This window comes from Pinus tabuliformis, chromosome 3_2, assembly GCF_031772625.1.
Source record: "Pinus tabuliformis cultivar Carrire ecotype Pingquan chromosome 3_2, CPIR1, whole genome shotgun sequence".
NCBI lineage: Eukaryota > Viridiplantae > Streptophyta > Pinopsida > Pinales > Pinaceae > Pinus > Pinus tabuliformis.
The window spans coordinates 149,914,270-150,058,448 of record NC_142302.1 but is presented as its reverse complement, the minus strand read 5'-3'; positions in this window follow the sequence as shown (position 1 = coordinate 150,058,448).

Here is a 144,179-nt window from a genome sequence, read left to right as displayed (position 1 = left end):
TTTATGGTTCCTCCACTTGCAACCATCACTTGACACTCTGGTGTTGGATATAGGAAGAAATTCAATTCCTTGGCTATCCTACAATCAATAAAATTATGGGTACTGCCCGAATCAATCAACACTCTTACCTTTTTCTTCTTGATATGTCCTTCTATATTGATAGTTTGAGAAGTGGTAATTTCTTCCAATGCATTACAAGATATGGTCAGATTGATTTCTTGAGACTCGATGTGATCTTTCAATTCTTGAACATTTTTCTTCTTGATATGTCCTTCTATATTGATAGTTTGAGAAGTGGTAATTATGTCCAATGCATTACAAGATATGGTTGGATTCATTTCTTCTTTCTCGATGTGATCTTTCACTTCTTGAACCATTTTCTTCTTGATATGTCCTTCTATCTTGAGAGTTTTAGGAGTGGTAATTCTTTCCAATGCTTTAGAAGATATGGTTGGATTCATTTCTTCTTTCTCTGGGGTTGGTTCCTGGTGTATATACTCTTCTTTTGATGTTTCTTGATCCTTTTCTTCCTCCTCTTCATAATCAATGTAAAATAATTTATTCTCAACACACTTATGACCTTTAATATATTTGTTATCAAAATTGTAACAAAGCCCTTTTTCTCTTTTTTCTTCCAATTGTTGTGGTGTAACCCTTGTAGGTTGTGGAAGGCTAGGAGAAACAACACTTCCATATTTATAGTTGTGAGGGGTAGACTTCCTTGTTGCCATAATTTTTGTTTCCACTTTGTAACAAAGCCCTTTTTCTCTTTTTTCTTCCAATTGTTGTGGTGTTGCTCTAAAGAAGGTGTTGCTCTTTGTATCCTCATAATGTGCTATCATTTACTCCGTGAAAATTGACCACATAACAAGTTGTTTATGAGAACAAACCCTTTTATACGATAAAAATTGATCCGATTCTAAATATGAAGATGCAATACATACCTTTTGTAATAGTGGTACACCATGTAGATCAAAATATTGCTCCATCTGAAGTATCCAATTTACCAGATCCTTGCCATCAAACTTCCTCATATCGCCTTTTCTTGATTTTAGGATCTCGATCTTGAAATGACTATAACTCTGTAATTTCAGCTCTTCCAGTTATGAAATTACAACCTGTAGCAGTCCTCTGTGTCCTCTTTCCAATGCCACCAGTCTAATCAAAATTGGATTCTCCAAGAAAGAGTTATGCATAATCTCCCAAGATAACCTGATTATATACCTTTTCAAAAGAGAGAACTTGTATGCAGAACCACGTATCACTGTTTTGACCTTAGGATCTGAAAAATATATACAGGAAACTACAGTCCGTCCTCTTTCTGTAACTTCGTATGAAATTTCAATATGATGCTCAAAACGAAAGTTATGATGATTTTCCCTAGGTCACCTATTTGGAATGTAATTTGGGAGTCTGCAAAAAGGTCAAATTTCTCAGATCATATCTCCGCAAATAGAGCGCAAAAAGCTTTGAAATTTGGTCCCGAGGTTCATAACGATTTCGTCCCAAATGGGTTTGTTTTTTAGCATCTGAAACGTCGCAGAAAAGAAGTTATAGTGCAAATTCCACGATGACCTGTTTGGAGCAGTGAAACCCTAGAACCTGGCTCTGATACCAAATGTTATGAAACCGGCTCACAAAAAGATAGAAAAGATAGAAGAACGCCTTAGTGTTATAGACATTTTTGTGCCTAATAGCATGGAGCATGAAATGTCGATAATCTGAGGGATCCAAAGTCCCTAAACATGTTGTTCTTACCCTTAGAGGAACAAGGTCTGCAAACCACAGCACTGAAAATCAGTTCTCCACCTAAAAACACTCAAAAACAGGCTATTTCTGGATCATGTCAGCTGCTCCACTGAGCATCTGCGCTGAATGTCAACTGCTCCTCCTTGTACCTGCGCTGAAGGTCAAAACTAATGAAGGCTACCTGCGCTGGGCGAGATTGGCCAAGTGGCACAGTCATTCTGCAAGGTGTCAACTGCCCAGGAAGCTTCCAAACTGACACTTGGTTCAAGGAATTCGCCCTATGATGAGTAAGAAGGTCTTGATCTCCAAGTGGAAGCAAGATTCTCCAAGTGGACTCAAGAACTGAAGATTAACTAAAGTGGGAGAGGACACAAGTCACCTTCAGGCCAGTCTCAAGATGACTCATCCTTTCTCCAAATCTCCTATATATAGAGCTCTCTCATGAGGTCTAGGGAGGCTGGAATTTTGTGCAAGTAAGGAAGTGCTGTTGGTTTGTGTATAGAGCTATTGGGTGTTTTGCTTGAAGGAGGTGAAGAGGAGATTTCTTTCAGCTGGGAGGTGTTGCTGGATTGGGCCCATTGTGGTTGTAACTCTCTCAGAACTTTACTTCTATTATCAATAAAGTATTTGAGGTTCTTTTATATGCATGTGTCTTTATGATGAATAGATGCTTGTATATTTGATTTATGCTAATCCTATAATCGATTATGGATGTATGCTTCTTGTAGTTTCCTCTTCTTGTGCTTTTACAGGATCTGTGTGTAACTGGGCCGGTGAAAGGGCAAGGAGCTAGGAGCAAGCAGCAAGGAGTGAAGACTGGAACGACTATTAGCGCAAGATAACGGTTAGTAGATCATCCTTTTCTTCCCTCTCTCATCTCATAAAGAAGAAACTTTGAATAGCTTTGCATTCAGTTGTTGCTGAAGTACTATCACCTTCAGAGTGGGATAGAGGCATTCTGCATTAGATACTTTTCCCCCCAACAAATTGGCGACTCCGCTGGGGACCGTATCTTGTTGGTTTGTTGTGTTTCTTGCTATTCATTTCATAAACAAAGGGAGTACCGAATCGAACTGTGTTTGAATCCATCAAACACAAAGTAGAGGGCAGCTACTCTAGCTCAGTTTCTGGGCAAGTTTATGATTTGAAGAGCTGATCCACAAGGACTCTAATAAGCTCTTAGTGATAGCTTTTCATCCTCCTTTACATCCCTTAGTGTGTCCTTGACTGATAGCTTCTGATTTGAGCAAAAACTGTGAATTTTTGAGCAATCTGTGACCCGGAAACCAAGACGGACGAAAGTCTCGTTCTTCATTGCAGGCTGTACAAAGGCAGTCTGCATTTCAGCGCAGTTCCCGAAGGGGCTACCTGCGCTGAAGGTCAAACAGGCAGTGTTACACCTGCGCTGGACCAGTCTTGGCTTGAGTTACTGAGGTTTCCTGCTGTGTCTTGCCTTGTTTTCACTATTGTTTTTGTTGTTTGTTGCCAGTCAGTAGGCCTATCTGAAACCATCTTCCTTTGTCATTATTCCGCCTCAGTTGTATAAAGAAACTGTATTTGTTCTTTTGTATTTCTTGTGTCATTTACAGTTTCCCATAACGAAAGTGAACCAGTCTTGCATTGACCTCTTAGATCTAGACCTGTGATTAAGTGTCGTTCTGATCTTAAGAGTTAGTTTATTTGCTGTTCATAGCTGATTGAGTTTGTCGCTTTCGTTATATGGTTTGAATTTATATATTTCTAAGTGTCGAAACAAGTGAATCGTAAGGTGTCTTTCGATTTTGGACGAACTTGTTTGCTTTCGCTTGAAATTGAATTCAAAGTTATACAACAGCTTTCTTTTTGCATTTCATCAACATTAAGAAAGAGAAAAGAAATATTTGCATTGTGCATGTACATTATGACAGTTTGCATGTTGATTTAGGAAAGTGCATTAGTGTGTGCTCTATGATCTGTGTGAAAAGGTGTTATCTTCCTTCTCCCTCAGTAGTTAAGGTTTTCAAAGTTGAAAGATTGAAAAGCTTGCTTATCATCTTAGATTGCATTCAGGAGTGTTTCTATACATCTCGTGGTGATCCATAAAGGCGAACTGCTAAACAAGATCAACCTTAAAATAAATTGAATTTACATAACAACGCATTGAAACATAACGCAAACATCTAGAGGTCTAAGCTAGAGACGTGTTCCGACGTCGTTAAACGTGATATCTTAGCGTTGAGTGGTTGGGTGATTCCTCCACGGTGAAGCGATAAGTATCAATACGGACTTGTGCTCCCACGTACCGTCGCGTATATATTGGGAGACCCCTATAGGATCAAAGCCTTTATCCATAGGAAACCGTGTCGGCCGCCCTACTGATCGCAATGCAGTGAACACAGCATTCACGAAGATCGACCACTCGTACCGTAAAACGTATTCTGTGGTTTTGCGAAAAGTTTGGCACACCCTCTGCCTAGAACTCCAGAGCAGTTTCTTTTGGCCTTTTTCAAACTCTATAACTGAAAAAGTCCATCCGAGCATTTGTCACTTCGGGCTCGTTAAAACATCGAAGGAGACTAGAGTCATCTTTAGCTTTTTCTCGACTCTTAAAAAGTGAAAAAGCAAGTTGTGTCTAAGCGTCGTTATAAAATTTATTTTAAACGGAACATAATCACCTCCTATTCCCGCGTTGATCTTAAGTTGAGAACATGGAACGCCCCAACCAAGGAACTCCACATGATGGAAATCCTAGTCCTTTCTCCTCTTGGGGAGAAGTTGGTGCGCCCCACATGGCCACATTGTCGCTTCCAGGACTGACAATTGGCCTGCCTCTTTGGCTATTCTCAACTAGTGTAGTTCAGAACACCATGGTTCCTGAGCAGTCGAGTCAACAGTTAGATGAGTCTAGAGCCTCCCACCAGCCTTCTACTTCCTCTAACCCTTCCTCCAATCCTTCATCTTCAAAAGGTAAAGCTGGCAAAAGCCAAGCTCCTACGGAGAAGAAGGAAAAGAAGAAGAAAGAGAAGAAGAAGAAGGAGCCTAAGGCGACTGGGGGCAAGCAAAAGACATCTGACAAAAACCCACACACAGCACAGACCGGGCCTAAATCGCCATGTGTCATATGTAGAGGAGACCACTTCCATAGAGATTGTCCCTGTATTCCCCGGATACTAAGGGACTGGTCCCCTCGTCTGCACAATTCGGGAGCATCAACCTCTGATAACCATGTTGATTGTTTACCGTCAACCAGCGAAAGTGAAGGTTCAAGACAAATAGGGGGAGCAAAATCCCCCTGCAGACTGTGTGAAGGCGGTCACGCCATCCACCGTTGTCCCTTCTTAGACGAAGCAAAGAGAGTTTTGGAAGATTGTCCGGTTTCACCGGTAATACTTCCTCCTGGATACAAAAAACTCGTGCCAAGTCCTTCGTTGGTTGAAAATACAGCCGGCCCGCTCAAGTGGTCAGCTGAAGCGTCAGTCATTGAAAATGAACCTACTGAATCCAGACCAGACGAAAGTCTAAAGGTTGATACGGCAGTTGACCCGGTTCTTCCTTCAGAGGTTTCATCCTCAAATGACGCCGTCACTGAAGATTCATCTTCAAATGACACCCTCACTGAAGAGAATAAGGATGACACCATCCAGATTCTTTTCATCAACACAGATTCTAATGAGCATCAGGGCAATGCGCCCATTCCTTTATCGCAGGAAGGAACATCGTCAGGATCGTATCCGGCCGTGTATTCGGTCCCACCACCAAGCAACCTGGTTGTGTCCTTTGATTGGAACCAACTGGGCAGACCCCGGTTACCAGCCAGTATACCATTCAGAATCATAGTCCAAATTTATAGAATGGTGATGGCTGGAACTATCATTGATGAAGGGGCATCTGTGAGTATCCTTTCCTCTGTTGCTTGGAAAGCACTGGGTTCCCCGGCGCTTTTGCCTGAGATAAGAAATATCTCGGGCTTTGATAAAGGAACCAGTCGACCAGTAGGGATCCTCCCCAATGTGCCTGTTACATTGAAAGGGAAGACCGTTAATTTGAACGTGATGGTCGTTCAAGGACCCTTGGATTATAACCTACTCCTTGGACGAGACTATATATATTGCATGGGAGCTATAGTCTCCTCACTCTTTAGAGTAATGTGTTTTCCACACGAAGGAAGAATGGTCAAGCTCGTAGACCAACTTTCATTTCCGGGATCACGCATCGCAAATAGTCAAATACCAACCCTGAATGGTCTATTCACCCAAGAAATGTCTCCACCCCCAGTCCTCCTTCCCGATGAGTGCGAGTGATTCGGAAAGGTAGGGCTGGAACCCAGGGGGCATGCATCCTGGTCTGCTTCGGGTAGAGGAAACCTTGGGTATAAGGTAGAATTTCCGCGAAAAAGTATGACTAGTCCGTACCCCGTCCGTGGACGGAAGAGGGGTTGTTCTAGAACAGGACTCTTTTGTCAAAGTTATGTGTTTGATGATTTTAGTCATTCACCTTTGTCTAAACAGGTAGGCTACCAAGGAAAGAGATTCTATTGCGGCAACAAATGGTAACCATCTTTGGGTAAAAGGCAAGCCTCACCCATTAAAACTAATGTTTTAGAGGATAAGTAGGGGCAGCCTCCAAAGAAAGGGATTCCTTTGCTGCAACAAGTAGTAACCATCTTTGGATAACCTAATGATAGACATCGCCAAAGAAAGAGTTTCATTTGCGGCAGCAAATAAAACCATTTTTTGGATAACCTGAAAGAGGCAAGCCTCACCCATCAAAACAAATGTTTTGGAGGATAAGTAGGGGCAGCCTTGAAATTGTACCTTATACCTGGGGGCATGCAAACCTTTTGGAGTGTAAGCAAAGAGCGGTCATTGATCGTTTCCTAACTTACATAAAGAAAGGATGGGGGGCAAAGGTCAAAAATTGCCAAATTTAGAGCATAGCTTATGTGAGGTGCAAGCTCTATAAAAATTGGAATCTTGCAGGAAGACATTTCTTATCCTATGACTGGTATTTCGAGCAGTTTTACCGCGGAATTTATGCTCGTTAAAAAATAGAAAAGCGAGATCCGAGCAGTTTTAGCGTCATAGTTCATGCTCATTAAAAAATAAACATAAGCTTTGAGCAAGAGTTTCCCCCAGAGTTCAAGCTCATTAAAAAATGAACCTATTCCGGTAAATAACCATTGTGATCATAAATTTATTAGCCACAAAAGCCTTGGTCGTGTTTTGCACCTGCCACCTCCATTTCATTTGGCCAATCGTTCACCTCCATATGATTGTTTACCCGTTTTGAGGAACAGCTGCGAAGAGTGATTTCACTTAGCCATCCTTGTGACACTGCCGTGATTGGAAAATTCCAACCTGTACCTGGAATCTGCTGCTATCCCTGTTTATCACTCGTTCCTCAAAAGACGAGTCTTCTTTGAGCTCTTTTCTCCTGACTCGTAAAATATGAAAAGTTTGTCGAGCTTTGGCCTTCCAGCTCGTTAAAGTGACCGAAAGAGCTATCCCTCCTCTAGATTTTAATCTTTTTGGACCTGAGGGATTATTACACAAAAAGGTCGAGCGCTTGTTTTATTCGGCTCGTTAAAGTTATCGAAAATTCATCCCTTTTGTATTGTTTTATACTTTTTCGGACTTAAGGGATTAGATGACGAAAAAGGAATTTTGGAGTTAACTTTCTGTACCTTTTCAGACTCTCTAAAAATGAAAAGGACCGAGTTGTCTTTGTCGCTAGACTCGTTAAAATGATTAAATAGCGACAAACTTGTCTTTAGACGAGAACGAGTTTCCCTATCGCTAGACTCGTTAAAACATAGCGATGGGCTTGCCCGAAGGGCAGGTTATAGAACAAGCATATGTTATCCTCCTCAAGCTTGACAAAAATAAAGAGGTACTGGTCAGAAATGACTGGGGAAAAATTGGGAGAACCTCAAAGCTTTGATGGTAGCAAGTCACTCTTGAACATGACACTTTGTCCTCCGTATCACATCGGGTTGGGTTGTTTCATTCACCGGTCTCATCACCATGGTCTTCGCCAAACCATCCGTATTTGGGGTAATGCTACCGATCCATCACATCAGTGTCGTTATATGTTCAAGAGATGTGTTCAGAAAGAGTCAACCGTGTCCCATCCACTGCCATACATTATCCTTCATCCACCCATGATCGCCACCCTGAATTATATCTCACAGTTTGTTTTCACCTCCACTAAAGTCATTAGCTCCGTTCTGTGTCACTGATGTGGGATTCATTAAGGCCCTCCTTTGACGGTTCGCTTCTTGTCGACTTCAGCTCATTATCCAAGAAGTTGATCTAGGAACAACCCCCCCAGTACTTTGAAGCTTGCATGCCTCAATGGCAAGTTTCTCACTTCCGGCGACAGGTATACATCAATGACCTTCGACCAGAAGATTTTGCGTGGTGTTTGACGCCAAGTCCTTTATTCACACCACGTGAATTGTACTGTAGTACCTTGAGGGTCATTGTCATTATTGGTGATTCCTCTCGCGCTTGTTAACGGTTTACATTATTGACCGGTAATCAAGCGATGTCTTTCCATGATCGACTTCAGCGAAATTCTCACATGGATCGACTTGTACTTAGAGTGAAGATCGAACGAGATTGAAGACCCCGGATCTAGTTTCATCCATCCGGGCTGCGATATATATTCAGGATATAAAGACATTTGTTATGTACATCATTGCAACAGATGATCATCCTACTCAAAGGATGATAATTTCAGCAGAGAATTATCAGTCTACCATCAGACGATCGTCTGTTCTATGTACCAAAATGAATTTATAGAGCTGAGCATGGGAATGCCCGCCTCAGCTAGATTATGAAAGCAGAATGAAAAATAATGTATTGTATTGTATTTTATTACAGGGCACCTCTCAGCGATTGAATGAACTTCGGATCCTCCTGATAAAGCATTTCACCCGATAAACGACCTCATACTTTAGGGGGCAACTGTTATAGACATTTTTGTGCCTAACAGCATGGAGCATGAAATGTCGATAATCTGAGGGATCTAAAGTCCCTAAACATGTTGTTCTTACCCTTAGAGGAACAAGGTCTGCAAACCACAACATTGAAAATCAGTTCTCCACCTGAAAACACTCAAAAACAGGCTATTTCTGGATCATGTCAGCTGCTCCACTGAGCATCTGCGCTGAATGTCAACTGCTCCTCCTTGTACCTGCACTGAAGGTCAAAACTAATGAAGGCTACCTGCGCTGGGCGAGATTGGCCAAGTGGCACAGTCATTCTGCAAGGTGTCAACTGCCCAGGAAGCTTCCAAACTGACACTTGGTTCAAGGAATTCACCCTATGATGAGTAAGAAGGTCTTGATCTCCAAGTGGAAGCAAGATTCTCCAAGTGGACTCAAGAACTGAAGATTAACTAAAGTGGGAGAGGACACAAGTCACCTTCAGGCCAGTCTCAAGATGACTCATCCTTTCTCCAAATCTCCTATATATAGAGCTCTCTCATGAGGTCTAGGGAGGCTGGAATTTTGTGCAAGTAAGGAAGTGCTGTTGGTTTGTGTATAGAGCTATTGGGTGTTTTGCTTGAAGGAGGTGAAGAGGAGATTTCTTTCAGCTGGGAGGTGTTGCTGGATTGGGCCCATTGTGGTTGTAACTCTCTCAGAACTTTACTTCTATTATCAATAAAGTATTTGAGGTTCTTCTATATGCATGTGTCTTTATGATGAATAGATGCTTGTATATTTGATTTATGCTAATCCTATAATCGATTATGGATGTATGCTTCTTGTAGTTTCCTCTTCTTGTGCTTTTACAGGATCTGTGTGTAACTGGGCCGGTGAAAGGGCAAGGAGCTAGGAGCAAGCAGCAAGGAGTGAAGACTGGATCGACTATTAGCGCAAGATAACGGTTAGTAGATCATCCTTTTCTTCCCTCTCTCATCTCATAAAGAAGAAACTTTGAATAGCTTTGCATTCAGTTGTTGCTGAAGTACTATCACCTTCAGAGTGGGATAGAGGCATTCTGCATTAGATACTTTTCCCCCCAACACTTAGAAATAAGCCTCTTCGAGGGGGAAACCTCCTTTACATTAGAAAAATGAACAATTCTTGGATGACACAAATGACAAGACCTCCTTTCTATATATAGGAGTCTAAGGGGTCATAATATAATCAGAGCCGACATAACAATAATAATGTAAGGGCACAATAATAACAATATGGGAACTACATGGGCACAACAATATAATAAGGGGGTTGTACTAATAATTATAAGGGGTTACACTAGCAGTATAGGGACCTAACAAAGTACCTGAGAACTCTAACAAGGGACTCCATCACAACAATAATCTCTTCGGCATCTTTCCAGAAACCGTCATTAAACACAAGTGCAACAACTTCAATGCCTTCAAGGGTCTTGGAATGTTTAGATGCCATCCACTCAGGTCCCAAGGAAATCCTCTTTAGATTTATCTTTTACTCAACCACAAATTGCAAAGATATGAAATTTGTTACAAATCTAGTCACTGCAAGTCGAACAATTTCTTTACCTTTAGTGTATTTTCTCATGGTGTTTAGGATAATAATGTGGTTGTATAGGTATTTGGTTATGGATTTTCCTTCTCCACAACCTCATGTATCCAATGAAGCTTACCAATGTCCTAAAGAATTAAATATATACAATGGGCAACACAATAGGTCCAAAAAATAGTGGGGTGCCTAATCTCAAAAAGTCTACCAGCAGCCATATAATTAGCTGCATTGTTGGTGACAATTTGTACAACATGTTCTTCTCCCACTTCTTGAATGACTTCCTCCATCATTTCACAAATAAGTTGTGCAGTCTTAACCTTGTCTGAGGCATCCACTGATTTGAGAAACATTGTACCTACTGGACAAGATACAAGGAGATTTATTAAAGTTCTATTCCTCTGATCTGTCCATCCATCACTCATGATCGTGCACCATGTTTCTACCCATGATGAACGAAACTTAGATAGCACAAGCATGGCACCTTCAACACTTTCTAATAGAAAAATTATCCTAATGTTGTCTAATGAAGGAGCTTTAAACCCTGGGCCTGCAATAGCAACTGCATCAATCATAGCTTGCCAATAAGGACTTATGGCATAGTGGAAAGGTATGTCAGAATAGTACCAAAAGTTAGCAATGGCCTTCCTTGCGTGAATATGGATATTTTTTTTCCAACCAGTGGTATCCAAGGTAGGTTGGGAACCGGGTTTTGTGTAGGGAGAAAAAAAGGTTTTTATGTTTCCACCTCCAATATTGAATGTAGGAGGATTCATTTGACCTTGAGTTTGACTTGGAATTGGAGGCATGTGTGGGAAACTCGGGAACTGCATTGAGGATTCAACAGAGGGAGATGACAATGGGGTAGCGGAAGAAAAATTGTCAACTCCAGGAGTTCCTATTTTTGTTTTTTTCTTTTCTTTCTTTGCATTATGCTAACTCAACATATCAATAGCCAAGGTTGCTTGGTGTTTGACATTTTTGTCAACGTTTTTGCAGAGACCTATATCATGGTTGGGTATTTGTGCAAGGTGGTACCTGAATCTATAAATGCCTCCACTACATTTTGCTTTGCAAAATTTACAAAGGAGTTTAGGGTCTCCAAGAATCTTGTCACAATAAGCCCAAGAAAAGTCCTTCTCCCTCGGCATTATTGTTGTTTTGGACTTGTGTTTAAATTACGGCTTCTGTTTAGATTTGGAGTTGTGCCTTCTATTTAATTTGGCTCCTATAAAATACAATAAAAAATTAAAATAAAAAATGCCATATATAACTTCGCAAAAAAGAGGGTTGGTTTTAAAGGATATGAGGTTTTGTTAAGGATCAAAGAGGAGTCTGTCCAGCAACACAAGCACATTTCAACCTAATATATCATTATGACCTTGAAACACAATTAGGTATATATGAGGAAATGCTACCTAAAGGAAATATTATCAACATATATTGCATTGTAATCTTGAATTTGCAAGTTCATTTAGCATAAGAAAACTGAACCAATACATCAATAACAAATTTTGAAAGAACAAAAATACACAAAGTTGTGAATGCATGGTTAAAGCCTATGAAGTCGGCAAGACATTGACCAAGGAAGGAATGCTTGATGACTTGGTCCATGGTTGGTATGAAACCATTTATTAGTGCATTTTTAAAATCTATTTAAGCCCCATTTATAGGGTTGAAAAGTCATAACCAAAGGAATACGCCAAACATTCGATTGCTGAATAGTGAAACTTGAAACTTGCCATTGAAAACAACATTGAAACTTCAATATAGTAATATACCTATTATTTAAGCCAAGTGCCAATGTACCTTGATTGTTGAATAGTGAAGTGGCTAAGCCTAAAGGTAACACACGCTGAAGGTGATGCGCGACTGCCTGAGGGTCGATATGGAGTATGGATAGAGCACACATTGGCGACTGCCCGATATGGAGTCTAGACTTAGGCTCACCTTGGCGGTTCCCTGATATTGAGTCTGGACTGTGTAATAGTGAGTAGTGATTGATTACTAAAGGTCTCGACGTATGATTTTTGGGCCTGAGAAATGAGAAATAAATTTTGGAATGGTTGACGTTTAATTTTTAGCAATACTACATACCTAAACTTGAAAAACTCGTGCTCGTCGAGTCAAGGCTGAAAATCGAATAAATTGGAATCAATCGCAGGAATCTGCTTTAATTGGCAAGTCTCAAGTCAAACTTGCATTGACCATGAGTTAAACTTGGTCAACGTGAGTTAGACTCGCAAATATTTAGATCGGATCGTTTGGAGAGCAAGCAGATTCCAACTCATGATTAATCGCAATTAATTGGTGATTCCTGTTTCACTGCTTGTAACTAAAATTTGAACTAAAAATAGGAGATCTTACAGTTGAAACTAATTTTGAATTTTCTAAATTGAAATTGGCCCATCGGCATCATTTCTATTTGCGGTTGGGTGCATCAATGGAAGAGATTCATTTAAAATTAGGTTCATGGAGAAAATATTTTATGGAAGATGTTTCTTTCATGTCGAGGAAGACATAGTAATATTTTTTTATTAAATTTTAATAACAATAGTATCTACTCCGTATCTCTCGTATCTCATTATTTTTATCTCCTTTAAATCATATAGAAAGTGGGGTAATAGTGGACATGTAGCATCAAGCTCCACTCCTTTTAATCCAAAGTTCTGCATGCAAACCTTTGTGTCACTTGCGCCGCAAAGCCTTCACTGTAGAGTGTGGAGTTAACACCTACCTCTGCATGACAAAAGCTACACATAACTTTTGACTTGGTTTTTTCACCTTTTGTCCATTATTTGTTTGGAGTCTGGGACAACAAGCTCCACATACTTCTTTTCCATACCCTATGCCAGTGTAACTTTGCACATTTTCTTTGCTTCAACCAATATCAAAATAATTTGTGAGCTTCTTTCAAGGCATGAATACATGCTTCAATCATGGAATTAGCAAAGTTTCTAAAGCAAACAATAAAAATGGAGTTATCCTTTTCCATTTCAAATATGTTAGGATTATATTGAGAGTTTTTTAGAGATAATTATTAACTGGCCCTCTACTTTTCCCTTTTCCTTAATATAAACTGCATCTCTTATTACATTTCTAATCAAGAGATTTACATCAAATACTGGATCAAAGGGCCAAGGACTTTTCATAAATGCTTCCTTGTTCGGTACAAGAATAAATGGTCAACATGTCAGCTTCGCTCCAATTTCTTGGGAATTAATAATTTTCTTGAAAAACGACTACTCTTGTTTGAATCTAGAACTATGTTTAAGCTTTGAAAATGGATTTTCCTCCAAATTGATCTTGGAAAGGTCCTTATTAAAGCCTTCTCTATATCTCCTCCACTAGAATGAATTGCTTGTATGTTGAAAAGTATAGCAAAGCTCCCTTCTGAAAAGCTTGATCATCCCATTGTGACCAAGAGCTCCTCCTTTCCCCAAATTGGACCCAAAACAACATGAAGTACTTAATTATGATCCAACCTAAGAAATTTTTATTAACACTGCAACTCAAGAGCTATTAAATTTAAAGTGCGCTAATTTGTTTCATCATTCTTTCATTAAATAAGTATATTGTTTTTGAATTTGTCATTTGTGCTTGTAGTATGTGGTACTGACCTTGTTTCACTAGAAAGGGTTTTTATTCTTGGACTATGATAATGCTAGTAAGATTTAGGCCTTTTGTAGTATTTGTACCCCATGATCATTTTTTCAAGATGTATGTCCTATGTGGAAAGAAATAAGCATTTAGTTATTACCTCCTAAACTAAAGCATTGTTTCTTTTATTAGGTTCCATGTAACATCCTCTACAAATTGAGGACGAATGGGACGTAATATCCTATCCATCCCCGTAGACTATAGTCATCCATAAAGGGGAAAAAACCCCCAAAACACCCATTGTTGGGCAATTTTTGGGGAAACTGGGCTTAAAAAACCCAAATTTGGAGTTTGGAGTAAGGTTTACTCAATCACTTAAGAATATGAAACTCCTCTGCAAAATCTATAAATAAAGAAGAATTGAATTCATTTTGGATCACCAAGTGTGGATTAATTCATTTGTTCTTAAGTATTAGGTCTGATAGTTTTTGACCCCTCCTATCTCTTGTCAATTTCATTGGTGAAATATTCCATCCTAGTTGACATTCCCTTATTATCTCGCTGTTTAAGCACAAGGGTCTCTGGCTGGTCAGCGAATTCTATTGGATATTGGTCTCTTGTCTTTTTCCAGGCACAAGATTTATGTTAAAGGTGAATGAATTTGGAGGATAGTGCATGATAGCTTAGTTCTGTTTGGCATAAACCTCTCTTGAAGGAAGCAACAAAGTTTTTGAGTCCTTAATATCTTGTTCCAGGCAAAGCACTTACCTTAGGCAATGGATTCGTTTATGGCACTTGGAGTAGTGAAACTCTTTGCTTTATTTAGTTTTTGCATGCACAGTTAAAAGGAACACTTATCTAGTTATTAATTCTCAGCCTTAGCTAAGGAAGCATGTTTGCATATCTCATATCATATTCATTAGCAGTATATTTTAATTGTCTTATCTATCCATGCAAGGAAGGTGCATTAGGATTAGGAGTTAAGAAAGTTGAGACATTGTTGTACATGTTTCCAGATTCATTGTACCTTCTACACTAAAGTAAAAGTGAATATTAGTGTTTGAAATTTTTAATTATTTTTTGTTTCAAAGAGTAATAAATAGTGATGTGATTTGAGTTTCAAATCTTTGTACTTGTTGTTACTTTCTTCAGTGGCATATGCTTCCTTGTTCAGAACAAGGGGTTTTTCTCCAATCTCTAGCCTCCAAAGCTTCTTCAATGCGAACTAAATATCAAATCATGCCCTTGTACTCCAAATCATCTAAGGCATCACCCTAGAGAAGTTCCAAAGTAGACCAATGAGCTTTGATAGGCCAACTCCAACCCCATGTCACTATACAAGTGTTGACATCACTGCTACAAAAATTATTCTGAAGTGTTGCATCCTACACCAATTCCTAATATGGATGCCCAAAGGGGTTCTATAATGAGGCTCAACCTTCATTACCACATTTAAGACTTTTCAAAGGGATTGGTCCCTTTAAACCATACCAATTTTTACACTTTCACAATTTGGCCATGTTCCTACCAATTTATATTTTGTATTGAAAAGTCAGTTCTATTTTACATGTTCATTAAATTTAGGAACGATTAAAGTCAGCTATAGCAAAATGTCAACAAATTTGTGGTTTAGGTTGGCATTTCTCCAAATACTATCACACATGTATATATAATCACACATTTTCCTTTTTAGATCTTGATTGGTTGAACAAAAAGGTTCGCTGCTTGTGTAATTTTGTCTCATACCTCCACATCAGCACTCATAGATAACAATATTATTAATTCTTCATCTGTGTGTACAGTAAGGTCCCTTTTGGTTACTATTTTTGATGGAGCAATCTCTGACTGTACACCTTTTACCACAGAGATGTTGTTGTTGGATAGAAATATCCAGAGGAGTCTTACACCAAACATATAAATGGCTATTTTATATCACAATAAAAAGAATTAACATATGAAGATGTGCAGACCCTAAACTATGTGCATTCAATCCATTACTTTTTCTTTCATGGCAGATTTCATTCTGCATAGTAGATGTGTTGTGGCACTTGAGTGTGTTCGCATAAAAATTTCTAAGGCCAAACCCAGATTCTCATGTGTCATGGAAATTCAACATATGCCTTGTTCACCTAAGAACTACTTGTAACTCATCTTAGGGTACTCATGTACAATCTCACTCATCCCACTTAACAAGTTACCAAGACAAGGCTCATCACATCCAACCTTGGTATAAAACAATTAAGCAACACAATTTACATCTTGACATACCATAGCACCTGACATTTCTTAGAATGCCTTGGCACTATGTGGCATGCGTTAACATCCCCTACATTCCTTGGCATGCTTTGACACTCTCTAGCACACCGTGGCACTTCCTGACATGCCTTGGTAGTTTAGCATACCTTGGAATTTCCTAGCATATAACCTTGTCACTCCCTCCTTAACACACCTAGAACTCATTGAAACTCCCTCTCACACACTCTTATTTGTTAATTTCCATGCATTTTGAACTAGTGCTTCTGTATGTTTCCTTGAAACCCCCTAACACTCCCTATCTCACCGTAGCACCTGACACATCTTGGCCTATCGCCTTAACACTCTAGCATTCCTTGGTAGTACATAGTATACCTTGTCACTCTCTCCTTAGCACACCTGGACATCGCTGACACTCTTGGTCACAAACCATTCATTTCCATGCATTTTTACCTAGTTCTCCCTTGTGTTTCCCTTGCACTCCTTATCACTCCTTGACACGTGTTGTTACACCCTAGCACCTGTGACATCTTGGCATGTTTCCCTAGCCTCTAGCATGCCTTAACACTGCCTAGCATAGCTTGTCAATTTGTCCTTAGCACACATAGAACTCACTAAAACTTCTAATCACAAACTCTTATTTGTTCATTTCCATTCATTTTGACATAGTTCTCCCTTGCATTTCCCTGGCACTCCCAGCTAACACTTCCTTACACGCGTTGGCACATCTTGGCTGCATGTCTCCCTAGAACTCTAGCATTGTTAAGCATGCCTTGTAACTGCTCCTTAACACACTTGGAACTCACTAACACTCCATGCCACACACTCTTATTCCTTCATTTCCATGCATTATGACCTAGTGCTCCCTTGTGCTTCCCTAACACTCCCTAACACTCCTTGGCACACATTAGCACACCATGGCACTTGCCACATCTTAGTAGGATTTCCTAGAACTCTATCATCTATTGGCACTGCTTGTCATATGTTGTCACTCCCTCCTTAGCACACCTATAACTTGTTAGCATTCCCTATCACACATGCACATTCATTCATTTACATGTAATTGAAATGAGTCCTCCCTAGTGTTTCCTTGGCAATCCCTAGCATGTGTTGGCGCCACATCCTAGAACCTAGCATACATTGGCATGCCTTAGCACTTGGCATATCTTGACATGCCTAACATTCCTTGGAACTTTATAACATGTGTTAGCACTTCCTGAAATTTCCTGCACACCTTGGCACTCCCTAGTTTTCATGCCCTCATAGATAACCTTACATTTTTTGTGACTTGGGAACCCAACCAAGTCATTGAAAAAATAGTGTTGTGCCTAGACCAAAGTCTCCCTTTGTCTCAAACTGCTTTTTCCATCCTCTTATCACAATCATAGGCTTTCCTCCTACAAGTCCTAATATGAAATTCTCCTAACACACTTCGTCCATGGGACACCTAGAATTCACTAACACTCCCTGGCATAATCTCTTATTCATTCATTTCCATGCACTTTGACCTAGTTCTCCCTTGTGATTCCCTGACACTCCCAAATACTCCTTGACATGCATTTACACTATCTAGCATATGTCAGCATGCCTTTTCATTCCTTGGCATGCCATGGCACTCCTTAATTATCATTCCTTAATAACTAACCTTATTTTCTTTCAGACTTAGGAACCCAACCAAGTCTTACCTCGACTACAACAACTTTACCAAGTTACATTTACTACAACTATAGTATGTCGTGTTCCCCTAATGGACTATAAATCATCTTAGGCTTCTCATGTCCAATATTAACTCATCCCACTTAACGAGTTACCAAGTCAAGGCTCACATCCAACAGTGCCCATAAAACAACTAAGCAACATAGTTTACATCTTCACATGCCATAACATCTGGCATGTATAATAATCCATTGGCACTACATGGCACACATTTTCATCCCGTGCATTCCTTGGTATGATTTTCCACTCCCTAATAGACCCTACCACTCCCTAACATGCCCTGACACTCTAGCATGCCTTGGCACTGCCTATCATATACCCTTGTCACTCCCTCTTTAACACAATTAGAACTTGCCGACACTCCCTATCACACACTCTTACCTATTCATTTCCATGCAATTTGAACTAGTTCTCCCTTGTGTTCTCATGGCACTCCCTGACACACATTGGCACACCCTAGGAGTTGGCACATCTTGGCATGTCGCCCTGACACTCTAGCATTCCTTTGAACTACGTAGTATACCTTGTCACTCCCTCCTTAGCACACCTAGAATTCGCTGACAATGCCTATCACACACTCTTATTCATTCATTTCCATGCATTTGAAACTAGTGCTCCCTTGTTTTCCCTTGACACTCCATAACTCACCTTGGCATGCATTGGCACACCTTAGCACCTAGCACATCTTGTCATGTTTCCCTAGCCTCTAGAATGCCTTAGCACTGCCTAGAATACCTTGTCACTCCCTCCTTAGCACACCTTGAAATCACTGACACTTCCTGTCACAAACTCTTAATCATTCATTTGCATGCATTATTTTCACCTAGTGCTCCCTTGTGTTTCCCTAACACTTCCTAGCACTATTTGGCACACCTTGGCACCTAGCACATATTGGCTGCATGTCGCTCTAGCACACTAGAATGACTTAGCGTTGCTTAGCATACCATGTCAATCCCCTCTTACCAAACCTGGAACTCATTGACACTCCCTATCACACACTCTTATTCATTCATTTCCATGCATTTTGACCTAGTGCTCCCTTATGTTTCCCTAGCACTCACTAACACTCACCACACATTGGCACACCTAACTGCAATGAGTTTCACTAATAGTCAATCCAAAAACCCTTCTAGAGTCTAGCTAGTTACTTGTTCTTCACTAAGATATTAGGGTTAAGTTTATTGTATAGTGTTTAGTGTGAAAATATTACTAGGTGTTTTTATCGCATAGAGTAATTATGATCTTCCCCATGTACACAAGGATAACTGAGAAGTGTTTCCCATAATCATGCAAGTGGAAATTCAACATGTACATCAGGGTAACCACAAAATATTTATCATATTTACACAATGCAAGGTGATAGGAAAATATTTACATTATATGCGTGAATGTACTAAGATCAGGATCAATAGCATCATATCTACATATTTAACACAAGACGAGGGTCATTACAACCCCTTAAAAATAGCCATAAGGCCTTCCTCTTTTGCAGCTCCTTGACCACAAGGGTTTAATTCAAAAACACATAGTTCCTTTAAAGATTTTTAGGTTGAGGCAACCACTTCAAGCCCTTGAACTTAAAGATAGTCAAATATTTGCAATTTGTTACAATAATAACTCCATTATGCACACTCCTCATCTTAGAGTTGGGTAGAGAGGGAGAATACTTGATTGATGCCAACCTTGTAAATGAAAAACTTTTCCTACTCATTGGTTGGACACTCCACCACTAGTTGATACCACTAACACACACCAAAAGTCCAAGATACCCATAATATGTGCCCTACACCCAAGGGCTTAGACTACACCTACATAAAATGTACCTTCAACTTTAGATGTCCCAAAACAGTAATATCCTAACCCTAGCCTATTTGTTAGATTTTTGTAACTTCCTCCTTAAATAACATTTGTTTTTAACTATTTAATCCACTTACCATATACTCTCTCTTGTTTGCACCCACCTAGTATACAAGAACACTTATGTTTTTAATACAACCAAGTTAAGAGGGCATGTTTCTTTCTTACACTTAAATGTTTTCAATACAACCAAGTTAAGAGCACATGTTTCCTTTTCAAATTCCAAAAGTATAACATGTCTATCTCTATAAAATAACAACAAAATCATTGCATAAAAAAGGTAAGCTTAAAATTAAATTAAAATTAGATTATTATTATTATGATAAATACACCAAATATGGAAAAATTGTTTTCAAACACAACCATAAAAAAAGTGTTAGTTTATCAAATACAACTACAAACTTATTAAGCCAGCCTAGATCCATCTTAACCCAGACCTATCAACCGCCGAGAGGGATCCAATCTCTCGATGTGCAAACCTCTTTTTTGGCGTTTGGTCGATCCAGGTTAAGATGGATCTAGGCTAGTTATATAATACTATATAATATCTATATTTGTATCTATGTGTCTCTTTCTTATTCCCTCTCTTTATCTCACCCCCCAAACATACACATTCTCTCTCCATATCTATCTCTCTCTCCCTCCCTCTTCCTCTCCACCTCTCTCTCTTCCCTCTATCTCTCCTCTCTCCATCGCTCCCTTGTCACTCCCTCTCTCTCTCTACTTTTCTCCCTCTATGTATTTCATCTTCCTTCCCTCTCTCCCCCCTCTAACTTCATCTCTCTCTCCTCTCTCTTAGTCCTCTCTCTCCCTTTCTCTCTCACCTCCCTCTGTCCCCCCATCAATCTCTCTCTCTCTCTCTCTCTCTTGCCCTTCTCTCCCTATCTTTATCCCCACCTATTCTCTCTCTCCCCTCCTCTCTTATCTCCCTCTCTCTCTATCCATATATCCCTTGTCACTCCCTCTCTCTCTCCACCTCTATCTCCCTATGCCTTAGTTCTTTCCTCCCTCTCTCTCCACCTCTATCTCCCTATGACTTAGTTCTTTCCTCCCTCTCTCTCCCCCTCCAACTCCATATCTCTCTCCCCCACTCTCTTCTTCTCTCTCTCCTCTCTCTCTCCACCCTCCATCTTTGTCACTATCTCCCCCCCCTTCTCTTCCCTTCACTTTGCTTGCTATCATCACTTGGATCCTTAGTTAAGATAGATCTATGTTGGTTCTTACTAATATTTGTATTATATAAATTTCACATCTTTAAATACAAAAGTATTCTCATTTTTAATTTTAGTAAAACCTTAATTTAATTTATATGGAAATAATTTTAGTAGTCGTGAGGATAGAGGGTTTATATATATCTCAAAACTAATTACAACCCTTTTCATATTAGCTTCAAATAAAAAATGTTATAAAAATAAATTAAATTAAAATATTTTTATTGTGAAATAAGTTATGGTTTTTGGGCATGTGGTATTGATAAGGCATGATATTAGCCCATGGTATTGTAACAAAGCCTATTTACAAGTTAATAATATCCATGGTAAAGTGGGGGTGAATATCGATGGTTAAGAATCTTGTCATATTGTTATAAAATATTTAGATTGTGAAATAAGATATGATTTTTTGGCATGTGGTATTGATAAGACATGGTATTAGCCCATGCTATTGTAACAAAGCCTATTCACAAGTTCATAATATCAATGACAAAGCGGGGGTGAATATCCATGATTAAGAATCCTGTCATATTCTTATAAAATATTTTGATTTTGAAATAAGTTATGTTTTTTGGGCATGTGATATTGATAAGCCATGGTATTGTAACAAAGTCTATTTCCAAGTTAATAATATCCATGGTAAAGTGAGAATGAATATCCATGGTTAAGAATATTTTCATATTGTTATAAAATATTTTGATTGTGAAATAAGTTATGTTTTTAGAGCATGTGGTATTGATAAGCCATAGTATTGGCCCATGGTATTATAACAAAACCAATTTTTTACAAGTTAATAATATCCACTGTAAAGTGGGGGGTGAATATCCATGGTTAAGAATCTTGTCATATTGTTATAAAATATTTTGGTTGTAAAATAAGTTATGGTTTTTGGGCTTGAGGTATTGATAAGCCATGGTATTGGCTCATGGTATTGTAACAAAACCTATTCACAAGTTAATAGAGAAATCAAAATATAACAAATTGAATTTTATTATTTTTATTATTAATTGAGCCAACATTTAGATTTTTTCACTCATCCCCATTCTTTTGACTTTTATTATTATTATTATTACTATTATTCTTTAACTAAGCCCATATTTAAAATTGTTTACGTACTTACATTACACCTACACATCTACTCTATACTCTATAAATATTGTATTTATTGTTTTTTAGGAAGGGAAATTTTAACATTTTTGAAAAAATTTAGCCTTAATTTTGATGTAAGAAAGCCCTCCTAATTCCAATCTTCATTTACTTTCTAAAACAAGTAGTATAATTTCACTTTTCATAGGGCGGAGGGAAAACTAGTAGATACTTTCTCTTTTCATAGGGAGGGAGGGAAAACGAGATTGAAGAGAGTTGTGAATTAAATTTTCACTTTTCATAAGGCGGAGGGAGGGAAAACTAGTAGCATATTTTCACTTTTCACAAGGCGATACGGAAAACGAGATTGAAGAGAGTTGTGAATTAAGGTTTTACCAGTAGTAGATTGATATCGAACCCCACCATTAGATCTTCAATCCATTAATGGCACCCAGGTATGTTTCATTTTTAGTCTCACAGCATTTACACCCCTCTTTTAGTCTTCTTCCACACAGGGAGGAGTACACACACCTCAGATCTCTGGTTCAAAATTCACTATTTTTTTCATCCTTTCTTTTAAGTTTACGAGTAGCATATTTTCACTTTTCACAGGGCGGGAGAGAAAACGAGATTGAAGAGAGTTGTGAATTAAGGTTTTCGCAGTAGCAGACTAATATTGAACCCCGCCATTGGATCTTAAATCCATTAATGGCACCCATGTATGTTTCATTTCTAACCTTGCTGCATTTCCACCCCACTTTTAGTCTTCTTCCACACAAGGAGGACTAGTTCAAAATTCACTATTTTTTTCATCCTTTCTTTTAAGTTTAAGAGTAGCATATTTTCACTTTTCACAGGGCGGGAGGGAAAATGAGATTGAAGAGTGTTGTGAATTAAGGTTTTACTAGTAGCAGACTAATATCGAACCCCACCATTGGATCTTCAATCCATTAATGGCGCCCAGGTATGTTTCATTTCTAACCTCGCTGCATTTCCACCCCACTTTTAGTCTTCTTCCACACAGGGAGGAGTACACACACCTCATATCCCCCACCATTGGATCTTCAATCCATTAATGGTGCCCAGGTATGTTTCATTTCTAACCTCGTTGCATTTACACCCCACTTTTAGTCTTCTTCCACATAGGGAGGAGTACACACACCTCAGATCTTTGGTTCAAAATTCACTATTTTTTTCATCCTTGCTTTTAAGTTTACGAGTAGCATATTTTCACTTTTCACAAGGTGGGAGGGGAAAAGGGATTGAAGAGATTTGTGAGTTAAGGTTTTACCTCTTCAAACCATTAATGGTGCCCAGGTATGTTTCATTTCTAACCTTGCTGCATTTCCACCCCACTTTTAGTCTTCTTCCAACAAGGAGGATTGGTTCAAAATTCACTATTTTTTTATCCTTTATTTTAAGTTTAAGAGTAGAATATTTTCACTTTTCACAGGGTGGGAGGGAAAATGAGGGAACATAGGTAAAAGAATTTGTATTTTTCCTTCTTTTATGGTTTATCTCTATAGAGTTGATTTTACTGGGTGTACATTGTATGTATCTCAAAATTTCTCTTTAGGAAATCCTATTTTTATTCTTTCCAAGAAAAACTCTCTGGGGAATCTCAATGGATGTTTCCCCACATTCATGGATGGCATCCATGGTAAAACCATTATTAGTGCACCTCACCCAAGGGATTTCAAACAGGGCACCTGCTAGCACAGAACTAGCTAAATACCCATTAACATTAATGACATTTGGTTGGGCTAACCCCTTGGGCTCAATAAATCATAATCAACTACATTATTTTCCATATTAACATATTGATCCTATTTAACATTTTGTGAGAGTAACCATAACAATCCAAGCATGTTCCTATTTTTATTTGGTTTCAATTCCTTCTTTGGTGTGGTGACAACTTTATATGATTGTATAGATGTTTATTTTTGTCAGAGTATATGTTGAAAAGTAGATGCTCTCTTACATTCTACCTTGTCTATTATGTATTGATGGAGTTTAGTTTCATTAATTGTGACCAAAGAATTGTGTCAGGCATGTATACAAGGATTCTTGTATAACTATTTATAAACTGAACAATGTCCTTAAACAAAAAAGTAGATCCTTAATGCTACATGTTTGTATCTCAGGGAACTTCCAATCCTAATAAATGAGGTGAAATTTAAGTGTTTCTAGAATCCAAATCTCAGGTTTTGTGAATTCACTCATATATGGTCTTGGAAAAGCGAAGTGAAATTTAATTATTTCCAAATCTTAAGTTCTGTGAATTCACTCATATTTGGTGTTGGAATCTTTTGAGCAAACAGGAAGAATTTCTTTTAGTTGCATTCAAATTTTCCAAAAATAATACTAAATTTCTCCCTGACTAAAATTCTCCCTGAAATGGCTTTGGGATTGAAAATTTTGTAAATATTTTTAGGGAAACAACCCAAAATACTTTTTCCAAATTAGAGTTTTATAACACTAGGTACTAAAACAATCTTCTATTTTTTGCTGCAAATGTCTGATAGAGTCTTCCCAGAAACTGATCAGAAAATTAGGTAGATGCGTTGGACGGACTAAATAATTTTTAATGAATAATCACTTAACATAAATGATATATTAGGTTGCATAAATATATAACTTAGAAGCATGAAATGAAGAAGAAATATCAACGAGATTGACATATTCTTAATTGAGTTGAATGAGGCCAGGAATAACTTTGACTAGAGGGTGTTGAAAATGGCATAATTTTGTTCTAGTTGGATAGATTTAGAACTAAAAGTCAACAATTTTCTTTCTTGCATAACTTGTGAAGTTTTTTGTATCTCAAGTCTCAACCTTATTGAATAATATGATTTATGCCTTGCAATGTTGAGATATGCTGTGATACCACTTGCTAGTAACCTAAACACTTTGGATGAAAATTTAGTTGTGAATTTTACTTGCAAAAGATATAAGTGAAAATATAGATTAATTGTCCCTTGTGTAGAATTTCCTTGAAATTCTGCTAGTGCTTGAATGAATAAATCTAAAACTAATTGTTGCATGAAGACAAAAAGTATCTCTACTAGTTTGTAGTGGAATAGAACATAAATAAAACACAGTCACACTATAGCAAAAAAAATAAAAATTTCTAGGGACCCTGATCCAGATTTAAACAGGAACGCAAAAAATTATAGAGATAACCATAAACACAGAGATGCAGTAGAAATAATACCTCATTTCATTAATGTAAAGTACTGAAATATGCTTACAAACAACAATGGAAATAAACCAGCTAGGGTGATGGTAGCTTATCTTTGAGAAGAGATGTGGCGGCTACATGCCTTTGAACTATGTTACAATGAGGCTCGAAGGCCTATTTATTGTTGAGAAACAATGGGGAACCCTAAACATCCAAAAACCTAACCCTAGAAGATGAATCGCCAAACTGTGGGCCCTGTTTGGGTAAATTGGTACATCAACTTCCTGGGGTCATAACTTTGGCATACAATCTTCGTTTGACACGTACAATATCTCGTTAGAAATATTTATCTAAGAACTACAACTTTAGGAAGAGAAACATCAGCCCATGGACCCATGTTGCTCCCAATTTTCCTAAAAAAACGTCATTTAGGGCCTCAAAATGGCTCTAGAATTTCAAGACTCAAAAAACTGCTAAAAATAGTAACTTGTGTGACAATTAAGGAAACTGAAAAGCTGAAAGGAACAATGGTGGGGGTCCAAGTGGACTTGGTGGGTGGCCACCAATATCCAACTAGATCATTCCTCCCCCTTAAGAAGCAATGGTCCCATTGCGTTGAGTTCCTCCATGAGATGAGGAAACTTTTGTTGAACTTGGTCCTTGGTGAGCCACTTTCCTTGGTGAAGGAGTTGGCCTACTATGACAACTCGATACAGTTGGATATTCTACTGGTGAGTGTCCTTGATTTGTGTGTTCATGATCCGATCAGTTGCAGTTTGTTCCATGCATTCTTGATTTAATTCTGTGGGTGTGAGCTGTTCTGCAATGTCGGATGTGTCTAGTAATGGTGGAAAATATGGTTGAAGGCGGTCCACATTGAACACTGGGTGCAGGGTAAGGAATGGGGGAATGCTGAGCTCAAATGCATTGTATCCCACAACCTTGGTAATGGTGTAAGGACCATATCGGAGTGGTCTGAGTTTCCGATAGGCTCTCGTAAGGTGTTCCTTTTGCAAATGCAACCAGAGTTTGTCGCCCACCTGAAACTTGTGTGGCACCCGATGTTGATCATGTCGCTGCTTGTAATTGGCATTTGATTTCTCCAGAATGTCATGGACCTATTGGCGAATATGTTGGATGTGCTCAATGAAGTTGATTGCCTTATCTGTTTCGGACTGGACATGAGCCAAATCTACGTGAGTACGTGCAAATGGCATGGCCACATCAATGGGACATAGTGGTTAGAATCCCAAGCCCACCTGAAAAGGGCTGTGGCTAGTTGAGCTATGGAGAGCCTAGTTGTAGCTTTGCTGAACGTAGGGGAGGCTCTCGTCCCATGTGTGTGGATGCTTTGAGTTTTACATGCGCAGAATGTGTACAATCATCTTTTTGACAACCTCTGTCTAGCCATCAGTTTAAGGATGGAAGGCTGTGGACTTAGTGAGTTTGGTGTCTAGCATCGACCAGAGACTGGACCAAAATGTACTGAGGAACCTATTGTGCCGATCTAAGATGATAGATTGTGGGATCCAAAATTGTACCCACACTTGTTCAAGAAGAGTTTAATAGTGGCTTCTGCTATGATATTCTTCTTGTAGGCCGCCATAATGGCCATCTTCGAGAACCTGTCGACAACCACAAAAACACAGTTGTTTCCATGGTTAGTGGAAGGAAGGCTTGACATGTAATCCATGGAGATGGATTCCCAAGGTCGACTAGGGGTAGGTAATGGGGTATAGAGGCCTTGCTTCTTGACGGTTGGTTTGGAAATGGTGCAAGCAGTGCATGATCTGATGTACTTCCCGACATCCTGTCGCAGATTCGACCAATAGAAATACTTATGTAGTACTGCCACTATTTTCTCGACCCCGAAATGCTTAGCAGCCCAACTATAGTGTGCTTCCCAGTTCATCTTGGCACGCTCGCTTGAAGGAACACAAAGGTGACCCCGGTGGCATAACAGGGCATCTTGGAGGTGAAAATCTGGAGCATGTCGACCCTCCAAGAGTGTCTAGTATGTGTGGCCAAATTCTGGGTCGCTTTTGTAGAGAAGTGGCCAATCAGAAGTCTCGTTCCCACAAGAGTTGAGAATGGTGGTTAATGCCATGATCGGTGGTCGATTGAGGCAATCTGCAACATTATTGGTGCTACCCTTCTTATACTTGATATTCAAATGGAACTGTTGCAGGTATGCGGACCGCTTTTGATGGCAATCATTCTGCAATTTCCCTTGGGTTTGTATGAACTGAAGGGGTCGGTGGTCTGTGTGGATGACCGTTTCCTTCCCCAAAATGTAATGTTTCCATTGTCGGCAGGCTTGCACAATGGAATACATTTCTTTGTGATAAGTGGGACACTTCCGGACTGTGTTTGAAAGTGTCTCATTGTGATATGCCACTGGATGCATGTGTTGAGTAAGGACTTCCCCAATAGCATATTCAGAGGCAGCTATCTCGACCTCAAATGGTTGTTGCAAGTCTCGTAATGTGAGCACTGGTGCCGAGCAAAGGTGCTCTTTCAACTCTATGAATGCCTTCTGTTGAGATTTAGACCAATTTTTTTTTTTTTTTTCTTTTTCTTTCGCTCATCCCTTGGTGACTTGACTCAAGGGCCAAGTGATATGAGAAAATCCCAACACAAACTTGTGGTAGAAGTTGGAAAGACCTAGAAAGCTGCAGAGCTCTATTGGAGTGGTTGGAGAGGGCCAATCCCGAATGACTTGGATCTTGGCTGGATCCACATGCACCCCCTGTTCATCAATAATGTATCCCATATATTGAACCTGGGTCATGCGAAAAGTGAATTTCTCCAAATTGGCACATAACTTGTGTTGCCGCAATGTTTGGATGACCTATCGGATGTGGTGGAGGTGCTCTTCCCAACTCTGGCTGAATATTAGGATGTCATCCAAGTATACCACTACTTAATGAGTTGGTGAATGGCCGCAAGATGTCATCCATTACCCTCATGAAGGTTGCAGGAGCATTCGTCAATTCGAAAGGCATAACCAACCATTCGAAAAGACCCTCCTTGGCTTTGAGGGCATTCTTCCACACATCGGAGGGTTTGATTGGTACCTGGTGATCCTGAATTCAAATCGATCTTGCTGAAATATTTTGCCCCCTTTAGTTGGTCCAGGAGGTCATCAATCCATGGGATCGAGTACCTATTATGGACAGTGATCTTTTTCGGTGCCCAATAGTTAATACAGAGTCTCCATGTCCCATCCTTCTTTTGTACCAACACGATCGGGCTCCCATAGTGCGATGAACTCAGACGGATGTGACCTTTCTGCAGTAGCTCCTGAATCTGCCTATTAATTTCATCGTTCTCCATAATGGAGCGTCGATAGATTGGTCCATTGGGTAGCGGTCCATCTGGGGTCAGATCGATGGAGTGGTTGACTTGACAGTGCAAAGGAACCCCTGCGGGGGAGGTGAATATGTCCTCATACTCCTCCACGAACTTGTCCATTTGTAATTGTCATGCGAAGGGGCTTTGTCTGGAGGTCGTGGCCACCATCTTCTTCTTTCCTTGAGGGCGTATCATCAGGAAAACGAATTTCCCGGTTTTGGAAATGAGCCTACTGCATTATTTTGCAATAACCAAAGAGATGGTGGTAGGCGGTGCTACCACCGGTATCCTATACAACTTATTTCCCAAAGTAATAATAACAACACGGGGCCTTGATTCATACACAGCATGTCGCTTCCACAAGTATGGTTTTCCTAATAATACATCACAAACTTCAAGGGGAGCAATGTCACACGATATCTCATCAGTGAAGGGCTTGATGTTGTATGGAAGGTGACACTACTGGCTCACGTGAAGATCTGGTCCTTGGTGAAGCCACCCGATGGTGTACGGTTGTGGATGTGCTGTGGTCAGTAAGCCCAGCCACTTCATGACCTCTACTGAAATGAGGTTCTTTTGGCTCCTGCTATCGACAATGAACTGTAGCGGGGATCCCTTTACCCACATCTGGGAGTGGAAGAGACGCTCCTTCTCCTTTGGATCTTCGGGTTCCTCCTTTTGGATCTTCGTGGTGGCAACGGTGGCATTGGGATCTGCATCGATAATCTGCTTCCCTTTTTCATTTCCCTTGTCAGGTTCTGACTCAGAGTTGGAACATGCATCTGATTCTAAAACCTTTAGCTCAGCCACCAGTGACTGCTTGGCCTAACACTCACTTGTGTTGTGAGTGGAGCTCTTATGGAACTCACACCATTTTCCCAAGTCATTTTTCGGCTTTGCGACGTTGTTCTTTGCTTGCAGCTTTGGCAAGTTGTCTTGGGCTGCCCCACCTTGGTTTTGTCCTTTGTTCTGTAGTTTGGGGGCACCTTTCCCTTGCTTCAGATTTGCAGATCCAAAGTCTCGCTTCTTTTGTTTAAACTTTTGCTCGACCTTGACGGCACATCGGTATGCTGTGCCGAGCGAGGAGATGTTAAGGAATTCTATTTCTTCCTGGATGTACTTGTGTAGGCAGCCACGGTATTTGAGTATCAAATGCTGCTCGGAATCCTTGATACCCAACTTTGTGCCAAGGGTATTGAAAAGATTGGTAAACTCTAGCACGTCTTGGTCCCTTCCCTACCGCAGCATGGTCCACTTTATGTATTGATCCTTATAGCTTCCAACAGGGTAGTATTGCTCCTTGATGGCATCCCAGAATGGATTCCAGGTGAGTGCAGCTGAAAATAGTGAGCCAGTATTTTCATCCTTTTGCTCATAGTAGGTTTCCCACCAGTCCTTGACGTGGGGGGCTGCTTTGAGAAGAGAAAAAACATTCTTTTCCTAACTCGAAAATTCATGAATAGAAAAATAACCCTCTAGCAAATTTAAGCATTTATCTACGACATCTGTGTCTATCTATCCTTCAAATATGGGGATTTCAAAATTAACTTTTACCTTAAATGGCATGGTGTTTCCAGAGTAGCTGTTGGAAGTCGATGCGTCGCCTCTAGGTAGCCACTGAAGGATCTGGGCAAAGTTGTCCATCATCGCGCTCCTTTGTCGCAAGAGGGCTTCTTCGAGCAAGATTTTGATAGGATCTCCTGCCCCCTCGTCTTTCTTCTCATCCACCATGAGAGGCCGTCGGGATTTGTGAGGCTGGTCTTGCAATGGTTCGACCAGTTCAATCCCTAACTCCTTATATCCTGACCTCGTTGGGGACATGCAAAGAAAAACAGAGAAAAAGCAGACCCTATGATACCAATGATCCAGATTTAAACAAGAACACAACAAATTATAGAGATAACCATAAACATAGGGATGCAGCGGAAATAATACTTCATTTCATAATGTAAAGTACTGAAATATGCTTACAAACAACAATGGAAATAAACTAGCTAGGGCGATGGTAGCTTATCTTTGAGAAGAGATGTGGCAGCTACATGCCTCTGAACTGTGTTACAATGAGGCTCAAAGGCCTATTTATTGTTGAGAAACAATGGAGAAACCTAAACATCCAAAAACCTAACCCTAGAAGATGAACTGCCAAACTGTGGGCCCTGTTTGGGTAAATTGGTACATCAACTTCCTGGGGTCGTAACTTTGGCATACAATCTCCGTTTGACGCGTACAATATCTCGTTAGAAAGATCTATCCGAGAACTACAACTTTGGGAAGAGCAACATCGGTCCATGGACCCATGTTGCTCCCAATTTTCCCAAAAAACGTCGTTTAAGGCCTCAAAACGGCTCCGGAAGTTCAGGACTCGAAAAACTACTAAAAATAGTAACTTGTGCGACAATTAAGGAAACTGAAAAGCTGAAAGAAACAATGGTGGGGGTCCAAGTGGACTTGGTGGGTGGCCACCAATATCCACCTGGATCAGAACTCAACTGGGAAAACCCTTTGCTAGCTATATAAATTTAAAATACTATCCATATTAGACTTTGGGACACCTTCTTCAAGACTAGGTTCATCGATGCTTATTGCTTTCCATATTCATTTTCATAAGAATTAGGGTTATTGTCTGTCAAATCAGAGTAGCTAGAAAGTGTCTCTTTCATTTCAGAAAGCATATTAGGATCAACTTCATCCAAGAATCCCCTAGAAGGCTCATCAGTAGCAAGAAGAAAGGTCTTTTTATTGTATTTCATTTCATCACATGCATCCATCATAATCACTGATTTGTCTTCATTTCTTTCACAGTCATTTTCAATGTTAGATGCAAAAGGTAATTTAGTATATTATAATCCTTAGGTAACCAACCTCAGACATATTGCTGGTTAATTTATGTTGTTTGAAGTTTATTGAGTTTGAGTTTTATCATGAAACTACTAGAAGCGTACTAGAATGGGTGAGTTGATTATCTTGATAACAATGTTATGGTTTGATCTAGTCCTTGAAAGGAACTTATAGTTGATGGTCAAAATTTCACATTCCTTTCATTTTTTTATCTTCACATATAACAAATATCTTTATGTTATAGCCTCTAGCTAGATATATACAGTAACTGCCACTCAGAAGTTGGATGCCATCATTTTGGAGCTTGAGCTTACTCAACTTACCTTTGTTTGAGTTGAAAATGTCATTAGATCTCATTATATCGTCTATTGTAGAGCATGAATCCAATTTATCTTTGTTTCAGTTAAAAATGTAATTAGATCTTGCTATATCATCTTTTGTAGAGAATGAATCCAATTTCTCATAGTCCATTTGCTTGAGGTATAACAAAGCTACTTTAATTCATTAAACTTACTTTTCATATTCTATTTGCTGATTGTGATTCTGCAGGCCACATCTGCATTGGAAAAGGGGCATATTTAATGAAGTGTGGAAGGAGAGGGAAGCTTCAGTTATGTCCTTTCAAACTTTCTAAGGTATGTAATAAAATTTTAAAAAAATTCTCCATAGAATGTTGTGCTTTAACTTTTTCTTTTGATAATGGATTATTTATGTGATCTTCCCTCTCTTACACACAACCAGACTCCAAACATACATGGTTTTTTGGGATATGTGGACAATGGACAGATTTACGGTAACCATTTATCTAGAAATTTACACCGTAGAAGATCAAGCATTTACAGTTGAATATTTCCTTGCCACTAAATTAGAGTTGAAGAGTTGGACTCCTATTTTTCAGGCATATACCTTACTTTTAAATCAATTCATTGTTGACTATGTATAGACCTTCCATGGGAGGGCAAAGAGTGATCACTACCATTGCTTAATATTTTTGCAGGCCAAGTAAAGATTCCAAATGTGTATAAATTAGTGGCTCCTTGGAGAATCCCAAGAGTGGCACTATTGTAGCAACAAGAAATTCATTTATTTTGAGTTATTCATTAGTGCATTGATGGTATATTGTTTATTCCATACAATACCTCAACAGTGTATGATCAAATTACAGTTAAGCTTGTCATAATATTTTGACTTACCCTCTTTTAGAGGGAAACTAGAGTGCGTGTCAAGCTTGCACATCACAATTGTATCATGCAAAGTTTACTTGGGACAAGTTTTGTGGATCTAAGTAGCAAGATACCTATTAGAATTCAAGAGGCAACAATACTACAAAGTGGAAAAGAGGTTTCACAGTTAACCTGGATTTCACAATATGGTTAGAGTTGGTTTGTTTGCAAGATGCTGGATACCCCAACTTCCTTTTTATGACTAAGTGCAAGATTGAATCCTTCGACATATTCCTCACTCAATTGTCATTAAGTGATGGGTTTTATCATAAGAGCTGCACACCTATAAACTTTACTAGAGTTGTTCTTAAGTCTTCAGAGGTGGTTATCTTTTCAAATCACAGACATACAAGAAGAGGAGAAATAATATGCCCAGCTAATTTGAAGTTATCTACTTGTGAATAGGGTGTTCCCATTCATAAACCTGATGACTCGCTCTACTTCTTTCTAGTGAACAAATTTGGGACTTGCCATGAATCGTGAGACAATTCCAACCTCATAACTATAAATTTATTATTTAAATCTATACCCAATAGATTAGAATCTGCACAAGGACAACTCCATTCTTGTTTCGAAAGAACCTGCAATTGACTTGTACCATGCTATTTAATATTTTTTGTATTTATTCGCATCCTTGGTCTATGACATAAAGATGCAACAGCCTACCTTGCATTTTCTATACTAACACTCCTTAAAAATAATAAAGTATGACCAAATATACCATTTCAAATGATCTATGCAGCTCACCTTTTGGTTTTTCAATTATCAAATTTGTTACCTATATTGATGAGAACTTCTACAACCGATACCACAGTGACAATATATGTTATAGTTTTATCCGTGTTTCTTTGAAGGTGTTTCTCCTTCAGTAGAGCAACAATACACTGTAGTTTCCATTTAGGGGAGAAGTGTACCCAGTAGCAACCTTGGCCTATGTGCAGATGGGTTGAATGCACATTAGACTCTATCTGTTGTTTTGAAGGTGTTTCTCCTTCAACAATACTTCATCTTAGTAGATACTTTCGGTCTGCACCTTTAGTAGATGCATGCAGCCTTGGGATACATGTTGTAGATTATATTTTTCCTATGAGGTTGTAGCAGCGATGAAAGAAGTGCATCGATTTTAGGCATATTTAGTATGCTTTTATAGTTTAACTTAGATGCTCACTTTTCTTAATTTAGGTGTTTTTCTTAGTTTTGTTTTATGCATAGATTTATCTTTAAGAAAAGTGCACAGTAGAGAAGGGTTCTATATTTTGAGTAGGGGGCACACTTCTAGGTAGGAGGTACTCTATTCTAGGAAGCTTTTTCCATGCAGGTTAGGTGCTTTGTTCGAGAATCCCAAGAGGCGCTATTGTAGCAATAAGAAATTCATTTATTTTGAGTTCTTCATTTGATCTGAAAATGAGATCTTAAATCAATATTAAGGTATTATAGACTCATGTGTAGGAATGCCTATATTATTTAGTGTAACAGATCGAAAAGATTGCGAATAATATAGACAATGAACAGTTATAAAACATAATAAGCACACACATCAACACAAAAAAATAATCAAGGAGTTCAACAGACTTCTTGGTTACATCTCCTGGTCCAGCTTTCAGTGTCGACCTCTATATTATGTCTTTAAGAGAAGAATATTACAAGTGTGAGCTTGAATAGAGTCTGAACACAACAATGACAAAACAACAGGGATTTACTCGAAATCCTCAAGTCTAAAGGAGTGCACGGACTCTCCCCCTTGCTCTCTGTCTTCTTCTTTCTCTTGCTCTCTTCTCTGTCATTGCCCTCTATTCTACCATTGGATGGCTTTTAAGCCTATTGACCCTGTTTGTTCGCTTTCCCTCCTCAGGCTTTCGGGCTCCTGGCACCTGTCCATTCATCTCCCTTTTGAGCATTAAACACTTATTGTAATAAATGCTTAAGGCACCATACAGTTGTTTACAAACAGAAGGATCTTTTGGCGCGAGTGAAAATCCCCGAAAATACACTTCTCATTCAAAAATGGAAATACACTAAAAACAATGGAAAATCCGACAAAACGCCGCATATCAGATTTCAAATTTTATAGTGCCGCATCTATAACCTTGTTGGTTCCATAAAACACCTCGTTCATCGTCCACCATCCGATCAGTGATCAATAATCCACGGCTGACGATCATTTCGGGCGGCCCACTTACATGAAGATTGCCCACCCAAAAAAGCATTTTTCTCTCTCCTGCAGTGTGCTACGTGTTGGCTGGTGTATGGAATCGAGCAGAGCCTCTCCAATACTACTTACCCCCTGAAGTCCACCTAAAATATTGTTTACCATGGAACTCAAATAACATAAGGCCATGTTTATAAACCTTTCAGGTCCGTGTATATCGCATAGTCTTCGGGTCATTCCCCTTTGTTGTTTTGCGATGCGATAAGTCACATATCACATGGTCTTCGAGCGTGTGGTTTGGGCCTTTCCTCATTGGAATCTGCAATGCGATAATGTAATCTCAGTCGTTGATCTGCACGCTCGATAAACAGTCCACGTTGTGTCGCTGGGTCACAATTGCATTTCCCATAAGGCTGCCTCCGATACACTCTGCTGGCCTACTCCGATGCGATGTCTCGATTTAATCTGGGTTGTTGATCTATCCAATCCAACGGCTCTGGTGTAACGAGACTGCATTCTCCACTGAACTTGGTTTTTCTGCCATTACTTAGTGTTTTCGCTGCGATAATGTTTTCCGATAGTTTTAAAGACTTAGACTTAGAGGTTTTAAGATCCATTTTGGATCACGCCTTCCCACTGAAAATATTTTGGACCACCAAAAGTTGGTTTTTAGGCATCGATCAAGTGAGGATACAACTCCCTCACTTGTTTAACTTATATCCATCGTGCTTTGCTTGGATTTGAACCTTTGAGTCCCACTCTCAGGTACTCAACATCCCCTTGACGCGTAGTTCTTACCTTCCTGTCCAGAACTATGTCCTCCTGTAACTCATTGAGATACTCAGGCAACAAATCCCCAATAGAAGGCAGCTGACTTTTCTCTTCAGGATCTTCAATCAATGAAGGTTCATACAGTCTCAAGTTTTTTTCATTAACTACTGAATAGATCTGCATATAAGCTGGCAAATCAAGGTGAAAAGCATTTTCACCAATTTTATCAAGTATTTTGAAAGGTCCATACCTTATTGGTTTTAGCTTCTTACCTTCACCTTACATTTTGTCTTTGCTGATGTACAGCCAGACTTGATCATCAACTTGAAAACTATGCTCAACTCGATGCTTGTCATGTCTTGCCTTGTTCTTGGCTTGACTTCTTTCCAGCTGTTCCTATACTGCCTGGTGAATTTCTTGGATTTTCTCAATGAACTTGGTTGCTTTGTCCACATCACTATGTCCATCAACTGCTATGTCATTACCAAAGACAAAATCCAAGGGAGACTTTGGTATAAAACCAAAACAAGTCTCAAAACAATATCTCTGAGTAGAAGAGTGCTTGGCACGATTGTAAGCATGCTGCACATAACACAAATGCTCATCCTAAAGCTTGGGATGCTTGCTGTAATAACCTCTGAGCAACTGGATCACTGTCCTGTTGACCACTTCTGTCTGGCCATCTGTTTGTGGATGAAATGCTATGCTCTTCTTCAACCTGATGTCCATCAACTCCCATCAACTTGACCAAAATTTCCCAATAAATCAAGAATCTCGATAAGATATAATAGAAATGGGTAAACCAAAATGAACCCATACATTCTGAAAGAAAACTTTGCTGTTTGTTCGATTGTAACCTGCTTCTTACATGGTATCAAAATACACATTTTATTGAACCTATCCACAGCAACATACAAATAATCATGACCTTTCCAAGACTTTGGCAATCCCCCAATAAAATCCATGGAAACACTTTCCCAAGGACGAGAAGGAATTGGAAGTGGAGTGTACAAGCTTAATTTTCTATTACTTGGTTTGCTTGTAGCACACATTATACATCCTTTGGTATATCTAGAAACTGTCTCATGCATTCTTGGCCAATAACAGAACCTTTGTAATTGTGCAACTGTTTTACTTACACCAAAATGACCTGATATTAGAGAAGTATGTGCTTCTTGGATTATGTTAACTCTTTCAGTTTGTGGAATGCATAACTTTCCCAAATGATATAAAAGTTGGTCCTTTACATAATAATCCAATTCTTTTACTTGCCTACCATGACTTAAATTTGCATATACATCTTTAAAATCTACATCTTGAGCATATTGTTCAATGTAACTTTCATGCATCACTGAGTTATGCTTAGTATAGTAGATGCATTTATGATTTGTCTTGACAACATATTTGCAACCTTATTGTGTATGCCCTTCTTATATCTGATGAAAAGATGAAATTGTTGTAGAAAACCCATCCACCTATAATGTCTTGATTGCTACAATTTAGTTTGTGAGTGCAAATATTGAAGTGGTTGATGATCTGTGTGTATGATTGTTTCCTTACCGATTAGGTAATGTTTCCACCTTTTCACACTTTGTACTAATGCATACAATTCTTTATCATATGTGGGATAATTAACTACTGCAGAAGTAAATGTCTCAGAATGACAGAATATGGGTTTTTTTGTGTTGCATCAACACTTCTCCCATGGCGTAGTCACTGGCATCTGTCTCAATCTCAAATGGAAGTTGAAGATCTGGCAGTGCTGGTACTGGTGTTGTACTGATTTTCTCTTTTAAGGTGTCAAAGGCTTTCTGCTGTTTGCCTCCCCACTGAAACACCTATTTCAATCCTGTTAAAGCATGTAATGGAGTTGCAATCAAAGAAAAGTTAGCAATAAACTTTCTCTAGTATTGTGCTGCCCCTAGGAAACTCCTAAACTCTGTAGTAGATTTGGGTTTAGGCCAGTTCATAATGACTTCAACCTTAGAGGGATCTATCTTCAATTCACCACCCCCTACAATATAACTCAAATAATTTAAAGATGTTCTGCCAAATTCACATTTTGACAGTTTTACATAGAGATTTTCTCTTTTTAAAACATCTAAAGTCTGCTTTACATGCCTTACATGGTCTTCCCATGTCCTACTAAAAACAAGAATGTCATCTAAATAAAAAATTACAAAATCATCAATAAAAGGTCTGTGTACATCATTCATAACTCTCATAAATGTAGCAGGAGCATTAGTTAAGCCAAAACGCATAACCAACCATTCATAAAGTCCTTGCTTTGTCTTGAAAGCAGTCTTCCATGCATCCTGTTCTGCAACTCTAACTTGATGATAACCACTTCGCAAGTCTATCTTAGAAAAGTAAACTGCTTCTTTCAATTGATCTAATAAATCATCAATATGAGGAAGAGGATAATGATTCTTGATCGTTATTTTATTTAGTGCTCTATAATCAATGCACATTCTTCACGAGCCATCTTTCTTTCTCACCAGCATGATTGGAGATCCACATGGTGATGTGCTTGGTCATATAAACCCTTTATCGAGCAACTCTTGTACCTAATTCTTTATCTCTGCATTCTCTAAAGCTGATAACCTGTACATTCCAATGTTAGGTGATGGAGCATCTTGCTACAGACAAATATCATGTACTATTTCCCTTTTGGGTGGTAGACCATTAGGTTCTTGAAATAGGATATCATATTCTAAAACAACTTTAAATAAATCAGCCTTCTGTTTAGCATCATAGCCTTCAAATGCATTGGATTTTTTAGGATCCTTTGCCTTTACAGCCATTAGTAAAAGTTGCTTACTTGAATTCACAATTCTTTTCATCTGTCCTGAGTTTATGAGAGAATAGTTACCCTTGAGTTTAGGAGCTCTTATAATATATTCCATTCCATCTTTAGTGAGTTGATACTTATTTTCAACTCTATAGAAAATACCTTTCCTATCATACAAGTATGGACTTCCCAAAACAATACCACATATATCCAATGGAATTATATGTAACTCAACCTCATCTACAAATGTTGATCCAATAGCAAACCTAAGTTTACATTGCCTCGTTACTTGTAGCTTTCTTTTATCACACACTCAACCTAATGGATATGGCTTCTCATGAGGTTTTGTTTCTAATCCCAACTTCTTTACAATTGTTTCAGAAATCAAATTTACTTGTGATCCATTATCAAATAAGGTATCAATCTTGTTATGCTTGGAAATTACTCTAATACGAAAAAGCTCATTTCTTTCCCTCTCATTATTTTCATTATCGACAGATTATGCAGAATTACTTGTGGATGCTTAAGATTCTTTACCTTTAATGCATGTAGCTGTAACTATTGTTTCATCGCCTGAATCTGATCCCAAGTCCTGCTGAATAGCTGCATCATTCTTTTTCTTCTTTCCACTAAACTTCTTAGGTTTCAATTCTGGATGCAAAAACCAACAGTGTGCCTCATTGTGTCCTTCTTTCTTGTAATGATTGCATGAAGGTTTATCCTTCTTTAAAGTGTTTTCTTTTCTCTCCTTCCATTTCAGTTTCTTCCTTTCCTTGCTCTTGCTTACAGAATATTTAGATGATCCCCCAACCTCTGGGTTTACATTCTTACCTCTAGCTTCTAGATGTGTGGCTTGAACTGATACATCACCTAAGCTAGTGGGATTAAACTTGAGAATAGTATGCTTTAAATAGCTATGAAGTCTCGGGTGAATCTAATGATATCTATAACTAGAGTTAAAGCTCTCTTTCTGAATTACTAAGTATAACACTATACAATTTGACCGTTCAACTGATGAAGAGTTTGCCAACTCATCATTGCCTGCTGCATGTAAGCTAAAGGATAGAATTGCTTTTTTATAGCATAAAAAAATTCATTCCAGGTAGAAATGATTTTACCATGTTTTTGCAGATTAGCTTGTGTCTTGCCTTCCCACCATACTAGTGCAGTTCCTCCAATTCGAAGGCTAGCCAGCTGAATCTTCTTCCTTTCTGAATCAATGTTCTGTACCCTGCAATATACATCAATTTGTCTTATCCAATTATCTAGCTTTTCTGCATTGAGTTCTCCATCATAAATTAGCAAATCAAACTTCACATCTAATTTGATTAAGGAAGTTTTCTTCTTTTTCTTAGAAGAGCTAGAAGATGATGAGGATGATGAAGGTGATGATGGAGGAGATGTTGGAGAAGGCATTTCTCCTTTCCCTTTTCCTTCTGGAGGGGCAACTAGAAAAGGATCCTTTGCTCCTTTTTCTGGTTTAGGTGTTAAAGTTCTTTCACCTCGACCCTTCTTAAATTACAGATACATCTCTTCCACCATGGCTTGGAGTGCCTTAAAACTTTCTATAAATTGAGATTCTGATCCCAATGGAGTTTCTTCTACCATTCTCCTATGAGAATAGACTCTTCCAATCTTTAGATTAGCCTCAACATGTTCTCCTTCTCCTAGTCTGAGCTTTAATCTAGTTAGCATTCAAAATCCAGCACAAGCTTGTCTAACCTTAACAAAACCAAAACCAAATGCTCTGATACCACTTGATTTGAAAATGAGATCTTAAATCAATATTAAGGTATTACATACTCATGTGCAGGAATACCTATATTATTTAGTGCAATAGATCGAAAAGATTTCGAATAATATAGACAATGAACAGTTATAAAACATAATAAGCACACACATCAACACAAAAAATAATCAAGGAGCTCACCAGACTTCCTAGCTATGTCTCCTGGTCCAGCTTTCAGTGTCGACCTCTATATTATGTCTTTAAGAGAAGAATATTACAAGTGTGAGCTCAAATAGAGTCTCAACACAACAGTGACAAAACAATACGGATTTACTCGAAATCCTCGAGTCTAAAAGAGTGCATAGACTCTCCCTCTTGCTTTCTGTCTTCTGCTTTCTCTTGCTCTCTTCTTTGTTGTTACCCTCTATTCTACCATTGGATGGATTTTAAGCCTATTGGCCCTGTCTATTCACCTTCCCTCCTCGGGATTTTGGGCTCCTGGCCCCCGTCTGTTCATCTCCCTTTTAAGCGTTAAACACTCATTGTAATAAACGCTTAAGGCACTAGACAATTGTTTACAAACGGAAGGATCTTTGGGCGTGGTGAAAATCCCCAAAAATACACTTCTCATTCAAAAACATAAATACACTAAAAACAATGGAAACTCCAACAAAATGCCACATATCGGATTTCAAATTTTATAGTGCCGCATATATAACCCTGTTGGGTCCGTAAAACAGCTCGTTCATCGTCCATCGTCTGATCAGTGATCGATAATCCAAAGGCACGTATACACGCCGATTTAGAATTTCAAAAGTGCGTATACGCAGGTTTGCCTTGATACAAGTGTGTATGCATGCAGGTTCGTCACATTGAAGTAGCATACACCTCATAAAATATGCTTTAGCTACTTTTGATTGCTATTGCACTGTTCTGGATTCTGGCTTGGGTTCTGGTTACTGTTACTATATTCTGGTTACAACATTTAGAGAAGTGATTGTTTGATTCAGTTTTTGGTTGGAGCAAAGGAGATTGGTTGATGCAGATATACTTGATGTTTGATTGATGTTATTGATGGATCCAGTCTGAAAATTTATGAAACGTGGTCCCTGGAAGAAAAAATAAGGATGTAGCCTTCTATAGGTCAGCATCTACATACTGGTACATCAGCTAGTACAAGAGCTAGGGGGTTGTATCTCCCTTCCAGGAGAAGCTGGAGAACGAGAGAAGGTTTTAGCCTTCTGCAGGTAGAAGCCTATGTACTGGTATAAGACTGCACCAGTACAAAATATTGTAAAAAGAAGTTTCTTCTTAAAAGAAAGATAGAGATGATTGCAGTAGGTGATTTTCACCCACATTAGGTTTCCACCTTATATCTTGTGTTCATGTGTGTGACTGTCTGTTCTGTTTTTACTGCTCTTGGTTACTGTTTATATGGTTCTGATGCATAGATTAAAGATCAACTTATGAAGAATTAGCTAAATTATAAGTTTACAGGGTATATGCTATTTTCGTTATATACAGTTGCGTATACACGCAAGTTTCATTAACTGAAGTAGCATATATGAATCAGAATATGGAAATGAAATATTGTTGACTTGCTAATACTTGTTCACCCCCCCCCTCTCAGTATTATTTCCAATAATTGGTATCAGAGTAGGTCCTTCAAAAGAAGCTTGATCATTTAAAGGAATATCTATCATCATGAGTACCTATGAAAGAGAGGGATCCATTAGACCACCAATCTTTTATGGGAGAAACTTCATCTATTGGAAAGTAAGAACCACAACCTATCTTCAATCTCTTGGAACAGATGTTTGGGAAATCGTGGAAGGAGGATACACATTTCCATCAACAATTCCTATAGATATGACACGTAAAAAGCAATATGAAACAAATGTCAAGGCTGTCAATGCATTATTGGGGAGTCTGTCACAATCAGAATTTGTCAAGGTTATGCAGTTCAAAATTGCCAAAGAAATATGGGACAAGATCGTTCTAAGCTATGAAGGAGACAATAAGGTAAAACGTGCAAAACTAAAATCTCTCAGAATTCAATATGAAACTCTCAAAATGCACAATGATGAAAGTATAGCTAATTACTTCTTACGTATAGATGAGATTGTTAATCGCATGAAAAACTTGGGTGAAGAGATAAAATAAGTTACTGTAGTTGAAAAGGTTTTAAGATCCTTGTCTTCTAAGTTTGAATCAAAAGTTTCTGCCATAGAGGAAAAGCAAAATCTTCAGAGTATTACTATGACACAGCTGCACGGAATCCTAACTGCTTTCAAAATGAGAAAAGGGGGTCCATCAGATATGAGAGAAGCCACATTCAAAGCTTCAGGAAGAGAAGAACTCAATGAATTAGGACATATTTCAGAAGGAGAGGAAGAAACAAACTTTGTCAAGAACCTTCAACGGGGTTCTGGAAGATTCAGAGGTAAGCTACCTTTCAAATGATTTGCTTGTGGAAGAGTCAGTCATTATGCAGCCAAATGTCCTCATAAAGATAAGCTTGATAAAGGTAAGGAATCAACAAAATGGAATAGAAAAAATAATGTAAGTAAGAAGAGTTATTATATGCATGAAGATAGTGATGATTTATCAAATATTGATGAATATGAACATGGTAATGACTATAGACTTCTGATGGCTTTTGAAGATGATGGTTTCTTGGATGCTTTATATGAAGATGGTCTTTATGAAGAAATTTCAAAACTTAAAATTTGTTTAGAAGAAAAGAATATGATTATAGATACTCTGACATTCCAACTTGTTGAAAGGGAAAAACACAATGAAAAATTAGAATGTGAAATTGCGGGTCTAAAAAAAGATATTGAGAAAGCAAAAGCTCTCAATCTCAGATTTGCTAAAGGATCATAAACTTTAGATGAAATTACCAAAGTGCAGCATTCTCCTATGATAAAGACAGGTCTTGGATATACTAAAGAAGCATCTCAAGCACAAAAGCCATCAACCTCCAAAAGCTATCTTGATGCAGCAAGAGAAGTGAACAGTTTGATAATCGTCAACAAAGGCATAAAGCAGATCACCAGGTAAATCGGGTTCAATCTACTTCAAGGATGAACAGAAGCTACAACCAAGCTTAGGTAAATCATACTCAATTTGCTTCAAGAATGAATGTCAACGGAAACTACAATCACCAGGTCAATAGGTTTGATAATCGCAGGAATTTATTTAATGGCCAATGTTTTTCATGTCATAACTTTGGACACAAAGCTGCTCAATGTGTTGGTTACAATATCATCATGACTAGAGAAGCATGAAATCAAAGGAATGTGACTGGGATCATGAAAAGGACCTACAATAATTTTTCTGCTCTTGAAAATGAAATAGAATTCTCTATCTATAACAACTTCGGTCATGAAGATTCTGAATGCAGGAGTAAATTTCAGCAAACATCTCAGAAGGAGCAAACTTCATTAGGTCCCAAAACATGGAGAAAGAAAGAACCACAAACAGAAAGATGTGGTATAGCCTTGTATGCAGAAGGACAAGAAAATCAGGGGTATATCAATAGTGGATGCTCAAAACACATGACAGGTGACAAAGAAAAATTTCAGTCATATAATGCCTTAGAAAAGGAAAAGAAGGTCTTTTTTGGAAATGACACTCCTGCTGTCATAAAAGGTAAAGGCTCTGTTCTCTTAAAAGAAAAGGTTAAAGCTGGAAATGTTATGTATGTTGATGGTCTTAAGCATAACCTATTAAGTGTCAGTCAAATGTGTGATCAAGGAAATGAAGTAGTATTTCGATCAAATGGATGTGTTTTTCGTGAGCTTGATACAGGGGAAACAGTGATCAAAGGTGTAAGAACTCCAAACAACTTGTACATACTCAAGGGAGGACAACAACAATGCTATCTAAGCAAAAATGATGAACACTGGCTATGGCACAGAAAACTGGGGCATCTAAGCTTCCCTCAAATAAGAAAAGCATGAAGATACCAGGCAGTTCGTGATCTTCTGGATATCCACATTCCAGAAAATACAATATGAAAATCATGTCAATTTGGTAAGAAAACCAGAGCACATTTCCCTGAAAATGAAGGATCAGCTAGTAAGCCTCTTGAACTTGTTCATACTGATTTATGTGGACCATCAAGGAAAAAGTCACCTCGTGGAGAAGAATATTTTATATTGTTCATTGATGATTTTTCAAGAATGTGTTGGATAGGACTTCTAAAGCATAAAGATGAAGCATTTGAAAATTTCAAAGCTTTCAAAGCTTTAGTTGAAAATGAATCAGATCGCAAAATCAAATGTCTCAAATATGGTCGAGGCGGGGAATTTACCTCGTATGAATTCTTCGACTTTTGTGAAGAACATGGGATAAAAAGGGAATTGTCCACCGCAAGAACACCTTAGCAAAATGGAGTGGTAGAAAGGATGAATAGAACTATTTAGCAAATGGCCCGGGCTATGCTAGATGAGTCTGGAACTTTGCAACCTTCTGGGGTGAAGCTACATTCGCTGCCGTCACTATTCTCAACAAAACAAATGTTTGGGTAAATAGCATTCAAATTCCTCATGAACTTTGGTATGGTAAGACTCCTACTGTAAAGTACTTCAAAGTTTTTGGAAGAAAATGTTACATCAAAAGGACTGATGAAAACCTTGGCAAGTTTGAACCTAGAGCAGATGAAGGCATTCTCCTTGGTTACCCTTCCCAAAGTAAAGGATATAAGTGTTATAATAAAAGACTTGGCAAAATTGTTGAAAGTATTGATGTTGTGATTGATGAAGCAGGCAAAAATCCAAAGCAGGTAAAAACTGAAGATTATGAAGAAGATGAGGATTATGCTTCCACATCAAATCAGACTAATTTTGGAGAAGAAACCAACGAAGCACCAGAAGAACAGATAATGGTAGAAGAAAGGACTCCATCCAGGTATGTCCAAAAAAATCATCGAGAGACTCAAATTTTGGGACAGAAAGAGGCAGGTGTGCAGACAAGAAGAACTATTACAGAATCCTCAAGCTATCTTGCATTGCTTTCATCCATCGAACCTCAAAATGTAAATGAAGCATGCAAAGATGAATGTTGGGTCAAGGCCATGAATGAAGAGCTTGAGAATATTGAAAAGAATAATACTTGGGAATTAGTTCCTAGACCTCATGATAAAAATATCATAGGAACCAAATGGATATTCAAAAACAAGCTGAATGAAAATGAAGAAGTTATTAGAAACAAGGCCAGACTTGTTTGTAAAGGGTATGCTCAACAAGAAGGTATAGATTTTGAAGAAACTTTTGCACATGTTGCAAGACTTGACTCCATAAGAATGTTCCTTGCTCTTTCTAGTTTTCATAAATTTAAAGTATACCAAATGGATGTAAAATCTGCTTTTCTTAATGGGGACTTAGAAGAAGTATATATTGAGAAACTAGACGGATTCATTCTTGGAAATGATCCGAAACTTGTATGCCGACTCAGAAAGGCTCTTGATGGTCTAAAACAAGCTCCAAGGGCCTGGTATTACTGTCTTGACAAATGCCTCCATCAACAAGGTTTTTCAAAAGGATCAACTAATAGCAATCTATATATAAAGATTGATAATGATAAATTGCTAATACTTGTTGTGTATGTTGATGATATCATTTTTGGTAGCAATGAAGAAGCCATGAGTCAAAACTTTTCTTTGGTAATGCAGAAAGAATTTGAAATGTCCCTGCTTGGTGAGCTCACATATTTTCTTGGTCTACAAGTTCAACAAAAGAAAGATGGTATTTTTCTATCACAAACCAAGTATCTCAAGCAGATCTTGAAAAAATATGGCATGGAAGATTCTAAACCAGTATGTACCCCCATTGTAACGGGATGCAGTCTCAGCTCAAATGATGAATCAATAGGTACATCAACCAACCTAAAGATCCATGATTGGCAGTTTTCTTTATCTAACAGGTACCCGACTAGACATCATGCATGCAGTAGGAATAGTTGGAAGATTCCAAGAAAATACAAAGGAATCACATCTTCAGGCAGTCAAAAGGATCTTCAAATATCTTCAAGGAACTCAAAATTTTGGTTTATGGTATCCTAGGGATACAGATCTTACACTTTATGCATATACAAATGTAGATTGGGCAGGAAGCATGGATGACAGAAAAAGCACTAGTGGTGCTGCATTCTATATGGGTTCCAGATTAGTGTCTTGGTTCAGCAAGAAACAAAGTTCCATTTCATTATCTACAACTGAAGCAGAATATGTGGCTGTTGCATTTTCCTGCACACAACTCCTTTGGATGATGCAAACATTGCAAGACATTCAGATCACATGTACTCCACCCATCTCCATTCTATGTGATAATACAAGTGCAATCAGTATTTCAAAGAATCTAGTCATGCATTCCAAGACTAATCACATACCCATCAAATATCATTTTCTACGTGAACAAGTGCTTGAACAAAAGGTCAAATTGGAGTATGTTCCCTGCAAAGAATAGATTGCTGATATATTCACCAAACCACTGCCCAGAGAGACATTTGAATATATTAGACAGAAGCTAGGAGTAGTTGATGCATCATCTTGCTGTTAAATCTTATCTATTTCAGAGAAAAGTGGTTGTACACGAGTTTCATGAAGTGTACCTGCGTATATACGCCATTTTCTGTGGATACAGTCGCATATATGTTGGTTTGAAGACAAACAGTGGATGAAAGGAGCTTGATATGGGTCTGACAGTGATCATCTGGCATAGATTTAGGGGGATCATATACTTATAGTAATGCATTGTTAGCATTATCTTAGAATGTATTGGTACAAATTCACAGTTGTTTTTGATTCAGGTGGAACAGGCTCAGGGGGAGATCATGGTTGCTGGTCTGGATGCTGATTGATAGATGCTGCTAATGATAGTTGCTGATGACTATCATGGTCTTATTTCAGATGTTTGATCTCTGTTTTATATGTCATGTATATCTCTCAATGTAAAGGTCATATTTTTTTACCCCACTGTGCATGGGATGGATGATGTAATGTTCTTGTTTTGACATGTATAAACAATTGGTATATCCCCACTTGGTTGGGTGGATGAGTCAAAATTGGTATATCCCCACTTGGTTGGGAGATGGATGTATGTATGAGTCTTTGGTGATAGGAAGGTCCTTGGTGGTGTATGTATAGAGTCATGTTATCTTTTTGCAGGCCTTGCTTATGCTCAGGGGGAGCATGGACTCGATCATAGAAGCTCAATCAGCACTTCAACATATCAGAGATTTCAGCTGGTACTCAAGGGGAGCATGACCCTTTGCCCTTGATGACAAAGGGGGAGAATGATGTTGTTGTTGCCATCAAGTCCAAAGGGGGAGATTGTTGGCATTATGATTCAGGTGATACAGGTGTTGTACTTGATGGCAACTCGCTCAAATGGAAAATCATAGTTTAGGCATCATAGAATGAAGAAAGAAAGGTATACCTAGGTTAATGTTGACCATCCTGCGTATACACGCAGGTTAATTAAACAAAAGGCGCGTACGCGTACACATGCACTTTCACGGAAGGAAAGGCGCATACATGTTGGAAAACTAAAATTTGTTCCGTGGTATTTGATCCATGGTATTTCGGTATTGATCCATGGTATTTGATCCGAAGTGTTAACCCCAGGTATTCGACCCACGGTATTGGTTCTAAGTGGTTTTGGTCCATGGTATTGAGTAAGGCTTGGGACTATAAAAGGAGGAGAAGAACATTAGGCAAAGACACTTATGAATTGAATATGTAATGAAGAGTAATATCTAGAATACTGGTTATTAGGTTATGGTGCACAACTGGATCTGAATCAAGGATGAACTTGAGCGCTTGATGAAGTATAAGTTAATCGAGTTTAGGCTTCTGTGATCCATATCAAGTTAGAGAAAGATTTCGGCGAAAATCACATGGAATCTCATTTGTCGACGCGTTTCGAACCAACCAGTGTGGTTCATTGTCAGGATAAGTTCGAAGGATAAGTTCTATTGATGGGTCAAGATCCTAAGGCTTGAAGAGAAGTATCTTTGTGTGGTTTTGATCTTTTATCTGAATAATTACTGCATGTCGTATTCTATAAATATGATGATCTGGGTATAACTGATGTCTGAATAATTGTAAAGGTTAAAATCATCATTTACTGATCTATACGCATGTTCATTATAGAAAAGGAACGTATACATGCCAGTTCAGCATTTCAAAAGTGCGTATACGCAGGTTTGCCTTGATACAAGTGCGTATGCACGCAGGTTCATCACATTGAAGTAGCGTACACCTCATAAAATATGCTTTAGCTACTTCTGATTGTTGTTGCAGTGTTATGGATTATGGCTTGGGTTCTGGTTACTGTTACTGTATTCTGGTTACAGTATTTAGAGAAGTGATTGTTTGATTCAGTTTTTGGTTGGTGCAAAGGAGATCGGTTGATGCAGATACACTTGATGTTTGATTGATGTTATTGATGTATCTAGTCTAAAATTTATGAAATGTGGTCCTTGGAAGAAAAGAGAGGGTTGTAGCCTTCTGTAGGTCAGCACCTACGTATTGGTACATTAGCTAGTACAAGAGCTAGGGGGTTGTAGCTCCCTTCCAGGAGAAGCTGGAGAATGAGAGAAGGTTGTAGCCTTCTGTTGAAGCCCCGAAAATCGGGTCGACAACAAGGGGGATACCCACCCGGTCTGGACCTTGGTTAGCAGCTCCTTATCCGTTTGGTATAGCGGGTCCGACTGGGGATAATGGGACCAATTTCCCAATCTAAGGGTGTGTGTGTGTGCAGAGTTGGATGATGCTGATCTAAGAGTTCTAATCTAAGCTACTTTAATCTAATTCTATGCTATTGTAATCTAATGAAAACAGAACATCTAATCTATGCTAACCCGGGGTGTATTTCTTATATTATGCGATCTAAAGAGATTTCAAACAATAACTGGTAATAAAAATCATTCAGCTATCATAAGAATGGAAATCAATTAAGATGAACCACTTTTCATAAAAAGTTAGGCAAAATAGTTGTGAACAACATATCGCATAATAAGTTATTCATATATCAAACATAAATAAATGACTCCACCGTACAAAAGTGCCAAATGGTAGCTCATACATTCAAGCAATAACATATAAACAACTAAAAACTGTATATCACTTTAAGAATATAAGCAGAAATGGCCAAGAGATAAAAGTACCATTTATGACTGGTCCTACTCATAAGCTTCAAGCAAAAATGATTTATCTCTACTTGTTCTAACATCTACTAAGAGTACAGAAGTGCAACATCAGTAGCAGATATCAAATGCAAACATTAATAAACCTCGATCCATCCATTCATCAAAACCTCCTCTGAGGGTGCAGAAGTGCATGTTCTGAGGACAAGTTTTTTGACAAATTTCTGGACCCTTCTCCAAATGCATGAGAAGGGTTAAAATACTACTTCCTAATTCTAATAATAGTTTATTTACAAAATTTAGGATGCGGTTTTCAAATGACCATCCTTTTTCTAATCTAATTTTAAAGAAAAAACAACATTCTAAATAAAGTTACTTCTGAATCTGATCCTTAAAACTGCATGCATTCATCATGGGTTTGAGGAGAGTCGGCTGGCTGACTTTTGCTTTGAGCTGGGCTGAGAAAACAGAATCTATGAGAGCTGGTACTACTTTCTCGGCCGCATTTATGATACATTTCACAGCCATTTGCTGACTATGCGGCTTCACCAAGTATGCCCAGTAACACTCCCAATTTAACCTGTCTAGTGCTTGGACCTCTTTTTCCTTTTCCGGCGCCTTCAGCTTCCATTCTGCTTGTTTTGCCTCCCTGATTTGATCGTCCCACTCGTTGAAGAGCAACGCTGAGCCCACTTCTTGTGCTACCTGTGTATTGCTCACAGGTGTTTCTGGGGCCTGTCCTTCAAGATTGATCAGTTTGTTGAAGCTTTCCCATTCTTTATCTAATTCTGTTGTGACGGGTGGTGCTTCAATGATGAGAGGGGGGACATCTCTTGACAGGGAGGCGATAACTTGCTGCTGTAGAAATTCCATTGACTGAGCGGTGTCCTGACTCTTCACCTCTATCTTGGTCTTTTTCAGATTTTTTAGAATGCTCAGGCATCTCTTGTCCACTCTTAGATTTAGATCCGAAAGCGCTTGAATTCCCACTAAGGCTAATGCTTGGAGTAGGTTCTCTGGCAGGTAGTTGCAGCTTTTCTAGAGGAACACTGGCTAGTCTTCTTTCCCTGTATACCATGAATTTTTGGAGGTCATCTGGAGACAATCGCGATTGAGCTTCCCGCAAAATTTCCTGGAGTGAGCTTTTATTCTAAAATAAATCATCAAATAAATCCTTCTTTCCAACGAATACTTTTATCTTGACGTTCGTTGTGAAATCTTGGGCAACTTCATTTGGGTCAAATGGCCTTGCCGGGAATTTAAATAATTGTAGACACGTCATATTCTCCACTTCGGTGAATGCGTGACCTACATCGAACAATGAAAAGGCCCCACAAGCTACAGGAAACTGGGGCCATATGGCCTTCTTTTTGTCTTTTAGGTCTTTGGTTAGGCCGCCTTCTGAACAAGTTTGATATGCAATTTCTCGAGCCAGCAGTTTGTCAGGAATATACAAAGGTAGGACATGAGGAGGGACGGTGCTTCCAAATACTCTAATATAGGTGAACCATTCTTCTCCGAACCATCTTGCGATGGGGATGATATCTATCTGTGCCTCAGGTGAGCACCTCGGGGGTTCTTTATCATACATCATTCTATACATGGGTAAGATAAGCCCATGACAAATTTGGTAGAAATGTGGAATGAACTGAGAATCCCATAATATCTTATGATAAACATGGATGGGTAATGGGTCCTGAGTTGTCCATTTCCAACCCATAGAGGGAAATTTAGACACATAACAAATAGAATCCATAACATATGTGGATAGGTAAAAAGGAGGATAGATCCTTTGAGACATGGATCTTTTAGACCAGTAATTGATAATAGCCGTGAATAGGTTATCAGAAAAGATCTTGGCCCAATCTATAATAACAGCATTTGTGGCAGCATCAATCAATGGTAACCATTCAGATGAAAACTTATTGATATCTGGCATCCCAAATAATCTACAAAGCATGGCCGTAGCAAAACAATACGGAGAGGTGAGGGAACCAGTGCTGTACATACTGTTTTTATCCTTTTTGAGCGGTTCATCTTTTCTGGACCAATCTTTAGTGGTCTCTGATAGGTTTGGGTTCTCCGCCACAAATTTTTTAATGAATTGTGCATTGTAAGTCGCCTGCGGTTCAGGAAGATGATACATGAGCTTTAAGTCTTGTGCAGCGAATGACCCGATGAGCCCATGTCCTTGAATCTTGAACTGTCTGTCGTTCATTTTTGCATTGTCAAGTATCCACTTGATCATATCCGTATATGGGAGAATTTTAGGCCTTGCTGCTATCCGATGAAGGAATGAGCACGCTAGTTCTTCTAAGGATGCTTCAGAAGAGCCTTGTGAATCTGCGACAGCGGTAACCTTCATTATTCTGGGGTTTTCTTCTTCAAGCAGTCTGTACATGCTTTCCCACGTCGATATCCCTGCGTCTCTGTTACAAGCTGTGTCTGTATATAAAGGTGCCATCTCCTTCACCTCAGAGCCCTGAGCCTTACTTTTCTTTCCCATTTCTTCCTGCGTATGGCTTGGTATCGCCCTTCGTTCTTTGTTCCTGCAGCTCACAAATGGAAATGATTGATCAAGAAAGGTGATGGGAGAGTCTTAAATGCAGCAGATATATCAAATATGCCACCTTACGTGAAGTAATTATTTGCAAAAGCACGCGTCTACATTTAATAGATGACAACTAATTCCTTTATTATCATTAAAAGCACATGATCTTAAGTCAGATTATGGTAAGTGGCTTTTCTTGAATAGCGTGCCCGAAAGATTCGTGATGGAGTGATTTTGCGATTTGGTTCGCAATCATCGCAGATCGCGACATCGCATTATCGCACCATCGCGCTCTCGCACCTACGCACAAATATAACATCGTAGCGTTGATTTGGCTTAATATCGCAACCATCGCTTTATCGCGATATCGCACACATCGCAGATCACAGAAGTTTTATGCTTGCCATATTTTGTTAGCCCATCCCTGCGATATGCGATCTTGCGATCGGGGTTATCGCAAATCGGAAAATCTTGAAGTCTTTCTCATTGGCATTACTTTATTGCGATGCGATATATCGCTTAGTACGAGAATCTTGCACATACCAAGATTATACCCAAATGGAGGAGTTTTTCTGTCATTTTATGATGCGACTTTTTAAAGATTTTTCTTATCATAAACTTAGGTTTCAAAGTATTCAAAAGATCTTCCTAAGCTTACGATGGTAACCTTATTTTGAAGAAAGGAAACTCTTGCTTTTCCTAAAATTTTAACTAAGGGTCCCCATTCATTTAGTATTTTGGACAACACTTAAATGGAAAAAGGGGGGGTTGTTGCTGGCCACAACAATTGGCGATTCACTTGGGAGAACCAGTTATCTTTGATTTTCTATTGAACTTTTCAAATTTCCAAAACAATTTTTTTTGGAAAATTGATCTTTATTATAAAAAGATAAAGTGTATTATACCCCAAACTGTCAATGACATTTTGTTCCAACCTATTTCTACTTTAATTATTTGCTTCCTCAGCTTGTCCTTGCATTTACATCAGCCATTACTTGGTCTTGTAAAGGTAAAATAAGGTCTTCCCTGTGTACCAGTTTTTTTTTTTTTTTTTTAATATGCTCATTTGTCGCTGGTAGAGCCTCTGCTGCCAGCAGGCGTTCATAGCCTCGACAGGGTTACCTATTACCCAGTAATGATCCTTTATCCTGCTTAAGGTGATCTACAACTTTCAGAGAAAAACCCATATTGACACTTTTTCCTTTTTTTATTCTTAAAAAACAATGTCTTGGTTTGGTAGCCAAATTATGACACAGTGATTCACTTGATTTACACTTTCGCTGAACAAGCTGGATCGTGATGAGACCCCTTGTCTTTTGATTTTAACAATCTTGAGTCATTGCACTGTTTTGATGGACAGTGTTTGGCAAAGTCAGCAAAGTTATAATATCTGTGATCATGATAAGCTGGCTCGTGATGATACCTCTTATTCTTCAAGATATAATGTATCCTTGGGTCGTTTCTCTAAATGCTGCGATTTCCTTTAGCGGGGAGGAAGTCATTTTTTTCCTTAAGGAAGCCCTGGACGACAATAATAGAGTTTTTTGGACATGGCTGTTCTACAGGGAATCCTCATTTTGTTATTGATACCTTTCATTGTACTGATATAAAACAATTTCTTCACTTAGATTGCTTTCGTCAAATTTTTGGAAGTTGAAACTAGTATCATATATGGTTTAAAGTTTTTAACTGTATCTATTAATAATAAAGATCAAGTTTCCAAAATATTTTCTATTTATACGAGCAGAAGTTCAAAATCTGATAGAGAAATGGTGTCTTTAGTAAATGTCAAATGTTGTTAACCACAAGCAAATTTTATTAGGGAGGAGAATATTTAAAGAAATGATAGGTAACTATTCCCTTGGATTATGTACATGATAGGGATAATTTCTTCTCTTATTTTGCTTATCAATATTTAAAAACTAAATTATCCACTTAACAACCTAGCTAAACTACCCCTACTCCTATTCTAACTATAAACAGAAAAATTAACTAGGTAAAATGATATTTCCAGTGGAACCATCTTTTCATTTTTATTCCTACACGTATGTACCTTTTAAACATTAGTGTTAAGAATAAAACTTTTCTTGGACTATGAATATTGGATGTAGGATTAGAAAGTGTAATTTCAGTTGGAATTCCGCCTGAAATTTCTTTCTTATGAAATCTTCTGTCCAATTGGATACCTATTGGATCATAAAAATCGGGATGAATTTCTGTTATGGATTGGTGATCATGTAATAGGAAAGATGACAAGCCAGATTGCGAATATGATTTTTTAGTTTTAATGGCCTGTAATCTACTATGCGTTAAAGTCAAGCTTTTAGCAATTTCTCGTAAAAGGAAAGTTTCCACATATAAATCACTAAATAAATCAATGAAGAATAGATGGAAATTTTTGGAAAGAGATTTATCAATTAATGCGAATTACTGGCAATTTTCCAAAAATACTTTTTTTTGTTGATGATGTTTTGGATGACACAGAAGTTTCTTCTGAAAGGTTGATATTGATTGATCATGGAATTGAAAAAGTTCTGTATTTCCTTGACACAATTTAGTTTTCCAAAATGGTAATACATCTTTCGAATGTTCTTTGATAAGGTGCTCAATATACCATAGTAATCTATCAAAAGTCTGAAAATTTAAAATACAATCCGATTTTGTACAAAATGAGTGCAAGCGAAAAAGAATGCAATGATTATCTGTACAGCTAATGTTACAACACAACTGGGATTGACATGAAATATCTTCTTCTTCACAAGAGCTGGCTAGAATTATGGGATCTGAGTAATTTCGAATTATGTCTTGTGAATCAGAAAACAAGTTATGATTGGGAACATGCATAGGGGTTTGCTCATGATACGAATCATAGATCGGGATATTGTTTTGGATAGTAAAATCATGCAAATGATTTGTCGCTCTAGAATGAGGATCGACTGATATGATTCTTGAATTAGAATATCTCTCATTATCTGAGCTCTGTTGAGTTGAGATAAATCAACATCATCATCATCATAGTAGCTATCATAAATGATTTTACAGGTCTCTCTAGATTTTTCTTTTTCATCCAATATTTTCAGAAAAGGAAGGTCAAGTCGTTCTTGTTTATCAATGACCAAAGGATGTTCTATAGCTGCCTCTTTATTTTGAAAACCTAATGGTGATTCATTTGAATAATCCTCTGTACTTTTTGAGATATCATTAATACTGAGGGGGAAAAAATTATCATCACTAAATACATCAGGATAAAGAGAAAAATGCGATTCCGAAACAATGCATTTGAAAATATCATCGTGAAAAAATTCTTGTTCATCACATTCACCGTAGACATCGGGCTTTAGATCATACCTTTGCGTGTTTGTATTTTCCGAAAGAGAATTAATTTGCTGTTCTAACCTTGGCGTCTGCATTTGTTGACTTGCGATGATATTATCGAACCTTGTCTCCAAGTTGCCTTCTGGTTCCAAGGCAGGCTTTCTTGCAACATCTTCGCTTTTATCTTCTTGTGTTTGAGCAGGCATGTTTCCTAAGCTTTGGGAATTTTCTTCATCATGAGTGATCCACACATTTAAATTGGAATTTTCATTCCTATTAGAAGAAAATAAAACAAGACTCGAACTGATTTTTGATGGATCAGACATAGGAGGTAGGGAATGCTCAGCATAATCTGAAGATTCTTCATTCATGAGTTCATTTTCAAGATCATATTTTAGACAATCAAGATGAAATCGCATATTAAAATCCCTAACAGATTCATCTTCTTTTCGTAGATACTCAATTTCATCATATACCTGATCATAATCATAGCAATCAAATTTACAAATGAAAGCCTTGACAAATTGGTCCCAGCTGTGAATTGAGGCAATTGGGAGGGTTCTACACCATTTTCTAGCTTCCGCCGTGAATGTGAGAGTAAAAATTCTGCATAAAACGCCTTCATCAATTCTTTGAATGTTCGAACTTGAAACTCTTTGAATAAATTGAAGAGCATGATTTAAAGCAGAAGAATTATTCTTACCATTGAATTTTACCTGAGACAAGAGTCTTACCACTTCAGGTGGAGTGTTGGAATAGGCACGAACATGGATGCAACTCCAAATGGGAAGTTTGTGAGCACCCATCCTAATTCAAATGATTACGATTTCAAACCATTCCAACAGGCACTATGTTCAGGCCCTCCTTCTAGCGCCAAATATGTTGAAGCCCCGAAAATCAGGTCGACAACAAGGGGGATACCCACCCGGTCCGGACCTTGGTTGGCAGCTCCTTATTCGTTTGGTATAGCGGGTCCGACTAGGGATAATGGGACCAGTTTCCCAATCTAAGGGTGTGTGTGTGTGCAGAGTTGGATGATGCTGATCTAAGAGTTCTAATCTAAGCTACTTTAATCTAATTCTATGCTATTGTAATCTAATGAAAACAGCACATCTAATCTATGCTAACCCGGGGTGTATTTCTTCGATTATGCGATCTAAAGAGATTTCAAAAAATAATTGGTAATAAAGATCATTCAGCTATCATAAGAATGGAAATCAATTAAGATGAACCACTTTGCATAAAAAGTTAGGCAAAACAGTTGTGAACAACATATCGCATAATAAGTTATTCATATATCAAACATAAATAAATGACTCCACCATACAAAAGTGCCAAATGGTAACTCATACATTCTTGCAATAACATATAAACAACTAAAAACTGTATATCACTTTAAGAATATAAGCATAAATGGCCAAGAGATAAAAGTACCATTTATGATTGGTCCTACTCATAAGCTTCAAGCAAAAATGATTTATCTCTACTTGTTCTAACATCTACTAAGAGTACAGAAGTGCAACATCAGTAGCAGATATCAAATGCAAACATTAATAAACCTCGATCCATCCATTCATCAAAACCTCCTCTGAGGGTGCAGAAGTGCATGTTCTGAGGACAAGTTTTTTGACAAATTTCTGGACCCTTCTCCAAATGCATGAGAAGGGTTAAAATACTACTTCCTAATTCTAATAATAGTTTATTTACAAAATTTAGGATGCGGTTTTCAAATGACCGTCCTTTTTCTAATCTAATTTTAAAGAAAAAACAACATTCTAAATAAAGTTACTTCTGAATCTGATCCTTAAAACTGCATGCATTCATCATGGGTTTGAGGAGAGTCGGTTGGCTGAATTCTGCTTTGAGCTGGGCTGAGAAAACAGAATCTATGAGAGCTGGCACTACTTTCTCAGCCGCATTTATGATACATTTCACAACCATTTGCTGACTATGCGGCTTCACCAAGTATGCCCAGTAACACTCCCAATTTAACCTGTCTAGTGCTTGGACCTCTTTTTCCTTTTCCGGTGCCTTCAGCTTCCATTCTGCTTGTTCTGCCTCCTTGATTTGATCATCCCACTCGTTGAAGAGCAACGCTGAGCCCACTTCTTGTGCTACCTGTGTATTGCTCACAGGTGTTTTTGGGGCCTGTCCTTCAAGATTGATCAGTTCGTTGAAGGTTTCCCATTCTTTATCTAATTCTGTTGTGACGGGTGGTGCTTCAATGATGAGAGGGGGGACATCTCTTGACGGGGAGGCGATAACTTGCTGCTGCGGAAATTCCATTGATTGAGCGGTGTCCTTAGCTAACTCTTCGCCTCTATCTTGGTCGTTTTCAGATTTTTTAGAATGCTCAGGCATCTCTTGTCCACTCTTAGATTTAGATCTGGAAGTGCTTGAAATCCCACTAAGGCTAATGCTTGGAGTAGGTTCTCTGGCAAGTAGTTGCAGCTTTTCTAGAGGAACACTGGCTAGTCTTCTTTCCCTGTATACCATGAATTTTTGGAGGTCATCTGGAGACAATCGCGATTGAGCTTCCCACAAAATTTCCTGGAGTGAGCTTTTATTCTGAAATAAATCATCAAATAAATCCTTCTTTCCAACGAATACTTTTATCTTGACGTTTGTTGTGAAATCTTGGGCAACTTCATTTGGGTCAAATGGCCTTGCTGGGAATTTAAATAATTGTAGACACGTCATATTCTCCACTTCGATGAACGCGTGACCTACATCGAACAATGAAAAGGCCCCACAAGCTACAGGAAATTGGGGCCATATGGCCTTCTTTTTGTCTTTTAGGTCTTTGGTTAGGCCGCCTTCTGAACAAGTTTGATATGCAATTTCTCGAGCCAGCAGTTTGTCAGGAATATACAAAGGTAGGACATGAGGAGGGACGGTGCTTCCAAATACTCTAATATAGGTGAACCATTCTTCTCCGAACCATCTTGCGATGGGGATGATATCTATCTGTGCCTCAGGTGAGCACCTCGAGGGTTCTTTATCATACATCATTCTATACATGGGTAAGATAATCCCATGACAAATTTGGTAGAAATGTGGAATGAACTGAGAATCCCATAATATCTTATGATAAACATGGATGGGTAATGGGTCCTGAGTTGTCCATTTCCAACCCATAAAGGGAAATTTAGACACATAACAAATAGAATCCATAACATATGCAGATAGGTAAAAAGGAGGATAGATCCTTTGAGACATGGATCTTTTAGACCGGTAATTGATAATAGCCGTGAATAGGTTATCAGAAAAGATCTTGGCCCAATCTATAATAACGGCATTTGTGGCAGTATCAATCAATGGTAACCCTTCAGATGAAAACTTATTGATATCTGGCATCCCAAATAATCTACAAAGCATGGCCGCAGCAAAACAATACGGAGAGGTGAGGGAACCAGTGCTGTACATACCGTTTTTATCCTTTTTGAGCGGTTCATCTTTTCTGGACCAATCTTTAGTGGTCTCTGATAGGTTTGGGTTCTCCGCCACAATTTTTTTAATGAATTGTGCATTGTAAGTCGCCTGCGGTTCAGGAAGATGATACATGAGCTTTAAGTCTTGTGCAGCGAATGACCCGATGAGCCCATGTCCTTGAATCTTGAACTGTCTGTCGTTCATTTTTGCATTGTCAAGTATCCACTTGATCATATCCGTATATGGGAGAATTTTAGGCCTTGCTGCTATCCGATGAAGGAATGAGCACGCTAGTTCTTCTAAGGATGCTTTGAAAGAGCCCTGTGAATCTGCGACAGCGGTAACCTTCATTATTCTGGGGTTTTCTTCTTCAAGCAGTCTGTACATGCTTTCCCACGTTGATATCCCTGCGTCTCTGTTACAAGCTGTGTCTGTATATAAAGGTGCCATCTCCTTCACCTCAGAGCCCTGAGCCTTACTTTTCTTTCCCATTTCTTCCTGCGTATGGCTTGGTATCGCCCTTCATTCTTCGTTCCTGCAGCTCACAAATGGAAATGATTGATCAAGAAAGGTGATGGGAGAGTCTTAAATGCAGCAGATATATCAAATATGCCACCTTACGTGAAGTAATTCTTTGCAAAAGCATGCGTCTACATTTAATACATGACAACTAATTCCTTTATTATCATTAAAAGCGCATGATCTTAAGTCAAATTATGGTAAGTGGCTTTTCTTGAATAGCGCGCCCGAAAGATTCGTGATGGAGTGATTTTGCGATTTGGTTCGTAATCGTCGCAGATCATGACATCGCATTATCGCACCATCGTGCTCTCGCACCTACGCACAAATATAACATCGCAGCGTTGATTTGGCTTAATATCGCAACCATCGCTTTATCGCGATATTGCACACATCGCAGATTGCAGAAGTTTTATGCTTGCCATATTTTGTTAGCCCATTCCTAATATGCGATCTTGCGATCGGGGTTATCGCAAATCGGAAAATCTTGAAGTCTTTCTCATTGGCATTACTTTATTGCGATGCGATATATCGCTTAGTACGAGAATCTTGCACATACCAGGATTATACCCAAATGGAGGAGTTTTTCTGTCCCTTTATGATGCGACTTTTTAAAGATTTTTCTTATCATAAACTTAGGTTTCAAAGTATTCAAAAGATCTTCCTCAGCTTACGATGGTAACCTTATTTTGAAGAAAGGAAACTCTTGCTTTTCCTAAAATTTTAACTAAGGGTCCCCATTCATTTAGTATTTTGGACAACATTTAAATGAAAAAAGGGGGGGTTGTTGCTGGCCACAACACCTTCTGTAGGTAGAATCCTGCGTACTTGTATAAGACTGCACCAGTACAAAATATTGTAAAAAGAAGTTTCTTATTAAAAGAAAGATAGAGACGATTGCAGTAGGTGGTTTTCACCCACATTGTGTTTCCACCTTATATCTTGTGTTCATGTGTGTGACTGTCTGTTTTGTTTTTACTGCTCCTGGTTACTATTTATATGGTTCTAATGCGTAGATTAAAGATCAACTTATGAAGAATTAACTAAATTATAAGTTTACAGGGTATACACTAGTTTCCTTATATACAGTTGCGTATACACGCAAGTTTCATTAACTGAAGTAGCGTATATGAATCAGAATATGGAAATGAAATATTGTTGACTTGCTAATACTGATTCACCCCCCCCCCTTCTCAGTATTATTTCCAACAACCTGCCTTTCACATTATGGTTGGAGTCGGTTTGTTGGAAAGATGATGGATACCCCAAATTCCTTTTTATGACTAAGTGTAAGATTGAATCCTTCGACATATTCCTCGCTCAATTTTCATTAAGTGATGGGTTTTCTCAGAAGTGCTTCACATCTATAAACTTTACCAGAGTTGTTATTGAGTATTTGGATGTGGTTATCTTTTCAAAGCACACACGTACAAGAAGACGAGAAATAATATGCCCGACTAATTTCAAGTTATCTTCCCGCGAATAGGGTGTTCCCTTCCATAAACTTGACGAATCGCTCTACTTCTTTCTAGTGAACAAATTTGGGAATTTTCATGAATTGTGAAACAATTTCAACCCCATAACTATTAGTTTTTTATTTAAAGTTATACACACTAGATTAGAACCCGCACAAGGATAATTACATTCTTGTTTCAAAATAACCTGCAATCGAATTATACCATGTTATTTACTATTTTATGTATTTCTTCGTATCCTTGGCCTGTGACATAAATACGCAACAAGTTACCTTGCATTTCTATACTAACACTCCTAAACAATAATAAAGTATGCCCAAATATGTCATTTCAAATTATCTATGCATCTCACCTTTTGGTTTTTCAATGATCAAAGTTGTTACCTATATTGATAAGATCATCAACAATCAAGACCACATTGACAATATTTTTTAGAGTTTTATCCGTGTTGCACTAAAAGTGTTTTTCCTTTAGCAGCACTACAATACATTGTAGTTTCCATTCAGCGGAGAAGTGTACCTAGTAGCAGCCTTGGCCTGTGTGCAAATGGTTTGAATTCACAGTAAACTTTATCTATTGTTTTGAAGGTGTTTCTCCTTCAATAGTACTTCATCTCAGCATATCCTTTCAATCTACACCTTCAACAATAGCCTTGGGGTACATGCTATAGATTCCAGCTTTGCTGTGAGCGTATAGCAACAATGAAAGAATCACATCGATTTTAGGCATCTTATTGTTGTTGTATGAAAGCATGTTTGTCTAGTGTTTCCCAAACTTATATAGAGCCATATTTATTATACTTTTATAGTTTGACTTAGATGCTCACTTTTCTTAATTTAGGTGTTTTTATTAGGACTATTTGATGTACATATGTATCTTTAAGAAAAGTGCATAGTAGAGAAGCGTTCTATATTTTGAGTAGGGGATACTCTTTTAGGTAGGAGGTACTCTATTCTAGGGAGCTTTTGTTATGCATGTTAGGTGCTTTATCCTAGATAGAGTTCCAAGGCCTTTCCTCCTTGACAAAGTCCCTACTAGACAAGACACCGGTGGATAGAGTTCAAGTCTCTAAATTTTCCAAAAACCCACCTGACCCTAGCTATCTAGTCTAAGATCCTTTACGTTCCAGTAATCTCTTGGCTATGATTTCATAGAGAGAGCCCTCTGTGGCTTGGTAGGGCTAGCTACCAAATTAAAAGCTTGGTCTGTGGTTACCTCCATCGATCTCTTCATCAACCTGGGACATTATGGAGGATAACAGAGGGCATGACAACTAGGGAGTGCCAAGGTGTTCTAGTGAATGTAAGGTTCCCAAGTCATGAAAAAATTCAATGCTAGTTGTGAGGTCATGACTGCCAAGGTGTGTTAGGGAATGCTAGGGCATGTTAAGATGTGCCAGATAGTACAAAGACATGTCAAACAAGCTAAGATGTGCCAAGTGCTAAGGCATGCCAAGATGTACAAGGGTTCCAAGTTCCTGCCTCCTCTTCTTCCATATGATATCCACTTATGACATTTCCTTTGCAATATTTGGTGCATTTTATAGTTATAGGTCATTTATAGGTTATAAATGTCTTTAGAGTTTCACTTCTAATTGAATATTCAACTGAACATATCGATTCTATTATACATAACTATTTTTCCCTCCACCCAATTTTCATAACTTCAATAACCATTAGGTAGGGACCTACATCTTCGATGTTGCTTTGCTTGTTTAGTAAAATATTGCCAAGACTTTAATTTATTGAAAGTTGTAGAATTTGCAATTTATGAAGTTTTAGGGTCTAATTTTAAAAAATATAATTCTTTAAAGGGTGCTAGCTCAATGGAAGAGCACCTGCTTTACAAGCAGGAGGTTGGTGGTTCAATTCCATCGTGCCCTGACATCCATGTGAAATGGCGATGATCAATTTTTGGTGAGGGAGGCTCTTTTGACCATCACCAATGAGCTTTGGTGACTTTTTTTGACCCTCGTCAAAAGTATGAAATGGTGACGGTCAATGAATGCCACCATATATATGCATCAATAATGATGACCCTCAAAGGTCTGTAACCATAAATCGTTGTTTTTGATATGAAATGGTGACATTCGTTGTCCGTCATTATAGTCATTATTCGTGATGGACATTGAATGTCACCACAACACCTATACTTCTAGAAATGCAGCTTTTGGTGATAGTCAATGAACATCACCATATATATGCACTGATAGTGATGGCCATTAAATATCCATCACAGTAAATCATTATTGTTCATATGTAATGGTGACGGTCACTATCTGTCATTATAATCAATATTCGTGATGGACCTTGAATGTCACCATAACACCTATACTTTTGGCGAAGTTTAATTTTTGGTGACCGAGGCTATGGTCCGTCACCATTGCTCATATGCAATGGTGACGGTCGCTATCTGTCATTATAAATCATTATTGGTGACGAACTTTGAATGCCACTACAACACCTATACTTTTGGCGACGCCACCTTTGGTGACGTTCAGTTTTTGGTGACAAAGGTTATGGTTCATCACCATTGCTCATATGAAATGGTGACGGTCATTATCCATCATTATAAATCATTATTGGTGATGGACTTTGTATGTCACTACAACACCTATACTTTTGGCGACGCCACCTTTGGTGACGTTCAGTTTTTTGTGACGAATGCTCTTTTGACCGTCACCAATGAGCTTATGGTGACATTTTTCGGCCCTCACCAATGTCCTTTTTTCTTGTAGTGTAATGTTATATTTAAAAAAAAGTCCCCCTCCCCCCCTCCAAACTTAATCTAATCAACTCACTTTAAAAAAAAATACTTTATGTGACCTACTTTTATAAATAAGTGAAAGTCACATTTACAATGGTACTTTATGAACTATCCACTAAATTATAACTTAAATAAAAGATAAAGAGACTTTAGAATTATAGGTGACTCACTTTTTTAATGGGTGAAAACACTTTTACATAAAGTAACTTTAAAACATAAGTTACATGTGCTTTTTGAAAAAGTAACTAAAAAAAAAAAGACTTGAACCCAAGACTCTATTCTCATAAAGTAACTTTGGACCAAGTGGGGTAGTTTAAAAGGTTAGTTATTTTTGGAAAGGAGGAAGGGGTTTTTTTTTTTCCCCTCACTGAAGCTTTGGAGTGCGTGCTTACTTGAAAAAGCCATTTTTTGCCTACAAAACAAAAAAAAACCACACAACCCAAAACAAATAAACAAAAGTAATCTAAGCCTTACGAATTAAAGTAAAGATTGGACCAAAAACTAAATATTTTCCTCAATGTTTCTGATTTTCCGAGATCACACTAAAGCACGACGGAAAAGAGCATACACATGAGAAAAATCTTTTCTTTCTATTTCAGATTTGCCCAAATCGCACAGAGTCACGGGGCAAAGAGCATACATAGAAATGAAATGTATAGATCCGGTAAGTAAATAATTTTTTTTATAGAGGACTATAAACATAAATAAACAGAGAGATAAATAACTATAAATGCAAATAAAAACTGTATACCTCAAGATATTAAAATGACGTAGCTGGGGCTACCGGAAACCTTTTTGCGTAAATCAAAATAGTTTCCTTACTGGAACAAATGCTCCTAACACAATAGAGCAGTCCTCTCAGCCCGGAAGCGATCAGAAATAGTAGATCTAGGAAACGACAGTTGGATGCAGTTGTACCGACTCCGGATTTGGATCAACAATGGATGCGACCCTCAAATAACTCTGATACCATGTAGGAATTTACAGGGTAATTTCCTTAGATAGAAAACCAAAGCACACCGCTCATAAACATATCATAGATCAGTACACCAGTGTTCTTGACGTGGTCAAAACTCTCAAAGACGGAAACTATCCACGACCTGAGCCAAGGCGGACACTTCAGGCAATTTATTAATGTAAAAGAAATAAAACTTACATAAGCTTCTCTAATGAACGGTCACCTAACAAATGACCCTCCATGCTCTTTAAATAGAGATCATGGACAAATCTAGTGTTAAGCCACAGATCATGTGTCGGTAATGTTGAGGAGAGAATGAATCGTCGGATCACTTCATGTCTAGAACATATCGTGACCGTCAGATTGTAAGTTACAAAAAGTACGTATTAAAGAAACACACTTTACTTAACTATACACTAGACCAAGGTGTACTTAATTATTTCCCATGTGTCGGAATATCCTAACATCAAAAAATAATAATATTCATTTTTTCTTCAAAAATAATGATTCACATAAAAATTAAAGTGAAAATCAAATAATAAAAATATTAAACATATAACAATAATAATTGAATACTTATCATAAAATCTTAAAGTAAAAATATTACACGTATTACTTATGAATAGTTCTAAAAAATGAGTTTGATTTTCAAGCATACTTAAATTTAGTCAACAATTTCATATAATCCATGCTCATTATCTTTAGGAACTTCATTATCGTCTTCTTCCATAGTAATTTGTGCTTTTGTTTAGGAACTTCATTATTGTCTTCTCCCATAGTATTTTGTGCTTCTATTTGGTCATTTTCCTCTCATGTTGGATCTTTGATGTCGAGAAATATCCTGAAGTATCCCTTTCCAATCATTCTATCTAATGGTGGATGGTGTTCCTCTGCATTTTTTGCCACACATGATTCATTAAAATTCTCCTTTCCTCAAACCAACTTCTTGCATTGAATCTAGAAGAACTTTAATAACATTAATTATTAGCTGAATGAAAATGCATTGTAGTGGGTCTTTTTCAATGGCTATGCAATTTCTTCCCTTTTCTAGGTAGCATGCTAATGTTGTGGCTAATCATCAAATACAAATAAAATAATTAAGTAAATTAGTATAAACACATAAAAAAAAAGAGTTTGAAGTTCAATTTCATATCATAAAACTTACCTAAATCTGAGAACAAATCCAAAACCCAATCTCCTTCATTTGAACATAAATCTAAAAGATAATTAATCAATGCATGTGGCTTTTGATAAATTTTAATGATCTCTCCTTTTGCATCTTTATCCTCAAATGTTAATTTTCTTAACACAAAATCATGAACCAATATTTGGCTATGAATTGTTCTATCTACTAAATTAAGAAGAATAAGCTTATAACTATCATTTTTTTTGGTCTAAAATGCAACATGTATGAACTCATAATCACTTATAAGATTTGGCTTTTGCTTATAACATGAAATTGTAAAAATTTAATTAAGTTGTGCATAAATAATTTTTGAAATATTAATCAATAAACAACAATTTCAATGTATTATTGGGTTCTCGTTTTCATCATTTTTTACTAATTATTGGACCTTTTACCTTGCACATCTTACCTTTATAACCACATAATTTACCTTCTTAGTCTGCATTCTTAACCCTTTTAACCTGAAACCTTTTTGACACACATTGAGGTAAAAAATGCTTATTTTCATTAATTCATAAGTCTCTGTTAGATTAATTGAGTTTTGATTTATTTTTATTGAGGATGAACTATTTAGCCATGTTTTGGTACCAGTAGTGCAGTTTCAATACCTGATTATGGTTGGCACATTTGTACACTTCTAGAAGAAATTTTTCCACATGGGTTTTGAAGCTAGAGGTCTTAAAATAATTATACACCATTCATATTACATCTAGGTCGCATGTGTGAAGCCTAAACTAAAAAATAACTTTATAGGTCATAGTTTCTAGACTGCCAACTTTGGGTACAATTCTCGAGGTGACAAAGGAAAATATGAAAATTTCATAACATAGGTGTTATTCATAACATACAAAATTGGTTAAGTCTCATACCTTTTCACAAAATTCGTTAGAGTTTGAAATATATTATCAATTCTTTGATGTCAATCTGCCCAAAATGCATTATTTGCCCATATTTCGAAATCATGCCCATATTTGAGGAAATTACAAAATCAATGGTCCAAACAGCAAGGGGAATGAATATAATTTATTTTCAAAGCATAAGAATCATCTTGTTGTATTTTGGGGAGAAAAATCACCCTATCTTATCTTGTAGATCATCATTTGCTAATTTATATGCATCTCATAGTTAAACAAAAATCATGGATTTGGGGATTGGTTGTAGCCCATCCAGTACTCTCTTTTGTACAAATAATCAGATTTGGAACAACACTAGAGTTGTTGATTATTCATTCATGTAATAGGGCTTGGGATAAGTAGCTGATGGGAGGTTGATTAAGGCAACAAGAAAAGTGTCAATCCTCCTTGTTACAGTGTTGATTTTTCCATCAATGAATGATATTGATTCATGAGTTTTGTTGCATTAGTGTAGCCTAATATGATTACTCTTGACAACATTAGTCTAGTTGGGAAAGGCCCCTCAAACCTGGGTAACGATATGCCCTTTTGTTTTGTTAGTTAGATGTTCTTTATATTTAGATAACATAGTTTGATTTTAATTCTTTTTACATGCTTAATATTTTAATGCATTGTCTCTAATTTCAACATTTGATTTCAAGGAACTAAAAACTAGGACCATAATCCTTTGCTACTCAAACCCAACCTGTTATTGATTGCATGAACATTGTCTCATAGAGTGAAATATCGAACTCTAGAGTTGTGCCAATTGTTTGAGACAAGGACAACCATATGGATTTTAATTTAAATATGTATGTTTATCAACCTTTAGTTTTCCTTCTTAAACATGTCATTTATTTGTTAATTTTCAATATTATTTTCTGACAGTAGATTATATTAGATTACACTTTAATCTTTCATATTTTTTGCTAGCATATGTAAGTATTACGATCCTAGTCCAATAATTGAGTGTTGGAAATATAATACATAAATTTTGAACAATTATTTTGGCATTGTTGCTGAGGGGGTTCTGAAAATGGATTATATCATGGTAGTTTATTTCTTTTCTTAATTTTTCCAACACTTATGACTTGGGGGAGGAGAAATAGTAAGACACAAAGATGCCCTCATTTCAAAATATTTGAAAAGGGTCCTAGTCTACTTGCATCCACTTTAGTGGGTTTCTCCAAAGCCTTGTCATGTGGTTCAATGTGTTTCTTTTAGTTTGACTCATGGAAAGGAATAACCTAACTCATGATGAACAAATAATTGGTCGCAACAAGTCATAGTAATGTGAAGGTGTTTGAGTGCATGTCAAATATTGCTTTGGAGTTGTTTTCCTTTAGTATATTTCATTCACCTCTTTAATAAGTTTCTATTTGGGTGATGTAAGAATCCCCCTCCCCCCCGCATACAAATCCATGTGTTAGACAAGAATAAAAAACTAACAAGGCGGCCTCCAAAATTATTCAAGAACTTGTTGGAGCATTTTATTTGAGAACTCTCTCAAATTCTAGCAGCATCCAATATTTTTTCATTTGCCTCTCAGGAAGAGAAATTCTTGGTAGAAATCAAGAACATATATGCCTTTCTAGAAGTGATAGAAGATAACAAGTTTCAAGAGCCACAAGAAGATCTAGAAGTTTAATCTGATCACCTTCACTAATTTGTTGAGGAGACCAAAGAATTATGGGTTGAGTTCGATGGAGATCAACCATTAGAACCTAATATTGAGGAGTTCTTGACATGAATACCATCATATCCATTATGTGATCAAGATACCAGTCATTTGATAGCAAAATATCTACATGGCATGGTATATGAGGACCTACAAAGTGTACCAAAAGATCAAGAGAACCAAGAACACTATGACTGCATCGAATATTGGTTCCAGATTACCACCATATCAAAGTAACACTCTCTTCTTCAATTATTATTGACACCACATCATCTGAAGAAAAAATATTCTCATAATATGGTATCCATTGAAGCCTACCTTTCAAACCTTAGTATGAGTATAATTATTATCTTGTTACGGACATGAATTCACTAGAAGTACTCTTATACTTGAAGGACAATGTTCTTTCTCAAAGTATGGTATGATAGTACAATAAATAACATTAATGAATAAAATAGTAAATATAAAAATAAGTCTAGTTGTGAAAAGTGGGCAACCGACGCAATTAGACATGGATCTTGCTTGAAAACCAGGTCTCTTGGCTCACAAGATCCATAATAAACTCTGTAATTATTCAAGAACTTGTTGGAGCATTTTATTTGAGAACTCTCTCAAATTCTAGCAGCATCCAATGTTTTTTCATTTGCCTCTCGAGAAGAGAAATTCTTGGTAGAAATCAAGAACATATATGCCTTTCTAGAAGTGATAGAAGATAACAAGTTTCAGGAGCCACAAGAAGATCTAGAAGTTTAATCTGATCACCTTCACTAATCTGTCGAGGAGACCAAAGAATTATGGGTTGAGTTCGATGGAGATCAACCATTAGAACCTAATATTGAGGAGTTCCTGACATGCATACCATCAGATCCATTATGTGATCAAGCTACCAGTCATTTGATAGAAAAATATCTACATGGCATGGTAGACGAGGACCTACAAAGTGTACCAAAAGATCAAGAGAACCAAGAACACTATGACTTCATCGAATATTGGTTCCATATTACCACCATATCAAAGTAACACTCTCTTCTTCAATTATTATTGACACCACATCATCTGAAGAAAAAAGATTCTCATAATATGGTATCCATTGAAGCCTACCTTTCAAACCTTAGTATGAGTATAATTATAATCTTGTTACGGACATGAATTCACTAGAAGTACTTTTATACTTGAGGGACAATGTCCTTTCTCAAAGTATGGTAGGATACTACAATAAATAAAATTAATGAATAAAATAGTAAATATAAAAATAAGTCTAGTTGTGAAAAGTGGGCAACCGACGCAATTAGACATGGATCTTGCTTGAAAACCAGGTCTCTTGGATCACAAGATCCATAATAAACTCTGTAATTATTCAAGAACTTGTTGGAGCATTTTATTTGAGAACTCTCTCAAATTCTAGCAGCATCCAATGTTTTTTCATTTGCCTCTCGGGAAGAGAAATTCTTGGTAGAAATCAAGAACATATATGCCTTTCTAGAAGTGATAGAAGATAACAAGTTTCAGGAGCCACAAGAAGATCTAGAAGTTTAATCTGATCACCTTCACTAATCTGTCGAGGAGACCAAAGAATTATGGGTTGAGTTCGATGGAGATCAACCATTAGAACCTAATATTGACGAGTTCTTGACATGCATACCATCAGATCCATTATGTGATCAAGCTACCAGTCATTTGATAGCAAAATATCTACATGGCATGGTAGACGAGGACCTACAAAGTGTACCAAAAGATCAAGAGAACCAAGAACACTATGACTGCATCGAATATTGGTTCCAGATTACCACCATATCAAAGTAACACTCTCTTCTTCAATTATTATTGACACCACATCATCTAAAGAAAAAAGATTCTAATAATATGGTATCCATTGAAGCCTACCTTTCAAACCTTAGTATGAGTATAATTATAATCTTATCACGGACATGAATTCACTAGAAGTACTCTTATACTTGAAGGAGAATGTTCTTTCTCAAAGTATGGTAGGATAGTACAATAAATAAATGAATAAAATAGTAAATATAAAAATAAGTCTAGTTGTGAAAAGTGGGCAACCGACGCAATTAGACATGGATCTTGCTTGAAAACCAGGTCTCTTGGCTCACAAGATCCATAATAAACTTTGTAATTTCATATTGGTTCCATTGGTTCTTCAAAATATTTTTGGTTTTGTGCTCGAGTTGGCTGATCTCAGAATCCTTAAGGCCCACCTTTCAATAAGTATTGTTCCATCAACTTAAACACCTTATATCGGACCAAGATCAAAGATATTTCTAAGTTCCTTGGAGTTTGCATACATCAATGACAAACTTACTCACTGAAAACAAGGGAATACCTTAATGTCTCTTGATTTCTATATTCTGCAGGGGTAATGACACCACCCCACATTTACTTGCTTTTATAAGCCCTTTGGGTAAATGTGAAGGAGAGTGCCACGATGACATGACTTAAACTCCTAGTTCCAGTTAAGGAAGTAAGGCCTACAACTAAGACTTACTAACCTTCCTCGAGAACCATAGATCACTCAGAGGCTAAAAAACTAGCCTAGGTGACCAATCCTTTAGCTGGAACCCTTTTCTCAAACCTAGACCTATAACCGCACCCTTGAAACTGCTTGCATGCGATTGTGAGCATCCACCCACACTCACAAGCCTTGATCCATGCGGTTATGACCCGAGATCCTCATTTTTGTGCACACAGTCCCAAGATCTAGGCTTTCCTCCATAACACTACCCAAAACTTCCTGTAACTTTCCATAATCATATTTCTCATAACGACAATGCTAATATTCAAACTTGACCTAGACTGACTAGAACATACTAGGAATTTCGTCAAACCCATGGTAAACATGTAAGCTACAGGTCATATATGCATATCTGAGTGTAAATCTTTTCACTTTAGCTAAAAATCATCAAGAAGGTCTAATTCCCTCTCAAGTAGCTACAAAAACACTTGTTAGCCCATGTATTCATCAACCATTCATCAACTAATCAAAGCATAACAAGAGCCATAGCTAGAACATGTTATAGAACCATGCTTATAACCGACATATAACCAAAATATTAACCATGACAGAATAACCATCAAAGCAAAATAATAACAAGTACAAATGCTCATAAATCACAATAGGAAAATAAATCTTATTAACTTATGCAAAAGCCAACGAAGTCAGGGACTTCCACATACCACCCAACCATAGATTGAGATGAACCAAATATTTCTTTCAGCCAATCAACCCTGTGCCATATTCCAAGCATGGATGTAGGATCTCATTGGATAAAAACAAGACATAAACAAACAAGGGAATCCAAAGGTTAAGCCACCTCAATAAAACCAAAACAAGTTTGCAAGCCTCAAAATTCCTTCACCTGGGCCTTGAGGAATTTTCCTGTCTCTTCCCACCTGTCAAGGGCTTCTTGGATAAAACCATATCCACCCCCAAACCTTGGGAATTTTCTTGAGACCACCTCATCAGAGTCCAAAATCTTCCGACAATCCAAAGTTGAGCCAAAAATGAATCCCATCACACCATGGATATCCAAGAAATGGCAAGGCAAGGTTGAAACCAATGTCAAACCTGACAAAACACATGACGATGACAACAAATGAACCAAATAAACAAATGCATGTACCATGCATTCACACCTCAACAAGGAAATCACACATGCAACCGATTACCTGCAAAATCCTCCTGCTAAAGTTGTTGATCCAACCTTCTCATTGCTTTCCTTGCTTGTCATTTTTCTTCCTTTACTTGCTTTCTTTCTCCTCTTGGTGCTCTTCTCTCTCTCTTTGAAACTAATTCCAAAGCCAAATTGAAAAAAAGTTGTGAACTGATCCTTGTAAGTCTTTTTATCATTAAGGCCTCTATTTTCTTCATTTTTCCTCTAATTTCCCTCTCATGCAAATTTATGTCTCTTCACCTTCCTTTTCTCCTATTTTCCTTTATTTTCATAAATAAATTCGACTTATGCCTCTTTTCCTTTGCCAGTTCATTTTCCAATTTCCTTAGCCATAAATACAACCAAAAGTCATGCGTTCTATAGTGATCTTCCCAACATTCAACTTGGAATATGTGTCACATGATCTCAGTCTTATTTTGCCTTTATTAACCTTATTACATGAAATTTTAACCCGGGGCTAGTGCAAACCCCTCCTGGTGTTCTATGACACCTATGACCAGTAAACCACTGAAAAAAAAACATACTACCTATGGAGATTTATAACATAACTCAATGTAATATTTACAATGAACAACTATTGCAAACAATGACCAACATGAAAAACATGACAATCATACCACTTATTGGAGCTTTATAACAAAAATCATTGCAGTATCTACAACTATACACATATATACATACATATACCAAAACTCATTTTCTTGAACCAACAAATAATGAAGGATACAAAGCCTACACCTGATCAACAATCTCCCATGTAGCTTCATCAAATCCAAAGAGATTCCACTACACTTTAACTTGCTCAATTTCTTAGTTGTGGAGCATGAGTTGTTTTCACTACAATATGCATTATGGTTCTCACTGAAATTCTCCTTATGGTTCCACCGGAAATACAAACTAATCAATCACATGATCAACATCCTCGACATACTTCTTAAGTAATGAAAAATGGAAAAATTTTAGACTTTCAATTTCGTAGGAAGTGCAGGTCTGTAGGCCACTTGTCCAATCCTCTCAAGGATTTTGAAAGGCCCGCAATATCGAGTTGCCAACTTGTCACATGATCTAATCCTCAAGGAGGTCCTCTTGGGTTTGATGCACAAGTACACATGCTCCCCAACATTAAACTCCTTAAATGCCCTCTGTTGGTGTGCATAACTCTTCTGCCTATCCTGAATTGCCTTCAATTTCCTCTTAGTAACCTACGTTTCCCATTCCATCTTTGCCAACATGTTTGGTCCAATCAACACCCATTTCACTAGATCACTCCAGCTAATAGGAGTATTACAACTCTTCCTGTAAAGAACCTCAAATGGACTCATCTTCAAGGACTCATGACACCCATTATTATAAGCAAACTAAATTAGTGGAAGATACTCTTCCCACTTCCTCTACTGATGCATGACATACATCCTCAACATGTCTTTAAGAATCCTATTGACCCTCTATGTCTATCCAGTTGTTTGTAGATGATAACATGTACTGAAAGCCAACTCTATCCCCAAACTTGCAACCAACGCTTTCCAAAATTTGGAAGTGAACTTGGCATCTTTTTCTGATATGATCTTCTGGAGAACACCACAACCATGATGGAATCATGTTGTCTCTATGTCCTTGGAAAAATTGTAATGAAGTCCATGGAAATGACCTCCCATTTCCACTCTGGAATCAGAATCAATTATACTAAACCACTTGGATCCTTACATTATACTTTAACCTTCTGATAGTCCAAACATCTCACAACAAACTCAACCACCTCTTTCTTCAAGTTCAACCAATGATAGAATTTCTTAACTATTTTCAATGTCTTTTGATATCCCGAGTGACTTGAATATGGCTTAACATGAAACTCCCTCAAGATAATATTCTTCAGCTTATTATCTTCTAGAAAATAAATCATGTTCCTAAATTTTGCCAAGCCATTTTCCATGAGATGATACTCCTCATCCCTATTACCTTCACCCTACTGTTGTAACTTGTGCCTCAATTTCTTATACCTATTATCATGTTGTCTGACCTGCAACATCCGCTCTTGCAAATTTGTCCCATAAGAACTCACTATTGTAATACGATTCACCTACACTCTCCTACTAAGATCATTTGCAACCCTATTCTCCTTTCCCTTGATGTACTTGATCTTGAAGTAAAACTCATTGAGTGGATCCAACTATCTAGCTTGCCTAGAATTCAGATTAGGTTAGTCAAAAAAATAACTCAATCAACTATGATCACCCATCAAGATGAACCTCCTACCAAGAAGATAATGTATCCACATGTTCAAGGCATGAATGATAGCTTCCAACTCAAAATCATGAGTCATGTAATTTTTCTCATGCTCATTCAAATTCCTTGAATCATAGCATACTTCTTGTCCTTCTTGCATGAGGACTCAACCAAATCCCTTCTTGTAAGCATATGTACATACCACAAACTCTTTATCCAGATCTGCAATCTTCAAGGCCAGATAATTTGTAATCAAATGCTTCAATTGCTCAAGACTAGTTGCACATTCCTCAGTCCATTCAAACTTCTTCCCTTTTTGTTGCAAAGTTGTAATAGGATAGGAAATATGTGAGAAGTTCTTGATGAACCGCCTATAATAACCTGCTAGTCCCATAAATGATATGACCTTGTCCACACTCCTAGTAGCTTCCCACTCCATGATAGCTTTGATCTTTTCCAGGCCCACTCATATACCTTAGAAACAACATGTCCCAAGTAATGAACTTTTGTCTAAAAAAAGTTGCACTTACTAAGCTTGGCATATAACTAATGTCCTCTCAACAATCTTAACACTTCTACCAGGTGTCTAGCATGCTCTCCTCATTCTTAGAATACATCAACATGTCATCAATGAATACTCTCACAAAATTTTCTAGATAAGGATGAAACACACTATTTATGAAGCACATGAATGTATCTGAAGCATTAGTAAGACCAAATAGAACCATTAAAAACTCATAATTCCCATACCTGGTATGAAATGTAGTCTTGTAGATGTCCTATCCTTTGATGCATACCTATTGATATCTTGATCTCAAGTCAATCTCTGAAAACATTGTTGCTCCCTTCAACTGATCAAACAAGTTGTCAATCCATGACAAAGGATACATGTTCTTGATCATCACCTTGTTCAACTGCCTGTAGTAAATTCACAACCTGAGAGTATCATCCTTCTTCTTCACAAACAACACTGGTTCACCCAAAGGCGTCACACTTTTCCTAATGTATCCTTTATCAAACATTTCCTTAAGCTGCAACTTCAATTCCACTAACTCTAGAGTGCTCATATTGTAAGGGGCCTTTGATATTGGTGCTGCTCCTAGTACCAACTCAATAGAAAATTTCACTTCCCTATGAGGTGGTAAATTTGAAATATATGCTAGAAACACATCCTAAAACCACTGCAAAACATGATACCTCTTCAAGACTTCATCATCCTCAACATCCTTCCTCTTGTCACTGGAAATATGCACTACAAACAATACACACCTTGTCCTGCAACCACGCTTAACCTGCATAGTTGTAACCATTCTCACCGATGTATGATTCTTCTTTCCTTGTAAGATTCTCTTATCTCCATCATCATCCAAGCACTCAATATCTTTCTCGTAGAAATCTACCTTAGTCCTATGAAGGTACATACAATCCATAACCAAAATCATATTGTATGAACCCAAAGGAAGCACATTCAAATGTGCTGATGTAGACATGTTGTTCAACTCAAATGCACAAGCTCTCACCCAATGATGAGCTCTTTTCTTGGTACCTATAGCCAACTACACCAACCAATACTCTGCATGCACCTTTTTTCTCAATCCACACTTATCCACCAGGTCAGGATTAACATAACTAGAATTATATCTAGGATCACTCAAAATGGAAAAAACTCAATCAAAAAGCTTACCTTCCATCTTGATAATGGATTCTTGGTGTTCTACCAGCTTGTTATCAAATGTTGCATAAATTTGAGGAATGTTATGACCAACATCTCCAACTATCTGTGCCTCCTAAGCACTGTAGATCTAAGGTATGCCACCCTAGTACAATAAAAAAAATCTTTCTTATAGTGATCCTTGCGACAAATACAACACTGCAATGGTTCCCTACCACCACCTTTATTCTGCTGCTCTTCAAGATGAGATCCATGTCCCTTTTCTGTTGTACTGAACTTCTTGTAAGGAGCCACATTTTCTTTCTCACTTGCATCCTGAGGTCTTTTCCACTTCTGAGGCCATTTTCCTTTGGTTTTGTCATTTCCTTTTGAGTCACTCGTAGACTTTGTTTGGCACTTCAAATGCTCATAAATGTGCTTCAACTTCCCAATGACTTCCTCCAATGACCGAGGCTCATCATACTCAATCTAATCCTTGAATGCTAATGACAATCCACTGATGAATCTTTGAACCTTTGTCTTATCATCCTTGAGGTAAGGTACATACCTCAAAAACTCCAGAAATTTAGTTTTATACTCTTCATCTTTCATAGAACCCATCTTTGATTCGCAGAACTCCTTAGCCTTATCATCATAATATTTATCTGACATGTACTTCTTCCCGAAGAGTCTTTTAAACTCATGCCAACTCAACTCATCTATCTTAATGCCTCTTACATGCTTCACATATTCCCACCAAATCTCTGCCTTTTCCTTGAGTATGAAAATAACTATCTTGGCCTTCATGTTCTCTATATAGTCATGCAGCTCAAATAACTTCTTCATCCCAAGAAACCAAGCTTTTGCATCTTCTAGTTTCTTCAAGTCTCTATCAAATGTAGGAGGCGTAACTTTCTTGAACTCATCTGGAAAGTATCCCTTCTCACTCCTCTTGTAAGGATGATGGTGATGATGATCATGATGCCTATCTAAACCAGAACTAAATAGAACTCATAACCACTACCTCTCTTATTAGGTGTATCTATACATCTTCCACATATGATAATGTCATCCTTGTCTGACCTGTATCTTGATCGAGAACTGCTACCATATGCCCCATTAGTCCTTTCCTCCTGTCCATGATTGATCCATGGTTGTCCCTACTTCTACAAATATGACAAGATCTGAAGGATCGCTGCATTGACCTTTGCTTTCTTTTCCTAAGCCCTGGAAAGCCTTCCCTATGAGTAAATGATTCTTTCATTATCTACCTTGCAACCTCTGATTTCTGCCTTTAGACTTCTCAAGGTATCTACTATGTTAGGATAGTTCTTTTCCTGATGCTGCTCATCTGATATATAAGGGGAGTCACGTGAACTATAATCCACCATTATTCTTGTCATATTTGATATTATTCTTCCTACAAACATACCATGTCAGATAAACCAAATATAAACATAACCAACATACCTTAGTGATGTTCATGGGAGGCTATCTCGTCTGCACAAATCAGTCTAGATTAGCACGATCTCTCTCTCTCTCTCTCTCTCTCTCTCTCTCTCTCTCTATATATATATATATATATATATATATATATATATCTATATCTATATCTATATATATATATATATCTATATATATATATATATATATATATATATATATATATATATCTATATATATATATATATATCTATATATATATATATATATATATATATATATATATAGATATAATGACAACAACATATCAACCTATCGACATCATGCACTATAACGCTGACTAGATACATGAAAACCATAGCCACTACAATGCATGCATATGAATAACATGCATGCATAACAATCACATCCATCCCATCTAGTCCAAGTGTTGAACCTGGAAGCATGCCCATTTAGTCACACCCTGCACACTATCTTCATGTAGTTGTGAGCCTCCAACCACACTCACAAGACTCGCTACATGTAGTTATGACCCCAGATCCTCACTTTTGTGCCTTCAATCCCAAGATCTGAGCCACTTCTCTAGTCTATCCTCTAGTCCACTGCCTAGAATTTCCAGTAACTTTTCAAAATCATATTTATCATAATGATAATGCTAATAATTCGAACCTGAAACCAAAACTTGACCTAGATTGACTAGAGCATACTAGACATTTCGTCAAACACATGGTAAAACATGTAAGATACATGTCATGAATGCATATCTGGGTGTAAATCTCTGTAATTTAGCTGAAAATCACTGAGAAGGTTTGATTCCCTCTCAAAGTAGTTGCAACAACACTTGTTAGTGCATGCATTCATCAACCATTCATCAACTAATCAAAGCATAACAAGAGCCATAGCTAGAACATGTTATAGAACCATGCTTATAACCAACATATAACCATAATATTAACCATGAAATAATAGCCATCAAATCAACATAGTAACGAGTACAAATGCTCATAAATCACAATAGGAAAATAACTCTTATTAACTTATGCAAAAACCAACCAAGTCAGGGACTCCCATGTACCACCCGACCATAGATTAAGTTGAGCCAAATCTTTCTTTCATCCAATCACCATCATGCTATATTCCAAGCATGAATGTGGGCTCTCATGAGATAAAACCAATACATAAACAACCAAGGGAATCCATAGGTTAAACCACCTCCACCCTCAAACTATCGTGATCTCACCAAACCGGTCAAGATATCACAAAATCAAAACAAGCTTGGATGCCTCAGAATTCCTTCACTATCCCTTAAGGAATTTTTCTGTTTCCATCCACTTGTCGAGGGCTTCCTAGAGAAAACCATCTCCACCCTACACCCTTGGAAATTTTCCCAAGATCACCTCACATGGATCCAAAACCTTCTAGCAATCCAAATCTCAACCAGAAATGAATCCCATCACACCATGGCTATCCAAGAAATGGCAAGGCAGGGTTGAAACCACTGTCAAACCAAGCAAAACCCATTCCAATGAAAACAAATGAACAAATAAACAAATTCATGTACCATGCATTCACAACTCAACTAGGAAATCGCACATGCAACATGTTATCTACAAAATCCTCCTATTGAAGTTGTTGATCCAACCTTCTCCTGAATTTCCTTGCTTATCCATTTCCTTCCTTTTCTTGCTTGTTTTCTCCTCTTGGTGCTCTTTTCTCTCTCTCTCTATGAAACATTCTAAATTGAAACTAACAAAAAGTTGTGAACTAATCCTCAAAAGCCTTTTTATCATTGAGGCCTATATTTTCTTCATTTTTTCTCTAATTTCCCCCGATTTGTGTCTCTTCACCTTCCTTTTCTCATATTTTCCGTTATTTTCATAAATAAATACCAAGTAATTCCTCTTTGCCTTTTCCAATGCCTTTTCCAGTTTCCTTAGACATAAATAAACCAAAAGTGATGCCCACTATAGTGCTTTGCCCAACATTCAACTTCGAATACATGTCCCATGACCTTGGTCTTATTTGGCCTTTATTAACCTTTATTACACGAACTTTTAACCCAGGGATGTTACACAGGGGCTTCACTCAATAAACCTCTAACATAACATGTGCGTTCGTGGTATACTAAACAATACCCTTAATTTGACTACATATTGGAAAATACCTCTAAAAATCACTTTATTTAACCCCCTACCAATACAAAACCAATACACCTTCCCAATTTAAAAATCCCCTACTTTCACTAGATATTGTAGATAACCATTTTTTCATTAACATTTTCTATACACCTTTATTTTTATATCCCTTTATTTTCATTAACAATAGTAAACAGATTATGGACCTAGAAATAATAACCTAAATACTAAGTAGATGAAAACTTGAAAGTTTCAATAAAAAAGAGGCAGATATAAGTTGGTTGATTTACAAATACATACTGTGGAAAATTTGAATGGAAAATACATATATTTGAACTCTCAATTGCATCTATATTCTATTGAATACTGAAAAAGATACACTACACAGTTCAAAACAAAACCTCAATAACCATCACAATGGCACACCTTTCATCTTGCTTATAGAATAGGAAGAGGAGAGAAAGTACAATGAATATGGACACATGCAAAATCCTATCTTATTGAACTTTGTCAAATCATAGCCCTAACTTGATTACATAGTGCACCATACTTGCATTGTAAGAGTGCCAAGTAAGTGTCTCTCCATCAAAATATGAATTGGAGAATGAAAGCATGCATCCCTTCCTTGAGATTTGTGTCCTCTACCTAATATGGGAATTTCTCAAGCATAAGTATTCTAATGACTAAGGATATGCACCCTCTTAGTAAGAATAGATCATGCATGCTAAAAATAACAAATGAAAAGCTCTAATAATAGAAAAACTCTATATGAAACTAAGATTTCTAAATTTGAAACAACATCTAAAATGGAATTAATTGAAGGTGTGACATGTGTGCCCTTAGTATGCATGCTGTTGGGCACCAAATCTGCCTATCTTTCCTTACATTTTCACCTATCCTTTCATCCTTTTTGCACCAATGATATGCATTAATTGTGATAAACTTACAAGGTAAACCTCCCTTCTAACGTCTCTTAGAATATTTAATTGATTAAGTAAGGTCACGGGTTTTGCCTATGCGAACTACTAAACTTTGTTATTTCCACAGATTTCGGTGAACAGGTATCGCATTCACAGCTCGTAGCAGCAGTCCCGCATTTACAACAGCTGTTCGACAATGCTGCAACAACATAACCAACTCCCAGCTGCTCATAGGCTTATTTCAGATCTTTATTGTTCTCTCTCTCTTGACAATTAGTTGTTGTTCTAATAGTTGTATATTTTTGGGCATTAGTTGCTAGATTTGGGGGAATATGTCTTTCCTATGTATTTGTATAAAAGGGGTTTCATTCCTGTGCAAAGGGGTTAGCCATGCAGAGACAGACATTGTAACATTTCTTCATATATTAATTGAATGCGAGCAAGTTTGTTGTTCTTCTCCTAGCTGTGAGTTGACGCAACCCTGATCAGAGAGCTGGGCCCACTCTCCTAATTAGGTGTTGCGTATTTTCTTTATGTGTGTTGTTTCTTCTATTGTGTGATAATTTCTTATTGTTGTTACAACTCTTTAATTAATTGTTGTGGATGCCTTTTTAAGTTCTGCAATTTATTTCTAATTACTGTTACAATGATGCTTTGATTCTTTAGCTGTGAATCCTTGGTTTATGTTAGATTGTAACCTTGCCCCTACATATACCTTGCACGTTACCTTGAAAAATGTATGCACCCGGATTGATAAATTAATGTGGAAAAAGGGTGGAATAGTTTATTCACACTTGGACACCAACATTTTGGTGCCGTTGCCGGGGAAGGCTAACAAGGTGCAAGACATGATCTGCATTGACCAAAGGATCAATCTCTCATCTTAGGGAGGGAAGTGCTACCCTACTCTAAGTCCTAAGCTTAGTATTTTGATTTATGTTGCTTTTTATCGTTTTTTGGGTTCAAGTCGCTTTGTTTTGGTTGATTGTTCTGAATTTTTCTGAGTTGTTAAAACCCAATCTCTCATCTTGGGGAGGGAATGGTCTTTTGACACCCTACTCCAGGTCCTGAGCCTTAGATTTCCTTTCAGTCGTTTTCTTTTCTTGTCTGTTAAAACCCAACCTCTCATCCTGGGGAGGGAATGGTCTTTTGACACCCTGCTCTAGGTCCTGAGCATAGTGATTTAATTTAGATGTTTCTCTCTTACCAATTTGCATGAACAAAGATTCAAATAAAAGGGGTAGAGGAAAAGCCTAGAAGAAAGGAGGACAAGATTTGGGAAGGAACACTTACATCCAACAAATCATCGCAAGAGTTGAATTAGAGGCATATTCTCGTGCTGCTGTGAGGGCGAGGACTCAAACGAAATCAGAGGGACAATATGTTGAACAACCAATGCTATCTACAGTACCTCCTGTTGATTTAACACATCAAACCCTTCCAGCAGCAGAAGAAGTATGCAGCAATGTACCTGATGAAGGAGTACCGCTGCTGGTAACAAAGGAAGAAGAAGTTGTAAGCAGAAGATCTGAGGAACCAACCCATTCCAGTAGGGAAGAAGAAGTTGCAAGGAAGGGGTATGAGGAATTAAGCCATTGTGGCAAGGAGGAAGGGTTGGTAAGGGTATTCCTATCACCATGGGATAAGGGAGTGCTATTAAGGTAACTCAAACTTTCATGATAAGACCCCCTCCATCATTCCTTGCAGAACCTGCTGAAATTCCCAGTGATTATTGGAGAATATTTATGGCACCCACAACCTCTACTATTGACTTCCCAATTAGGGATCTTGGGACTGGTGCACCAATGAAGCCCATTCCTTTGGTAGTTTTACCTAGCTTTCATGGGATGACTTTTGAAGACCCCGACACGTTCCTTTTTGAATTTGATATTGTGTGTCAGGGATATGACTACATAACTGATGAACAGAAACTGAAAATCTTCCCTACTACATTAAAAGGGACAACCCTGCGATGGTTTATGGGTCTAGGAGGAAAGACTATCTCCACATGGGAAGAGATGAAAACCTCTTTTCTGGAGAAGTATCAGGATTACTGCAAATCTCGGGATATTAAGGAAGAGATTTTTAAGTTCATGCAGAAGGAAGACAAGAATATGGAGGATTGTGTGGAATGTTTTAAGTACACGCTACAGAGGTCATGTCATTCTAACTTGGATAAGGAAATTTTGAAAATTATCCTTCTCTGGGCTTTTCGAGAAGACTCTCTAGAACTGTTAAACATAGTAGGAAAGGGAGATATATCAAAATAGGACTTTGATACCATTTGTGAGTTGTGCATCTAGTGCTCGAGGGGAGTTGCAAGGAATAAACAAGGAATTCGGTCAACAAAAGTATCTGGTGGAGGTGTCACGAAAGCAAAAATTGGAAACCTGTTGGATAACTTAAGGACTGATATCTTGAGTACCCTGTCTGCACAGATGGACACACTGCAAGTAAAACAGAAACAGATGGAATTGGAAAATACTATGGCTATATTTTGCTCGAAGTGCAAAAAGAAACATCCACCTAGAGAATGTCCATTGAACTCCGTGGAAGAATTTGCAATTTGCGAGCTGAGTCATGCAACAAGTTCATGCCCCTCCTTGCCAGGATTGAAGGCGGTCTTTCAAGGGACAGGCGAAGAGGTGGATCAACTATACTTCATGGGATCCAAAAAGCCATGGAAACCTCAACCACCAACTGTAAATCAAGGTATGTTTTAGGATCCATCTCAGTATTTTAACAATTTTAATATGGGTCCTCAATCCATGCCTTATTCACCTATGTGGCCTTAATATTAGTTTCCACTCTAGCAATAGTGGGCTCCTCAAACTAGTTCAAATTCTCCATGGGCCCCGAGCTGGTGTGGACCCTCTCCTCATGGACAGTTTCCCCAATCGATACCATAACAAAAACTTGAGTTGCCCTCTAACATACCTCCTAGTAATCCACCTATTCACCATCAACTTCCTATCCAACCCAATCCGAATCCTAAAAACAAAGGGGCTCAACAAGCTAACACCCTCAACCTGCCTTCCTACAGTATCTCTACCACAGAACTTTATGAGATGAACTTGAGATCTGGGCGGGTAGTAGATGCTCAACCCTCACCTATTATTATTAAACAAGTTGATAGTGAGGTTAAAGAACCAGAAACAGTTGAAGAGAAATCAAACCAAGCTAGTAACAATAAAACACCTCCTCAACTGCTAATTACTCAAGAACATCGAGTTGACCTGCCCTATCCTAAGAGATTGGCCTTGAGTAAATAGATCCCTCAAGCTGAGTTTGACTTTTTAGGGGAGTTACAAAATCTGTTTGTTAAGATTCCCCTATTACAAGCTATGAGGGATGTACCTATATATGCAAAAACTCTTAGGGAATATTGTGCTAAAAATCCTAGAAAGAGATCAAGGGACCCACTCACTATTCATGTGATGGGAAAGTTATCAGATTTTATGCTAGGAAAGGCTATACCTATGAAATATGGGGATCTGGGGAACCCAATTCTAACTGTACAAATTAATGGAGTGGAAATTCTGAATGTACTGGTAGATTTGGGTGCTGCTATAAATGTCATCACTATTGAGGCTATGCATACATTGGGTCTTCGAAACCTCAAACATACACCTACTATGTTAGAATTAGTAGATAGATCTACAGTCAAACCGGTAGGAAAGTTAGAAGACATTACAATCTCAGTTGATTCATGGCATTATCTTGTGGATTTCCTAGTGCTGCAAACACAGTCCCCAGCTGGTGGCCACCCCTTGATTCTGGGAAGACCATGGTTGGAAACCGTAGATGCCTACATTGGGTGTCGTTATGGAAATATGGTTATCTCAAATGGGCAGGTTACTAAAAACCTTGTGTTATACCCTCCTGCAGAACCTAGCCCGTCAGTGAAACCATCTTGTCATAAGAAACCTCTACCAAAGGAAGAGTCTGAGTCTGAAGATGAAGAATTAAGACCAGTTCTTACTATTGGGCAGGCCCTTCAGCTGAAAATAGAAACTGAGGATGATACAATTACTACCTTCATTAGCGACCCTTGTTCTGTTTCAGATTCAAACCAACAAATTCTAGAATTTGTCTTGAGCTGTGAAACGTAAGAAATTATTGAAACAATAGATGGATTTGAAGAATTGCCTACAACTATGTCCCATGACAACATTTCTGTAGAGATAGAGCCAGGAAAGACCCTGAATATTAACCCAAATCTGTCAGAATCCCAAACAAAACAACTTCTAGATGTTCTCCAAAATCACAAAGAAGCCTTCGCCTGGGACTATACAGACATGAAGGGGATTCCTGCCAATCTATGTACCCATCATATATAGATCAAATAGGATTGTCATCCTGTGAGACAACCTAGAGGAGAATGAACCCCGCTTTGAAAAACATTGTGAAAGAAGAACTTCAAAAGCTGCTGGATGTAGGATTTATTTACCCCATCTCGGACAACCAATGGGTTTCCCGTTGGTGATTATTCCCAAGAAAAATGGTAAATGGCAGATATGTGTAGATTATAGAGAATTAAACAAGGCAACATAGAAAGACCATTTCCCTTTACCGTTCATTGACCAAGTCTTGGATACTTTGGCTGGGAAGAAGTTCTTCTCCTTCCTGGATGGGTTTAGTGGGTACAACCAAATCCAGATAGCTCCCAAGGATCAGGATAAAACCACTTTCACGTGCCCTTGGGGAACTTTCACATACCAAGTCCTTCCATTTGGTCTCTGTAATGCGCCTGCAACATTCCAAAGGGAAATTTTAGGGATTTTCTTTGATCTAGTAGATGACAGTGTTGAAATCTATATGGATGATTTTACTCCATACGAGAACTCATTTGAAGAAGGGCTAGAAAATCTGGAAAAATTTCTTGAAAGATGTAAACAAACGCATGTCTCTTTGAGTACAGTGAAGTGCCACATGATGATGGAGGAAGGAATAGTTCTGGGACATTTGCTTTCAACTGCTGGAATTCAGATGGATCCAGCTAAGGTAGAGGTAATATTACACTTTCCAATACCCAAAACACCCACATGGGTACACAGCTTTATCGGTTGTGCTGGTTATTATAGGAACTTTGTAGAAAATTTTGCTAAAATAACACATCCACTTTGTCAATTGCTAACAAAAGATGCAGATTTTGTGTGGATAGATGACTATGATGCAACCTTTCTGAAGATCAAGGAACTTGTTTGTAGAGCTCCGATCCTTCGAGAGACGGACTGGACATTACCATTTCATATCCATGCTGATGCCTCTTAGATAGCAGTTGGGGTAGTTTTGGGGCAGCAAGTAGACAAGGTTTCATATGCAGTTTACTATGTTAGTAAGAACTTGGCTCCTACCGAGTTAAACTACACAGTGACTAAAAAGAATTTATTGTTGTCATCTATGCCATCAACAAGTTTCGACATTATATTACCAGGTATCCTACCTTTGTACACACTGATCATGCAACAATCAGGTATCTGATAAATAAACCCATTACTCTTGATCATATTAAAAGATGGCTGTTGTTACTTCAAGAATTTGACATCACCATAGTAGATAAACCACAAAAGGATAACGTGGTTGCTGATTTTCTATCTAGACTAGATAATAATGCTGAAAGTACACCCATAGAAGATATTTTTCCAGATGAACATCTTTTTTCAATTTCTTCTAACACTCCGTTGTATGCAGATATTGCTAACTATCTTGCTATAGGGGAGGTACCATGTCACTTGTCATATAGGGAACAAAGGAGAATTATTCATCATAGTACTCGATATTCATGGATGGTAGGATACCTTTTTCACACAGGGGCTGATCAGCAGATTCGACACTGCGTATCTAAGGATGACATTTATGAGATATTAAAGGTTTCCCATGATGGTCCTTGTGGAGGGAATTTTGCAGATAAAAGAATAGGCCACAAAGTGTTACAAATGGGATATTATTGGCCTTCTATTTTTTGGGATGCTCGAGATTATATCTGAGGATGCAGTAGTTTTCAACACATAGGGTAGCTTGGAAAGTCTGATGAAATGCCATTACAGCCCCAAGTAGTCCTCAAGCCTTTTGAGAATTGGGAAATTGACTTCGCTGGACCTTTTAACCCACCTTCTCATCAAAAGGTTCACATTCTGGTCTGCACCGATTATGTGACTAAGTGGGTGGAAAACAAAGTTGTTGCGAAAGAAACTTAATAGGTGATTTCAAATTTTCTTTTTGAAGAGATTTTTGCTTAGTATGGTAATCCAAGGGAGATTGTTTTAGATAGAGGGGAGTAGTTCACATCCCACATGATAGCAAAGCTTATGCAAAAATATGGGATCAAGCACAAGGTGACATCTCCATACCACCCCCAGGCGAATGGACCGGTAGAAAGTACAAACAAGGTATTGGAAAATATCTTGAAAAAGGTTGTAGCAAGCCCTCGTTGAGATTGGTCTCAAAAACTTCCCGAAGCTCTCTGGGCATACAGGACAACATGGTGGAACACAACCAGGTTTTCACCATTTGAGTTAGTCTATGGGAAATCCCCTTTGTTTCCGATAGAATTTGAGATCAACATGCTCAAAATAGGTTTGGAGGTAGGAATGGACTTATCAGAGGCCCAGAAACACTGGCTTGAGTAGCTAAATGAGTTAGATGAAACCCGTTCAATGGCTTTCCAGAAACTACTGCTATCCAACAACAGAGAATGAAATGGCACGATAAATTTATCAAGAATAAGGTGTTTCATAAAGGAGATTGGGCACTACTCTATGACTCCCATTTTAAATATTTTAAAGAGAAGCTTTGCACTCACTAGATGGGACACTATGAAGTGGACGCTGTGTTTGACAATGGAACAGTCAGATTGGTTACAATAGATGATACCCATGCTTCCTTCTTAATGATCGGTGTTACTCCTGGAAAATTTTCTAAGTGTCGGATGTTGTTACTCTGCCACTTTTCTTACTCTTGGAAAATTTTCGAAGTGCCAGATATTGTTACTCCTTGGGTGTTGTTACTCCGCCACTACTGTTACTCCTGGAAAATTTTCTAAGTGTCGGATGTTGTTACTCCACCGCTAATGTTACTCCTAGAAAATTTTCTAAGTGTTGGATGTTGTTAGTCCACCACTGCTGTTACTCCTAGAAAATTTTCTAAGCGTCAGATGCTATTACTCCACCGCTGTTGTTACGCCACTACTGCTGTCACTCCGCCGATTACTCTGTTGTTACTCCACCACCAGGTAGGTCGCTAGGTATGTCTCCATTGACTTTTATGGATTCAATTAAAATATTCCATCGTCGAGACATTTATGTGCCGTGGACGACTACATTTAAGTTGGGGGGGGAGGGTGCCGTCATAAGTGAACAATGACGTATTTAAAAACCACATTAATGACATATCATATATCATTATTAAACCTTGTGCGAACGGTATGCTCATAAATATCGTCATTTCGTATAATCATTTCGATGCATTGGAATTTGAATTACATACATTTTGATAACCAATTAGTCTTTTCCAATTCATACGAATTAATTACCATAATCATTTCATTTCACTTACCATGATTTGCCATAATCCTTTGCATTTTTCGAAAAATCACCAGCCGCTTTCACCGCCTTTTACCCCGTGTTCCACCATGCTGTTACTATTACTGTTGAATTGGTTGTTGTTACTCTCTCCCCAACAGTCGACTGCGTCCAAGTGCTGTTATTGTTTCTACAACAATGGGTGGGTTGGTTGTGCATCACGAGCCAAAGGATACCACCCTGGTCCGTAGTAATAGAGAGGTGTAGAAGATTTTTATCAATGCAGGCTAGGACATCTACTTTAACAGATTGGAGGGATTCGACGAGGGGATTACAGTGGAATTCACACTCAATTTGAATGAGAACTACTCTCGAGTCAGAGGGATAGAAATCCCTGTCATGGAGGAAGCTATTGCAGAAGTCAGTGGATTACCTCAGCAAGGACAGAGCTGGTTTTCATGGAGAGCTCCCCTCTAGGCTATCAAGAGCATCGTTCAAAAAGGGTGGGGGTATGACCGAAATTATTTTCCATATCCCTGGGGTGATGTAGCAAATTTTGTTATGAAATACATAAATTCCAAAGGACGGTTCACCACTGTATTCAAGTATCATTTCAGGATGTTAGCTCGTCTTTGATTTCCATAGGAAGAAGTATTTTCTTTGAACATGCCATTCTTTTTGCTGAAAAGCCTCCAATTGATGGCACAATCTGCTCAACATTCACAACAGATCTTAGCAGTCATCACCAACCATGGGCCAGTTCAATTACTGGTCATGCATGCATTGACCCGATCTCAAATTCCTTGGGCAATATTTCAGGAATCAATAGAAGAGGAAGTAGCAGCTGCTATAGCTACTAGAGAAGGAGAGCCAGAGAGAATGGAGGAGGAACCAGCAAAGGAAGAATATCTAGACCAAGAAGAGCCTGAAGAGATGGAAATGGAAGAGGAAGAACCAGAGCAAGAAAAGGAGCTTGAAATGGAAGAGACAGTCAATGCTACAGCTGAGGTTGTTACACAAGAACCAGCCTCGACTGTGGAACCAATTGAGGAGGAAATCATGGACACGATGGATGGGATTGATATGATGATACAAGAATCCACTTACATTAATGGGGTGTAAGGGAAAACAATGCCAACATCACTTGTTCAGGAAGCGTTGGATATGGGTGGTGGTTCCACATAAGAATCACCACCAACCCATCTGGTCTTAGAGAATTTGGAAATAATGAGCCCTCAGGTTGACACTGCCCCACAAGAACCAGTGTCAACTGTGGGGCAAGAGTTAACACAGGAAGGAGCCTTGGGCCAGAGCAGAATTGTGGCTAACGAAGGGAAGGAGCTCGAGGTAGTAGACAGGGCCGGTATAGACCAAGAAGAGAACATCTTCCATTCTCCTTTTTATGCCACCATACCAAGAATAGCAAGAGTGTCTCATTCTCCCCAACGCTCAGAAAAGGAGGTGATTGTTCCTCTTGTTTTAAGGTTTGATGGTTTGGTAAAGGGTTTAGCCACTGCTAGTTTGTTAGCTGTTAATTCTCAACAAGGCCATTCTGAAGAATAGATTGAGAAGAAAAACCTTGTAGGAGAATGGGAATAACGAATGGTTGAAGAAGGCACTATTCAGATAACAGATGTCCCAGAGTCCAGAAGGGAGGAAGAAGCGAATGCTTCCGAGAAAGGGGAACCAAGTAAGGGAAGCTTGGTAGATGGACTAGTGGATATTCCTCTAAGTAATCCACCACCTTCTGGACCAGCTGCAACGCCAGATGAATTGGTTGTTAAGCAGGAATGGATAGAACTGTGAGAGCAAAGGAGACCACCCCTTAAAAAGAGATATCAGCTACAGTTCAGACACACGATACAGTTGAAAACAAATGTTCGAAGGCTGAGAAGGCAGGTGCATCGACTTGAGCAGCATAAACAATGGGCTAAGAAGCCTAAGGTTATGTTGTGCTCTACAACAACCCCCCATTTCATATCATAGTTTTGTGAACAAAACTATGATATGAAATGGGTCCCTTTTTATTTTAATTGGTATCAACTTTGTATTATTCAAAAGGTCTGAAAACAAAATGAAAACATTACAAAACCTTTTTGATAAACCAATTATTTGGTCTTATAATATAAATGATTAATCTTTTATCATTGCGATAAAGCGATCGCATGTCGCAATGACAAAGGAGGCATAACTTAAAAACCCATTGGTTTTCTCCGACACGACAACATGCAATAGGCTATCGGATATCGGCAATAATAAGTTACCATAACAAAAGTGCCTTTCGCTCTGATGCGATGCGATAAATTCCCTTTCGCTCCGATGCGATGCGATATCGCTATCGGCGATCGGGGATGTACCATGCATGCTTTTCAAAGTGCTCAGTTAATACTCCCGATGCGATGTGATATCGCTATCGGCAGTCGGGGGTTCCAAAAGGAACCAATATAACAATTTAAATTTTCCCCCGACGCCCGATTGCGATAAAGCCAAAAGCGCGAATTTCAAAGAATTATTAATGCAAGGATATTACAACTAATTCGTATTAAAGGCCTTATCTTCCAAACAGTGATTCACCTGCGCTCAACCGCCAAAACATCCAAGGCACGCTTAAACAAATCATTCGGCCAATAAAACGATATGATGGGCATTTAAAGGATTGGCAGGTTTTAATGGCCATTTAATGAAATAGTAAGCCTAAAAATCTCTTCACAGATTGTATCTGCGGCCAATTTAAGTTAATCCTTCATTGTGCATTGATCAATATATCTCACTCATATTTGGTTTGCGCTATCAATTCTCTGTATTACGTTCATTTTCACTCCTGTGCAGAACTCTTCCGAAGTAATAGATTCAAGCAGAATGCGGAAGAAGTCTAAGAAAACTGCAATCGCTTCTGCTTCGCCAGCCACAAGACAACTCATCGCTGATCCAGGAACTAAAAGAAAAGGATTGATATCCGATACTACATGTCTAGGACTCGGCAGAACTACTTGGCAAAGTACCTATAATTTGATTGAGGTCGAAGAACCAGAGGTGACAGCAGTACAAGCCACAGTAGATACCAATTGAAAATCTGATGCTACTTTAAAGTACTTAGCTGACTCTTTCCTTCATCGGATAGCAGCCCGGGAACAAATTCTCCCATATACGGATGTAGTGAGGTGGGCAATTGAGGAAATCCCAATCACAGACAGAACCTTCTGCACCAGAGATGGGAGAATCTTCGGTTCATTTCAGTCTAATGATTTGAGGCAAATGTATCATTTGCCTGTGCCAGAGAAGAATTACAACAAGGCATTTCTGGAAAAATTCCGAAATTAGAACGAAATTGAATCCGAACCCATTCGGGATTGGAGACAAAATCCGGCAAAACACAAGCCTGAATCTTCGGGTAAGTACTCTGTTGATTCTCTATGTTCTCCTTATTGTTATGCTGGGATAATGATGTGTAGATTGTGGGGGTTGCATGATTCCGCTAATTTCATTACAGAAATGGTTCCCTTGATGGAAGCGGCATGTAATAGTGAAATAATGGATTGGGAAACTATACTGTCAGATAAGCTAGCAACAACAGTTCTTGATTTTAGAAGCAAAACCCGTGTCACTGAAAGGCTTATTCCCCCATTCTACTACAGTGCTTATATACTAGACACCCTGTGTTTTAATTCTGAATTTCCCGTGCTCGGATGGAGGTGGACTTCACAAGACCCCATGCCAATTCAAATATACCATCAGAAATTGTGGAAAACTTCCTATAGGCACCATTTATACCAAGTCTGCAATGGCTTTATGTTACCCATTCATTATTCTATTTTTGATAAACCTGCTCCCAAGATTTCCTACCAAGCAGGGATTGATTTGACATCAATAGGAAGATGGTTCGGAGAGGAAAAATTTACTTATATAAGAATTTTCGGCAGCCAAGCCAAACCTCATGTCCTTCCTTTGTACATACCTGATAAACTGCTGGTGAGGGAGATAGCCTATCAGATTATCTCCGAAGGAGTTACACAAACTCTAAAGAAAAATAAGAAGCAGGTCTGGCCCTCTTTTCCTCTGAGATGCGGTGTTTACACTTTGCATGATTTCAAACATGCAGAGAAAGAATCTGAAAATATGAAGTCGTTAACTCTAGCAACTCTCCCTAATAGGCGATTTGATCCAAACAAAGTCGCCTATAATGCACTTGAACAGGCCAAATTGACAAAGTTTGATCATAAAGAAGATAAGTTTGATGACCTGTTCTCCTCAGCTGAGTCGATGTCCCAAGTTAAATCACTGGCTAGAATGGAATACAAAAATGACGGGTTAGTTGAATTCAACAGACTTAGAGAACAGAGGTTGCAAACTCTGCCTCTAGATCTGTTAGCAACAACCCCAGCAACAGAATCAAGCGAGCCTGAACAGCGACTTACTAAGGAACCTCCTATTACATCAAAAGGACAGGAGGAAGTGCATATGAAAAGACAAGAGGAAACCCAGATGAAAGAGCAGGAACAAAGCAACATAGAGGTGAATGTAGATACTCAAATTGACCCGAAATTGCTCCAGGAATGGCAGCAATTCGATTCAATTATCAGTAATCTTGAATGCTCTAAAGATGTCGAGACATCAAAAGTGGCAGACACACAGGATACCACTTCAACACAGTTTCCAAGTGGAACCAGTGGCCTACCCAGTTCGAAAGAAGTAGAGATAATCCCAAAGGATCCCTCCGATCAGATTATTTTGCAAATAGAATAAATTCCTCCCTTAGATGTCTTCTATAGCCCAAGACACAAAGCTGTGGTAAAACGACAGAGGAAAAGGAGAAGGACTGATCAACCTTCCCTATTCCCAGAACAAACAGTGACGGGCAACGTGGTTTGGAAGGAGGAATTTGACCCCTCTGACGACCTAACAAAACTATCACAATATGCTGGAGCCTATTCGGCAACAACAATAGATAAGGCATCAAAGGTTAGTATTTTATTAAAAACAAAAGACCAGGAGATCTTTTCACTGCAAGCACAACTATCAGAAGCACAGCAGAAGGCGGAGCAAGCAGAACGGCAATTGTTAACACAACAGCAAATAAATAATCAATTAACTAAACAATTGCAGGAAGAGAAATAGAGGATTGATCACAGTGCAGTCCAAAAGCAGAAAGAACTGTCTGAGGCATTGGCACAACTGAAAGCAGCGAATGAACAAATGCTGAAGTCAAAAGATGAGCAGATTGCTCAACTATCAACCCAGCTAGAGAAAACAAAGAATCTTCCACAGATAGCCGAATTCAAAGTAGAGGCATTACAGATAAACAAGGCATTGATAACACAGATAAAGCTTTTATGTCAACAAATCACCCAGGCGGAACCATTATGCAATTTGACGACATCAATAAGTGAAAAATCGGAAAAAGATAGAACAGACTTGGATCAAGCCGATGAAACATTAACTAATTTTCTTGAGTGGCAAGATACCAATCAGGGACAGGCGGCCAATTTACCAAATATTTTAGAATCACATAAGGAGATATTATTTACAGAATGGAAGTCCTAGTTAATGAAAGCAGAGAGAGAAATTTCAAGATGCAAATCAACCACAAGTAATTTGTTTGAATTGGTTAATAATACTCTCTACTTGTCTAACATGATTTCCCAATGTACTCCAGGTAAATTGACAGCGGCGAAAACATTGGAGCAGTCATGTTATCCGGAACTAGAGAAAAATGGGAGATTAATCGCAGGAATTAACAGTTTGACATGGGACACCTATTGGTTATTCTTAGTCAAACCACATAGCCAGAGAGCCGCCCTCAAATTCCTTACAGATGCAATCGGGTACATCATTCCCGATATTCAGGATGCCATCTATGCCGCCCAACTCAATTCTCGCCTCAACAGACCGCCCGAAGTGGAGCCAATGCTTGCAATATGTCAGCTCAGGTTTAAAGGCAAACAGCCTAAATGATGATTCATGCCGCCGACTGCCAGATTGCTGTGAAGGAGATATTCAAGATCAATTGATACCAATTAAGTAGGATTTCAGTTTCATAGATAGTTAGCTTAATTAAGTATTTATAGATCCTTTCATTGTATTTGGAAAGGGTCGTAAGTTTTGTACCCGACTTAAAGCCTGAAATTGCACTACTGTACTTCAGGTATATTCTTTTATAAAACTGGACCAATCATTCTGATTTTGACAAAGAAGCTTTTATGCGAATGTGCACTACTGTCTTTGTTTGAAAGTATTTCTACGTTGGAAGAAGAATTTCAAATAGCGATTGATATTGGGAGTGATAAGCAGCTCATATGGTACTATTATCTATGTCTGAATTCATTCTTTTTATATGAATTGTCATTTGATCACTTTTGCTATTATCGGATATATGTATGTGTTTTAACAACATTCTTTATTCTTTCCACTATTGGATGTTTATAGTATGCTTTTCTTTTGATCATATATGTAACGATGATATAAATGATAAGTGTAGCAATATTGTGTTAATCACTTTGTTTAACTATTTAAACAAAGTAATCCTTGAATGAATGAATGTCCATGTTTATTAGATAGAGTCATCTATATGCCTGTCAATAGACATAGATCATCAAGCGCTACATTTCAAAGAATAATAGTTCCCGGGATTAGTAGTAGTTCTTTTATTTTGCTGATAGATTAAATTATTCGCCTATCGTTAGACTAGATAATCAATCATTCATCCACCCCTTTTTATTCATTACTGGGAAACTGGTCCCATTATCCCCAGTCGGAGCCACCATTCCAAACAGAAAAGGAGCTGTATTAAGGTCCGGACCGGGTGGTTATCCCCCAATGTTGATACAACGATTTTTGAGGCATCAACATTTTTGGCGCTAGAAGGAGGGCCATCAACTGTGAATGGCAAGAAAACCCAAATCTGCAGACCATTCTAAGAGTAATTGTCCCTCTGCATCACCTCGTACTTCCCAATTGCATGCTGGTTCTCCAGTATCCAAACAAGAAGAAGAGGAATCAACTACCACTGCTCAAACCCACCATACTCCAGAACAATTAAGTCTTGAATCTCCTAAAGTTCAGTCTCTCATCCATAAACTTCAGATTTTCTCGATATCACCACAGAAATCTGAGGTATCTCAAAGCAGTGTGACTTCGCAGTTCAATTTACCTCACCCTCTCACTAGACTTCAGAGTGGAAAGCTCGGTATTGAACCTACTGAGTTCCCTTTACCCAAAAGGAAAAAGGTGAAGAAAAACATTGAAGGATCTGATAGTGAAGAACTTTCATCCACATCCTCCATCTCACCTTCCCCACTGCGAAGTCAACCATCCACTCCCTCATCACACATTGTTGTTCATCAGGGATTAGTAACTTCAACATCCCAACCTGCGCAATCCTTAATATCAACTCCTTCCCAGACTTCTGGAAGTTCAACAATAATATCATCCACTACTGCGGTTACAATGGCAGATCCATGGACCAGGCCTAGTGCAGTCAACATGCCTGCTCCATTGCATGCATTACCTGATGCACCTGAGAAATGGCTACCCAAGTTTAATCCAGATGATGGAACACAAGCTGAGGAGCATATTAATAACTTCATGTTGGCAGTTAATTTGAAGGGAGTAACGGAGCAAGATGTTGTCGTTAGGCTTTTCCCTTATACTTTGCAAGGATCAGTAGGATCCTGGTATTTTTCCTTACCTTATATTTCCATTACCAGTTGGACGACTTGCCAAGAACATTTTCTTACTAAGTATGGTGATGATAGGTCTTTGGCTACACTAATAAATGATCTCTCCAATCTTAGGATAGCGCATAGGGAACCAATTAAAGAATTTAATGCACGATTCAATAAACTCTTTAATAAAATCCCAACGGCCTCCAAACCAAGTGAGCAAATCCGAAGTGAGTGGTATATAACTGCCCTACCTACCAATATAGCTATTTTTGAGACTGGGCTGGAAAACCAACTTTAGCTAAAAAAATGAAAGAAGCACTTGCTGTGGAGAAACGTATTAATGCTCTAGAGAAGAAAGCTGCTCTTGAAGATAGAAAAAACAAAAAAGTTTCTTTTAAAGATGATTCAAAGAAGAAAACCCCTAAAGATCCATATGACATGGAGGGTCTACAAAAGGTCCTCAAGACTATGTCAAATGAAATGGTTGAAATCAAAAAACAGGTAGCTGAAACCTCAACCAAAAGACCCTTTAGGAATTACAAGAAAACTGAATCAAAACCACCAAATGTTATATCTAATGCAGATTCAGATCTTGAAGAAGGAGAAGAAGAAACAACTTCACCAACTGATGAAGAAGAGGAATTTGTTGAATGCCATGGAATGTGGGATTTTATATTGCCTAACTCCGATACAGAAAATGAAGAAGAAGCGTTTCCTGTCACTACCAGGAGAAAAGGTACCCCCGAAGAAGCCACCTGTAATAGTTCCACAAAACCAACCTTCAACCTCAAATATCCCATCAACATCTAAGACACTGGTAGTGTCCGATTCAATGGATTACAATATTGTTGATGACATGAAAAGAACTAAGGCAAACATTACCATGTTTGAACTTAGTAAATTGAAACATCAACAAAAAATGCTTCTCAAAGAATTAAATGTTGTTCCTACTTCACCCCTTCCCGGTGCTAAAGCTGCAAATGATACAGGTCAACCACCTTCTGGTATGGTCGAAGCTACTGATGCAGTTCTGATAGGAGATAGATCAAATTCTCATACTCCACCTTTCCTTCTAACCTACGAGATCTACAATAGAAACTTGCACAACTGTTTGATTGACTCAAGGGCATCCTCTAATATAATGCCAGCTTCAGTTAGTTCCAAACTGAACATTGAACCCCAAAAGTCCACTATTCATATTGTGCAGTTGGACAGGACTAAAGTACAGGTTTTAGGGGAAATCAACTCGGTAACTATCAGGCTATCAGCTGATCCTAGAGTAGTTCAAAGAATTGATATCTTAATCGCTGATATACCTGAATTTTATGGTTTTATCTTGAGTAAGGATTGGTCTGAAAAACTCCATGGGTATATTTCTACCGATTGGTCCCATATGTGGCTTCCCTATAAGGGTAAGCCAAATCAAATAAAAATCGATCGGGAGAAACACATGACCCATACAGTTACAGAATTTGAGCAGGAAAACCAAGCAATAGCATTTAATAACAACATTTTGGGGAATTATTCATCAGAGTCATTCTTTGGCAACTTCGCTACCCAACCATCTCCTTTCTCAGTAAACAATTCCACATCTGAGATCGAAAATTATTCACAAACAGATAGGTCAAGATGTTTTAATGATACTGAGGAAACTGTAAATAAAATTTTTAATACTTCTTTATTTTGGTCATTATATTTCGATGGGTCCAAGTCTAGCGAGGGCTCAAGAGCAGGATGTATTTTGATTAGCCCACAGGGAGAAAAAACAATGTTGTCCTGTAGGCTAGAGTTTGAATGCACGAATAATACAGCTGAGTACGAAGCCTTAGTCCAAGGACTATATAAAGCGATTGGCCTTAAGGTCCAATATTTGAAAGTGTTTGGAGATTCTGAAATTATTATTAAACAGGTAAGGAATACAATTCATTGTCTTTCTAGCCATCTCAAACATTATCAGTCGCTGGTACAGGAACTCACCTCCCACTTTTCGGCATTCAATATTTCTTCCATTCCCAGGTCTCAAAATTCAGCAGCCAACCTGCTAGCCAATGTTGCTTCCAAGCTCCTACCTTCCGAAGATTATAGCCCAGATAGATTTTCAGTAGAATTACTTTTTAGGCCATCGATTCCTGACAATATCACTAATTGGAGAGTATTCAACCACGATGTAGACATTTTACAGTTTTTAACTTCCGAAAAGTCCTATGATGATCAAATCATTGAGGAAAACGAGCATGACCTTCAAATGAGAGGTAAACACGAGGAAAATTCAATCCCAAAGCCTGTGGTGAAGCTTGAGGATCTTTAAGATAATAAAGACAGGTTTAAACCTGTGACCAATACGAAGCTCCAAAGTTCTACCTTAAGGTTTGAATTGATAAACCTTGGCACTGAGCAAACTCCTCAAAACATTAATTTAGGATTAGGACTTTTCGTGGAAGAGAAGGAAGCATTCATTAGACTATTACGAAAAAATAAACATGTTTTTGCTTGGAAATATGACGATTTAAAGACATATGATACATCCATCATCCAACATACCATTCCAATGCTTCCCGAACAGAAACCAATTCAGCAGAAGTTGAGAAAAATACATCCGAACTTAGAGAGTCAAATAAAATCAAAACTCAATAAACTCTTGAAAGCTAAGATTATTTTTCCCGTTCGGCACTCAAACTGGGTCTCTAATATGGTGCCAGTTAGAAAGAAAAATGGCGACATCAGGATTTGTATAGATTTCATAAATTTGAATAAGGCGAGCCTAAAAGATAATTTCCCATTACCTACTATGGAGCAGATACTCCAATCAGTGGCAGGCTCTGAGTTAATGTCCTTTTTAGACGGTTTTTCAGGATATAACCAAGTTTTGGTCCATCCTGATGACCGACTCAAAACCACATTCAGAACAAAATGGGGAACATATGCGTATCAGAAAATTCCTTTCGGACTTATTAATGCAGGAGCCACGTTCCAAAGAGCGATGGATATAGCTTTTAAAGGGTTGATTAACAAAACAGTAGTCGTCTACTTAGACGATATTACTGTATTTTCTAAAGAGAAATCCAATCATTTGCATGATTTAAATCAAATCTTTCAACGCTGCAAAAGGTACGGTATTTCACTTAACCCTAAAAAATCCTTCTTTGCTCTTGACCAAGGAAAGCTCTTAGGCTTTATTGTTTCTAAAGATGGCATTTATATTGATCCGGACAGGATCAAAGAAATCTCTGAAATCCCTTTCCCTCATAATAAAAAATCCATGCAGTCATTTTTAGGCCAAATCAATTTTGTCAAAAGATTCATTCCAGACTTTTCTCAAATCATTTTGCCACTTCAAACTATGATTAAGAAAAATTCAGTCTTTAGATGGGGATTAGTAGAAAAGGAAGCATTTGATTTAATCAAACAATCAATAATCAATGCTCCCGATTTAAATACTCCTAATTTTTCTAATCATTTCACATTGTATACTATCGCATCCGATTTGTCTTATGCAGCAGTACTCACACAGATTAACAATCACAATTTGGAAGCACCCATTTCATTCTATAGTTCAAATCTTCAGGGTGCTGAATTGAATTACTCCGAAGTAGAAAAACAAGCCTTTGTTGTATATAAAGCTGTCAAACATTACAGACCCTTCCTTTTAAAAGCCCATACAAAAGTTATAGTTCCTTTCCCTGCAGTAAGGAAACTATTAATCCAAAGGGAATTAGGTGAAAAAAGGGCAAATTGGGTTACAACACTTCAAGAATATGACTTAGAAATTAAACCAGCAAAGATTGTTAGAGGCCAAGGTTTTTGCAGGTTATTGGCAGGAGCATCCAACATTCCAGAATCAGGTGATACAGATCAAACCGAAGAAATCAACCAGATAAGTATCACTGACTCTGAATCACAATATGCCGACTTTCTTTTATTTGAAAAATGGATATGCACCTCCTAACCTGTCTTACAAAAACAAAAGGGCCATTAGATTAAAAGCGAAAAATTTCACAATTATTGATGATGTGCTTTTTAGGCAAAACTATGATTAAATCTTATTAAGATGCCTAGAAAAACCTAAAGCACAAAAGGTTTTGCAGGAATTACATGATGGACCAGCAGGAGGACATTTTGGAGCTGATACAACAGCCCACAAAATCATTCATGCTGGATATTATTGGCCCACTCTGTTTAGAGATGCTCATGAATATGTAAGGAAATTCCAAAATTGTCAAACTTCTGGTGGAAGACAAAGAAAACTAGCTTTCCCTTTGCAACCAGTCAACATTGAAAAACCATTTGAGCAATGGGGATTGGACATCATTGGAGAAATTACTCCACATTCTTCCAAACAACATAAGTATATCCTTACCGCTACTGATTATTTTACTAAGTGGGTTGAAGCAATTCCTTTAAAGACAACAAATTCTGAGGCAATTATTGAATTCATCATTACCAGGTTTGGTGTCCCAAATTCTCTTGTTTTTGATAATGCATCTTATTTCTCAGGCAATGCTATGTTTGATTTCGCTATTAAAAGAGGATTTAAATTGAAATATTCTGCTAATTACTATCCCCAGGGTAATGGTTTAGCATAGTCTACAAATAAAAATCTGATTAAAATTATTAAGCGAACTATCGAACAGAATCATAAAAAATGGCACAAATCCTTAATATGTGCACTATGGGCTGATAGGATAACGTAGAAGGCTTCCATAGGTTCTTCCCCGTTTAATCTTGTGTATGGAAAAGAAGCAGTGCTACCAACAAATCTTCTCCTTCCTTCTCTAGCCCTAGTTCAGTTTATTGAGGAAAGCCCTTCTTCTTCTATTCAACTTAGACATGATCAAATTCTAAAATTAGAAGAGGAGAGAGAAAAAGCCAAGGTTGTTCATGCAAAACATCAGCAAATCATCAAGTCATCCTTTGATTCAGTCTCATCCGGTTCAAAACAATTCCAAGTCAGTGATTTAGTTCTAAAATGGGACAAAGCCCATGAAGATAAGGGAAAACACACCAAGTTCCAGAAGATGTGGCTTGGGCCATTTCAGATCTGTGAGAAGATAGGCCATTCGACCTTCATATTACACGATTTATTAGGTTTGATAGATTCTCTCCCTGTTAATGGCCTTATCTTAAAAAAATTCTTCAATTGAGGAGGTAACCCCTTCTCCTTTTTTAATAGAATTTTGTAGTTTGTAGGACCATTAGAAAATAAAGTTGTGAGGTATCTTCCATTGACCTTTGTTGTACTTAAAAGTTGCTCAAAACAAGTAGTGTTGATATTTACTTTTAAAATAATAGAAATCTTAAACAAAAGGGATAATTTCTAGGAAACTAGGTATAATTGCATTCTGAAACCACACTTCAATTTTTGTGAACGCTTCTCAAAGTTTAGAAATATTGTAAATCATTTTATGTTTTCAAATTGGTCACAAAAAGGTTATCAATATCAAAATAGGAACTAATCCAACTTCAGCATCTTTAACTCTTACCTTGTCATCCATTTACTCTTAAGGAGAAAATTGTCCATCCCATTCACCAAAGCTTATGATTACTCAGAGTGTAATTCTAAAATATTTGATATAAAAGATAAGAGGTCTTATTACAAGCCTGCTTACCATGATCATAGGGAAATAGTTTAACCGACATTACCAATACTGCATACCAAAACAGGGTAATGGCTTAGAATTATAAGACAAGGGGTCTCATCACGAGCCAGCTTGTTCGGGTAAATTACTACCAGTGAATGGCATTGTCACTCAGCTGGTCACCAAACCAGGACAATGGCTTTTTATCTTACAAAATAACATAAAAGTAGGGAAAAAAGAATGCAAAATGTGAAAAGTATGTTTTGAATTCATTATGTTAATCATACTCTGAAATGAATGGGACAATGGACAATAACATGGTTAAAAGGTATCCCTGTCGAAACTATGAACGTTTGTTGGCAGCAGAGGCTCTACCTATGACAAAGGAGTCAATTCTAAAAGCTGATTTGGAAAAGTTTTCTGTTTTATCATTATCAACCAATAGAGGCCAATTTAAAACTTAGAATGTATCTAATTTTAAACAAGAGAGGAAATTAGCAAAGATAGTTTCATTTTATTTGGAATGCATATATACCTAGTTATATTAGAATTTTCCCCTTTGATGAGAACTCTATTTTGAAAAAGTTTGAGTATTTCCGTACTTTTCAGAGATAACTGTTTCTTCCAGCGAATCGCCAATTGTTGTGCTCTACAACAACCCCCCATTTCATATCATAGTTTTGTGAACAAAACTATGATATGAAATGGGTCCCTTTTTATTTTAATTGGTATCAACTTTGTATTATTCAAAAAGGTCCGAAAACAAAATGAAAACATTACAAAATGTTTTTGATAAACCAATTATTTGGTCTTATAATATAAATGATTAATCTTTTATCATTGCGATAAAGCGATCGCAAGATCGCATGTCGCAATGACAAAGGAGGCATAACTTAAAAACCCATTGGTTTTCTCCGACGCGACAATGCGCAATAGGCTATCGAATATCGGCAATAATAAGTTACCATAACAAAAGTGCCTTTCGCTCCGACGTGATGCGATAAAGTCCCTTTCGCTCCGATGCGATGCGATATCACTATCGGCGATCGGGGATGTACCATGCATGCTTTTCAAAGTGCTCAGTTAATACTCCCGATGCGATGCGATATCGCTATCGGCAGTCGGGGATTCCAAAAGGAACCAATATAACGATTTAAGTTTTCCCTCGACGCCCAATTGCGATAAAGACAAAAGCGCGAATTTTAAAGAATTATTAAAGCAGGGATATTACGATTAATTCTTATTAAAGGCCTTATCTTCCAAACAGTGATTCACCTGCGCTCAACCGCCAAAACATCCAAGGCACGCTTAAACAAATCATTCGGCCAATAAAACGATATGATGGGCATTTAAAGGATTGGCAGGTTTTAACGGTCATTTAATGAAATAGTAAGCCTAAAAATCTCTTCACAGATTGTATCCGCGGCCACTTTAAGTTAATCCTTCATTGTGCATTGATCAATATATCTCACTCATATTTGGTTTGCGCTATCAATTCTCTGTATTACGTTCATTTTCACTCCTGTGTAGAACTCTTCCGAAGTAATAGATTCAAGCAGAATGGGGAAGAAGTCTAAGAAAACTGCAATCGCTTCTGCTTCGCCAGCCACAAGACAACTCATTGCTGATCCAGGAACTAAAAGAAAATGATTGATATCCGATACTACATATCTAGGACTCGGCAGAACTACTTGGCAAAGTACCTATAATTTGATTGAGGCCGAAGAACCAGAGGTAACAGCAGTACAAGCCACAGTAGATACCAATCGAAAATCTGATGGTACTTTAAAGGACATAGCCGACTCTTTCCTTCATCGGATAGCAACCCGGGAACAAATTCTCCCATATACGGATGTAGTGAGGTGGGCAATTGAGGAAATCCCAATCACAGACAGAACCTTCTGCACCAGAGATGGGAGAATCTTCGGTTCATTTCAGTCTAATGATTTGAGGCAAATGTATCATTTGCCTGTGCCAGAGAAGAAGTACAACAAGGCATTTCTGGAAAAATTCCGAAATGAGAACGAAATTGAATCCGAACCCATTCGGGATTGGAGACAAAATCCGGCAAAACACAAGCATGAATCTTCGGGTAAATACTCTGTTGATTCTCTATGTTCTCCTTATTTTATGTTGGGATAATGATGTGTAGATTGTGGGGGTTGCACGATTCCGCTAATTTCACTATAGAAATGGTTCCCTTGATGGAAGCGACATGTAATAGTGAAATAATGGATTGGGCAACTATACTGTCAGATAAGCTAGCAACAACAGTTATTGATTTTAGAAGCAAAACCCGCGTCACTGAAAGGCTTATTCCCCCATTCTACTACAGTGCTTATATACTAGACACCCTGTGTTTTAATTCTGAATTTCCCGTGCTCGGATGGAGGTGGACTTCACAAGACCCCATGCCCATTCACATATACCATCAGAAATTGTGGAAAACTTCCTATAAGCACCATTTATACCAAGTCTGCAATGGCTTTATGTTACCCATTCATTATTCTATTTTTGATAAACCTGCTCCCAAGATTTCCTACCAAGCAGGGATTGATTTGACATCAATAGGAAGATGGTTCGGAGAGGAAAAATTTACTTATATAAGAATTTTCGGCAGCCAAGCCAAACCTCATGTCCTTCCTTTGTACATACCTGATAAACTACTGGCGAGGGAGATAGCCTATCAGATTATCTCCGAAGGAGTTACACAAACTCTAAAGAAAAATAAGAAGCAGGTCTGGCCCTCTTTTCCTCTAAAATGCGGTGTTCACACTTTGCATGATTTCAAACATGCAGAGAAAGAATCTGAAAAGATGAAGTCGTTAACTCTAGAAACTCTCCCTAATAGGCGATTTGATCCAAACAAAGTCGCCTATAATGCACTTGAACAGGCCAAATTGACAAAGTTTGATCATAAAGCAGATAAGTTTGATGACCTGTTCTCCTCAGCTAAGTCGATGCCCAAGTTAAATCACTGGCCAGAATGGAATACAAAGATGACGGGTTAGTTGAATTCAACAGACTTAGAGAACAGAGGTTGCAAACTCTGCCTCTAGATCTGTTAGCAACAACCCCAGCAACAGAATCAAGCGAGCCTGAACAACGACTTACTAAGGAACCTCCTGTTACATCAAAAGAACAGGAGGAAGTGCATATGAAAAGACAAGAGGAAACCCAGACGAAAGAGCAGGAATAGAGAAGCATAGAGGTGAATGTAGATACTCAAATTGACCCGAAATTGCTCCAGGAATGGTAGCAATTCGATTCAATTATCAGTAATCTTGAATGCTCTAAAGATGCCGAGACATCAAAAGCGGCAGACACACAGGAGACCACTTCAAAACAGGTTCCAAGTGGAACCAGCGGCCTACCCAGTTCGAAAGAAGTAGAGATAATCCCAAAGGATCCCTCCGATCAGATTATTTTGCAAATAGAAGAAATTCCTCCCTTAGATGTCTTCTATAGCCCAAGACACAAAGCTGTGGTAAAACGACAGAGGAAGAGGAGAAGGACTGATCAACCTTCCCTATTCCCAGAACAAACAGTGACAGGCAACGTGGTTTGGAAGGAGGAATTTGACCCCTCTGACGACCTAACAAAACTATCACAATATGCTGGAGCCTATTCGGCAGCAACAATAGATAAGGCATCAGAGGTTAGTATTTTATTAAAAACAAAAGACCAGGAGATCTTTTCACTGCAAGCACAACTATCAGAAGCACAGCAGAAGGCGGAGCAAGCAGAACGACAATTGTTAACACAACAGCAAATAAATAATCAATTAACTAAACAATTGCAGGAAGAGAAACAGAGGATTGATCACAGTGCAGTCCAAAAGCAGAAAGAGCTGTCTGAGGCATTGGCACAACTGAAAGCAGCGAATGAACAAATGCTGAAGTCAAAAGATGAGCAAATTGCTCAACTATCAGCCCAGCTAGAGAAAACAAAGAATCTTCCACAGATAGCCGAATTCAAAGTAGAGGCATTACAGATAAACAAGGCATTGATAACACAGATAAAGCTTTTATGTCAACAAATCGCCCAGGCGGAACCATTATGCGATTTGACGACATCAATAAGTGAAAAATCGGAAAAAGCTAGAACAGACTTGGATCAAGCCGATGAAACATTAACTAATTTTCTTGAGTGGCAAGATACCGATCAGGGACAGGCGGCCAATTTACCAAAGATTTTAGAATCACATAAGGAGATATTATTTACAGAATGGCAGTCCCAGTTAATGAAAGCAGAGAGAGCAATTTCAAGATGCAAATCAACCACAAGTAATTTGGTTGAATTGGTTAATAATACTCTCTACTTGTCTAACATGATTTCCCAATGTACTCCAGGTAAATTGACAGCGGCGAAAACATTGGAGCAGTCATGTTATCCGGAACTAGAGAAAAATGGGAGATTAATCGCAGGAATTAACAGTTTGACTTGGGACACCTACTGGTTCTTCTTAGTCAAACCACACAGCCAGAGAGCCGCCCTCAAATGCCTTACAGATGCAATCGGGTACATCATTTCCGATATTCAGGATGCCACCTATGCCGCCCAACTCAATTCTCGCCTCAACAGACCGCCCGAAGTGGAGCCAATGCTTGCATATGTCAGCTCAGGTTTAAAGGCAAACAGCCTAAATGATGATTCATGCCACCGACTGCCAGATTGTTGTGAAGGAGATATTCAAGATCAATTGATACCAATTAAGTAGGATTTCAGTTTCATAGATAGTTAGATTAATTAAGTATTTATAGATCCTTTCATTGTATTTGGAAAGGGTCGTAAGTTTTGTACCTGACTTAAAGCCTGAAGTTGCACTACTGTACTTCAGGTATATTCTTTTAGAAAACTGGACCAATCATTCTGATTTTGACAAAGAAGATTTTATGCGAATGTGCACTACTGTCTTTGTTTGAAAGTATTTCTGCATTGGAAGAAGAATTTCACATAGCGATTGATATTGGGAGTGATAAGCAGCTCATATGGTACTATTATCTATGTCTGAATTCATTCTTTTTATATGAATTGTCATTTGATCACTTTTGCTATTATCGGATATATGTATGTGTTTTAACAACATTCTTTATTCTTTCCACTATTGGATGTTTATAGTATGCTTTTCTTTTGATCATATATGTATCGATGATATAAATGATAAGTGTAGCAATATTGTGTTAATCACTTTGTTTAACTATTTAAACAAAGTAATCCTTGAATGAATGAATGTCCATGTTTATTAGATAGAGTCATCTATATGCCTGTCAATAGACATAGATCATCAAGCGCTACATTTCAAAGAATAATAGTTCCCGGGATTAGTAGTAGTTCTTTTATTTTGCTGATAGATTAAATTATTCGCCTATCGTTAGATTAGATAATCAATCATTCATCCACCCCTTTTATTCATTACTGGGAAACTGGTCCCATTATCCCCAGTCGGAGCCACCATTCCAAATGGAAAAGGAGCTGTATTAAGGTCCGGACCGGGTGGTTATCCCCCAATGTTGATACAACGATTTTCGGGGCATCAACAAGTTACGATGGCCGAAGCAGAAACACAGATAGATTATGTGCCTACAACCTCTGCTACCACCCAAACAGATTCTATCGAACACTTGTTCGACAGTCATGAATTCTTTTTAACAGTCGAGATTCAAAATTGGAAATCTGTCGTGGCCCATTACAAGAATGAGGTGAAAAGGGTCCAAGAACAATCATCCTAGGCTATCCTTGAGTATATAGAACGAGTGGACATATTATGGCTGAGGTATGCAAAGCAACAACTCAAAGTGGAAAGATTGGAAGGACAATTGTTGGAATTGAAGACAGACAAAGAAAAGATGTTCAGCTTGGCACAAAAGGTAATGGCATGTCACCCTCCTGCTTCTAGTTATGCCTTGTTCCTTCATGAGCAATTTCTTTTCTTCTGTTTGGAAAGTATTAAGAAGGAGGTTAGTCATGAGATCAAGGATTATATACAGTTCCTCCATATACTAAGAATCCATGACATGATAACCCAACATCTGATGTGTGAGCTTTATATGCATGGATACTTCCTGGGCATGGACCAAGAGTTTAACCCAGTCCCATATGTGGGGGACATTCATTTAAGGGCTCTTACCTCCTATACTATCAACCAGATAAACTGGCAGAAGGCTTCTAATATGTTTGAATTGAATCAAAACACGAAGTCTCTTATGATAAGAAGGGAGAACAGACAGTCTGTGACTATGTATAATAAGCACGCCACCTTTTTAGAAATTGAGGGAAATAAAGAACGGATGTTGAGGACACAGAAGTGGTGTATTGACCTCTGTGTCAAACAAATAGTCACGTTTCAAGATGAGGCCCTTGATAGTTGTCAGAAGAGGTGGATGATGTCACCTACAGCTGTCTGGAATAGGGAACCTTTTGGGGCACCAAATTTTGCACGAGCACTAAGTCGGGTGCCGAGATATGTGGCATGCATCCAAACATGCGGGGTCCAGTGGATGGGACTCCGGTTCAGGTTCCCCATCATTTGGTTGCTAGCAGAGCACTACATCCCAACATACAATGTACCAAATGATTGGTGGAAGGATGTTCTTCTCACAGAAGGATACAATCCCCCAGGAACAGATATGGAAGATGAGTATGATCTCGCCCAGCTCCACTCTGACTACAGCCGTTCTAACCCAGACCTGCAGAAGCAGCGAGCTGCATGAGGACATGCAGAAGACTAGTTGGGGGGAGATGTTGGGCACCAAATCTACCTATATTTTCCTTACATTTTCACCTATCCTTTCATCCTTTTTACACCAATGATATGCATTAATTGTGATAAAATTACAAGGTAAACCTCCCTTCTAACGTCTCTTGGAATATTTAATTGATGAAGTAAGGTCACGGGGTTTTGCCTATGCGAACTACTAAACTTTTCTATTTCTATAGATTTTGGTGAACAGGTATCGCATTCACAGCTCGCAGCAGCAGTCTTTCATTTACATCAGCAGTTCTGCAATGCTGCAACAACATAACCAACTCCCAGCTGCTCACAGGCTTATTTCAGTTCTTTATTGTTCTCTCTCTCTCATTAACTAGTTGATGTTCTAATAGTTGTATATTTTTGGGCATTAGTTGCCAGATTTGGGGGAATATATCTTCCCCATGTATTTGTATAAAAGGGGTTTCATTCCTGTGCAAACGGGTTATTCGTGCAGAGACAGACATTGTAACAATTCTTCATATATTAATTGAATGCGAGCAAGTTTGATGTTCTTCTCCTAGCTGTGAGTTGATACAGCTCTGATCAGAGAGATGTACCCGCTCTCCTGATTAGGTGTTGCGTATTTTCTTTATGTGTGTTGTTTATTTTGTTGTGTGATAATTTATTATTGTTGTTACAACTCTTTAATTGATTGTTGTCCATGTTTTTTTAACTTCTACAATTTATTTCTAATTATTGTTACAACGATGCTTTGATTCTTTAGCTGTGAATCCTTGGTTTATGTTAGATTGTAACCTTGCCCCTGCATATACTTTGCGCGTTACCTTGAAAAATGTACACACCCAGATTGATAAATTAATGTGGAAAAAGGGTGGAATAATTTATTCACACTCGGACACCAATAGTTTTTTTCACTATATCCTGTGGCATGTGTGTTCCCTCTACCAAGCAATATTTGGTATCACTGTCTCCTTCACTTTCATTCAACATATTCATCACAAATATAAGGAAAGGGTGAAGGTTCCATATTTTTTGTCTTCTTTACTGTCCCATCATTGGGAGGATCATTAGCTGAGAAACAGGTAAAAAATATTAACACACCCATTAGACATAGATCATAGAGGTATTATTAATGTGATGCATGTTTTTTCTGTAGTAAAGCTGCTTGGGAGCAGGAGTGGAAATGGGACGCGAGTGTAGAAGCAGGGAGTGGGATTGGAAGCGGGAGCAAGGAGTGACATTTTCAAGAACTCCTAGGTTTGGAGTGATTTTGGGAGTGAATTTTATATAATATATATTTTTGTATATTTTGATGCATATATGTCAAAAAATTCTTGTAGAATGATGAATTTGTGAAAAAAAATGTAAAAACATGGATTAAACCATATAACATCATTCATCTAGTATTTATAATCTTTATCAACCACAGGCCCACAAATTACAAGTTCTCATTTATATAGCCTGTAAGGGTGTGCATAACCAAAATAACATCGATTGCAATCCATCTCTTAACTGAAAATGCATCAACATCAACAAATAGGCTTTGGATGGCCCCTAGTATTTAAAAAAATCATGCTACAAAAAATACCTACATATCGTCAAAACCATTGCCTATCTTAGGATCTTTGTCATTGATATCATCCTCTAGGCATTAACATATGATAGGAAAAACATAACATGTCAAGTCAAGATTTTGTTTGAGTGACAAGTACATTTCTAGTAGGGTCATGATAGAGGAGTTTGAAAACCAATGTCACTAACATCAAGGTACATACATGGATTGATTCTCTTGATTAAATATGAGTTCCATACCCTAGTAAATGATAAAATCCAATGGAAACATTGCAATCCCCCAAATCCTGAAATCCTGAAAAACTAATAAGTTTGTTGGATTTTGAGTGATATCTAAAATTCTACTTTCTCCATATGAAATCTAATGAGGTCAGAACCACTCTTAAACATCCTGAGTCATTTCGTGGTAATGTTAAAAATTTAAAAGGATGAAAATGAAATATAAAGGAGAATGTCAACTTTACTTTAAGAATTTAACATTACCATGAATTTCATGTCAATACTAGGGCCATAGGTTTGAATATTAGGCTAATATGGACCTAATATTACCATAGTTTTTTCTTTGTCTGTCCCACTCTCTATAATCCCACAATACTCCTAAACCTCTATTTCTCCATCCCACTTGTTTTTTGCCTCTGCATGGCCAATGCATTTATAAACAATACTTTATAATACACATATTTCTATACAACATATAAAAAACCTTTAATCCCCTATTATATGCTCAATATATTATTTCATTTTTCCCTCATTTTTCATGCCCCAATATGAAAGCACGTGATATGGTATTGCTTTATCAGTGAAACCGCCATGGGTTGTTATAGCAGGTGACTCGACTTCAACACATCCATTTGTACATGTTGGAATGTGCTCTTGCACCTTGACACTCATTAACATTAATAGTGAGTTTTCTTGCACTGGTTAATGATATCCATTAATGGTTAGTAATCCAGTGATTTCTTTCTATGTTCGACTTCAACAAAAATCGTTCACATAGATAAACTTATGTTATATGCCGACTTATTTTTCATGGTTCTAACATCAATTTGTAGTAAGTGTGCCAACATCAACTTATAATTTCCTGGGTCTTAGTTTGACTCTAGCATTTCTCAAACTTCTAGGCATGTATCTAGGTCAAATTTTAGTTCAGGACAGTAGCAACATATTCGTATTAGCATTAGCCTTCAATTCTATCAACCCAATATTCTTCAATTACAACTTAGGTTCCAAAGGTTTCTAGCATTGATTAACTTAAATTTGATGGTATTCATAACCTCAATCTACTAAGGGCCAACAAGTACTGGTAACTAAATTCTGAGGTAAAATACCTACAATTCTTTTGGTTTGTTAGAGATGAAGGATATATGTTTGCAATTTCTCATATGCTTTTCATCGCCCTCCCTAACCTCATTTACTACTCTGATATCATACCATGTTCTACTATTCAGAAATCCCACTATTGTTGATGAAAATTGCAATTTCTTGCTTTCTTAGAAATCCAATATTTTTAGAGATATTCTTAACTTTGTATGACATTAGTCCAAACTCTCCTTATTACAAAGAAAACTTATGATTCTTGTCTAGTTCCAAACCCCTTTCCTCCTATTTCAAATCTCTGAAATTTCACAAAGAGGTTAGGTTCATGATGCAAGGTTTCACCCTACATATTGAAACCTTGTGATGATATGTGAAGTGAAACATTAAAAAACATAACAGAGTAGGGAAGGGTCATTATTCTAGGAAGAAAATGTGTGAGGTTATGGCATCAATTCCATTGTGTATAAATCATAGCATTTTGGAGAAAAATAGGGTGTTGCTAAAGCGAGTGGAAGATGTTCGCAACCTAGTTGTGTATTAGAAACAATTTGGGCAGACAATCCTGTAAGGATTTTCTCATTTCCACTCTCTGATTATTTATTTTAGGCAAGGAAATCTTATAAAATCCTCTTAGTTTAGCCTTCATTAAAATTGTAGCAATTTCTGATAATTGTGAAGGAATTTCTCTCTCGATTCAATCTTTTTAGCCTATGCATCATTCTACTTCTTCTAAAAACATGAACCATTCAAATCTTGTGATCTGAACATTATCTTGTAGAGGATAGTTGCAATCTTATGGAAGAGTGGTTCTATTTAACTAGACAATCTTTGTCCCTTTGCATTCCAAAGACAAAAACAAGGAGATTGGCAGTGTTTTAGTTTGTGAGTAAGAATTATGAGCCCATGAAAAAGCCAAATTTGATGCAACACTAATGCTTTGTTTTTGCACTATGTTGAGCTACACCATACTGGGTTTTGTTTGTGAAATAGAGGGAGATTTTATGACCAGTACAAAGAAAAGAAAAAGAAAAATTAAGAGAGTAACATGTTACCAAAAGAGCAGAAATATAAGTTAAACTTAAAGTTATGCAAGACTCCCTTAAACGGAAGAAAGAGGAAATGATATGAAGAAGTTCAGAGTCATTATAAAAACGATATCCTTTAGTGTAGGCTCAAGCAATCTTCTAAGAGCAAGCTCCTCAAGCACAATAAATAATTGCATAATGATGAAGAAAAGGACAATACCATTTATTTGCATGAGAGTTGATTTCACAAACATACTATCAATGTATCTACTCTCGATGAGACCCCTCCAATTCCATGCATGTCAAAGGACTTGTAAAAAATAAACCGTGCCAAGAAAATTTCATCCAAAAGTATGTTTCTAATAACTGTGTTAGTCATGTTTCTTCACCATCACCATCCTAAAGGTCTGCTATATCTAAAGTTTCAAATGTTAGTCCCATCTCTACAGATAGGTGTAGAACAATTGAAAATTCTCTAACTTGGTTAATAAATAGCAATGATCACATAGGAGGAAACAAGCATCCATTAACTGAGGCTAGGGAATTACATGAGAACATAAGCCTCAAGAAGAATATGGAATATAAAGATATAGGAGAGCCATTCTCTGAACCTATCCTTGTGGCGACGTTATATGGGAGATACGAGCTACATTTTTTGCTCATATTTTAATTGTGATTTAAACTACTTCTGCACTTGTAAGCCAAGGGCTTATTATGTCAGTCAAAATGTGGATAACTTCACAATTATAGAAATGAGGTAATTACACCTTCTCATCTTCATAAGAACTATTTTTTTTTGGTATTGATTCAAATATCATTATTCCTCGCAAAACTGGTGGTCCTTTGGTCAAGAAATTTGAGTTTGGAACATGGTGTTTTGCTACGATACAAGTTCAGTCATTAAGCTTCTAGTAGCTGCTCCAAATCCTTCATGTTGGACTAAGAAAATGAAGACTCTTTAGATTAATAAATAATTTCCTAAAGTTTAGAAATATTGTTTTTGAGGAAATATCTATGAACTCTAATATATCAAAGGTTGGTGCTCATAATCTCAAAATTTTGTTCTTAGATTGCATCTAAAAGATCTTCTACTATAGAACCAACTTTCAATTATGACATTCCTAGATCAACAATAGTTAGTTTTAGGCTTAAGTTTTGTGATCCAGCAAAATATGGAAGTGCTAACTTCAATGTTTTCTTTTTTCAATTACACTTCAACATCAACCACCAAAAAAATAGATAATGCAAAACTAGACCATAAAGCAAACATAATGGATGGGATGATGTCTCTTTTGCAAAAAGTTAGTGCATTAGTTTCCCCATAGTCTCCCAAGTTGTTGCATGTTGTTTTAGTAATCTGTATTCTTTAAAATAACTGGAAACTAAAAAGACTTCCTAGTGTTGAGAAATGGTGTATTTTGTTTGTATTCTTAGTCATGACAAAGGTCAAGTGAAATAACATGGGATGAGTAATGATCAATATGCCAAGGGGAAGTGGTTGTGCACCATGAGAAATGGATTTCCCAAGTGTTGAGAAACATGGTAGGGGGAGTTTGAATATTTAGGGAAATATTGTAATGCTTTATTGAGGTTTGGAGGATGGATTTTGTTTGCATGAGGACATGCAAATGTTTTTGTGTGGGGATATGTTTTTCTCCCATTTTGTCACCATTTTCAACTACTTATTTAACCTTTTACCTTGCACATCTTACCTCCATAATCACATAATTTACTTTCTTAACATGCATTATTAACCCTTTTAACTAAAAACCTTTTTTACATGCATATTGAGGTAAAAATTACTCATTTGCATTAATTCCTAAGTACCAATAGAGCAGTTTCGGTACCCGATGGTGGTTGGCACATTTTCATGCTTGTAGAAGAAATTTGACTACATGGGTTTTGAATCTAGAGGTATTAAAATAATTGTATTCCATTTTGTTCGCACTCAATTTTCACGCATGAATACCTAACTAAAAAAAATTATAGGTCACAATTTTTAGACTACCAACTTTAGACATGATTCCCTAGGCCATCAAGGCGAATATGAAAATTTAGGAGCATGGGTTTTCTTCCAAGCATACAAAATTGGTTAAGTCCTGAACTATTTACCAAAATTCAATATGGTTTGAAAGATACTCTTGGTTATTTTCCATCGATTTACCCATAATGCACAAATTTCCCAAATTTCCAAATCATGCCCAGATTGGAGGAAACTGCAAAATTAGTGGTCCAAACAACAAGGAGAACGGATATCATTTATTTTAAAAGCATAAGAATCATTTTGTTTTATTTTTTTTTGTTTTTTGGGGAGAAAAGTCATGCAATCTTATCGTGTAGATCATTTATTTGTGTCTCATAGTTAAGCAAAAATCAGAGAATGGGGGATTTGTTGTGACCCAAATGAGATTTGGAACAACACTAGATTTGACAATTATTCATTCATGTAATAGGGCTTGGGGATAGGTATCTTATGAGAGATTTATTATGGCAGCAAGTTAAGTGTTATTCCTCCTTGTAATTGTGCTGATTTTTCCATCAATGAATGTTGTTTGATTCATGAGTTCTGGTGCATTAGTGTAGCTTGATCTGGTTTCTCTTGGCAACGTTAGTCAGGTTGGGAAGGGCCCCTGAACCTTGGGTAACGATATGACCTTTTGTTTTGTTAGTTAGATTTTCCTTATGTTTAGATAACATAGGTTGATTTTCATTCTTTTACATGCTTTATGTTTTAATGTTTTGTTTTTTATTTCAACATTTGATTTCAAAGAAATAAAATCCAAAACCAGAATCCTTTGCTCCTTAAACTCAACCTGCTATTGAGTGCATGAACATTGTCTCATAGAGAAAAATATTGCACTTCGGAGTTGTGCCAAGGGGTTTGAGACAAGGACTGGCCAGATAGTGTTGGAAATAATACTGAGAGGGGGGGGGGGGGGGGGGTGAATTAGTGTTATTAAATCAATATAACTTTTTCATTTTCATACTCAAATTCATATACGCTACTTCAGTTAAGGATATCCGCATATATACGCAACTGTGTTTAATGCAACTAGCGTATACCTAGTAAACTTATGATTCAATTAGTTGATCTTTAATGAGTGCATGAGAACATTATTAATCATATTAACAGTAAACAGGTGCAGTAAAACAAAACGGATCATCACACATAAGGAGCACACATGAACACCATGATATAAGGTGGAAACCCAATGTGGGTGAAAACCACCTGCTGCAATTTGTCTATCTTCCTTTAATAAGAAACTTCCTTTTACAATAATACTGGTGCAGACTTATACCAGTACGCAGGCTTCTACTTGCAGAAGGCTACAACCTTCTCCCGTTCTCCAGACTCTCCTGGAAGGGAGCTACAACCCCCTTAGCTCTTGTACTAGCTGAAGTACTAGTACGTAGGTGCTGGCCTATAGAAGGCTACAACCTTCCCTTTTCTTCAAGGGACCACGTTTCATACATTTTCATACTGTATCCATAAATACAAAACAATCACTACCACAATACAATCATCAACTTATACCTGCATCATCAATCTCTAAATCACCCAATACTGAATCACTGAAACCCTGTCATCAAAACACAGTTACCAGAACACAGACCAGAGCCCAGAACTCTGCAACAACCACTAGAACCAACAACAACCTGAAACATCAAATCTCATAATGCATACGCTACTTGACTATGTCAAAACCGTGTGTACACACGCTTTCACTAGAGAGAACCTGCGTACAGATCTAAAGATAATTACTTATACCTTCGCTGCCATTTCCAACTTGATTCAGATCAAGCCAAGCATCACAAACCCACAATCAGCATACTGGATCTCCACACTTCATCAGACACTCATTACTTTCACACACCCTTGGCCTAATGATCTTCTCCTTATATAGATTTAGGCTTCTCTCAATACCATGGTCCAAGACCATGTTGAACCAATACCTTGGACCCAATACCTGGGGTCAACACGGACCAAATACCATGGACCAATACCATGGACCAAAACTTAGTTTTCCGACATGTACGCGCCTTTCCTTCTGTGAACATGCATGTGTACGCATACGCACCTTTTGTTCTTCTCACCTGCGTGTATACGCGCTTTCATCAAGGTTAACCTGCGTATATCTCTCTCTTGACCTGTTGTACTAAGATCTGTCCTCTGATTGAGTTACCATCACCTGTATCATACCTCTAAGTGTGTTTCCATCAAGGACAACACTTGTATCATAATGCCAACAATCTCCCCCTTTGGACTTGATGGCAACCACCACACCAAGTCACTCTCCCCCTTTGACATCAAGGGCAAAGGGCAGACCAAGATATTCTCTTCTTTGATATACATTTTTCTGTCCATTCTCCCCCTGAGTACATGCTGAAGTTTCTAATTGAACTCCACCTTTGTACATGCCAAGATGTACCAATCCGTTCATGCTCCCCCTGACCACATGCAAGGTCTGCAAAGGCATGACTCTATACATATATTGCCAATGACCTTCGTAAAGACTCATACATACATCAATCTCCAAAACAAGTGGGGATACACCATTTTTGACTCAAACACAAGAACCATTATGTCATCCATCCCATGCATAGTGAGTAACAAGATACATCATATGACTCACAAAGTCCAAGGACCTAAACATGACTATGATAGTTATCAGTAACTATCATACACCATATGATCCACACCATAAGCATCATAACCTACAATCCATTCTCTTGGTCAATCAACAATCAGTAGCAAGATATGTCAATAAGCATCATCACCAAGGACCATAATGCCAACAATGCATTACTCGAAGCATATGCTCCCCCTGAGCCTGTGCCAACCATGACCGAACCATTTCCTGAGTCCGTTTTGCTGCCTTTTTCTTCTGAGCTCCATATACGCAATTGTGCAGCATCTAGCTCGCGTATATATGTGACTTATCTTCATTATATCAGCGTATGCAAGATGGAATACTGAAGGTCTACACTTTCAGTTTCCCCTGTGTCTGTTATGTCAGCTACCTGAGTTATGTCACACCTTTCTGTCTCTGATTTTGTCTTCTTCAATGCCCGAAATTGTGATGATGTATAATCCTCTTGCTTTGAGTTTGAATTTTGCTCCTGCATTCCCTTGCTTTATGTCCAAACTTGTTACATGTATAACATCTTACACGTTTCATGTTCCTTCTATTGCAATCAATTGCTTTGTGGCCAAACATATTGCACGGCAAACAATATCCTTTGAAGTACCTGGAATGTGATGATCTTGTGTGACGATCTTGAACCATTCTACTTCTGCATCTGGCTGTAACATATCCAAGATTACGACATACATAACATTCAACATTATTCAATGGAGGAAATGATCATCTATCACGTCCATAGTTAGGAGTAAAGGATTTTCTTTGAGGAATTACTTTCCTTAGCTGTTGATGAGGTTGTCCTCTCATCTCCTTGTTGAGCATTTCAAGTCTCTCATTAGAGTTCCTTGCCTCACCTTGTGAGCTAGATTCACCTTCAACTGATTCATAAAACCCAACACCAATTTTGATAGTGGGGGATCTTTGACTACCAAGAATGTCATCCAAAGTCTTAGTACTATCTTGAAATCGTAACAGTTTATTCTCTTCTTCTAATTTACTTTTCAAGATATTTACTTCAACCTGATGTTGTTCTTCCTTTTCCAGATACTGCTTCCTTATGTTTTCTTCAGCTTTTCGTCCTTCTTCCACTTGTTACCTTAATCCGATCACTTCATGTTCTTGTTCTTCAAGAGCTTCTCTATTCTTCTTCTTTGATTCTTTAAGATCTTCCTTTAGAGAGAGGATCTTTGATTCAAGTCTCTGAATTGTTATACTCTGATCTTTTACTACATCCTGCAATTTCTCCCTTACTCTGGTTACTGACTCCAATTGTTCTTTTAATCTGGGAACTTCTTCTGTTTCTACGTCCTTCTTTTCATATGCCATGAGAATCCTAATGTCTTCATCACTGTTGGATGAGTCATTACTTTTAACATGGGTATAATAGCTTCTATTACCTTCTTTAGACATCTTTCCTTTGTTATGAGGGCATCTAGCAGCGTAGTGACCAACTCTACCACATGAAAAGCATTTGAAAGGTAGCTTGCCTTTGAACCTTCCAGATCCCCGTTTAAGGTTCTTGACAAAATTTACCTCATCTTCTCCTTCTGAACTATATCCTGATTCATTTGCTGATACTTCGAATGTGGCTTCTCTCATATCTGATGGTCCTCCTTTTCTCATCTCATAAGCAGTTAAGATTCCGTGAAGTTGTGACATAGTGATTTTCTGCAGATCCTCCTTTTCTTCTATGGCAGAAACTTTGGAATCAAATTTAGCAGACAGGGATCTTAAAACCTTTTCAACTAAGACAACTTCCTTAAATTGTTCACCCAGATTCCTCATACAATTGAAAATCTCATCTATACGCAGAAAGTAATTAGCTATGCTTTCATTACTATGCATTTTAAGATTTTCATACCGTATTCTGAGAGTTTGAAGCTTTTCTCGTTTTACTTGTTCATCTCCTTCGTAGCTTAGAATGATTTTGTCCCAAATTTCTTTGGCTGATTTGAAATGCATGACCTTCATAAATTCTGATTGTGACAAACTTCCCAATAAGACAGTAACAACTTTGGCATTGAGTTCATATTGCTTTCTCTCTACTGTATCTGTAGGAATTGCTAATGGATATGTGTATCCTCCTTCCACGATTCCCCAAACATCCGTTCCAAGCGATTGTAGATATGCTGTGGTTCTTATCTTCCAGTGGACAAAGTTGCTCCCATCAAAGATTGGTGGTCTGATTGCTGCCTCTCTTTCTTGATTACTCATTCTGATGGATCTTTCCTTCAAGTGATCAAGCTTCTTCTAAAGGACCTGCTCTGATACCAATTGTTGGAAATAATACTAAGAGGGGCGGGGTGAATCAGTGTTATTAAATCAATATAACTTTTTCATTTTCATACTCAGATTCATATACGTTACTTCAATTAAGGATACCCACGTATATATGCAAATGTTTTTAATGCAACTAGCGTATACCCAGTAAACTTATGATTCAATTAGTTGATCTTTAATGAGTGCATCAGAACATTATTAACCATATTAATAGTAAACAGGTGCAGTAAAATAGAACAGATCATCACACATAAGGAGCACCCAATGTGGGTGAAAACCACCTGCTACAATTCGTCTATATCTTCCTTTAATAAGAAACTTCTTTTTACAATAGTACTGGTGCAGACTTATACCAGTACGCAGGCTTCTACCTGCAGAAGGCTACAACCTTCTCTCGTTCTCCAGAATCTCTTGGAAGGGAGATACAACCCCCTTAGCTCTTGTACTAACTGAAGTACTAGTACGTAGATGCTAGCCTACAGAAGGCTACAACCTTCCCTTTTCATCCAGGGACCACGTTTCATACATTTTCATATTGGATCCATAAATACAAAACAATCACTACTACAATACAATCATCAACTTATAATTGCATCATCAATCTCTAAATCACCCAATACTGAATCACTGAAACCCTGTGATCAAAACACAGTTACCAGAACATAGACTAGAGCCCAGAACTCTACAACAACCACTAGAACCAACAGTAACCTGAAACATCAAATCTCATAATGCATACACTACTTGACTATGTCAAAACCATGCGTACACGCGCTTTCACCAGAGAGAACCTACGTACAGATCTAAAGATAATTACTTATACCTTCACTACCATTTCCAACTTGATTCAGATCGAACCAAGCATCACAAACCCACAATCAGCATACTGGATCTCCACACTTCATCAGACACTCATTACTTTCACACACCCTTGGCCTAATGATCTTCTCCTTATATAGATTTAGGCTTCTCTCAATACCATGGTCCAAGACCATGTTGAGCCAATACCTTGGACCCAATACCTGGGGTCAACACGGACCAAATACCATGGACCAATACCACGGACCAAAACTTAGTTTTCCGACATGTACGCGCCTTTCCTTCTGTGAACATGCATGTGTATGCATACGTGCCTTTTGTTCTTCTCACCCACGTGTATACGCACTTTCATCAAGGTTAACCTGCGTATATCTCTCTCTTGACCTGCTGTACTAAGATCTGTCCTTTGATTGAGTTGCCATCACCTATATCATACCTCTGAGTGAGTTGCCATCAAGGACAACACTTGTATCATAATGCCAACAGATAGATTTTAGTTTCAATATGTGTGTTTATCAACATTTAGTTTTCCTTCTTCAACATGTCATTTATTTGTTAATTTGCAATAGTATTCACTGACAATAGATTAGATTAGATTACACTTTAATCTCAAATATATTTTGTTATCATCTGTAAGTATTACAATCCTGGTTCAATAATTAAATGTTAGAAATATAATACATATATTTTGACCAACATTTACCATGTAAGTTGCATCCTTGAATTTTATTTTCCCTTGAGGCTTGATAATAATCAATCCAAATTGCGAGTCGTGAAATATCACAAATCTCCAAAATGGTGATGTTGTGACTTCCTGAAATCCTATAACCACTTTATTGAAAGCTTGAAAACTATAAAGCTCACTATCATATCCAATGTTGGGAAATTGAAACCATGAGGGATATATGCAATAACTAGGGAATATTACCTTTTAGGAATGAGATTTAAAATGTCTTCACAATCACCTAATATTATTTGATACTCGACAGTTTCGATCCCATTCCAAATGTAATGATGAAGGCTATAATGAAGTTCAACATTTTGAAGACATGTCTTTCTTTGTCTTTCCGACTTAATTTTTGAATAAAACTTTTGAAAGTCTCTGGTATTCCACATATATTCCTCCTCGACATATTTATTGAAATAAAATTATATATGTATAAGTAACAGTTTACAAATAAATAAAATGATTGTATTAAATCAACATACCTTTTTGAATGCAACAAAAATTGTTATAGTGTTGTAGTAGAACTTGCATTTGGATAGTTGCATGTGGCATCAACCCAACTCTCTTCATTCAATATTTTAACCATCTCTACTTTATTTTCACGTAAATCTTATGATTGAATAAATAAATTAAACTTTTTTATACTTATATGTTAATAAATACTACCAACATCAATATGTTAAATTGAAAAGAAAATTGTAATCCAAAAATAAATAAAAATAACTCAACAAACTTACTTTTGAAATTCATTGCACATTTCTTCCATTGATAATTTACCTAACTTGACATGAGATAATATTGATTTGAAAAGTCTATCATCCTTCACTCTTTGCATTGTTCTCTAAGGTGTGATAGCCATATCATCTAGAAGATTCTTGATTTCAAGACCTTGTCTTACCTCTAGTACATATTAAGGATTTAGACTTTTTAATCTTCTTATTTTTTATGCCAGTATTCCCCCACATATTGAAAATCTCATTGTTCAAATCCTATATCTCCCTAGTTCTAATTCCTAACTATAAAAATCTATCCATACCTCTAAATGCATCACTTACTCTACAACCTTTTGCATTAACATTTTCCTCATCAATTGGACCACCACCACCACATTTATCTTTAAATTGACAATGAGTAAATATGACCCATTGGATCAAAGTCATAGACACCTTATACTCATTATTTGTATTATGATTTCATGCTAATAAATTTGCTTATGTATCTCTTAAACCAACATAAATAATACATTTCAATGTTTCAAAAAATAGGTTATTGGGATATTCCTGCATAAATTCTCTTCTAGCCTATGCAGAATGTTTTCCCTTAATTACATAATATTTGTAGTCAAAACTTCTTGATATATTAAATGTCTCTTCTTTGGGAACTTCAATTGGATCAAAAAGAACCACATAGTCAACCACTTGTGCATATGAATTTTACCTAATCAACATTTTCAAGTTATGAACATGAATGTGGTATGGCTTTATAATTTGGCAACTAGATTGCCCTTTTGTTGGTTTATAAAGTTGTCTAACATTTAATTGAAATGTATGGTCGTTGCCAACTGAGTTTTTCTTCCTTAGTTGATTTCAAATGGAATTTTTTTGTGTTAACAATACCATCCTCTAAACCAATGTCTAATGTTAGATTTCCTTGCCTCTTTCAAGCTTTCACTATGATCTTCAGTGAAACCCATGATTTTTTCAGAATGGCCAACAACTTTTGATTTCTTCCTCCTAGCATTTAACATATTTTCTCCTAAATTAAAAATATCCTTATCATCAACTGGAATAGAAACATCCATGGGCATTCTTCTTTTTTGTTTTTTATAGAACATCTCCTTTTCAACAAGAGTTCTAACCTCATTGTGACCAATGACAAAATCGTCTTCATTTTCAGCTTCTGCATGTTCAAAAGTAACATTTCTAGCCTTATTGGATTGATGCTTTTTTACTCCTTTCTTGATTCATCTGTTTCTACTCTTGTAATTTCAAGTTATAGAAAAATTTCATTTCTTTCTCCTTTCTTCTTTCACTTTATATATATGAAAACCCTAGATCGCATCCATAATATCTACATTTCTATAATAAATTCTTTCCAACATAATTGAAATAGGCTTAGAAAAATCTTGTCAAACAAAATATAATGTTTCAATGACAAATAACTTATAAAAAATAGAATGATACTTACAACAATGCATAACACATAAATATAAATAAGCAAACTTGCAATTTCATTCTCAATGTTGTCCACAACACTTGCACAAATCTTTGTAAAATCTTGTGTCGAGTCATAATTTCTCTTTATGAAATGATATCTAACCTTGCCATGTGTTTTGACCAGTTTTACAAGAACATAAACAATATATGTATCCAACACCAAACATATGTGTCATATCTTGCCAACTACCTCATAATTTCCACCATATTGAAGCTCAACACAATATAGAAATATTTGTTTCCCTTCGTTACATTGTCTATCTTTAATATACTATGAAAAGTCCATTTTATTTTCCTCTGGTGCCATCTTCCATTCTCTAACATTCATCATTGGTTTTGAGAGGCCAATTGCTTGATTTTACCATAGGTGTTAGTTGGGTTTTGTTGAATAGCATTCATAGAGAGTTTACTTGCAACTTTATTTGTTGTAATTGCCACCCTTGATCCAGAAACATAACATATACCTTCTTTGATGTCATTTTCCTAAATGAAAAAGGAAATATAAGTTTGTATTTTATTATTATAGTAAATTATACTTTAATTATATTAAAAACAAAAAATCTCTACACTTTGAGTTTAAATAATGTTAATTATTTTGGTAATTTTTTTAAAATAAAATTAATAAGAAAACATTATAACATCCAAGAAAAAAACATTATAAAAATATAAATAAAAAATAAAATACAATATAGCAATTTTTTCTTTTTGAATGAAAAAAAATTTAACCACAAAACATAAAACTGTAATTTAAAACAATGACAACATTGACTTAAGTTTAAAAAAATAAAACAAAACTAAAATTAACAAAAAAAAATAAAAGAATTAAAAACAACATAACAAATGACATTAAAATATTTAAAATATTAAAAAAAATTATAACATAATTTTAAAACAACATTTAAAAAAAAAATAAAAAACAAAAATTAAAGAATAAATATTTTAAAAAATAATAAAATTAAAAAATAAATAAAACAAATAAGAAAGTTAATAAAATTTTAAAAACTAAAATTAACAAATTTAATTAAAAATTAAAACAAAACACACACACATATACAAAGAGAAAACAACAACAAACTTTCTATTAAAAGAAATTTGCTTACATATATAATATGAGTCATGATATAACCCTATCTTGAAATATTTACTAACAAATTATACTTTGTTTTCCATAGTAATATGTCAACTACATGCATTACTCTGTGTATTATTAATATTTAAATGAAAAAAATACATAGTCCAGTTTATATGTACAGTCACAAAAAAGTAGTCAAACATGATGACATTTAATATAGCCCAGCTTCACCTTAATCATACAAAAGATAAATGACAAAAAAATGTGGTTTGTCATCTTTTACTAAAAGAGTGCATGAAATAGATATTTTCCTTATTCTATGAAGAGTGCCATTGCAGTAAGCAGAGAAGGTGATCTGCCTGGTATGTTTGTTGCATCCATGTTTGGATAAGGCATCGACTACTGCATCCTACTCCATGTAAAGATGATCAAAGGCCAATCCATGAAAATTGTCTATCAACATTTTAATATGTTTTATCCAGTTTATAAGCATGGGAGATGTAAATGAAGATTTCATCAACACCCAATTTATAAACACTTTAGAGTCTCCATAGACATCCATGGACTCAATGGATAGCCATTTTGCAGAGAAAAGAACCCCCCAAAGTGCGATGATCTTAGCTTGGGTATTGGAACTTGCTCTACCATTCCAACAAAAGTGATAAAATGTACCTATTCATATGACATATATGTCCCACAACCACATGTATTATTGCTTGCAGTGCCATCAAAGAAACCAACTGGAAATTTTCTCCATATATCCATGTATTTTGTACATCTCGAAGGTCCCTTCTTAGATATAGGCCCAATTTCTTTATAAAATGCAACAATATTCATGCAAGTATTTTTTATGCTTGCTATAATACCCTCGAAAATATGTGCATTTTGACATCTCCATGTGCCCCATAATATGTAAAATGGGAGAGTGCAATAAATTTTATAGTTCAATAACCATTCCATTAAACACGCCTCCATAGAAGTATGATTCCACTCAGCCGTTAAATTAAGTAAATTAAATACACCATACCTGATAGAATTCACAAATGGATAATTGAGGAAAAGGTGCAATGCATATTCAAGCTCTATTTTTCACAAGACACATCTTCCAGGTCCAATGTAGCCTCTCTTACATAAGTTGTCTCATGTTAGAATTTTGTGCTGCCATGCAAGTCATCCAAAAAAATTGAGTTTGAGGAGGCGGTTGCATGTCTAGATTTTTTGGTACCAACATTAATCACCAAAAGAAAGTTGTGCAGGTGAGATATAACTATATGCCTCTTTTACTGTGATTTGGCCTTGTAAAGTATTACCATCCCATGAGAGACTATCATTGCTTTCTGTCAAAGAAATACCTGCCATATATAAATTGTGTACATACTTTTCACAATTTATAACCAGTACACCATATAAACCAATATCCCATGCATGGAGCCAAGACAAAGTTGCTCAGATGGGTTCATGAGAGATATAAATTTAATTTAAATAATAAATTCCCATATTATGAATATATCTAATAAGTGGAGCATGAAACGTATGATCCCCATTAAATCCTTTTATGGGGTCCATGCCAATATCTATCCTTGTGGGAGAACCGATATCCCACCCCAAATTCCCAATCAACGAGTGCTTGATTTTCATCATGTTGTTCCATATATATGAAACCAAGTGTGAAACTCAAGCTCCATATTTAATCCACTCTAGGAAAGGTTGATTTTTGAAATACTTTTCTTTGATGATCATCTGCCAAATACCATTACCACTTAAGGCACGTCACAAACTCTTTACCAACAAAGTTCATCAAAAGTGTTCTATATTTTTTATACCCCATCCCCCATCCTCCTTCTGTAGATATATTTCCTCTAGGAAAATAAGATGAAAATTTTTGGATTCTCCGCTTCCTACCCAATTAAATCTTGATATGAAAGAGTTTTCTTGCTTAATGATATTCTTTTACATCATATATAGATGCATCTAGTACACTGAGATACTTTGTAGAACCGACTATACCAGTACCAATATAATCCCCATAGATAACCATTTATGTGACCACAATGACAACCTCTGATCAAAATTTTTGATTAGCCACTCCTAGTATCCTATACCATAATTTTTTGGTTTTAGATTGAACACACAATACTTTAATCCTCTTTCCATTGAAGAAACATCCATAGCAAAATATTTTGTTACTTCCTGTATCGAAACCTCATCAGGAGTCACTGCAATCAATGAATATTTTGACTTTCTCATATAAAGGCCAATAGCATCACCAAAGGACAAAATTATAAGAAAATCATATACAAAAATAAGGTGATTGATGTATATGTTTTTAGTGAGCTTGCATCCTAATATAATATCACAAGAGTGTGCCTTTCAAATCCTCCTACTCAAGCCATCTATGACTAGAAAGAATAAGAGGGTGGAGAGTGAACAACCTTGCCTTAATCATATTCAGTCTTTAAAGAGAGATGAATGAACCCCATTGATTACTCCCGCAAAGTTAACATAAGTGATGCATGCCATAATCCAATCCACTATTTGCACAAACAAACCAATCTTATGTAATAAAATTCTTAAAAATTCCCAATCAACACAATCATAGGCTTTAATCAAGTATAACTTCATTAAGCACACATTCTTCTTTTTTACCTTGATGGAGTATAAACACTCTTGTGTAGTAGCCACCATATCCTTTATCTGTTGATTTTCCAGAAATCCAAATTATTAAGGAGAACCGTAATTTGATAGTCTCTTTTATCCAGAACAAGATGATATTAGAATTCAATTTATCATGGGCAATTTTAGGGGATAATATTTTCAGGTGAGATAATTTTCCATAGTTTTTCCAAAAAAAATATTAGTCGATTTACATTTTTTCTAAAAATAATTTGCCCAAATTCTATAGTATAAAAGTATTTTACCTTGAAAATCACCAAAATTTTATATAGACTAATATAAAATTAATAGAAATATAAATATTTGAAAAATAAATAAATTTATATACACTAATATAAAGTAATTAGATATCTAAAAAAAAAACATTAGTCATTTTACAGTTTGCATATCAGGGACTAGTCTTATTCGCCAAATTTTCTAAACTTTAAAATAAACTTCCATTGTTAAAAATTTTCCCGCAATTTATAAATGAAATTGTAAAGAGAGGGGTCTATAATCCAAGTAGGATGAAGCATTTGTAACTTTTGGGATAAGGGAGACGAAGGTAGCATTTAATGCACGAGAGATATTACAAAGTGTTCTCGATTCCTCCAACATTGATAGTAGATCTGGGTCCATGATATCCAAGAAATGGAGAAATAACTCAACATATCATCCATTTAATCCTGAGCTCTTGTCACTTGCCGCAAACTTTAGAACTAATTCCAATTCATTTGAAGAGATAGGTCTCCTAATATAATTGCTTTCAACATCACTAAACATTTTAGGGAACAACTAAATGCACTCTAGCTGATTCTCTATATCCACCCCCATCCTAGCATGATATTGATTGCCGAAGTGTTTTACAACTTCATAATGTAGATATTTTGGTGATGTTATAATTCTTCCCTCACCATCCTTCAAGTTCCAAATAGAATTCTCTCTTCGTCTTTTTGTGGAAAATTTATGGAAACATTTTGTATTTTTGTCCCCCTTTGCAATCCAAATTGCATGACTTTTAGCTGCCATTCTTCCTCTTGTAGGCTTAAAATCTCGTTCTTGCGATCTTCAAGTTCCAGGGCCACCTATTTTTTGGATTTTGTGAAGTAGTTTAACCTTAAAGGATCAGATAATTCCATTTTTTTTTTATCTATGTCAATTAATTCCTTGATATTAGACTTCTTTTTTTCTCACTCCTAATTCCTCACTACCTTTTTCAGATTTTTAAGGTTCTGATAGATTTGATCCATCTGAGGGGTTCCCATACTTTTAAATGAAATCTTCCATGTGTCTGAACCAGAGATACAAATTCATTTTCCTTGATCCATGAATGATTGAATTTAAAGGGTATAGCCTTCCAATAACATTCACCGTGCAATTGAAGGAAAATAGGATTATGATATGTGTTAGGCAAATGAGTTTTGTTAATAAAACAAGTTAATTCACACAAACATAAATTATCAAACCAGGTAGGTCTTTTTATTTCAAGGTTATCATGCAAAATATATGCATGAAACAATATTTAACTAGCATTGGCTAATTCCTAATGCTAAGCTTTCTCCTACAAGAACAAAGTTGTCACTCTTCACACTTGTAGGAATGAAAATCAATCTCACTGTCAAACCCTCACTTGCATAAAAATAACTCACTACACACAATGTTGGAAATGAAATCACACTTGGAGAAATGAAATAAAACTCCTTGAAATCAATCCTCACACAAAACCATTCGATCACAACCACACAACCATCAAGCCAACTGAAATCAACTCATTCATTAACTAAATAACACACTGTAATAAATGTAAAAGAAACTAACCAACACTTTATTTCAGCAACAAATTATAAATATCTAACAATAGTTGAACAATAGCACACAGTTAGTAAGGATCAATCGAGAGTACATATGCTAACGCAAAAGTAATTTGTATTAAATATTCTGTAAGCTAAATTAACAAATAGTAGCAACAACATATTAGCAAGAATCTGTAACAATGATATATAATAAATTAATTAACATATCTAGCAAATAAATTAATGTGTAACAACTATCTACCTCTATTGACACAACAACCCCTGCTAAATAGGAGGGCCCTTCCTCCCTTGCAAGGGGCTGGTGATTCACTACTCACAAATCAGCAATTTAGAGATAAGCCACAAACTTGTAGAGATTGCATTAGCTTTAAAAATGAAGTTACATGATGCATTGTTACATGGATGATGGTGCCTCCCCTTCCTAAGTTAACTTATTAATTTTCTTATTTACTCACCAACACCCGAACATGTTCTCTGCCCATACAATTTATATAAAGAGATAGGGGAAGAATTGGAACAAATCCCCCAAATCTGGGTTGACACAATTATGGATAGATTACAAAATATCGACTCTATCTACTTTTGGGAGATTTTAATTAGAAAAAAATCAAGATCTAATCACAATATATTTATTTGTTATAGAATCAACTGAAAATAGGTTGGAGATGTTGCAGTTGCTAACTGATTGCTCTGTTTAGGACATAATCTGTCAATGGTCATAGCAAGAAATATATGCTTGAAATAACCACTTGTATCTCCCAATACACAAATTTTCTGGAGAAACCATTCTTATGTCACTTAATTGAGGATGTTTTGAGAAAAACCCATGTTGTAGATTTTACAGATTCATCTTCCTTTGTCTGCAAATCGTGTCTGAAGTTAGTCGATTCTTCCTACTTGAGCTAGATTTGAATTATAGATCATGAGTTGGAGCTTAAAAAATTTGACTTGGTTATGATTTAGGCACCACAAATCCATGTCAAAATCCCTAGGAATAGAATCCATGTTCCATAATTTCTCTTGGAGCTGCATAAGTATGTTAACCTTGGAGGTTGTTACTATTACTGCATAGGAACCACTTCAAGAACACTAGGAAAACCATCATTAGCAAAATTTGTTAGCAATATATATTTCCTAAGACTGTAAAACGAATACAAAGGTAACCACAAAACCACTTTAGAAGTTGGGATCTAGCCCTACCAGCTTCAAAGAGGGATCTCTCTTTCAGGTTTAGATTTTATATATATTGAGATATTAGGCTAGTTATGAAAGTTCAAGGGTTTAGTTTTAGATTTGGTTTGGTTGTTTGGTTGATAATGTAACAGTACATCATTGGGTAATGGATTCAATATACTTCATATGGTTTTATTTCAGCATTTACAGACATATCTAACAAGGAAAGGTAGGTAGATTTATTGGATCTTATATGTTTAATGAGATGGAAAAATAAGAAATGAATAAATATCCATTAAGAAGAGAGAAATTAAGAATTCTATTGCTTAATTTCAGTAGAAAACATTGATATTGTTTTAAGCCAAAACATGATACTATTGAAACAAATCCCGAACTTATTTTTCTTTAAAAAAAATAGAGAAAAGAAACACATATGAAAAATAGAGAAAACATAATAACAAAATAGAGTATCACTTCACCAAAAAATATGATAGAGGAATCCTGAAAAAGCTTATGTATTACTAAAATGTGTCCACTAGAACTCGGTGGAACAACTTTACATCAATGGTCCTTTCTTTACATAAACATCAACCTCTACTACTTTGAATTATGAAGTACTTACAGGAAAATATTTACAAAATATCTTGATGTCAAAAGATCAAGACAAAATCCTAAAATATCTAAAACAAATTACATAAATAGTACAAAAATTTAGGAATTTAAAAATGCTGGAGTTGCTGGCACTATTGTCGAGGATAGTTATTGATGATTGGTCCCAAAAAGGTGTTGCTTTGCTGTCTAAGATGAAAAAAATTATGCTCAAGTAATTCACTCAAGTGATCCCATCGATCTTCACTGGGGATAGAAAGTTTTATTAACTTTCTATGTGTTTCATCAACTTCAGTATATTTCTCAAAGGTAGGTATGTTTATGAAAATATGTTTAATCTCATGTTTGATGATGAGATCAAAATTTAGAACCTCCAAGAAATATTTGCCAGTCATACTTCCCTTTACCCCCTCAAACTTGGATTTATCTTTGGTAATAGTGTAAATTTTTTTACTATAGTAATTCAATCTAATTAACCTATCATTCAAAGCCACTAAACCTGGCATACCTCTCCGATTCACTAGATTAAACTTGGTATTAAATCTTTGGACAATAGTTTCTAGAGTTTGGCATTTGTTCTCTAATTGAACCATCAGGTTTCTCTTTTGCAAAACCTTCTTTATTTCTAAGATGGTTTCAGTCCTATCTTTAACATGTAGCTCCTCTAATTCTTCTATGGTCTTAGAATTTAGGATTTTTATCAATGTTGTTGCTTCAGTTGGCTTGTCTCCCAATATTTCCCTCACTTTTTCTATCAATGTTTTTGACCTCTGTATCAACTCTTCCTGCTTGAAAATGATTTGGATTGATGGCCAAATCTCAGTTATAGCTTCATTGATATCTGTCCATATGTTTTCTTTAGCCTATGCTAGAGTTTGAGCCATTATTGACTCACTCTCTAAAAACTCTATTCTTTGAGCAAGCCTATGAGATTTCTGTAATTCTGCTATATAGGAGTTATCATTCTTCAATTTATGTTCCTATAAATTTTTCAACTGTTCTTTCAATTTCTCAATCTCCTTTCCCTGAATGGACATCTCCTGCATGACTTTAACCAATTCGGTGGCAAAATCTGTAGTTTGTGTTGGTACTTTTGTTGATGTTGAAGCTTCTGTTACTCGTACAACTGCAATTCGTACTGCAATTAGTGGAACTATAGCCAGTCGTGAGGATTTCTCCTTTTCCTTTAGCATATTTTCTAATTCCACCTCCATTTTTCTGATCTTGACATTTTGTTCAATTATTATCTTGAACATGTCTTCCTTTTTCTTTTCTAGTGATCCCATTTCCTTGGTATGTTGATCCTCTGTAGATGTCACCTTGAGCTGCTTCCTCAAAGTTTCTATATCTGCATTCTTTTTCCTTACAATCTCATGTACTTCCTTTACATCAATGGGGTCATAACCTAGATTAATGACTAAGTCCTCTAAAGACTTGATTCTGGTATCTTTTGCCAAAGATGATATTTTCTCCCGCTTCAATTGTGATTGTATGTTGCTAGTGGAGTCCTGCAATTTTGAAGTGGTCATGGAAATATTAGTTAGAGTGGATTGAAACATCTCCCCAATATTTTTATGCATATCCATATGATCAATTAGATTGATCTGATTTGTGTCAAAGGAGAATATTGTCTTCTTGTAGTCTGCTGGTGATTTTGAGAATGGAACCTGTGCCTGTAGAAAATCCATTTGCATTCTTCCTTGTTCAGTATCAAAGGCTGATAGAAGCATGTGTTGGGAAGAAGCAGTTTTATTCCAGAACTAAGTGTATGTGTTGGCATTTAACATCTCATTCTTCTACTTTATTTCTTTGTACTTAGCAAAAATATTGGGCTCTGTTTGGCCTTGAGCCAAGTCTGTTATCTGTGTTGAATTTGGAGGATCTTGAGAGGTTGAGGAATATGGAGAGCCTACAAAAATGTCTCGTTGTCTTGTACCTGAAAAAAGGCCTTCTGTTGTTGTTGAAGAATGTTTACCTGTTAGGACTATAGTATCTTGTCCTTCTTCATCCTGCATAAAAACTGGTTGTGGATTCTTTTTAGGCTTCTTTGTATAAGTCAAGAATTGCTTGGCTTCAATATCGGTCACTGGAGAAGACTCTTCTTCTTTGGGCCTTTTATCACACTTCTCTTGAGGGACTAGTGTCCGTGCGGTGGTTGTAGATAAAATCTACTCCTTGACTTCCTGCAAGGTGGTCTCCTACCATTTATCTTTGTTCATAAATTCTCAATTTCGGGCCTGTGGTTATGAGAATAAGGAATGGTCTTTTGCTCCACTCTTAGACTTGAAATTATGCCAAAGGGGTCATAGGAACAAGTGAAACTTAAATGAAAGTTCATATTCTTGAGAAGTGTATATGCCTTAGTGCTTGCTTCCCTGTTGTTGCATATAAAAGGTCCCACCTGTGTTTTGATCTTGAATTTGGCCTTCTTCTTGGCTAGGACAAAATAAAAATCATCCATATTTATCATTTTACTGATATACTCCAATGAGAAAATTCTCATAGGAACGTATTTTGGAATTCTATATGGTGGCATATCACAACCAAACACTTTGATTTCTATGTAGTTTTGGTACAAGTACCAGTCTTCTGTTTTATCTTGATCACTGAGGTGTAAGGTTCTTTGAATCTCATAACCTATTCTAGGTTCTACATTGTTGTTTACAAGACACACCACTTTATAGATAAACTGGTCAATGAAGTCACTAAAGGTAAAATCACTTGAATTCTTCCTTACTAAAGAGGTCCACTGTATAACTGACTGTGCATTACCTTGATCATCCAATTTCTGCAAGGTCATTGGAAATATGTCTGCCTAATGAAACAAAAACATGTATACTAACACTGATGAATGTTTAAACATTCCTTCTGTTGTGATCTTGAGGAATTGGTCATGGATGTTGTCTGCAAGGAATTGACTAAAATTAAATATTATAGAATATTTTTATTTTGTGGAAAATATGGATAGAAAACCTAAAATAGGTTCATCAACCCATTGATCTGAGTGGTATCCTAGAAGACAAGACACTAATGAAATAATTTTGTTAGTTTTTTCAAGAAACATAGAGGCAAGGTATGGTGGATTCTTCTTTGGGAGTTGAACATTTTCTGGTAGGAAAATCTCAATTATCCTAGCTCTTTGAGGGAAGGTTAACTTCTGGTAGAGTTTGATGAGGGAATCTACAAAAAAAGGGCTCAAAGAGTCATTCTAAGGGATTAGCAGCATTTGGTTAATGAACTCTAGGGTTATGGTCAATAGAATGTCACCATTCTGGGCCACAATGGCTCTCTGGATAGGAATATATCTTGATTTACAACATATGACAAAATCTGGGAAAGGATGAGTCTCGAGAAACATGAATTTTGGAAAGAGGGATTCCCAGAGGTTGATTTCATAACCTTGGTCCATAAAGGTTTGTTTGAGCTCATTGTGCAGTTCGAACAAGTCGAACTCACAATTGGTCTCTACAATTTTGTAGTGTTGGTCTGCCAAAGGTATATGGTCTAAGTCAATTGTAGGAGGAATCATCAGATTTTCACTAGTTTTCTTGACTTTGCCTTAGGTGCCATTTCTCACAACAATGAGCAATAGAGGTGAGGAGTGTGATCTTTACCCGGGAAAAATCAAATATCTAATGAGGAATCGGGTCACTATGACAGGTACATGGTAAAAAATGGCTGACTAGAATATGTAGGCATGACTGAGCAATCGAGAAAATGAGATGAAAATTTGAAATCTTGTACCCATTTATCTGAAAGGGACGGGGAGTAGAAAGGAGCCACAATGATAAATTTTGGGATTTTTATAAGAAATTAAGAGCTTTTTGTTACTTCTCGTCCATTATGGAGTGGATCGGTTGCTAGATAGTGAACGTTCAGGAGGTAATGGGCAAACTGCAATGAAACTGAAGTGAGGAGGCCACGTGGTGGAATAAGAGTGGCGGAGAAGTAGGGACATTGCGGAGGAAATATGTAATGGGTGCAAATAACCATTGGTGCGGAGATGGGTGGATTTCAGGGGGGGGAGAGTAAAAGCATTAAGTAGTTTGGAGCGGGGGTGGGGGGGTGCGAAATGACAAGCGCCCGCCACGTATAGTGGGGGTCGGGGATAGGAAAACGCTTTTCAGACCCCCACCATGATGATAAAGATAAAATGGGTAGGGGGTCGGAACTTGATTCCCTGTCGTTGATCTGGGCGAGGAAGATCTTAGCCACAGGATGATGCACGCCAGATACCACAAGCCGACAAGGAAGTCTTGTTTTTTCTAAATTTATAATAAAACCCAAACTTTAGTACCAAGCACCTTATTACATATTAATAAATTGTGTTTAAATTACATGATTAAATTAATTAAATCAGGATTAATCTATGATAAATATAATTAATTCATTCCTAAGGGCAGGGTTTGACTAGCAAGCCATATTATTTTTCTAAGGTTGCTTCTACACCTAGTCTAATGCGTATTTGTGTAATTAACAAAGTTTAGACACTTTGGTTAATATTCCTCTAATCTACCTATTTATTTCAACCAAGATTAGGCTTGATGGTTGATTTATTATCTAACTTATACAACCTTTGTATTGAGCTTATTCATGCTTAAGCAGTTTGATTAAACTATGCAATTTATTTCTCTATGGCATTTAAACAAGCTGCACACTTTTATTTGAAAAAAATCTAAATTAACTTTATTGCATTTTTTTATCTTTTTGGTGGCATTTCAACTTGCTCACCTGCATACATTTTTCATGGGGTTTCTTTCATTTTTTCTTTTTATTCTATATTTTCTTTTTCTCATATGCATTTTTATACCCTCTTTTCATCATTATATATATATATATATATATATATATATATATATATATATATATATATATTGTAAATCATTTGGGGAATACAATATTATTTACAATTTCATCAACTGAAAGGAAATAACTAATCATCAATTGAAACTATGAATCATAGGACCCTAATAGTGGTTTCAGTTGGGGATGACATCCTTCCTATGAGGTGTCAAGAACACTTGGATCAGTGACCTTGGTCCATTGCCTTCAGTCTTCATGTTGCATCTGAATTGATCTGCTTATTGTTGTAGATATGGTAGCATCTCATCAGGAGCTTATGGCCTTCTCCTTGGGCTTCAACTTCTGATGGAAACCACCCACACTGATAGTAGAAAAATAGAATGGTATTCACAATGACTTGAATGGAAAGTGATTTATTCTTGAGGGAAGTAATGTTTGAGCATTCTGCCATTTACAGGTCCACCAGGCAGCTCTGCTCCAGACATATCTTTCAGAAAAAAGGCATTGTTCCCTCTGTAAGCATCAATTTTGTAAGGTCCCTTCCACAAATTATCAAACTTTTCATTCTTACCTTTATCCTTATTTCTTGAATCCCACTTTAGCACAATGTCCTCTATTTGGAAATCATCAGCTTTGGTTCTCCTATCATAAATTTTCTCGATGATCTCTTGGATGACTTCCTCTCTTGATTGTTGCAGCTGTATGGTTTGGTTTATTCTTCTCTGCAGGTCATTAGGTTCAACTTGGGATTCTTGTAGTAATTTCAAAACATGGATTCCTAAGGATGTGGGGAAAACAACATCTATCCCATAAACTAGTTGGAAATGGGACATACCAATGGATTTTTTGGTAGTGGGTCTATCAGCCCACAAAGCATTGATTAATTTTTTATGCCAAGACTTTTAATTATCCCGTAATAAATTCTTGATGAAATTTACCAAAATTTTATTGGAAGACTCAACTTGCCCATTTCCCTGTGGATAATAGGCAGTAGAGTGACCCAATTTTATGTCATGCTTGTTGCAAAGTCCACCATCTTCTTTGATTTTAATGTAGCTACTGTTAGTGTCGGTCTTGAAGCCCTCCATCGGTGATCAAAGCTCTTTGCATTTGCATAGGTAGGTGTCTCATCAGTGTTAAGTTTTGCATCCCGTTAGGCATGCCATAACCCTGATGGAGGAGCTGGTTTATTTATACCCCTCTTGGTTTTGCTGGATCAGGTCATATCAGTTCTCTTTCAAGCTTGTCTTGTTTTGTCTTGAGGTCAAAGGTCCTAGGTCTAGGGTTTTGGTCATTTATCTCTGCAAGGTCATGTCTTTGAAAGTCCTTGAGTGCCCAGCAAGCCAGAGGGAGGATTGTAAACATGTTTCTTTGATATTTTCATCATGTACAGTTCATTTTTAACCTTGGATTTAAAAACTCTGTTTTTAAAGCCAAGGTCATATTAAATTTTTTGTAAAAAGAACGAAATTCCAAAAAGTCTTCAAAAGGGCAGCAGTAACCCTGGTCCCCTTGCCAAAGTCCCTCAGATGATCTACCTGCAAAAAGAATCAAGTCAAAGCACTCAATGAGTCAAATTCAGGATAAAGGAAACCAAAAATCAGTGTTATAAAGTGTCAAAAGAAAAAACATTAGAAAGTGGGTTTGTAAATGAAATTTTTTCAAATGAGACTTATAAAAGCCCAAATTCCCTCCTTTCACTCTCATTGTGCATTCTAACGCTTGCAAGAGAGATAGAGAGAGTGATTGAGAGAAAGGAGCGAAAGAGGAGCAATTTCGGGCAGCAGAGAGGGGCGCGACCCGTCGAACCAGGTGCGCGACCCGTTGGGTGGTGCGCGACCCGTTGGGAGGGGCGCGACCCGTTGGGTGGCCTGCGCGACCCGTTGAACTGTTTTGCTTCAAACTTCAAACAAAATTACCCAATCTTTCTCCAAGCCACAAATTTGTTCGAGGTAGGTGGTCTAATCTTAAAAAAGCTTGTTGGTTATGAATGGTGGATGTCTTGAAAATGTTTGAATGATCAAATCATGCAAGTAAAAAGACATTATATGGCTGCAATGTTAATGAGCAAACTGTGCTAGGGTTTATGTTGTTTCAAGTTATTTTTCCCTTTGGTTTGTTTCCCTCCTTTCCCTTTCACTCACCCTTATATGTTCATCTCATTTCCCATATTATTTTACAAATGAAATGCAAATCTTTCCCCATCCCTAGTCACTAAAAATGAAAACCCTACCCCTCTCCCAAAACATCAAAAAACAAAATTCAAAACCCAAATTCCCCTCTACCATATGCATGTGTAAATAAAAATGTTGGTAAATATGTCAGCATGTTTTGTGCATGGTTTCCCTTTTTCCCCTATTAAACATGTATACATATTCCCATGTTCACTTTCATACATGTTTTTTCCCATATGTAATGATCTTTGCAAATGATTTCCCAATTACAAATATGTGTTCCTATATGCATAATGATTTGCAAAATTTCCCTTAAAAATTCCATGTAATATTTATATATTCCCATTCCTTGTTAAAAGATCCCTCCCCTAAAATTTCCCTCATGTCTTTTTCCCCTTGAAACAGCATAGAGTTCAGCACTTTTTGCAGGCAGAGACAGCAGTTCAGTTTGTCCACTTTGCTCCTAAACCATGTCAGAAACTGAAACTTATGAGCAAAGTGATGACCATTCATCATCTACAGAGGCTGAGATACAGAGGAGGCCTCGTAAGGGTGGTAAGGGTGGACATCATAAGCGAGAGGAGCCCACCTCTTTGGCAGAATTATAGGCCTGTCCTATGGCAGTCACTTGTTTTCAGTACATGTCTTGTTATCAGTTTTGTGAGAGGATCTCTCGGATTCAACATCACAGAGAGTTGGCTCGCCTCTTTGTTTTACATTTGCATGATGGACATGTCAACCTAGCAGGGGTAGATTTTACATTGACACCCGAGGTGATCTCACATGCTACAGGGATACCGAATGTGGGTGAGGTGTGGCCTAAGCGCAGGTTGCTAGATTTTGTTCACTTTGAGCCCTATGTCCGGCCACCATTCGTGAGACATTTGGCGGGTGTTTTTCCATTCAGATTTCTTCGGAGCGAGTATGCTCCCATCATGAGGCTTATTATGCATTATTTTACCTGTGAGGGCAGATTTTCGCAGGTGTACTCATATCACATTCGCCTTTTGATGCATTTCACCCGAGTGAGGATGATGAACATCCCGGTCTTCTTCTTTCATAACATTCAGAGGATGGTGCCCATGTTGTAGAAGAAGACCCCGGCCCAGCAGTACAGGAGCTTATGTCATTATGGTTTGATTCAGCTCATAGTCTCACATCAGTTGACTCAGCAGGGCATCTCATGGGAGGAGTTCATTTCCCGTGAGTTTTTCACAGCACCACCCCAGCCACATCCCGAGGTCATTCATGAGGAGGGTGGACCGTCTCAACAGCCTGATATTCCGGTCACTAGACATGTTGTTTCTTCACCTCAGCTCACATATCAGAAAGGCCCGAGGGCCTTATTTGCAGCAGCCAGGCGAGTACTATCTCCACAGCAGGTGGAAGGGGTCTCGCCTTCATCTTCAGCTCAGCGAGTGTTATCTCCACATCAGGTGGAAGGGGCCTCGTTTTCTTCACCAGCACAGGTACTACAGAGGGGCAAAGAGCCCATGATTCATGAGGGTCCGGTGATTGATCTTGAGGCCAGTTCTCCTAGCCAAGAGGCGAAGGAGATCATTCAGCATCTTAGGGCTGAAAATGATGTTTTTCAGAGGAGACTTGATGGTGCCCAATGGACTATCACTTACCTGGAGCAGCGGAACAAATAGCTGGAGGAGGAGAAAGCACTTGATGAGCTATGGAGGATTCGTAGTGACCGAGTCTTGAACCGAAGAAGACCCGGTGATCCATTGCCTGCAGACCGAGAGTCTATGCTCATTCAGGTGAATGCACACTTAGAGAGGCTGTTGGCTAAGGCCAACCAAGAGAAAAAGCTGCTGAGAAACATGAAGAATCACTATTGGGCAAGGATGCATGTATGCAAGGCCAAAATGAAAATGTTCCAAAGGAGGTTGTCCGAGGCTCTTAGGCGGAGGAAGAAGACCAATCCACTCCGTATCTTGGCTGAGGCATCCCTCAAAGATCATGGCACTCACTAGCTCAGCCACAGCACAAATCCCAAAAAATTTTGAGAATTTTGGGTAATTTTGGCATTTTTTGGAAATTTACAGGTTTTGGCTCCTCAACGGGTCTCACCCCCAGTGAGACCCTTTGTCATGGCAGCTCCTTTTTGCAAAAACTCAGCATTTCTAGATTTTTTATGCAAATTTACATATGCCCATGGATGGACTTGAGTTTTTATGGGGTTTTGGGCCTCCAGAAGGTCAAAATACATGCAAAATTTGACTTTCTGCCCCTTTTTTGAGTTGCAGAAAGTAGTCTTGGGAGAATTGAGTTTTGACTGGGCAAATGACCTCCAAATTCAAAAATTCTAGTTGGGTTGGAAAGTAGACTCACAGAAATTTCCAACGAGCTATCCTGCACCCAATTCTGACACCTGCAAGTGCCCCAAACAGAGCTCCAAATGGGCGCGACCCGTTGAGTAGGGGGGCGCGATCCGTTGAGCAGACTTTGCCAGATTTCACTGTACAGCTCAGAAAAGCACAATTTGACTCTTTTTGACTTTTTGAGGTTAATGATGGTCCTCTTGGATATAATTGTGACACTTTTTAGATACTTTTACTCTTGTTTAACACTTCTAGAAGATTCATTTATGTAAAGGGTAAAAATTGAATGTATGAACTGGTTTCCAAGTTTATAGAGGCAAGTTGTTTTGACTGCCTATTTTCTAGTGTTTAGTTTAGAAGTGGTTGAAACAGCTCCTAGGATAGTGAGCTCGACCCATGGAGGCAGGGAAAGAGGTTAGATCATCTATATTATGTACTTTCTTGCTCATTTTCATTGTTGGACTCTTGAGGGAGAAGCTATCATTGTATATTTTCACTTTATCTCTGCAATTTTTGGCTAAGGAAGACCAGGGTTTTGCAGTCATCTTTGGGATTCTTGTGGACTCATGTGTTGATGGTGTGTTTTCTCAATGTTCTTGTAAGCTTTGTTATGTGATTCATTTCCTTTCTTTACTGCTGCACATTAAACAAATGAAGTGTTAAAGTATGAATTCATGCTAGCCATGCTCTGCTTTTAAATCTGTTTAATTTCAATGTTTTCTACTGTTTAAGGAGAATTCAAAGTATTATTTGCTCTCCTTAGCTCCTCACCGGTCTTTTACATCCACTCACCTCAGTCATAGGCATCAATACGGTCTCCTACCTCGCCCCAAAGAACCCCCTGCAGAAACTGTGTCAAATCCCCGCACCCAAAATTGCAATTCCTCAAATTGCCACCAAAACCCCAAAAAAACCCCAAATCAACCTTTTTAATCAGTTTACTAGCCTAATATCAGTGTTACCCGTTTGGTCATCTCATCAATTGAAGATCTACCGAGATTGACCGGAGAGAGCCTTCTCCTGCCCCGTAGGGCTAGCTACGAGGCTAAATGGTTTGATGTTGCCTTGAGGTTTACCTTTCTCAGCCTGAGGTGAAATCTCAAGCGCTAACATACTGGCGACCATACTGGGGAGAACATCTAAACCTTTTCTCATTGACATGTTATTTCATAAGTCTTAGACGGAGCCTGAAGTTACGCCAGGAAGCCTTCGAAAACGCTCTTGTTTTACATCAGCGCAAGTAGATAAACGCTGCTTCAGTCAATCTCCGTGAGCTTGTGAACATAGCGCTTCATTGACCTCCTATCCCAGTGTAATTGTTAACTCTGAGCCGTGGATGATAGGTTGAGAGTTTTCACAGGCTGAATGCTTTTTCTTTCCTAGTATTTTTGAGAAAACAAGCTGGCTACAGATCCTAGACCCATTTTCAGATCTCATTCATGCCCAGCTATCTTTGATTATCTTGAAGATTTAGATTTTGACGAAAGTTTTGAGTTATCTCTGTTTAAAGCTAAGTCTGAAAGTGCGCTCGATTCTCTAGTTCTTGACCCTGATTTTGCAGCTGCTATTGAGTTTGAAAGACACAATAAATTGGTTGAAAATTTCATCTTAAGACATCTTCAGTCAAGTATTCAAGCTACTACCCTTGCTGATTTTGTTGAGAGTATCTCTGATCACATTGGATCTACTATCATGGCTCACGAAGAATCTTACCCTCCTTATGTTTCAGTCTCACCTATAATTACCTATCCCGAATCAACAGTTGGTTCTCCTCCTTCTTCTCCTACACCTCCGACTCCCCCAACTCCACAAACTACACCTCCTCTTGTTATAATCCCCACTATCACCGCTCCTCCACCTCACACTCATCCTACTCCTCCACCTAGAGCAATGGCTGCCCGGTTTGCCCCATTGGTTTTACCTGCAAATCTCCATGATATGCCAGCTGATTACCAAAGTAAAATCCCCATGTTTGATGGCACTCCACAAAGTATTACAGCTCAGCAACATATCGACAAGATGACCACATTTTTTGATCTATATGAGTTAGATGAGGAAGATGTCACCATGTAGTTATTCGTGCAAACATTTGCAGGAGAAGTTAGAAAATGGTTCAGAGGATTGACAGCTAACATCATCACTACTTTGGAAGCACTTCAGAATCAGTTTTTAGATCGGTGGGAAATCAGAAAGGATCCGCTTCAAATTAATGCCGAATACAACAACCTCAAGCGTAATCCGGGTGAGTCTGTTCAAGATTACATAATCAGATTCAATACAGTTTATAATGCTATTCCTGATGATCTGACGCCATCTAGAAAATCAGCACTTCTTAAGTTCCCGGATGGTTTTGATCCGGAGATGGCTTATTCATTGAGAGACAGAGATCCACCTACATTGGAGGAAATGCAGAAAATTGCTGTCAGCGTTGAGGCAAATTTGAATGACAAAAGAGCAAGGATGAAGGCAGAAAAGCGAGTCACAATCAAAGAGGAAGCATCCACTTCAAATCAGTTACATCGTGATGTTGAACAGATAAAGAGGGCACTTGAAAAGATTACTATTGACAAGCCGGAGCCTCAGATTCGTAATCCCAATTTCAGAGGTCAACAACAGCAACAATATAGGATCAAGCAGCGCGAAACAAAGGCACAAGACACAGCAGTTCAGCAGCAAATGAAACCTCCTTTTCAGCAGAATTTTGTTAGCCAAGAATCTGAAGATGAAGGTGATAATGTTGGCGAGGAAAATCATTTCTTCACTCCTGATGATATGCCCACATATATTACGGAAGAAGATGAGTTGGTGAGTAATTCTGTCTTTCCCCAAGATGAGCATTATATTTTGTCAAATGATACAATACTTGAAGAAGAATCTGAAGAATATCAAAGAGGGTACTTAAATGCTTTATCAGCTCAGCAAGGACAGCAAAGGCAATTGAGAAGCCGAGCTATTCCTATAAATCCCGTGCAGAAAAGGAAAGACATTGCAGCAAAGAATGATTCGGTTTCCTCAAAAGGTAAAGATATAGTCGGTCCATCAACAACTCAATCATTACCAGCAGCAAAGACGGATCAGCCATCAAATGCACCAAAAGATAAAGCTGAAAAAAGAGATAATCCAGCAAAAGAAGGTGAGAAGCTTCCAGTTTTCAGTTTGGAGAATGAGATTGCAAAGGTGAAGATATCTATTCCTTTGATGGAGGTCATGAAGAACGCCACTTATCGAGGCCAAATTTCCAAGTTGCTTAATTTTGATCCAACGTTAGACATGGTGAATGTACAAGATGATCAGCTGGAGTTAATCTTTGGGCCAGCTTTAAATGGTGAGTCTCCCGAAAGTGATATTCCTCCATTTTATATCAGTTTGTGTTTGCATGAGTTTGTGTTGCACAATGCCATGTTTGACTCAGGAGCTTCACATAACTTGATGCCGAAAACAATCATGAAGACGCTGGGACTGGACATCACAAGAAAGTATCATGATTTGTACTCGTTTGATTCCAGTCGGGTAAGATGTATTGGCTTGATCAAAGACTTAGTGGTGAGTCTAGATCAAATTCCAGCGAAGAATGTTTTGATGGATGTGGTGGTGGCGGAAATTCCTCCACGATTTGGCATGTTGTTGTCGAGATCATGGGGAGCCAAACTCAAAGGTACAATTCAGCTTGATTTTTCATATGCTACAGTTCCAGTTTTCGGTCAAATGAGGAAGTTATATCGGGAACAAAAGATGAAATACATGATCACTAGTAAGGAAAAGCCCGTAAATCATCCTGTAAATTATGTACAAACAGATTTAGAATCTTTTGTTTTGTTTGCGGAAAATTTCAATGAGGTAGATAGTCAGTTAGTTCAAGTAGAAGATATACCAGATATTTCAGAAAATTTCAGGGAAGTTTTGAGAAAGGAAAGTGAAGAAAGGTCTGTTGTCATAAGGCCAATTGCAGAAATAAATGGGCAGCAAGCAGAACATGAATCAAAATCAGATTTTCAGCACTTAGAAGATGATGAGGATGGTCTTTGGACCATGGATTTTGACGGTGCAGTAGGCAGCGATGGTGCTGGTATAGGTGTGTGGATTCGAAGCCCATTCTCAGCCCAAAATCAAGTTCCAAGCAAGATACGGGTATGTTCTTATAAATTGGCATTTGATTGTTCAAATAATGAGGCGGAATATGAAGCTCTTATTGCTGGTCTGAAAATCCTTCGGAAATTGAAGGCAAAGAAAATAGCGGTATATGGCGACTCTGAATTAGTTATCAAGCAAGTGAAAGGTGAATTTCAGGCCAAACATCCTCGCATGAGAGCATATAGGAATGCTGTTTTGGATATTTTAAAGAGGTTTTCTGAACATACTTTGACATGTGTGCCCCGGATTCAAAATGGTGTTGCGGATGCATTGGCTAAGGCAGCAAGTAATCTGAAAATTCCCATGAATTCCAGCAATAAGTTTGAAATATATGTGAAGCATCGTCCTACAGTTCCAGATAATCAAAGGTGTTGGCAAGTTTTCCAAGATGATGAGGAGATCAAAGATTTTCTGCAAATTGAGGGTAAATTCGAAGACATTTCAATAGACACGGAAGCTGAAGGAGTAAATCAGATGGATGTGTTGCAGCTCAAGGACAATTATATTCCTAAAGGATTGATTCCTTTGGAAGAATTGTTCGATCAAGATGATGTGGCTCGCAAGCCAACTTTGAGGCCTACGGATGAAGGAGTTGAAGATGTAAATCTTGGGACAGCTGCAAATCCAAAGTTGGTGAAGCTTTCAAAAGCATTGCCGCCTAAGGTAAAGCAAGAGTATATCAGATTATTGTCTCTGTATTCTAATGTTTTTGCATGGGACTATTCAGATTTGAAAACTTATGATACAAGTATCATTCAGCATACCATTCCCATAAAGCCAAATCAAAAACCTTTCCGGCAAAAGTTGAGAAGAATTAATCCTAAATTGCTGCCATTGATTGAGAAGGAAGTCAACAGGTTGTATAAGTCTGGAATCATAGTGCCAATCCGGTTTTCTGATTGGATCTCAAACTTGGTGCCCGTGAGAAAGAAGACCGGTGAGATTCGCTTGTGTATAGACTTCAGAAATCTGAACAAGGTGTCATTAAAGGACAATTATCCGCTGCCCAAGATGGACCACATATCGCAGCGGGTTGTGGGGGCATCTAGAATGTCATTGCTTGATGGTTACTCCGGATATAATCAGATTTTGGTGCACGAAGATGACCGTGACAAGACAACATTTACTACTCCATGGGGTACATTTCATTATGCCAAGATGTCGTTTGGATTGAAGAATGCGGGTGCCACATTTCAGCGTGCAATGGACATGGCCTTTGCAAATGAGAAAGATGTCTTTTTAGTTGTTTATCTTGATGATCTGACCGTGTTTTCTAAATCAGATGAAGAGCATTTGTTTCGTTCGACTAAGGTGTTCCAAAAGTGCAGAAAATATGGCATCTCATTGAATCCGAAAAAGAGTCT